At 37.7% G+C, this 144,179-nt stretch overlaps 2 protein-coding genes and 1 long non-coding RNA gene across 7 annotated transcripts; 1 reads left to right on the forward strand and 2 right to left on the reverse strand.

The window, feature by feature from the left end:
- Positions 1-394: 394 nt before the first annotated feature.
- Positions 395-85,420, reverse strand: INTS4 (integrator complex subunit 4). Of its 4 annotated transcripts, none has more exons than XM_074216963.1 (23): positions 85,197-85,418; positions 83,047-83,241; positions 80,349-80,466; positions 77,150-77,256; positions 66,931-67,116; positions 64,304-64,354; positions 61,926-62,014; positions 61,407-61,527; positions 52,868-52,939; positions 48,871-49,045; positions 46,618-46,823; positions 42,290-42,432; positions 39,090-39,205; positions 37,795-37,928; positions 36,418-36,575; positions 26,741-26,834; positions 24,375-24,455; positions 22,739-22,869; positions 18,506-18,565; positions 11,623-11,782; positions 10,467-10,610; positions 3,897-4,017; positions 395-1,027 (listed from the first exon to the last, which is right to left on the reverse strand). In XM_074216963.1, the coding sequence occupies exons 1-23, from the start codon at positions 85,248-85,250 to the stop codon at positions 849-851; spliced, it is 2,895 nt and encodes a 964-aa protein (XP_074073064.1). In that variant the 5' UTR covers positions 85,251-85,418; the 3' UTR covers positions 395-848. The 4 variants fall into 4 exon arrangements, with proteins under 4 accessions (XP_074073064.1, XP_074073065.1, XP_074073067.1 ...); XM_074216964.1 differs by lacking the exon at positions 85,197-85,418 and adding an exon at positions 84,423-84,682; XM_074216966.1 differs by lacking the exon at positions 85,197-85,418 and adding an exon at positions 82,193-82,444 and having other exon boundaries at positions 83,047-83,122.
- A 241-nt stretch (positions 85,421-85,661) lies between these two features.
- LOC141508389 (uncharacterized) lies at positions 85,662-102,052 on the forward strand. 2 transcript variants are annotated; one of them, XR_012474397.1, is made up of 4 exons: positions 85,662-85,750; positions 98,838-98,977; positions 100,435-100,540; positions 100,728-102,052. It is a non-coding gene; the product is annotated as an uncharacterized LOC141508389 (long non-coding RNA). The 2 variants fall into 2 exon arrangements; XR_012474396.1 differs by lacking the exon at positions 85,662-85,750 and having other exon boundaries at positions 95,216-98,977.
- A 10,969-nt stretch (positions 102,053-113,021) lies between these two features.
- Positions 113,022-124,876, reverse strand: KCTD14 (potassium channel tetramerization domain containing 14). The gene is made up of 2 exons (XM_074216969.1): positions 124,726-124,876; positions 113,022-118,678 (listed from the first exon to the last, which is right to left on the reverse strand). Exons 1-2 carry the CDS (start codon positions 124,777-124,779, stop codon positions 118,010-118,012), a joined length of 723 nt encoding a protein of 240 aa, XP_074073070.1. The 5' UTR covers positions 124,780-124,876; the 3' UTR covers positions 113,022-118,009.
- Positions 124,877-144,179: the final 19,303 nt, after the last annotated feature.

Raw genomic sequence — 144,179 nt, forward strand, 5'->3', positions numbered from 1 at the left:
TAGACAACCCTATAGCTGCATTGCCTTTGCATTCCCGAGCAGCTATTCAAGGTACTTTAAGGAATGCCTTGATGGTGGTCAATACTGGATGCTTGCTCTAACTGTAGGGAAGGTATTCTGTCTTTAATTGCTCTCTGGTGACATGCAGATACTCGTCCACAAAGCTCTAGGTGGCAAAAATTCAGTTACTGGAAAGTAGTTTGTATTGAACCCAAGGTGAAGAAACTACAACTTGAAGAAACTAATTGGGAGAACCAAGTAATTCTTATTGTTGGGAGAGAAGACTTGAGGGTTAGATTAAAAAAAAATTTCGTGCTGAACTGAGGAAAGCAAACATTTTCTACTATGAACGCAAATTCCTACAAATATAGAATTTTTGTTTTTAAGGCAAAAATAGATTTGAGATTTTTCTCAACGTTTATTGCTAAAAAAATAGACTTGAAATTTTTTGGTTGATTTAATGTAAAATGATTTACCCTGCACTTTGAACTAAGTGAAACAAAAGTCCTAGTGTGCCAGTCCTTGAGCAGAGCTCTGAAAATCCAGACTTACTGGATGGGAACTTCTGGCTGCTGCTAACCCTGTGAGATCCAAGGCAGCCTGTCTGGTTACTCTTGTGGGGTGGTCCCAAAGTCACCCTATCTAAGCATAACACAACAGAAGTGAGAATAAGAGAGGTGTAATAACAGGCTGTTGTTCAGAGGCAGAATGCAGAAAGTCACTGCTCTCCTCCCAGGGGCTCTGAGGTGTGTTCTAGGCCGACAGGTGGAGGATGGGTTTCCAGAGTCAATCCCCAGATAGCCCTGGGATGCCGTTTTCCACCGAAAGACCTTAGAGATGGGTAGATTTCAGCGTCTGGCTGGTTTAGGCATGATATAAACCTTGACAGGTTTGCTAAAAGGGATGGTTCCTTCAATACTGTTTTCTATCAGCGGCAAGGCTTCTGCACTGTCCAAACAAGCAGGTCTGGAGATTCGGGTGGAAGAATCATAGGCCAAGAGCAGCCTCACTTCAATCTGACAAGGTTCTGTAGGGAAGAGAGAGAGAGAGAGAGAGAGAGAAAAAAAAAGACAGATCCTTTGTGAATAGAAGGCCCTTCTTATAGGAAGATACTTAATTGGGAAATTTGAATAAAATACCAAGGCAAATCAATGGTAAAAAATGGACTTTAGAACAAATTTCATTTCTGTATTGCTGTTCAGTTGTGTTTTGATTCTCTGTCATGGCATTTTGTTGTCCAGTCATGTCTGCCTCTTTGTGGAACTATTTGGGATTTTCTTGGCAGAGATACTAGAGGGATTTGCCATTTCCTTCTCCAACTCTAAAATTTTACAGATGAAGAAACTCTACTCATCCTCTCTGTCACCAGCCTACACATTTCAGAGTTAGTCCACAAACATTTATTTAGTGTCTCCTAAAATCCAGGAGCAGGGGTAATCCTCCACTCTTAGAGGAGATAAAAAAGCAAAAAAATTTGGATTAACAAGTACTTTACACCTTTAATACCACTCAAAGAGGAGTGCAGTAGAACTATCAAGATCCCAATTTTATCTGGGAGCTGCAATGACTTAAATTCTTGAACTCCAATTTGGGATTTCAAGCTTGTTCAGGAGACTGGGAAGTACAGGGCTCCTTTCCCTAAGCCAGGTTCCCCCAGAAGCCTGCACCTCCCCCCCACTTTCCTCTCTAAGGGCTGTATGAGAAGCCAAGGGACTCCTTTTCAGAATAATGTTTTCAAATGCATAGAACAAGAATATATAGGATTATAAAAGAAACCAATTATATTGAAATACAGTCATCAAACTATTTTTTTAAAAAGTTAAAGACCCCAAGCTTAAAAGGCTTTAAGGAGAAACCAAGAGGTTTTCTAAGACCTTGGTACAGATCCTGCATCCTCAGGCTTAATAGTATAAATCTAGAGGCTAATCTTGCAAATGGCTGTGCATCCCAACTTAACTTTGGTTTGGCAGATGTCAATCCTCTCAATTTACAGGTTAGGAAATAAGACCTAAGAGAAAGAGTGACTTTATCAAGAATAGTGACAAAGTAGGACTAGAACCTGACTTTAGAGGACATGACATACTGCTCTCTATATATGCTAAATATCTCTTCTGCTAAAAATACCTTCAGCAGGTGGCTTGTGTCAAATATGGCCTCCGAGGTAGAAGGTAACCGCTTCCAAGCCCAGACTGGCTCTTAGAAGAGCTTCTGCCTCCATAGGCCTGAGCTGCAGCTGGCTGCATTTCAACCAGGCTTCCAACACCTCCAGGAGGCTTTGAGAAAAGGCCAGAGACTCAATCTGGGTCTGAAGAGCAGGCATCCTCAGCAGCCTCAGCATCCTCCACATCCCGAGGACCGGAGGCTCAGCAGGTTCATCAATCACCCCCTGGGCCTCACAAAGCCCAGGAGGGCAATACCTCTCAGGGTCTCTGGAGCTCTGACCCATTCACAGGGCCCTGCCAAATACAGCAGCTGAGTTATCAACTCTGGGCAGAGGAAGGGAGAGAATGGGCTCTGTTCCTTGTGAAGATTACAGCAACCACTGACTGCCCTCCCCAGGGAGCCTGGCTATCCCTGCCCACCGTGGCTCAGTGCCCAGCCTGAAGGAGACCCTCACTAGGAAGACAGGGGCAGGCTGCCTGCCTGGGATCCTCACTGTTGTCCCAGCTTGTCTTGTCACCATATGGGGGCAGATCATCCCCAAAGGCAAAGGGCACAGGGGGCAAAAGGGGCCTCTCAGGGAGGTACAGACAAGCAGAAGAGGACAAAGAGGGTCAACCTTTTACTCAATGCTGAGTCTCAATATTTTATTTAAGGTTCAAATGAGAAAATGAAGAACAAAAAGTACTTTGGGTTAGCAGTGCAGTGCTCCTGGACCTATGATTGCAAGAGTACAGAGAACTCCCAAGTGAATCAATCCCCTCATGTCACGCAGGAATATTCTTCTCTATGCCTAATAGTCTAAGAAATGACTAGCTCAGGGTCATAGAGCTAGGAGGTCCAAAAAGGCAGCAGGAACCCAGGTGTTTCTAGTTCAAATGCCAGCTTTCTAACCCACTATGCTATATAACATTACTATTTACTATTGTTATTTCCATTATCCAAGACCCTTTCTAAAGTCATACTTTCCTTCTATTTTTATTAAAAAAAAAAAACAAACCATCTCTTGCATAAGAGAACAGTACAAATACCTACTAGCTATTTTGGGAACATGAAGTTCAGTCTCTAGAAGAGAATGCTAAGAAAAAGGCAAGAAACACATTTAATCTCTTTATAACAGATGGTTCTGAGGAGGAGGTCTCACAGAAGAAGATCAGGACAATTGGGAATAGGGCAAGAGGCTCACCTGCATAGCTGGAGGTGGGGTGGGGGGTTTGTATTTGTGAGACCCACATAGGAGTTTGTACTCCATCATTTACTCAGTATTACTCAGGCAAAGCTCTTCTTTTTTCTAGTTCTCAGTTGAAGGACTGTACTTTATCTTTATCTCAAGCCCATTCTACCTCTAAATCCTATGATCCTATGATTTTCACTTCAGAGAAGGAAGGACTTTGAAATAATCAGAAACGGAATGAGTAACCTTGGGAACTAGAGAGTTCCCTTCCATTAGTATTCAAGCATTGTCTGGATTGCCTACCATTTGTCAGGAATAGGGTAGAAGGCAGTCCTATTGGGGGGAGGTTGGACTCTGAGGGGGGAACTCTGCTGTCATTTCCAGTTCTGGGAGATTCAACCTATTAACTCTTCTATTGTGCATAAAGATAAATCCCTGGGAGAGTTAGGAAAGAGGACAAATTAGCTTATTATGGGAGCATGTTTCCTCTTACATTTATCCCCTCACTGGAGAGGTGAGAGACCTACAAGTGTCTGGGAAGCCAAGACTCAGTGCTCCTTACCTGTCCAGGCACCATGGGAAAGGTAAACTTGAGTTATCAGCCTGTGTCTTCCAGGCCCAGGATTTCGGAAATCTGAAGGTTTGGGATGGATTATCTGGGCCTGACCATCAGGATATAATACCTAGGAAGAGAAACAAATCAGTAATATAAAGAAGTAAACACCACTTCTGGCATAAAATGTACTTGTCAGGACAATTTAATTTTCTTCAAAGATTGACTGATACCATCCATATAAATATCTTAGGAGAAAGTGTCATAAATTATAGTGATCAAAAAAATTTGCTCTCTTGGTATCCAAACCTTTGGTAATGGGATTTCCATTTTTCACTAGATTGATCCCCAAGATGATGGACATACACAATCATGACTAGATCTTTACTCAAATTGTTCCAGTTTGGTAAAAAGAGTCAAGACTGTGCTCCACTGAGATGGCCTTTGAGAAGCCAAGGCCACTTCTATGCCATGAGAAGACACTGAAAAAGAACCTGTGGGGAAGACCCTATAAGACAATTAGTTTCATCCATCTGATAGTAACATTTAAACAAAACAGAGAAAAGATACAGATTCTGAATCAAATAAACTGCCTGTATCTCTGTTAATTTTATCCACAAAGCTCCCTTTGCATCTGTCACTCTGCAGTATCCAGAAAGAACCAGACAAATAGAACTTATCTTTTGATTCATTAGAGGAAATGATGTTGGGACTAAACAAGTGAAATGAGAGGGAGAAGAAACTAGATGTGGACTCAAGACACCTTTTCTAGCTTTGTAACTAATTCTCTGTATGACTTTGGGCAAACCACCTAACTCCTCTCCACATCCTTCATTTGTCTTTTGTAAAATAGGCAAAATATTCTTTTACTAAACTTCTTACATAAGGGGCAGCTAGATGGCTCAATGGATAGAACACTAAACCTGGAATCAGGAGGACTTGAGTTCAAATGCAGCCTCAGACATTTAATAATTACCTGGTTGTGAGACCTTGGGCAGGACACAACCCCATTGCCTTGCAAAAAACAAAAACAAAAATAAAAACTAAACTTCTTAGATTGTGTTATTTTGAGGAAGGCTCTCTGTCAACCTTATAAGAAATATGAAATGTTATTATTGTCTATGACCAGAAAGGACAATGATCAATGTTGGAAGGATGTGGGAAATCTGGGACACTACTACATTGTTGGTGGAGCTGTGAACTCATCCAACCTTTCTGGAGAGCAATTTGGAATTATGCCCAAAGGGCAACAAAAATGTGCATATCCTTTGATCCAACAATACCACTACTAGGTCTATACCTGAAGAGTTTATGAAAAAAGGTAAAAACATCACTTGTACAAAAATATTCATAGCAGCTCTGTTTGTGGTGGCAAAGAATTGGAAATTGAGTGAATGTCCATCAATTGGGGAATGGCTTAATAAAATGTAGTATATGTATGTCATGGAACACTACTGTTCTATTAGAAACCAGGAATTCAGGGAAGCCTGGAAGGATCTGCATGAATTGATGCTGAGCAAAATGAACAGAACCAGAAGAACATTGTAGACCCTAACAGCAACATGGGAGTGATGATCAACCTTAATGGACTTGCTCATTCCACCACTGCAACCATCAGCCACCTAACTCTAACCTGAGGCTTGCTCCAAAAAGCTGTAGCATGCACAGTGGCCAGTAAACTGTTTCAGCAGGAGAGCGAAACAAGGTTGAGGGTAATCGAGGGCATCTCAGACTCATGGGTGAGTTGAGGGGGTTGTCTATCCCAAGCATGTGAAGGTTTACACTGGTGGAATGGGAGAACAATTCATTCCAAGGTGGCTAAAGCAGGTGCTTAGAGCTTGGTTAGACAAAGACATCCAGATCATTCACTGCATCTAGAGTCATCACCAGTTGTCCTGACTCTGTCTTGCCATGCTGGATCAATGACTTTGAGCAGCTCTACCTCACTTAAATCCAATTTATCCATGATTCAAAAGACATCACTCATAACCATTCCTCAAAGAAGATTCCACTCACCATGGGAACAGCTCTTGTTATGAGAGAACTCAGCAGGTATGGTATCCAAATAGCAGTTCTGAGTGAAATAAAGCTGGCAAATGACAGCCAGCTTACTGAAGTCAGAGATGGAATTACATTTTTCTGGTGTGGTCTCAGTGAAAGGGAACACCATGAAACTGGGGTAGGTTTTGCAATCAAAACTAATCTAGTCAACAAGTTTGAAAGCCTACCAAAAGAAGTGAATGACAGGGTCATGACAGTGAGATTACCACTTCCAGGAAAACACTATACCACCAACATCACTGCTTATGCTCCCATAAAAGAAAACTTTTATGAAGACCTAGAGACCCTTATCATCAAGGTATCAAAAGATATAATTCTTTCTACTGAAGACTTGTGTATCTCATGACCTTCTCATCACAAACACTATCTTTCCTTTACTTAAACGCAATAAAACTTCCTGGATGCAAGCCTGTAGCAAACACTGACATCTAATAGACTATGTGATTATAAGGAAGAGACAGACAGGATGTGAGAGTGACAAAGGCAATGTGTGGTTCAGAGGGCTGGACTGATCACAGATTCATCCTCTCCAAGCTAAATATTCATATTCAACAAGAGTGGAAGCCCCAAGGCAAAAAGAATACTAGAAGAATTAATGTCAAGAGAATAGTGTCTGAGTGGGAACAGTTTGTTGCTAACATGGAGGGAAAATTGAGCCAACACACAGAGGGCAACAGTGGAGCAGTAAAGGAATGGACAGCTTTCAGGGCTCTGGTGTACATCACTGAATTTATTCATCTAGGCCAGAACACTCACAAACACCAAGACTGGCTTGAAGAAAAAGAAGTTGCTAAACAAAAAACAAGAACTATTGGGTTTACAAGCAGGATAGTACATACAATTCTAAGAAGGCAGCATTTAATTCCATCAAAAGTAAAGTACAAGCTAAGCTTAGAGAGAGGCAGGACTCTTGGCTCAGTAAAAAGGCAGATGAAATGTTTTATGCAGACAGTAACAAACCAAAATACTTTTATGATGCCCTGAAGGCTGTTTATGGGCCAAAGACATGTTGCATCTCAACTACTCAGTGTTGATGGATTCACATTAACGATAGACACAAGATCCTAGAGTGATGAGTTGAACACTTCCATAGTGTTCTTTTTAATTTTTTAATTTTTAGGATTTTGCAAGGCAAATGTAGTTAAGTGGCTTGCCCAAGGCCACACAGCTAGGTAATTATTAAGTGTCTAAGGCCGGATTTTAACTCGGGTACTCCTGACTCCAAGGCCGATGCTCTATCCACTACGCCACCAAGCCGTCCCCCTTCCATAGTGTTCTTAACAGACCATCATCAATCAATGCAGAAACCATTGACTGTTCAACTCAAGTTGAAGTCAATCAGTCCCTGGCTGAATTTCCAATAGAAGAAGAGGTTTTGATGCCATCAGGCTCCTTTCAAGTGGCAAAGCATCTGGTGCTGATGCTATTCCAGCTGAAATCTACAAGGTAGGGTGGTTCATTGCTTCCAAAAACAGACTGAAATTTTCCAGGTTATGTGGAATGAAGAGGTTATCCCCCAAGAATCCAAAGATGCATTCACTGTCCATCTCTATAAAGGTAAAGAGAATGGATCATCCTGTGATAATCACAGGAGTATTTCTTTTTTAGTCATTGCTGGTAAGATTATTGTCAGAGTCGTCCTCAATAGGCTGATCCTTCACCTGGAAGATGGTCACCTACCTGAAAGCCAGTGTGACTTCAGAAAGGATAGAGAACAGTTGATAAGGTGTTTGCTGTCTGACAACTTCAGGAAAAATTCCATGAACAGAACAGAGGTCTGTATACAATATTTGTAGATCTGACCAAGGCCTTTGATACTGTTGGTCATGAGGTTTATGGAAAATTGTCAAAATTTGGTAGTGTGGAGAAATTTGTCAGATAGTACATTACTTTCATGACAGAGTGCTTGCCTGGTTTCTGGATAGTGGTCAAAGCTCTTGAGATTTCCTAGTCACCAATGGAGCGAAACAAGGATATGTCCTTGCTCCCATGCTTTTTAGCATGATATTTTCAACCACGTTATAAAACACATTCACTGAAGTTGAACATGACCTCAAGGTCAGCTACCACACTGATGGCAAATTCTTCAATTTGAAAAGGCTACAAGTCAAGACCAAAGTGGAAGGAGTGTTGGTGCATGATCTTCCGTTTATAGATGAATGTGCACTCAATGCAGACTCTGAAGTTGAGATGCAACAAAGTATGGATCAATTCTTTGCTGCTTGTGTTCATTTTAGTCTAACAATTAACATGAAAACCCAGATGCTCCATCAGCCAGCACCATATCATTCATATGTGGAACAACTGATTACAGTAAATGGAGAAGTTCTGAATACCGGGGCCAAGTTCATTTATCTCCGCAGTGTACTTTCCATGGAGATACACATTCTTTTTTAGAAAGCAATGGGATTAAGTGACTTGCCCAAGATCACACAGGTAGGTAATTAACTGTCTGATTGAATTTGAACTCCGGTCCTCCTGACACCAGGGCCAGTGCTCTATCCACTGCGCCACCTAGCTGCCCTTGAAATACACATTGCTAATGAGTTGATACATGCATTGCTTAGTATTAGGAGGCTTGAAATAAAGTGTGGGAGAGAGAGGTATTAGACGGATTACCAAACTGAAGGTCTAAAGAGCTGTTGTGACTTCATTGCTATTTGCCTGCAAAACTTGGACAATTTACCAGCACCATGTCAGGAATCTGAATGGCTTCCATTTAAATTGTCTTAGGAAGATGCGGAAGATCACCTGGCAGGAGAAGATACCAGACACTGAGGTCCCTTCTCCAGCTACACTGCCTAAGCATTCTAACATTACTGCAGAGAGTGCAACTATGATGGACTGGACACGTTGTTAGGATGCCAGATGTACGCTTGCCAAGAAAACTATTTTGTGGAGAACTCACACAGGGCAAGTGCTCACAAGGGGCTCAGAAGAAGTGATATGAAGACACCCTAAAATTCTCATTGAAGATCTTTAAAATTCTACAGTATGGGAGACTCTGGCACAGGACCACCCAGCATAGTGTGTCCTCATCAGAGAGGGTGCTGTGATCTATGAACAAGGGAGAATGGAAGCAGCACAAAAGAAAAGTGACACCTGTAAGTTTAGAGTTCCCACCCCAGTGTTTACATGAACTATCTGTGCCCAACCTGCGGTAGAGCATTTTGAGTTCATATTGGTCTTTTCAGCAACAGTCAGATATACTATAATTTGTCTAAAATATGGTGATGTCATTTTGGTTTTCTTTGATAGCAAAAGACAAGAACCAACAAACCATGATTGTGATGGAATACTACTATATTTTAAGAAATGAAGAGAAGGATGCTCTCAGAAAACCCTGGGAAGACTTATATGAATTGATGCAAAGTCAAGTGAGCAGAACCTAAGAACACTGTATAGAGTAACAGCCTAATTAACAATGATCAACTGTGAATGCTTTAACTATTCTCAGCAATATGGCACAGGCAATTTCAAATGAGTCATGAGAAAAAATGAGAAAAAGGATTGAGAGGTTGAATGGAGAGCAAATTTTATTTTTTTTGTGCGTGTTCTCTTTAGCAAGATGGCTAATATGGAAATATGTTTTACGTGACTGCACATATAGAATCTATATCAAAGTGCTTGCCTTCTCAAGAAGGGTGGAGAGAAGGGAATGGAGAATTTACAACTCAAAAATGATTTTAAAAAAGTTAAAAATTGTTTTTACATATAAATGAGAAAAAATTCTTAAAAAGAAAAGTGGCTAATATATCTTTCTCTATGACAAAAGTGGTTTTTTTTGTCCTGCAGAGGAATAAATAATTTTAAACTTAAGTGATCTGTAAGCATAGTAGAACAGTGAATTTTTTTTCCTTGACATGACTATTTCTGAATTTCCAGAGGGCTCTAAAACAGTGCTCTTTGACCTCTTCACATTCACTCTTCTGTACTCATGACTTTCTTAGATCTTATCAATCCTCCAATGTCAGGAGACACTTCAAATAGCAAATATAAAAACTGTGCTACAAAGGTTTTTACCCCACCTCAGAAAGCCTACTGGTCACCCTCACGCTTTAAAGTTTATTTGCGACCTCATAGATGTGTTTTCTAACATCTTTCCTATGTAAACAATCACTTAGAATTATCTCCAAAAATTCTGTATGAAAATAAACCAAGGCAGGGCCTGTATCCATCTGCCCACTTAACTCTTCCCACATGTCCCTCATGGCACAGTTTAGACCCAAAAGAATTCATGTGTAGTTACTTGGTATACTCATGAAGAGGAAATTTTATGTGACTGTTAGAAAGCTTGAAATAACTGCATATAGACACTGTACTTTTTTGTATGTACTTCTCTCTGTGCATATTATTTCCCTTTGTTAGATGTACTTTTTTCAAGAAACAAATTCCATTTAAATGACTGAATCATATGATGCTCAAGTAGTACTCTGACTAATTCTGAGTCACCATAAACCCACCTAAATCATTACTGGACCTGTTAATCAATCTTGTAAAGACTTCTCTTGGACAGACCTGCACTTTGACGATCGTCTGAGGGTCCTGCACGTGCTCGAGAGTTGCGTCAACGTCCAATGCCACCACCAGCCCAGAGGTAAATCTCAGAGGGTTGTCTGACTCGCCAGCTGGCTCGATAATTGTGGCTGATGCTCTGTGGATCTGAGGGATAGAGAAGCACATGGTGATGGAGGGGACAGACTGACCTTAGGAAGTAAAGGTGGCACAGGAGATATAAGCACAAACAAGGAAAATATCCACAATGAACTTCTATCCAAGGGCCTGTATGCCTTGCTTAATGAAATACTCCATTCCAACTAGTCCAGGTGTTCATAGGCCAAGTCCAACTCAATAATAACTCTCCATGATTTTAAAGAGCTTTAAAGTCTTAACAAGTTCTGGGAGCCAGGTAGTTTATGAGTTAGATTTTCTTCTCCTTTCACAAATAAGGGAATGATTTGCATAAAGTCAAAGCTTGGATTTGAACCGAGTTCTTTTGACTTTTAAGTCTAGTACTTTTCCTACTCTTCCCAACTGTTGAAGTCATGGGTCCATGAGGGTATCACTGACATGTCTGGATTTCTCTGGCTTACTTCTTCCTATTACTACTAAATCTTTTATATGTGTACATTTTCCAGTTTCTTCCCTCCAAATCTGCCACTTGCATTACTGGATCGAGACAATTTCCAGGCCCGCTCTGGTCACATAGCTCTAAATATTTTGTGCCTCCCTATGACCTCTAGGACCCAACACAAAATTGTGAGCTGAGGGACTTAGCAGCAGCCTGACATACCTCCTCCTACACTGCACCATGTCCACCACGTTCTGGGTAGACATCTCCATTGAGATCCGTGTGCTCACTCTTTCTCCCTCCTCCTGTCCCCTCCACCACTCCCCACTCAGCCAGTTTGTACTTATCATTCAAGATCAGATCCAATGCCATCCTCATTAAAACCTTTCCTAATTCCTAGCTCACAGTGAACTGTCATCCCCAAAATCCCGTAGCTTTTTGTATGTCTTTCATTCACGTCAAGGTCTTCTTCTTCCTGTGAAGGCTGAGAGCTCCTCGAGGGCAGGGGCTATGCCCGGCTGTCTTTCTGTCTTCTTTTCCCTGAGCACAAGCCTTACACATAACACTCAGTAAAGAGCCACTGAACTGCACATAGAAACTGACCTGTTCTGGTAGAGGAAGGTGAAGAAAAGTACTCTGTCGAAGAGTCGCCTGCAAAATTTTTACTACTTCTGAAGGTTTAGAAGTCATCAGTCGAGGCATGAGGTCTAGAAGTTTGTCCACAAAGCTGTCCTGCAAGTGAGGCAACTCAGTGATGAAACATCTGATTGGAAAGATAAACATGGAAATGACTGACTATGCAGCTTCTGTACACAATATTCAAAGACTCACCCAGGTCTTTTTAACACTTAGGATAATAACTACTTCTATCTATTTAACAGAGTCCCTGACAATCTTATTTGACCCTTACTGTAACCATGCTTCAAAAAGGTAACTAATGTGATTAGCTGGGGAAAAGTCACATGCCATTTAATTAATTCTCTGTGCTTTTCCTACCATATCATACTACTTCATGTTTCAGATGGCCTAAACCCAGTGTTTACTCTGGGAATCACTCCAAAATGTACTTAAATTTGTCATAAAAATAAAGAATTTCCAACTCACAGTTTTCTACATACAAAAGCAAGTATTAATTCCTTAACTGATCCAAATCAATAAACTGAAGGAATTTTTCAACTGAAATACATATGTCTGATAGTATGGCATAGCTTTATTAGAAGGAACAAACATTCAGCAAAATAGGGAAGAACTAGTTCTGGGAACTGTGTCAGACAGGAAGAGATTAGCTATGGTACAGTATAAAGGGCCATCAAATGTGGAATAAAAAGATTAGGTTTTGAATCTTGGCTCTGCCACTAACCATCTTGCCCAAAGTTACTTGGATATATCAAAATTTCTTGGAAGTTCAGTTGTTACATCCGTAAGATGGAAGATCAGCTCTAGCCTTGGAGAAGTGATGCTCCCAAGATAATTCAACCAACAGGACTAGAGGTGGGACTTGAATTCAGGTCTCCACAATCCCAAGTAGCTCTTAAAGTGCTACTTCAATGATGCCATTCCAAAGATGTAAGAAATGTAAGCTATTACTAGGCTTAGGATAGCATTAAGAATCAAGGGAAGGAATAGAAACTTAGAGGAGTAGGTGATGTACTGCCCAGGCAGGCCATGGCACAGAGCCTTGAGAAAGCAGGTCCTTAAGCAGGAAACCCTTCCCTTGGGCCTCCCTCAGAGACTGCATGTGCCTCATTTCTATTCCACAGGTGGTCTTACTTTTTGATAGATCTGTCCTCCTTGTCCTAATGGCAGATCCTAACCTTCCTATACCCACCTGCCCATCCTAGCCAGTTCTTCCTGTAAACCCTCAATAAAAGAAGCTTGCACAACATACTGGAGGCTGCCTCCAGGTTTCTGAGCATCTCCAGGCTACCAATGAAGGGGTCAGCTGTGGCCAGTCACTGTCCTCCTGTCTTATCACCTCACCAGCTTTTCCTAGTCAGATATATCCTTGCTGATGGTTCAAGGCACTAATAGGCATTTAATTGTTGATTTGTAATATATATGGCAACCTTACATCCATCATGTGCTTTACACAACTCTTGGAGCAAACAGTAATTTTGATTTAAAATTTAAGATATCATGAAGGGGGTGGCTAGGTGGCGCAGTGGATAAAGCACCGGCCCTGGAGTCGGGAGTACCTGGGTTCAAATCCGGTCTCAGACACTTAATAATTACCTAGCTGTGTGGCCTTGGGTAAGCCACTTAACCCCATTTGCCTTGCAAAAAAAAAAAAAAGATTAAAGGAAAAAAAAGAAATTGAATAGTGCTTTCAGTGGTACCAAACTGCTCGTTTCTCCCAGTCTCTAACGGTATTGTCCTCTTTTGATGTTATAGGCCTGCAAATCAAAAAACATCATGATGTCTTTTTTTTCTTTAAGGTTTTTTCAAGGCAATGGGGTTAAGTGGCTTACCCAAGGCCACACAGCTAGGTAATTATTAAGTGTCTGAGACCGGATTTGAACCCAGGTACTCCCGACTCCAGGGCCGGTGCTTTATCCACTGCGCCACCTAGCCACCCCCTATTCAATTTCTCAAATAAAATCCATCCTGCTTTTTTTTCCCCAATTCAATTTTAGGTCCACCTTACTGTGCACCTACAAATCTATGCTACTTATGCAAAAAGGATTTATTTTTCTCTCTTCCACCTATCTGCTCAAGTACTGCACTGATGTTCACAAAAATTAGAAGATCCACCAATCTAGCTATGCATCCTGTCCAGGCAATATGTATTTTTCATCCACTTGGTTCTTCCAATGTGTTTAGATCCTTATTTGCAGTAGATTTCCCTGAGGATATCTGTAATATTGAATATAATTAGCAGAATTTTATTTGTGGGTGGGGCATTTAGAGAAATTTGGTTTCAATAAGGAAATCTTTTTGTTTGGATGCTGCACAGTATATAGGATCATAATCTCAGGACTTCAGATATCACCCAAGGTCCCTCATTTAGAGATCAAGGAAATATGACCCCAGGAAATAAGATAAAACACAGGGAGTGAGGGTACTGGTGAATGCTTGGGTCACACCAGAATTGTGGGTAAGTCTCAACACAGAGCACCTAGTCCTGTCTCTAGTCACTATCTCAGAGGCTTGACTACTGTTAGCATGTTTGGCAGATTTCTCAAGAACAAATGATAAAGACTGTTGGATAGTCAAAGACAAGCGAGGCTGACACTGTCTGTAAATTATCAGTTTGTGTGACTTTAGAGATGTGCTCTGCTGCAACAAATCACCAACAAAAGCCTAGCTATTTCCTTCCAAGCTCTTCATCAAAGATGCAAGATCATTCTCAAGAATTTTATATAAATGAGAGATCAAGTAGGACTCAGAAGTTAATGCTGGTCTTCCTCTCATAGTAGCCCCCCGCCCTGCGATTTCTGTCCCATGTGAATTCCCCAGAGTCTTTGAGCTATGCCGACACCATTTAAGTGCTGCTTTAAACTTGGATTTTCTTTTGGGTCCTTCTAGTCAGGGTCAGCTGCTCTTCCTTAATCTTTAAGGGTCATCTTCCTCACACAATACACTGGATACCTTAGGGATAGGATCCAAATGTGGAGGAGGTCTTAGCATACCTAATAAAAATAGGTCAAGGATAATGACCTGGGAAGATCTGACCCAATTACCCTGTTAGTAGGCTTAGTTGGATCTCACACTATTTCTCTTCCAGTGAGCCTGTGCTGTTTTGGGACAATACTCCTATTTTTTTTCACAATCCTTCTCTGTGATCATCTGCAGATGAACCTGTGTCTTACATTCAGAGGTGCCTTGGGGTAGAGACTGTGTAGGAAGAGATAGGAGAACCCCAGGTTGGGATGTGGGCTTCTCAGGAGTGAATTCTCTTCTGGCTGGGGAAGAAGATCTATGTCTTCTCCTTTGCTTCCTGGAGAATGTATAGTACCTGCTTTCTATTACACACATGGTAGAACGACCTACTGACATAGCAGGTAATAACTTAGACAAAATAGTAAGAGCAATACTAGTATTCTAGGTGAAAGAATTACAGGATTCAATTGGACCCTGACTAGACTAACATGCAGCACCAGTGGAAACAAGGAAATGCCCCACCCCAGCATTTTATTTTTTCCAATTACATATAAAGACAGTTTTCAGCATTCATTTTTGTAAGATTTTGAGTTCTCCTCTTCCCTTTCCTGCCCCTGTCCCAAAACAGCAAGCAATCTGATTTAGGTTATATATGTGCACTCATGCTAGTTTTTCCTCATTAGTCATGTTTTGAAAGAAGAATCACAAAAGGAAAAGCCACAAGAAAGAAAAAAAATTGAAAATAGTATGCTTCCATTTGCATTCAGACTACATAGTTCTTTTTCTGGATGGCATTTTCCAAGTCTTTTAGAACTGTTTTTATCACTGTAATTATGAGAAGAACTAATTCTATCCAAGCTGATCATCACACAATGTTGCTTTTACTATGTACAATGTTCTCCTGGTTCTGCACATCATCATTTATAGCATCAGTTCATGTAAGTCTTTTCAAGTTTTCCCTAAAATCCTCCAGCTCATCATTTCATATAGCACAATAGTATTCCATTATATTCATATACCACAACTTGTTCAGCTATTCCCCAGTTGATGGGCATCCCCTCAATTTCCAATTCTTTGTCACCACAAAAAGAGCTGCTATAAATACTTTTGTACATGTGGGGCATTTCCCCTTTTTTATGATCTCTTTGGCATGCAGATGTAATAATGGTATTGTTGGATCAAAGGAAATGCAATCTGATTGCTTTTTGAGCATAATTCTAAATTTCTCTCCAGAATAGCTGGATCAGCTCACAACTTCAACAATGCAAGAGGAAAATGTATTGAGCAGTGTCATGCCCATTATGCTACAACTTGCCAGAGGAGTCATCAATCATCTAGCGAGTTAGCTGGCACAGTGGATAGAGCACTGGGCCTCCAAGTCGGAAGATTTGAAGTTGAAACTTGCCTCAGACATTTACTAGCTGCTGGACAAGTCACTTAACCTATATCTACTGGGTCTATAAAATAGAAAGAATAATAGTACTGACCTCGCAGAGTTATTGTGAAAATTAAATGAGATAATTTTTACATATGTAAATAATTTTTTTTGCAAATCTTAAAGCATTATATACATATTATCTATCATTATTACTTTTTTTTTTGGGGGGGGGGTAAAAGTCATGGTATGAACTGTGGTCATGAGCCATTATACATTGCCTGAATCCTAATGAATGATCTTGGTCAGGGAACTCATGTACTTGGTTGTACCTAAGTCATTACTGATGGCATTGTTTTATGATTTACTCCTATCCTGAATACAGGTGCATCAGCAAAAGGGGCAGAGCAGAGCAGATGATACATTTAACTTCATTCTATGGGTCAACCCTAGTCTTCTCCTATATGAGAAAGATTCAGCTGCAATATTTCACTACTTAAAACTGCTAAAAGCATGCATCTGGAAGGTAGTAATGTCTCTTACACTGACCACTAACTTTCTATCCCTAGCCTTGAAATTGCCCCTGAACTTGCCATGGTTAGAATTATATTGGAACAAACAGACCATGCAGTCAAGGTCAATGAAGGATTTATTGATGGCCATGACCTCCATTCTGCCTGAAGCGAGTATAACTCTGCTCACCAGGTACCAATAAAGTCAAATCCATTGATTCAAACTTTCATTATCTCAGTTAAGGGATGCAATTGCAACAATGGACAGCTTGGGAGAAAAGAAGAGCCTAAGTTATTCTTTAAAGCCAGAAGGATGTATATTATTGGAAAGGTTTAGAAGAAGTAGTCATGTTGCAAGCACAGGACTAAATTAGACATCTTAGTCCTCATAGATTTTAGTCAGTGAACCAAAGTTAGGTAGACTCTTAGCTTAAAAGAATCTCAAAATCATGAACAAGTTGTCTTCCAGATTCCACCTGAATACTTCCAGTGATGGAAGTCTCACTACTTCAAGAGCCTATCTATTTCATTATTGGACAGCTCTGACTACTAAAATATTCTTACATATATTCAACCAAAATCAGATTTCCTAAACTTTTACCCATTATTTCCACTTCTGTTTTTCTGAGCTCAATGAAATTTAACTCAATTCTACAAACATAACCTCCAACATTCTTGATGATTATAATAAATTAAATTTATATGGAAATGTTAAATTGTGAATCCCTTTTCCCATCTAATACTTAAAATATTGAGGTCAGTAGTGTAAAAATATTTATATCTTCAATTTACAGATAATAAAATTGAGGATTAGGCTCAATTAAGTTAAATAATTTGATCAAGGTCATAATACAGTGATAAAGACCATAACTGAGATATGAATTCTGGTCCTGAGAGAAGTAAGAGCTCTCAGATCATTAAAATCATATATAAAATTAACAGCAAATAAGCATTAAGTGAGAATCTTAAAAATTTTTAAAAATCACAGAATATAAATATATATGAATACATGAGTAGGATTAGCCTGAACAGACTGAGAAATAATGTGGAGATGAAACAGAATTGGAATTGAGGTGAAGAGAATACTACATACAAATCCCAGCTTTGAAAAATAACTTAGTTATGTGGTCCTGGGGCAAATGATTTGACCTTTCTAAGCAACAGTTTCCTCATCAGTAAAATGGGGATTAGCCACAGGGATATTCTAAGGTAAGAACTCTGTAAATCTTAAAGTGACAAAGAAATGTGAGTTGTCATCATTAGACTACAGAAAAGACTTATGGGAGACAAGATTGCTGTTTTTTGAATATATTACAGCTACTATGTATAGAGGCAACATTGAGTACTGGATAGAGATCCAGATATAAAGTCAGGAAGACCTGGATTAAAATCCTGCTTCAGTTACTTCATCTATGTCTTCCTTCACCAATATGTTTTCTAATCATGTGAAATAAAGGCCTATAAGGTCCCTTCTAGTTCTCAATAATTTTATGATTCTATGTGACAGAGGGAACAGAATGCTTGACCTTAGAATGCAGGACTAGAACCAAGGATCTAAAATTACAGTCGGAAAATTTTAGCTCAACATAGAGGAAAATCTAATAATCTGAGAATAATATTAATTAATAATTTCTGAGATTAATTTTAAAATCTAATATTTAATGGAATATTTTATTTCTTGAGATAGTGAGTGCTCTTTCAATGGAGGTCTTCAAGTATAATAGGTGAGAAAATCATAGTTAGGGATACTGTAAAGGGAATTTCTACTTAGTTACAGCTTGCACCTTAGGTGTCCTCTGAGGTATCTTCAAGCTCTGAGATTTTGTCTCTTTAATTTTGGCTATGCATAGAATTAGATTTAGTGATCAACTAACTTTAATTAAGTCTCCTCTCCCTTTCAAACTATGACTTGGAGCAAGTCACTTCAAACAATTTTAGTTTACCATCTATAAAATAAGAGGTGACTACAAGTATAGACTTAGTAAACTAAAATACTTACCTCTGAAATAAGTCCACTTCTTGTAAAAATTTTTCACACATTCCAAAAAGAGGCTCCATTCTATGAGGGAGAAAAACAAGATGATGACACAAATGAATTAAGAACACATTTATTTACAACCATTATGTGCAATGTTCTGTGCTCAGTAATCAAAGGGGTTTTATGCTCACACGTGGAAGGTTTCAGTGCAAAGTCAGATGAAAAGGTCTGATGACCCTTTGGGTCCCATGACAAAACAGATGACAATGAGTCTTTGTTAATATCATTTCCACATACAAAATGATAGCAATTTCTAATGTTGAAACATCTGGGGGGAGTGGCTAGGTGGCACAATGGATACAACACCGGCCCGGGGGGTCAGGAGGGAGTCAGGAGTACCTGAGTTCAAATCCGGCCTCAGACACTTAATAATTACCTAGCTGTGTGGCCTTGGGGCAAGCCACCTAATCCCACTGCCTTGTAAAAACCTTAAAAAAACCATCTGACAGTGTCACAGACTTCGATGGTAAGAATTTGTTTTTAAATTAAAAAAAAAAAAGCAGAGCCTGTCTTCTATGTATAAAACCTGCAAAATGAGAGGGTTCAAGGTCCAAATTATACAGCAACATTCATATTTACACTATAAAAATAATCTCTAATAAAGAGATAACACTCAAGAGACTCAGGAGAATCCCTGAATAAAGACAGACCAAACAGCACATATCTGAGTTTCTCTGTTTAATTACAGATAAAATACATGCTTAACCAGTCAGTTACCAATTAAAAACTATGTTTTCATTCTGATTTATTCCATTTTATTTTTTAAACAATTATTAAAAACTTAACAGTGATCAGCAATAAGTACGAGTTAAAAACTACTTCTAATTAAATTAGGTTTAATGTATAAAGTATTAACAGTACCATTTCAGTTAATACCTTTTAAGTTTTCATCAGAATTTGTTGTACATTCATTCTCATTTACTTTACCTCATATGATGACAGGATGTGTATACACAGTTTTTTAATTCTGCTGCGTTTGGATTATATGCCCCTATACATTATTTTTTAAGTCTTTCCAGATATCTACTTCCTTACCTCTACTGGCTACTGTTTCTTATATGAAAAATTTTAATTAATAGCCCTTTCCCATCCACCCTAAATCTATCTTTTATCCTATGGGACACGTGTAAATCTTGTCAGTCAAGAAGATATATTAGAAAGACTAGGGGGGTGGCTAGGTGGCGCAGTGGATAGAGCACGGGCCCTGGAGTCAGGAGTACCTGGGTTCAAATCCGGTCTCAGACACTTAATAATTACCTAGCTGTGTGGCCTTGGGCAAGCCACTTAACCGCATTACCTTGCAAAAAACCCCCAAAAAACAAAAAACCTTAATAATAAAAAAAAATAAAGTAGAAACTCTGGATGGGCTATGGCATTCCTGGGATTTTTCCTTTTAGAGTTTCTCTCAGGAGCTAAGTAGCAGATTTTTTTCTGTCTTCTTTTTGTGGTCGGGTCCTAACAAATCTGGGCAACTTTCACTTGTGACTTTTGAAATATAATGTACAGACTTTTATTTTTTCTTATAGTTTTTAGAGAATCCTGTGATTCTTAAATCTCTCTTGACCTATTTTTAAAAGATTTTTTTTATTTTTTATTTTTATTTAAGGCAATGGGGTTAGCTGACTTGCCTAAGGTCACGTAGCTAAGCAATTATTAAGTGTCTGAACTCAGAAACTCCTTACTCCAGAGCCAGGGCTCTATACACTGCACCACCTAATTGCCCCCTCCCTGACCCATCTTTGATGTCAGCTGTTTTTTATGCCAGACATTTTAATTTTCTTCTACTTTTTCAATCTTTTGATTTTGTTCTTTAATATGATGGAGCCAATTTATTATTTTTTAGTCTAGTCTACTTTCAGGGAGGCCCTTTCATGGGTAAGCTTTACTATTTTTTCTTCTAAGTTACTTTTCCAATTGTTTCCTCTAAAGGAGTATTTGATTTTAAATTTTTCTTCATTTCTTCTAGGTATTCATATAAGTCTTGTGAAAAACTCTTTTTTTTTCCCCTTTGAGTTTCTTGCTTGCAATCAATTCATATTTACTTGCTTCTTTTGTTGCATCTACAATAATTTTCATTAACATTTTCCTTAATTTATCCTTAGTTACTGAAACAGAGTTTTATACCAGGCAAATTTCCCTCACTACTGTACTTCTGCATGGGACAGCTGGTCCTACTTGGCCTCTCCTTGGGTCCCCTTGGTTCCTGAGCTGATATTCCCCCCTTCCAAGATTAGGTCCTCCTAGATTTTTGATGTTCAGGCAAGATATTCTATGGGGATCTCAGGACAAAGTTTTATGGAATTTCCAGGCATTTGAGTCTGGGCTATCCTGGTTTGAATTCTCTTAGTCAGCTTTGATCATTGCCCCTTTCTGGGGCTAGGCTCCCTAACCTAGAAAACTAACTATCTTGGGATTTTGCTAGGGTGGTTGAGGTGGTGGTGGGGGGTGTATTTTACTTCTAATGCCTCTAGAGACAAAGTGTATCTTTGGCCTGTTTCTGGTGACAATGGAAGGTCATTAGCTTGTATTTCTGTGTTAGCTTTACTGATGGTTCCATTTTCTATGATGTGGACTTCTGGATGATATTTTGTATAATTCTGAGGAAAAAAGAATTTTGAATATAATTTCTCTTTGGAGTTTCTTCCAGTTTCCCAAATCTAGCTTTAATTTTAATCTGTAAGTTTATTTTTTCAATTTTTATTTAACTAGGGCAGCAAGGTGGTACAACAGACAGAACACCAGCCCTAGAGTCAGGAGGACCTGAGTTCAAATTCAGTCTCAGACACTGAATAACCACCTAGCTGTGTGACCTTGGGCAAGTCACTTAACCCCATTGCCTTGCAAAAACCAAAAAAAAATTTTTTTTATTTAACTTTATTCCAAATACACATAAGATAGTTTTCAACAATCATTTTGTAAAATTTTCTCTTTCATTCTTCCCTCTTCCTCCCTAAGATTTCAAGTAATATATAGATTACACATATAACAATCATATTATACATATTTCTATATTTATACATATTAGTCACCTCATTTGATTTCTTAATCATCATTCAATCTGGGGAAAATTGCATGTTTTTGCTGAAATATGTGAGAGCAAGTTAATCTATTTCTATTCAGATTTGATTATTTTTAAGCTCTTGCTTGCATAAATTTTATAGATATAAAATGTTAGAATCAGAAGAACACTGTACACCCTAACAGCAACATGGGTGATGATCAACCTTAACGGACTTGCTCATTCCATCACTGCAACAATCAGCCACCTAATCCCATCACTGCAAGAATCCTGGATAACTGGGGTGGCTAGGTGGCACAGTGGATAAAGCACAAGCCCTGGAGTCAGGAGTACCTGGGTTCAAATCCAGTCTCAAACACTTAATTACTTAGCTCTGTGGCCTTGGGCAAGCCACTTAACCCCATTTGCCTTGCAAAAACCTAAAAAAAAAAAAAAAGAATCACGGACAATTTTGGAGTATTTGTGATGGAGAATACCATCTGTATCCAGAGAAAGAACTGTGGAGCTTGAACAAAAACCAAAGACTATTCAAAGACCTTCAATTTAGAAAAAAAAACCCATTATCTTATTATGTAATTTTGCTGTGTCTTATACTTCATTCTTCTTAAGGATATGATATCTCTCTCATCACATTCAACTTAGATCAATGTATACTATGGAAACAATATAAAGACTAACAGATTGCTTTCTATGGGGGGTGGGGTAGGTGAGGGAAGCAAGATTAGGGGGAAAATCATAAAACTCAAAATAAATAAAATCTTTCTAAAAAAGAAAAAAGACCCACTTCAAACTTCACCTTGGGCAAATCACTTAACTTCTTTGGGTCTCAGTTTCTTCATAATGCAAATGAGGAGTTTGGACTTGATGACCTCCATGGTGTCTTCTACCTCTAAATCTAGAATTCTTTGATCCAATGGACTCCTCTCTAATCCAGTCTTCTCATTTCACAGTGGGCATATTGGGAAATTGGAGCCCAGAGAGGGAAAAATGATTTGCTGAAGATGAAGTCACAGATTGGTAGCAGTCAAATTAAGAACCAAGGTTTCCTGATTTCGACTCTAGGGAATTCATAAGATTACACTTAAAGAGAGCTTCATTTGAAGGAGTCTCTTCTCCTTATCGATCACTTATTAATGCAAAAAATTAATTTTTCCTATGTGCAAGGAATCACTCACCCTCTAGTAGTCCGTGCTGTTACTATAAGCTGCAATGCCTTGGCCTGCAGCCTCATGTGATGGATAATCACCACTTGTCTGCTTTCCACTCCACTATACATGAATTCCATCTTGTAAGTTTCTTCCATGATCTAGAAACAAAATGGCATTGTCTGTTAATGACTATAATGATCCCATACTCAATTAAGACATTTAATATTCTTAGTGTAGTTTAAATTTTTTTTTATTTATTTAAGGCAATGGGTTTAAATGACTTGCCCAAGGCCACACAGCTAGGTAATTAATAAGTATCTGAGGCTGGCTTTGAACTCAGATTCTCCTGACTCCAGGGCCGGTATTCCATCCATTACGCCACCTAGCTGCCCTGACATTTAATATTCTTTAGTAGGGGTGCTTTAGAGCAACAGGTCATGGTACAATGGAGATAGAGTTTTATAAATATTAAAATGTTCTTTAACATTATCATTGCTGTTTAAAATTTAAAAAAATTGCTTCCAAGCATATTATAAAATATCAAGGTGATGCCCAAATATTCTTACCTTTAACTGATTCTGAGAAATAGTGAAGAAACAATCACAGTCAACTGAATAACATCTGTTCACATCTGCCTGACTTTTTATGACCCTACAGATCATAGCATGCAACCTGCTAGGCCTTTCTATGCTACACTATCTTTAAAGTCTGTCCAAGATATTTTTGCTCCACTCATGAAACCATCTATCCATCTCATCCTCTGTCTTCAGTTTCTCCTTTTGCTTTCAATCTTTCCCAAAAAGAGGGTCTTTTCCAATGAGTCTCATCTTCTCATTATGTGGTCAAAGTATTGTAGCTTCAGTTTCAATATTTCATCTTCCAATGAATAGTCTGAATTAAATTTTTCCAAGTATTTTTCATCTCCATGATGTCCAAGGGACTTTTAAGTCTTCTCTAACATCAAATTCAAGTCTCAATTTTGTGGTATTCAGTTTATAGCTTTTGACATGTGTCTATAAATACATACAGACACCCCAACTCCCCCCATGGATATGATACGGAGTTGAGAGACATGCATACACAAGTTCAAATTTGGACTCAGGCATTCATTGATGTGAAAGTTGGTCAAGTAACTTTACAGTTATACCCTGATTTCCTTAACTGTAAAGTGGGGATAATAGAATCTAATTCTCCAGGCTGTTGTGAGGATCAAAGAGATATAACTTGTAAAACATTAAGAACAGTTCCTGGTACATAGTAAATGCTATCTAAATCCTAGCTAATAAAAACACATATTATATATTGTTAATATTTTAAATGTATAGCTATAGAGATCTTCAAGGTCTACAAAGTTAATTAAACTTCAACCAATCCCGTGATGAAAGTATTATTATCTTCATTTTACAGATGTGGAAACTGTTAGAGGTTAAGTGACTTGCTCAGGAGTTAGAGTTAATGAGTGTGAGGCAGGATTTAAACTCAGGTCTTTCTAATAATTCCAAGTCTCACATTCTATTCCATTTATTACCTCACTATCGAAAAGGCTGTGGATCAGGAATCACAGTGTAAAAAAAACTTGACATAGATTACTATACGCTTGGTCCTGAGGTCTGCCCTTGGTTCTCACCAGGCTGTGACCAAAGGGCTATCAGGCCAAACTCACCTGTTTAGCGGCAGCCGATGCCATGTCACTCTGCTTTAGGTAGAGAGGAGCAGCCATGTGCCACAGCTTTTCTTGCAAGGCCTGCCAAGAAAGTAACCCTGATGCAGCAGACCATCAATGGAATAACATCTACAAAGACTTCATGGTGCTCAGCACAGCACTGGAACAAACTCAGTGCTTGATAAATGTTTACTGATTAATAGTGCAGTTTTACAAGGTTTAGAAATACTGAAAAGCGCCAATTTGGAGCAGGGAGTATATCTTGTTATTTGACTAATGGCAAGTCCCCGGGGGATGAGGCAGCAGAGACTAGTAGACAATGGGGATGAATACTCTTCAAATTAATAAATCATAACACTTCTTAATTAAACCATATTATGCTGTCAAAGACAGAAGGATCTGTATACATACAAATTAGAATGTAAGTGTATTAAAAAATACAATGCTCTAAGAGGTCAGGTGAAGGAAAGGCCTTATTTATAGGAGAGACAATGCCTGAAGTAGGCCTTGAAGGATGAGCCAGGAGGCAGAGGCCAGGGAATGATGCAGAAGATACCTGTGTGTGATGGCAAAGGCCTTAGACCAGAATCCTAACTCCAAAACCTTCCACCTGACTTCCTGCAAATTCATCACTTCCTTAACTTAAAATATGACAATTGGATTAGTTGATCTTAAAATTCTTTCTTGCTCTGAATTTTATGATCTACTTTGATCTTCAGTTTAAAAATTAAAAAAAAATCTTTCATGTTCAGGTCCAATTCAATCAAATTTATTATGAAGGCCAGTATTAAACACAGAAAACTGCACAGTAAGGTACTTAAAATAATGTTTGTTGCCTATTGTGGGGAAGGGAGGCAAAACAGGCTGACTTTCACTAGGAGACATGTAGAAGATATGGATAAGTATCTGGCACTTGTTTTCTCATTGTCATTTGAATTTGATTCACAAAATTTCAGAGCTAAGGAGAAGGCTAGAGTTGGAAGGATCCTGAGGATACAGGTTAACAGTGGTAGAAATGCCTTTTGAATATAGAACATCAGAACATATGATAGAAAATATTAAAGTATCAAATGATAGAGCTCATATAGTCCAACTACTTTCTTTTCTACAGAAATGGAAATAAGTTCAGACAAAGAAATGAAATCTCCAGGGACAAACAGTGAATCAGTAGGAGAAATACTAGTTCAAAGACTCCTGACTTTCATGCTAGTATTATTGACACCATGCTTTATAACCAGGAAGAACTATGTAAATAGAGCCTACTGTCAATGTTAGCCTTGGCAAGGCATTATTATCAGTTTACAAATAATGAAATGGAGGCTAAGAGAAAATAAGAAAATGAATGGAATTGGCACTCAAACCTAGTATTCTTTTATAACATACCAAATGCTAATGGAGAAAATAGCCTCTGACAACTATCTTGGTCTTTCTTGCCCACTCTCATTTATTCTGATCTTAGTCAAAATATGATTAATCACTCAAGATACTAAAAAGATTGAAGCTAAAAGTAGACTATGATCACTGCAGACTTATCAACTGGAAATTGTCTCTTATGGTGTCCCCTAAACCTATGTACTGGTTTATTGTTCAGATAATTACTAACTGGTCTAACTCTGTTGACCTAAAATAGCTTCTTGGACCACAATCCTGTAAAAGATTTATTGGTTAGCAAAGATGAAATGTTAGTAAGGGTTTGCTTTTGAAGAGCAAAGAAAATTAGGCTATTTTGCTAAAAACTTTAATAACTCATGCCTCCATAAAGAATACAAGAAAATTTAAAGTCCTTTGTCATTCAAATTTTACATTTCCATCAAAAGAATGATTTACTCAGGATCTTGATATAAACAAATTCCTTGGCAAGACATCTTAAACACATGAACACATTTCTCTGGCTGCTTGGTGTGCTGATGTCCCATATTCACAAAACTTTAAAGCTTTACCAACTATCCCAAAGGATCAGAAAAATAATCTGTTTCCTGGAAGAGCTATTATTTTTTAATTAAAAGGCAAATTTAATTATACTTGTAAATATGTGGTTTCTGAAAGAGGACAAATTTCTTTCTGTAAACACTAACAACAAACAACTGCTACTTCTCACTCTTATATGGGGCTTCAAGTCTCACAAAGGTTTTTCCTTGAAACTCCATGAGACAGGTTAAGGATGGACATTATTGATCTTCATTTTACAAATTAAAATACTGAAGTTCAGAGGAATTCAGTATGTGTCCTTAACCACAAAACTAGTCAGGGTGTCATAACTGGTTTCCAACCAAGGCCAGCACTGTTCATTGAGATCTCTAAGACTTGCCCTAGGGTTTAAAAAAATCATTACATCATAACTACCACAACCACAGGCAGGGCCAAACCTTGATGAGAAGCAGCTGACACTGAAGATAAGTGGCGGAAAAGTCTGCTACTCCTGCTAGGTCAGACTGAAGTTCTCCAAGTCTCTGCAGGTCACTGCAAGATAGAAAACCCAGAACAAATGGAGATGGGGAATACAAGAAATAACAATCATCTCATGAGACCAAAAACTTTAAAATACAGGGACCCCAACAGTCTTAGACACAGAATGTTAAAGATGAAAAGGAGCCTTAGAAATCATTACTATGATACCCTTCTTTTACAGAGAGAAATTGCGGCTCAGAGAAGGTGACCTATGAATTTCATACCCAAGGCCATAAAGTGGCAGGTCTATAATTCATAGACTAGACTCATAGATCATAGAATTTGGAGCTGTAAGAAATCTCATAGGAATATAGTTCAATTCACTCATTTTTACAGAGGAGAAAACTGAAGTCCTGAGAGGTGAAAGGATCTATGCTAAAGTCAGACTAGGTGAATACCAGACAACAGCTGCTGTTCAGTTGTATCTTGTGACTTTTGACGCAATTTGGCATTTTCTTGGCAAAAGATACTGGAATGGTTCACCATTTTTTTTCTCCAGTTCATCTTACAGATGAAGAAATTGAGGCAAACAGGATTAAATGACTTGCCCAAATTCTCATAGCTAGTAAATCAGATTTGATGAATCTTTCTTACTCCAGGCCTGGCACTCTAACCATTATGTTACCTAACTGCTCAAAATACTGCTTCTGCAAAAGCTAGACATTAGTGTAAGCCCTCTTGGAAGAAAGGATCCTTTAACAACATTCCCTACAAGTGGTCATCTAGATTTTACCCTAAAGACCTTGCTGGGGAGCCTCTGCTCTTTATGTGTGTTTCCTTGACCTACCTCTCCTTTGCTCTCCAGATAGATTTTTCACCATGTGAGAGATGCCCAGCTAGCTGTGCAGCTGTCTAGAATTGGGCATCTGCCAAATTCATCCTACTCTTTTTTTGGCTGGCTGGCACACCAGGCCCCGCAGTCATTCATTCATTATGCTACAGGACTCTAAAGACTGCGGGTACCTTTCATTTGGACAGAATAACAAGCAACACATTTTCCTTCAACTAAGGGAAAAATTAACTAGCAGCATTCACAAAAATAGGAAGCCTTGGTGAGGAATATAAAAGTTTCTCAGAGAAAAGCAATATGACCCAGAGAAAAGAACCCTGGACTTGGGAGGCAGGGTAGCTGGGTTCAGGACCTGGTTTGACTACATTCTCTAATGGTCCAATGTAGACTAAACCCTGAAATAAGAGCTCTGTGAAAGCAAATACACGGAGGCATGTGCACACACAGGCACATGCATGTACACAGAACCCAACAAGAGGAGGTAGATCAATGCAATACTCCCTAGTGACTTCCAGAAGAAAATATCTGCACTACTGACTTCACAAAACTCTTGGGAGGATTAAATTGGGACCATAACAATAGCTACTACTCACTGATAGCACTTTAAGATTATTTTTATTCTTTCTTTTTAAAAAATATTTTATTCATTTGTTTTTCCAATTACTTGTAATGGCAAGGTTTTTGACTTTTACATTTCTCTCTCTCTCTCCCCCTCTGATATAGGCTCTATATTTATAACCAGAGCACTTTAAGATTTACCAAGACCTTTTCTTACAGAAATCTTGAAAAGTAGGCAGAGGAAGCAGTTTTCTCCCAGAGAGTGAGGTAAGGAGGCCTAGGCTCAAAAAGGCCAGGTGACTTGCATCTGTTCACAAGGCTGCTTGCCTAGGACCCAGAATTTTAAACAGAGGTTTTCCTACCTCCAAGGCCAGAGTCTTTTTTTGATTATTATCTCTCAATTAGAATGTCAATGAAGCAGTAGGAGGAGAGCTGACCTGGCATCCAAGAAGCCAAGTCTGATCTAAATCACACAGCCTGGCTATGTGAGCCTCAGGGTTCCAAGCAGCTTTAAGAACCTAAGTTGCAGGGAGATTGTCAATTTGCATTGGCTAAGGAGATACCTCACTTTGGAGATTTGTGTATCAGTGAGTTACTGAAGAAAGTGCTCATTCCTACTAAGCAGTTTACAAGTATAATATTAATATTGAAATGTTATAATCATATATTATGTTTATAATTATATAACAGATACAAAACCTAGTATTTTAAAAAACACTTGAAAACAAAATAAATGGAGTTTAATATAATATATAATAAAATATAAACAATAACATAATAAATATTTTCTATACAAAGCCAAGAACCAGCATTATATGTAATGGATCACTTACTACTAAGCAGTCTATAAGTATATTATTATTATTGTTATAATGTCACATAGTATAACCATATATTATATTCACATGCAACAATTATATCTTATAATCAAAGATATAAAACCTACTGTTTTTATAAAGCATTTGAAAACAAGAATGGAAGCGTAATGTAATAAAAATAATATAATAAGTATTATCTATAACCAAGAGTCAGCATAATATGTAATGGAAATAAATTAGAGGTCTTTCCAATAATATCAGGATAAAGCAAGGATGTTCATTCTCATAACTACTATTTCAAGCAGTCCTAGACATGCCAGTTATGGCAACAAGAAAAGAAATGGAGAGAACAAGCATAGAAGAAACAAAATTATCACTTTTTGCAAAGGATACAATTGTTTAGAGAACACTAGAGTCAACTAAAAATAAATGGAACAATTTATAACTTCAACAAAATTATAGGATTTATATTATCCCCCACTTATATTATCAGTATTTCTGTTACCAATAAGACCCAATAAGAGGAAAACTAGAAAAGAGAAAAATCCATTTAAAATAATTACAGAATGTATAAAACACTTGAGAATCTACCTGCCATGGCACAGAGAACTATATAACTATAAATACAAAAGACTGTAATAAAGATAGATCCAAAATTAAAAAAGGGAGGAAACTGTTAATGAATAGGCCGTGTCAACATAAAATAACTTAGAAAAATTAAGTTACTCAGTGCATGCCAGTGAAACCATCAAAGAATTATTTAGTTTAGAGAGCTTATTAGAGATCAAGGAAAAATAACAAAATTGATCTGAAGGAACAGGAGGTCAAAAATATCCAGGGGAAGTAGTGAAAACATGGAGAGGAGGTCTGGCAATACTGAGTGTCAAACTTTTCAACAAAGTAATATTCATCAAAACAATTAGGTACTGATTCGAAATAGAAAAGTTGATAAATAGAAAAGATTAAACAAAATATAGAAGCGAACAAAAAAAGTAGCCTGATATTTGAATATCTCAAAGACCCGAGCTCCTAAGGCAAGAATTCCTTCTTCAACAAAAATTGCTGGATATCCTGGAAAGAAGTCTGACAGAAACAGTTACAGATTAAGACCTATCACATAGCTAAATTCTTTATAACCTAGACATAAAAGGTGAAGCTATAAACAAAATTAGAGGGGCAAGGAAAAACTTACCTTTTATATCTATGGGTGGAGAAGACTTCATGATCAAACAAGAAATAGTATAGATCACAGCAGAAGAAAAAGTGAACAGTTTTAGCATGCTCACATGAAACATTTTTTTTGGAATATATGCATATTTATTGCAAAGATTAAGTTTTGCTTCTCCCCTTACCCAGTTTTGGGGGCTGAGAAGCTGAGCATATGTTTTTGTTAATTAAAAAATAAATTAAACAGACTAAATGAAGGCAAATATTAAACCAATTCTTAAAGAACTCAGAACACGATGTTCTACAATTTAACTGGTATTTTGTCAATCAATCAGGACACAATGAATGTTTGCTCCTTTACTGATTAAGTGGTTATGAGAACAAGAGTCAAAGTGAAAAAAATAATATTGATTTCAAAACAGACAAGAAACCACTAGAAAATATAGTGAAATCTGGTAAAGAAAAATAGTCCTTCTCATTCCCATCTCTACTCTAAATAGGAGGCACTTAAGCAGAACTGAGTCCATATGAAGGTGTAAATATTTTTGAAACATTTTGAGCACAGTTGCTTTGCTTGATGAGTTGCACAAACAATGTAACAGATTAAATATATTATTTTTTAAAATCCTTGTTTCTGTTAAAATTCATGGATAAAACCAGTCACAAAATTAAATGCTGATTAAATTCTTAAACCAAATGTTATTTATGGCAAATATTTCTCTTTCTGTCCCTGAGAATCTCCAAACTCTGAATTTACTAATAATTCTACTGAGAGATTTACATAGTAACAAGGTATGTTAGAAAGATCAAAATAAGAACAGTTTTGGTGATTTTTCAAAAGCTATTTTCAACTCTGCTCCCAGATGATTACAGATTATAAACATTTCCTTTCCACCTCACTATTTTCTGAAAAACTTCCCAGATTAGAAAATGTGCACAGTTCCAGTGAGACTTCCAAAGCTGGGTGGCAGACATATTGTTTCAAAGAACACAACCACACCATAGACAGAAGCCAATATATAAAACATTCCTAAGAGAAAACACAAGATGCACTTTATATAAATTACTATCACTTCTAAGCAAACTAAGCATACCATCTGTTTCACAATCCGCCCCAGAAAAAACACACATGTCCTGAAACTCCATTCATAAAATCCCAGAAAGGGAAGGAGCCAGAGACACTGAAGACATCATCTGACAGCTCTCTAGGATCTGGTTCAGGTCGTCATCTCTTTTGATCCAGACTCCTCTGTCTTTTACAATGGTCCTTCCTGTCTGCAGTCTAATGTATTCCTTCAGAACACTGGTCAAGGAGCTTTCTTAATGGATTGATCATATCACTCCTGTGTAATAATAACTATCATTATAGAATGCTTGCAAAGTCCCTTACAAATACTACCTCATTTGATTCTCAAACCCCTCAGGAGGCTGTTGCTTTTACTATCCCCATTTTACAACCTTGACTCTGAAGAAATGGAAGCACAGTGACTTGCTCAGGGTCACATAACTAATATATATATACATACATGAGGCCACATTTGAACTTGGATTTTACTGTCACCAGGATCAAAGCTCTATCCACAATGCCAACTAGCTGCTTCTTTATTCAAAGATCTTCAGTATTCTTCCTATTGAGACCTTCTGGCTGTGACATTCAAGTGGCTCCACAACCTGGCTCCCATATACCTTTGCAGTCTTACGTCATAAGATTTTCCTTCACATACTCTGTATTTAATTCTACCCTGGGTTCCCTAGTTTCATCCTGCCTCTCCTGCCTTTGTTCATCCAGTTTCTGTGTGGAATGGTATATGTGGCTTTGGACCCCTTTCCCTTGGAGGCTAATCTTGAGTACCACCTTCAGGTACAAGTGATCTCTTCCTCCTCAAACATATCAGAGCACTTTGATTGGATCTCCCCTTTGCTCACCCATCTAGTAAAAAGAAATTTTGTTGAATGATTTTTTTGACTTTTATAATTCATTAATTTATTAGTTAGCTGCATATGTATAGTTGTATATATTTTACTACGATTATTTTTTTGCTACTGTGAAAAGATATGGTCACTGTCTGCCCTCTGGTCCCCTCTGAACTGGTGCATACATGCTGTGTCCATCCTTCCAACATCTCCAGCCCCTCCTCCTTCACCATGCCCTTTAGAATTACTGGTCTATTAGAAACAAACCTGCCTCCCTCGCAGACCCACAAGGCCTCTCCTTGCTTCCAATAGAAGATAAACTCCCTGAGGCAGGGGCACTTCTATCCTGTCTTTGTGTCCCTGACAAGCAGTCAAGGCCTGGAACACAGAGGGTGCTAAAATGCACCAGCTCTAATCAGGAGGAGGTGAGTTCAAATCCAGCCTCAGACACTTCCTAGCTGTGTGTGAGCTCCCTGGCAGAGTCTAAATCCACGGAAGCAGGGCCATCTATTACCTAAACATGGACATCTCAATTTGGGATGAAAGAGAAATTTCCAGTGCTAGATAGTTCCTATAAACACGAAGGTTCTTTCTGATGTTAAGCCAAAACCCACTCTCCCAGAGCTTTCGCCCCCAGAACTAAGTTCTGATTTCTGAAGAATCACAAAATACGTCTGTGCAGACAGCTTGATACCCTTCCATCTCTTCTCCTTCAGGGCTCCAGGGGTGAGGTGGTTTCTTAGCTGATCCTCTAGCATGCTCCCACACTTGCCACCCCCTGACCATCTTTGAGGCATGCTGCCTTCAGGCGGGCCTCCTCCAGCTCCAGGGCCCAGGTTCTGAATGCCCAGCAGCCACCGTCTCGCTCTTAGTCATGTTCAGGTTGGGCTGCTGCTGCACACTTTCTACTAAACCCTCCCTGCTAACTCTGTTCCATAACTCTTCCTCACCTTTATTTGCTGCCTTCCCCTTTGGGCAGGGAGGGGGACTGTCTTGTTGACTTTTTTAATTCTCTGTAGCACTTAGCACCTGGTAATAGTCATTGCTTAATAAATGTCTTTCCCATTATTAATGCTTTGCCTGCAGCTGAACATAAAACTGCAGACATCATCTGACCAAGGAGCCAGACAGGGGGCTCTGGCATTTAATGACAGGGAGTCTGGCAGAAACATCCACCCGCTTGGATGGAGCTTCAGCTTCTGCTGCTGCTGCTGCTGAATGGTGATAATCTGCCTGCTCACCGCCCTCAAGAGGAGTGGAGAAGTAGGGGCTCTGTAAATCTTAAAATAATACAGAAATGCAAGCCAATTCATCTTGTGATCTCCGCATAAGTCAGTCTAAAAAGCTCATTAGAATGGTTTTTTTTTTAAAGCACCCAACACCTATAGTTTACCTGACCCTCCACAGGAGATCTCAGAGAGCCAGTTATCTATCAGAGGTGAGGCTTGAACCCAGGTTTTCCTGATTCAGGCCTGGTCTCTATCCACCCACAATGTCATGATGCTTCTCACTCAGAGGATGAACAGAATCAACATCTTTATTCCAGTGGGGCTAAGAAAATAGACACTGAGACGGATTGTTTTCTTGAAATGAATTTTCACTAAGCCTAAAGAAGCTCATCTTTCCTCCAGAATTCCTAAAATTTTCTTGTAATCAGTACCCATTTTCTCCTTCCTTTCTCTTGGGGTCCCTCTCCTGCATCTGGTACCGAAGAGAGCAAAAGGGTTTAAATACCCCTTTTACTAAGACTGTATTCCAATGCCTTCAGGTAGCAGCATTTTTTCAAGGCAGTTTTAGAAGTAGTTCAGAGAACAAAAATAAATGAAAGTCATAAGAAACTTAAAAGTCGGTAAGGAGGTTCCCTGTGCTAACAGCAGGTCCCTGCAGAGTTTCAAAACTTCTTACATTTCTCTTGCCCCAAGGGCCTAGCTGGGTCCCCTATCAATCTCTTTCAGGGCAATGCTAACTCCAGTGACCCCAGGTCTCCACCAAAGTTTCCTAAATCACCACCTTCCGGGTTGGTTTGTGGCAGTCAGGGAAGTTTTTTTTTTTCACATTTCTCTGGTTCTTGGTATATACTACCTTCTACAGTAGGGAAAAGTTATTTACACTTCCTGAAAGCATTTGCTCCCGCTCTGCCTCAAATATTCTTCAGTCTTCTCAGTTTACTGAATTCATCCCCCTCACTCAAAAGTACCTACTTTAGGAAGTCTCTTTTGACTCTCCTCCCAGGCAAGGGACCCTGTCTGCACCTGTTTTAAGTGGCTTGGCAATATCCATAGATGTCATATTCTCCAACTGGACTATAAACTGTCAAGAGCAGTGAATTTTACCTAATCTTTGTATCCCCCCCAAAGTCCTCTATATAGGCACTGAATAATATCTGTTGAATTGCTGCTTAAGTGGAAGAAGACATGGAATAATGGAGAGATTTTTAGAGTTATTAGTTCACTAAAATGTTTTTACTGAAAATAAGTTTTTAACATGTTTATGTTTTCTAAGTTTTATTTATAATAAAAAGCATGAAAAAGAAAGATAATTTTGAGGATCAGATTAGAGATCTAATTGCTAATATGGTCTGACCATGTTCTTTATGTTTTTATTATTTCTATATTTTTCTAGGGTCTATTATATACTATCTGGCACATAGTATTTAACAACTGTTGTGTGAATGAATTTCTAAGGCCCTTCTACTCTCCCCAGTTTTTAATTCTGTAATTCTTCATATAAGCAATCCATTCAATATCATACTCCCCAGGCTTCTGAAGGTTAAGAATTGAACTGTATACTTCTTTAGATCCCATCACACAAGGCCTTGGACATAACAAGCACAGCAAAAATATCTGATTAACTACAGAGCAAGATTTTTAAAAAAAGGAACAAATTTTAAATCCCATTTCGTTAACAAAATAATAACTGGCACTAGGAATACTTGAGGGCAAGAGAAGAAGTGCTCCCTCTAAACCAGAGATGAAAGATGGCAGATATGGCTCATTAAAAGTAAAATTTGACATCAACTACAAAATTTTGATAACCAGACTTGGCTTTTGAATGTCATTTTTTTAGAAATTTCTATTCCTTTCATTTTCATTTAAATTCTTTTGTCAAGGAGTCTAAAACTGCAAAGAGCTTCTTTCTAATGGATTTTATGTCTTCACTAATCATCAATCAGACCTAGATCTGATAAGGAGGGGAAAAGGCAAGGAATTTTAAAAAATATACTCATAAAGAAGATCAAAATACCTAGCTCAAGAAATTCATTCCCTCAAAAAAATTTTTTATTAAGTGTCAACTACAAGTATGATATGGTCTTTTTTTTTAAACCATATCTGTGATTTTATAGGTTTTTTTGTACTCTAATAGCTTTTAATCTAGTAGGGAAAGTAAGACAGGAGAGAGACTAAGGAGGAAAAAGGGGGTAACAAGTCTTCTCAACCCTTATTTGTACTACTTCTTAAAATTGTTGAAACAAAAATACTTTGTAAACTATAAGTAACATCGTGATTATCAATATTATTTTTTTCTATTTTTGTTTGGCAATGGGGTTAAGTTGTCCAAGGTCACACAGCTAAGTAATTTTTAAGTGCCTGAGGCTGGATTTGAACTCAGGTCGTCCTGACTCCAGGGTCTGTGCTCTATCTACTGCACCACCTAGCTGCCCCTCATTATCAATATTATTAAGAATAAGCTATATTATTTTGCTTAAATTATAAACAACTCTAAAACCGAAATCTTTCATCTGAAAAAAATTTACTAAACAAATAAACATCCCTAAACTAAAACATCTGATTTACACTGCACGAAAAGATACCCAAGTGTGGCTGTGTTTACTTTAAGTAAAAAGGATACAGGAGGGAGTAGGTAAAGAAAGGGCAAATATTGGGGAAGAGAGGGGGAAAGTGGGGGGGGGTGAAAGAGAGGAGAGGAAAAAGGAACAGAGAGAGAAGGGTTAGAGACAGAGAGTAATATATAATGAATGGAATGGAATGAGTACCAATGAGAGCCACATGAGATGCTTTGACAGTTCAGGGAAGCAAAAGCTCACTTGGTTTGGGGAAATCAGAGAATCAAAGTGGACATGCCATTTGAAACTTAGTAGAATTTAAACAAAAATTTCTAGAAATGAGGTGGGAAAGGAAGGAACGTTTTTAAAGTACAGTTAACAGTGAGAATGAAAGCACAGATTAATAAAGTACTATACAGGGTAGGCAAAAATGATGACTAGTCGACTTTGGCTGGATTGCACAGTAAATAAAAAAATCAGATACTGTAACAGTCCATTAGGAAGTTCATCTGTACTCTTCAGTTAAAGGAACGAGGTCACAAATTTCTAAGAAAATCACCTTACCGGATTGTAAACTGAAGCAGCTCCTGAGAGCTTTGAGGATCAAGGTGCTGAAGATTATACACCCTTTCTAAGCTTTGCTGTAGGAACTGCTGGGAAGGGTCTTCATGTGATGTGATGTTTGGGGAGACAGGTGATGACAGTAGCTTTCTTCCTGGTAACTAAGCAAACACACAATGTAGTAATGCCACTATCCGGAAGATGATAGATGAAGCTAGAAAGACCTGGGAATACAAATTTCTCACTTTACAGGTAACACACTGGCTCAGAGAGATGAATTAACCAACCAGAAATTAAAAGGGAGCAAACTGCAGAGCTGAACTCCCAGAGTAACCAAGTCAAAATATTCTATTGCTTCCATGTAATTCTGGGAACCATTCTTTTACACTCACCAAAGTAGGGGAAAGGCTAAGTAAAAAGGTCAGAATCTTGTCAGCCTTTTAAAGAAATGCCCTGAAAATTATGATTACTTTTCCTCCACAGTAACTGACTTATACTTTAAAAAAGAACCAAATACAGGAATGGATTACAAGCTTGGCATCATAGCAATATCCCTTCCATGTTTCAGGAGATAGTTTAATGAGTTGCTGCCTTAAAAAAACAGCACCTAGTAATGATCAGGCTTCTCTAAATTTAGCTCATTTGGTCTTTAGATGACACACAGTCCATCTCTAGTCTCAGCTTCAAGCTTTTCCAGCTTGGTAAAACCAGCAAGAGTTTGGAGTTTTAGGAAGACTCTCATTTAATATTACTATTATATTTATGAAAAATAACATGTTTTGTTAGTTACAAGGCAGCCAGATGTGGTGGAGAGTTGGCCCTAAAGTCCAGAAAGACCTGGGTCCACACCCTGCCTCAGACAGGATGCAGGATCCAGGGCCAGAGATTCACTTCACCTTCCAGCTCCAGACAGTTCTCTAAGACTAACAATTGCAGAACAGCTGCCTACCTGGGTAAAAGAGGTCTGAATCCTTGAAGCTTCCTACAATGAAATCAACTTCATGTGGATAAAAAGATATTACTAATTGTCATCACATTTTTGGAGGGCCATTCATCCTCCCTGATTTTTCACTTTTTCTGAGTGATTTATTACTAAGTTTGTGTCTGATACAAGATATGAAGAATAGTGTCAGATGAGGACAATAAAAAGTATTTGCTGTAATAAGCCATGATGTAATTCAGAGCCTAAAGTATCATCAATACATACAGACCTCCTCTCTCACCATTCATAGGTATTAAAAAAAAAAAGGTAATGAAAAGAAAATATTTTTCTTTAAAAATAATCTGGCTTTCACCTCAGACTATGACTTTATTTTTTCCTATTTACTTATAAAGGCAAACGAAGAATCTAAAATTGGCCCAAGAAGATTTTAAGCATACTCTCAAAGCAGGAACAAGGTGAGAAAGACTGTCCCGGAGGTAAGCATAGTGTCTGAAGGTATGATCTGAGAACAGAGCAGGCATGGTGGGGCAGGTTTCAGCAGCATTGAAGATAAGAACCAACACAGCAATATCTGATAAAATCAGGTTGTCAAGTAAAAATCCTTTAACCTCTTAGAGGAAAAGTGAAGACAAGCTTGGCAGGCACTCTATACAAAAGGGCACAGCAAAAATCCAACGTAGTTTACATAATCATTGAAAGAAACACTCCCCAATAATCATCCAATGAGTACAAAAGCCCACTTAGTCCTTCTGTATCACACTACTGTATCACACAAAGCAAATTATTCTCAAAGTAATATCATTCACAGTAACAAGGACCATTAGATCTCAGATATATATCTGTCCACACCAAATTATATAGCTCTCTCATTTGTAGGTTAAGGAAATCAAAGATTACTCCAATCCTGCTTGAAGGCGTTCAAAGGATTTTTTTCTTCAAAACAATCTCCCAAGAGAGGTAGTGCAAGTAGTTCTGTCCTCTCTAGAAGGTGAAGACAAGATCTGAAGATGCTAGACAGCTTGCCAAAAATGACATAGTTGATTAAGTGGAAGAACCAATTAAGCATGGTTAAGAGATCTCATCTCTTGTCACATCATGTTGCATATCCCCAAGCACTGTTACAAAAACACTCTGGTTAGCATTACAGAAGACAAAGGTTGATGAGGACTTTAGAAGTCAACTGGTTCATGCCCTGGATATAAATACATCCTTGTAGCCATAAGGGAGACCAAGTCAAATACTATGGATACATCAAGGCAAGCCTATTTTCACTGATCTACAAATAGCATATTATCACCACAGTTCTTGTTTAACATGAGTGGATACCTGACTTTACCCTACTACTACCTTAATGAAGAAAACAGGTGGAAAAACACTAAAATTGCATCAAGAGATCCAAGTTCAAATTTCTATTCTAACACTTTTCTAGGTATATGATCATGGGAAAACCTAAATATTTTTTTATTCTGAAGTTTCCTCATCTGTTAAAAGGTCTAATATTTGCACTGCTTCACAGAATTATAAATAAATGATAAAGCACTAGGGATGTTTTCATTATTATTAAATTATTAAGAATAATTTTTTTTTTGTTAAACTACAAAACACCTAGGAATGAAGATGAAAGATGTCTTTTCATCTGAGAAAATAAAAAATAAAAAACAAAAGACCAACTATCTGATTTACACAGCATGCAGATATATCCCAGAATCCCTGCCCTAATCACAAAGGATACAGGCAGGGTCATCCATATCAGGTTCAGCAGTATCAAAGAATGGATGTGTGCTCAGGAGGTCTGGAACGAGGGGAAGCACCAGTGTCGGATGTCTACCTCCCAGAAATTTTAAACATCTGAAAAATACAATCAATACACATTCAGTAGGAACCTACTAGTAGTATTAAAAATTGTCCTAGCAATAATGGAGGCTACAAAGGATCAAATACTGTCTGTCTGTAAGAAGTTTAGCATGTAGTTGAGGAAACCCAGCAGCAGGTTTGCCAGTTTTGAGATTGGAAGGTACCTCAGGGATCCTTTAGTCTAATATCTTCATTCTACAAATGAACACACTGTTAATTGACTTGCCCAGGGTCACATATGCAGTAAAAGAATCAGCATCTGAAACCAGGTATTATGACTACAAATTTAATAATCTTTGTTCCAAGTATGGGCTATATTCCATTCCATCCTACCCAACCTCTAATTCTGGTTTGTTATAAATCTGACTGTGGCCTATAACGAAAGATAACAATAACAAAGCATTAAGTGCCCAATGAATAGTACAGGATAGATTTTATAGTATTCAGAGAAGGGAGAGATATTATTTTAGGCTGAACTAGTCATGGGACTTGCGCTATCTGAAGTATAAGAAAGAACCAAAAAGGACAGAGAATGGCATAGTCTAAAGTTTGGAGTGAGACAACTGAAGTCTGTTCAATTTAGATGCAAAAACAAAACAAAATCTCACATCTGGTCCTTTCAAACTGTGGCATTCTATTTTTAATGAATCTGAAATCATTATCATTAGGAGAAGCTCTTTTACCCAATCTAGGTTATTAAAAGTTCCATAAGTCATTTAACTTAATCCTCACCTAAATCCTTCCTATAGGAGTATGTCAAGTGGTCATTCTACACTTGCTAATATGGTGTACCCACTATATTTTCTTTGAAGTAGCTCATTTCTCTACTAGATTACTCCATAAGGAAGTTCTTCATTATAATAAGACAAAAACCACCTTCTAACTTGTACTCACTTAATTCTTCTAAAGTACAAAAATAATAAGCATAGTCCTCGTCCTGCCAAAAGACAACCCTTTTAAATATTATTGATCACGATTATGTCCCATCTTGGGAGTTCCTTCAACAATCGCCAAATATCTTTATTTCAACATTCTTTCCCAATTCTAATTGCCTTCTAACCTGTCAACGTTTCTTATAATTATGAAACTTAGAACTGTCTTATTCTAAATGTAGTTTATTACATTCTTTTATTTTATAAAATATACTTTTATTCATAAAAAAGATGAAAAATAACAAGCGTTATCAAAGTTATTCTTTGGTGGAAATCTGCTTAAGAAATTTCAGTTTTTAATATAAAAATGTGCTAAACATGTTTGTACACATATAACCTCTTTCAATTACTTGCTATTGTGGGGAAGGTTAGAAAAATGTTGAACTCAAAACCTTAAAAAAAATGAATGCTGATTCAATTTTGATCAATGTATAGCATAGAAATGATGTAAAGACTATCAGATTATCTTCTGTGGGTGGGGGAAGGGAAGTGAGATTGGGGGAAAAGTTGTAAAATTCAAAAAACAATAAAAATTTTTTTAAAAATTAATGTTGAAAACTATCTTTGCACATAATTGGAAAAATAAAACAAAGAAACATCTTGTCTTAAAAAAAGAAAGAAGGGGTAGCTAGGTGGCACAGTGGATAGAGCACCGGCCCTAGTGTCAGGAGTACCTGAGTTCAAATCTGGCCTCTCTGGAGGAGAGGTCTGGAGGAGAATAATAGCCTCTTCACTGATCTCTGGGCCTCTAGTCTCTCTCTAATTTGTCATTCATTCATCTGACAAAACACTACCTAATGACCAGGGAACTAACCACGTCATTTCTCTACTTACAAAGCTTCACTCTACAAAATATAAACTCCATTGCTGAACATGTTTAAGTCACAATATGGGCTACAATCTGATTGCAATTACTCCCCTTAACAACTTTTTATTCCAGACAAAAGAATCTGCCCTGACCCAACTCCTATCCTGTGTGGAAATTTTGGGAATAGAGTGACCCCCCACAGATTCTATCTTATGACTCAATTCTGAATAGATGAGTTTAGTCCAATTTCTGTCTTGTGAGAAAACTTTATTCAACCGTGAAAGTGAGAAAATTCTATTGGATGGGAAACTGGATCACCTCTATCCTTAAGACCATAGTTATACTGACTAGAAACCCAGTCAGATCCAAAGATTGATGCAAGGAATTTTTTCCCAATTATGCATCTCAAGCAATCTCTATGTGTTACTGAAAATTGGCCCCATACTGGATAATCAGTTATTTATTTTCCTGTTCCTTTGACTGAATACAGAGCCTTGGGGGAGTAACACTTCCGATTTCAGGGAAGTGCATTTATCTACTTTCCCAATTCCGATTTGGAAAGTCCCTAATCTTTCCTCCAATTATAAATCAATCAGATTATCTAATCTTGTATACTGGCTTAATATCCTACTAATTATATTCAGTGCCAAACTGGAGGTCTGGTCTCTATTTGTTATGCAATTGGCATGTATTGCTTACTTAATCAATATGCTCAGAAGCTCGAACTTTTTTCCCTCAATAATATCAATCAATCTTCATGTCACCTCTATTACTTTTTGAAATGAATTCCATTGAGAACTGTTTAAATCATTTCCTTTCTTCAAGGACTAATTCAGATTATAGTTCTTCCTTGATGCCTTCTTTAATTCTCCCTTAGTAAAGTGACCTCTCGTCTTGAATTTTTCATAACAAATTGTATAGACAGCTCTTCTGTACCTAATTCATATAATAAATATGTGTACATTATCATCTTCTTCCTCCTGAACTGTGAGCTTTTTAAGGGCTGAGAGGGTGTTTAATTTACAGTTGTATAATTGCTATGTTACCTAGAACTAATTTTAGTATATATCATTTTTGTCATCTATAAAATGACATATTTGCAAATCAGGTCAAAAGGGTGTTGTGGAAAAAATACTTTGTAAACCTTAAAAAGTCATAGAAATATATTATTTGAAAGGAAAAATGGGGAAATACTGAAATAAAATACCCATGATAGATTATATTCAGATTTTACATAAATAAGATTTGGTGAGAAAAATCAATTCTCTAGTTGGACTAATATGGTAAAATAGAAATTATTTTATCTTAAAAGAACAAATTAAAAAAAAATGGACTTACTTCCATATAGATTCTCTATCCGTTGGGTACTTAGCTAAATTCTTCAGAAGCTCAACCAGGGCAAGATGGATTCCTTCTTTTGTTGACACGTTTGTATAACATAGCAGTTCATGAAGAGCCTCTCGAATATCTCGTGAGGAATCCTTTTTAAAAGATGAATGTAAATTTTAAAAATATTCTTGTTATGAACATGTCCACACAGCATTTATAGGATCATAGATTTAGTGCTGAAAGTGACATTTTTAATGGTCTCTAATAAATCTCATTTTACAGATGAAGAGATTAAGTCCAAAGTCACAAAGGAGTAAGTAACAATGATAGAATTGGAACTCAGATCCTCTTGACTCCAAATCCAGTATTCTTCCAACTATATCAAGCTCCATTCATGTCTATTTCTAGGCCAGCAGACTAAGAGAATATCCAATGGATGAGGCAAGTACCTTTCAGCTCTAATTCTATGTCACTGAGAAGGGACCTCAGAAGTTATCTGATCTAGCTCCTAACTAGAAGAATGAAAGGTTCACAATTACAAAGTTCCCAAGCTGGAGGGGGGCCTCAAAACCCAGAAGACACAGAAACAGAACAGATTGTCTAAAATGATTAAACTCTGAAGGCCCAAATGCAAAGGGATAGTCTTGTTTTTATGATGTTATGAGGATCTTAAGACAAAGATGGGACTTTAAATAAGAGAGTAGGCCAGCCATGGTGGCCCAACCCCATTAAGCCCTACTGCCGGTCGAGGCTGGCTCCAGCTGGTGAGTTCTCAGCTACTGGAGACTTATGATGAATGGGGATCTTTCTGCACTAAATGTGGCATGAGAGTGGTAAACCCCCTGGGAGCAGGGGGCGGTCAACCAGGTTGCCTAAGTAGGGTCAAGAAACCCAGGTTAGAAATGGAGCAGTTTAAAAAAAAAACAAAACAAAACAAAGTAGGGCCAAATCTCATTATATGGAAGACAAAACAGGTTCAGTTGAGGGGAAATGATTTTCCCAAAAATTACATAGTAAAAGATATAGTAGTCAGCAGGGATTAGAATTTGGGTAACCAGATTTTTTTTTAAGTCAGGGTTCCTTTCACCCACTCCCAAAAATTCCTCCACGAAGTTTTTGAATGATTATAACTGTAAATAATAAAATGAATCAATTAGAAACTAAAGCTCTTCTGACTCAAAAGGTCAAATGTAAATCAATTCAACCCAACAAATTTACTACCTACTACATTCAAAAATACTATTTATAAAAACACAAATGAATAAGATATAGGGAATGACAGTACACAGGTAAATAAAGACACAAAAAGTACAATCCTGTAACTTTCCATTCACAGAACTCTTGGCTTTCATTCCATACAAGTTTCTTGATGTATAGCCTATTTTTCCTGTTTTTTTTAAGGGGATCAAAATATTTCACTCAATATAAATGCTACTTCTCTAATTTTTAAAATTATGAACTTGTGAATCATCAGCAACAAATATTTCAAGATACCAACAAAAGAACTGAACTTTTGTTATCTAAGTTTTTAAAAGCATACATTAAATTTAACTAGATACTAACAAAATTGTTGTCCTTTATTTTTGCTTTTTTCTGTCTTTTTTTTAAAATGTCACTTTCTACTTTCATATGCTTCTAGTTCATAAAAGCTGGAGGAAAAGTTGATCAACAGTCTTCTGAAGTCATGATATTATTACTACACAGATTAGAGGCTAAAGTGTAATCTTAAAACCCTGAAGTCTTTCAAAGTTATTTTTCTTCATGTAATTATGTTCATCATTTAAAATGTTCTTCTAGTTTTGTTTATTAGACTCTATTAGTTTGCAATGAATCTGCCCAAGTTCTCTGAGTTTTTCATATTTACCATTTCACTTACCACAATAATATTTCACATGAATTTTTTGGTTATTCTCCAATGGACTGATATCTTCCCTTTCTTTTCAGTTCTTCAGAACAACAAAAAATGCTCCTATAAATATTCTGGACATGCAGATCCTTTCCCTCTTGTTTCTGCTATTAGTGGAATAAAATATCTTTGCTATATGCCAAGCAAAAGTACTGGTAAAACCTTCTTTTATTACTTTAGAAGCCAAGCTTCAAAGTCTTGACTAACAAATATAGTGTACTTTTTTTTTTTTTTAGGTTTTTGCTAGGAAATGGGGTTAAGTGGCTTGCCTAAGGCCACACAGCTACGTAATTATTAAGTGTCTGAGACTGGATTTGAATCCAGGTACTTCTGACTCCAGGGCTGGTGCTTTATCCACTGTGCCACCTAGCCACTGCACAAATATAATATTTTACAAAAGCAGCACTGTGTAGTAGAAAAGAATATCATCCTGGGCTCAAATGCCTACTAGCTCTGTGATCATGATCAAATTATTTAATACCTCCCCACCCCAATTTCCTCATCTGTAATATAGGAATCTTAAAACTGATAATACAGCAATACTTCCAATGCTTACTTCAGACAACTGCTATGAGAAAAATATTTTTTATGACTTCAGAGTGCTATAAAAATGGGAGTTATTATCCTACAATGACTAAATGAAACTTAATCTCAAAGGAGTAATGTTGAAACATTCTACCTACCCACCTCCTGACAGAGAGGAGCTAGACTACACTCAGGACAATGAATGAGACATATTTGTTTTCTTGGTCAATGAGGGAATTTCTTTTGCTTGAGAATACCTATTTGTTACAAAGACTTTGTTCTTTTCCAAGTAGAAAACAAGGAGATGCAGGAGATTGATTAATTGGGGTGGGGGGGAGTACTATAAAGAGAAAAAGAAATAGCAGAACAAAATAAAAACTGATACAAGGCATCACTGAGGACTTTTCCATCCACAATTGAAATAAATTTTCTCAAGGACAAAAATAAGTAAATAAAGAAGCTTAAAAAACCCAACCAAACAGAAAAGAACTCTCCTCAAATCTCATTCTGCATTCTGGTATCTCCATTATGAATGCTATTCTCATTTCTCAAATATAGAGAACTGAGTTAAATTTGTAAAAGAATCATTCCTCAATTGATAAATGATCAAAAGATATGAACAATTTTCAGATAAAATAATCAAAGCTATCCATAGCCATATGAAAAATTCTTTAATGCATTATTGTTTAGAGAAATGCAAATTAAAATATGTGCTACCAGCTCATATCTATTAAGATTTGCTAACTGAATTGAAAAGGAAAGTGACAAATATTGGAAAAATGAGACATTAATGCATGGTTGATGGAGTTGTGAACTGATTCAAACATTCTGTAATTTGGAATTATTCCCCAATTATGCATGACCTTTGGCCTAACAAAACCATTATTAGGTCTGTGCTAAAAAACAAAAAAGGAAAAGAACCTATATGTAATAAATAATGTAAAGAACTGGAAGTTGAGGGAGGTGTCCATCAATTGAGGAATGGCTGAACAAATTGTGTTATGTGATTACTGTCTGTAAGGAGCTGGACCAGAAAGCCTCTGAGGTCTAATTCTAAGAGTCTGAGATATCAATAGAGTATGTATACTTCCAGAGCTGCAAACCACAGCTCCTCCCCAACTCAAGAGCCAGTTTCATGGTTCTTATGGTCAGAGAACAGTTGTTAACCTCTTCTACACCCAATGCTGGAGACCTTTGCAGCTTGGCAAAGGCCTTGGTACAGAGCCATCCTAGAACAGAGAGCTGTTCCCCTCTTCTGGATATGAGCATCCTCAGACAATAGATTGGGAAAACCTAGGGACCTCTTCTTAGAATCATTTTTTAAAAAGCATAAAATAAAATCTTTAGGGTTACAAAATAAACAAATTATTGTAAAACAAAGATGTGATAATTTTTCCCCCATCCAAATTCATAGCCCTCTTGAAGGAAAATTTATGGACTTTAGGTGAAGAACCTTGCACTAAAGGAAGATTTTAGTGGAGACAAATGTTTTGTCAAAAATAAACTAAGTATAATTTCTGGTTTAAGTCATTTTTTTATTGTACAAAGTTGTGGAAACAATTTAGTCTATAAATTAATAAAATAAGGAAAGAGTTTGTTTATATCTCTCTTACTGCAATTCTATTTACCTTGAAATAAAGCTGTTTATAAACATGCTTTCTCTCTCCTACTAAAGTAAAATTCCCTGGAGAGCAAGGATGGTATCTTCTTTATCTCTGTCTCTCTTAAATGCTTAACATAAGACTTTGCAGTCATAGTTTCATAAGATTTACAGTTTGTTGGGTTAATTAAGTAACAACTGCAAAATTCAAAGCTCCTACTTTGGCCCAATGCAAACACAATTGCAGCTAGTTTAAGTCCAATCCTGAAGAGATGATATAAGCTGTGGAGAGAGTACCATACTTACCTCTAAGACAGCCAGCACTGTATCAAGCTGATCCTCTCGGAGGGTAATGTTATTAGATATCTTTCTCATGGTGTGTATTGACTGGAGGCGCACCTCTTCAATTTCATCATTGAACATATCTACTAAAAAATCAAGGCACTTCTCTGCAAAAGATGGCGAAGACTGAGCTAGCATGCAGAGAGCCTCTACTGCAGCAATTCGGACCTCTGTGGAGAGACAACAGTATCCTGAGTGACTCTGTGGGTAAGTCTCTCCAAGGTTTCCTCACCAATGTTCTGACAAATAAACAGAGGCCATGGCTGCGTGGAAAGAGCCCAGGATATGTACAAACACACCTGAACTTCAGTCATGACTGCACCTCAAAGCTTAGGAGCAACTTTGAGCAAGTTACCTGTCCTCTCTTTGCCAGTTTGCTTTCCTGGAAAACACTTGCACTATTCATCTTATAGACCTGTTATAAGGAAAGTGCTCTGTAAGCAGGAAGGTCTTTAAGAAATGTGGCAAGTGTATCAATACCATCTGTCCAATGTCTTAAGAGGAAGATGGACAATAAATCTCTATAAACCCAAAATTTGAATCTGATAAGCAAAACACTCAAATAATTAAAAAGCATTTTACAAATTAAGACATATTTAATAATTTTTTTATCTAAATGATGCCAGTCCTGAGGTGATGAGGTAAGGGATTCAGAATTAAAAAACCCTATCAGGCCAAGTTCTTAAAAAAAAGCCAGAGGCAGCAGAACTTTAGATGGATTTGAAAAGGGATACAAAATAAACCTCTTTTTTGATAATGTTTCATTTTAAAGTTTTTTATGCAAAATTTTATTCCTTATTTTTTATGCTTTTAATTAGATATCTGTTGATAGTTATCAGTTTTAAGAACTTAGCCAAAAGTAAGTAGTTAATAAATGTTGGGTGGAATCAAAGAAGGTTGACTTGAACTATATGGTCTGAGTACATAAAACAATAGGTCTGAGCCTAGAGAAAGGGACCTTTTCCACATTTTAGATTAAAGAAGGTTGGCCATAACAAATTTTTGAATTGGAAGTCAGGCCTAGTCACTGGGAGCAGACCACTCATTCCACCTAACTACCAGCTATTTCTCTGATAATAGGTGAGTCAAGGGATGGTGAAGAGATGCAAACAAGAACGTATCTCTTCTTTATGACAAGGGAGAGGTCAAAGAATTGGAGAGGAGGATCTTCCTTGGACTTAATACATATACTACTAGAATCGTCTTCTACATGCATATGTTCCACCTCCCATACTAACTCTTAAGACTCAGGGGAAAAAGAGTCTTACATGATGCATGAGTAATAGGAAGTAATAACACTGATTTGTTTGATTCTCTTATAAGTAGGGTTCTAGAGAAGACTCCTGGTTTATGAACCTTAATTCCAGTCATTATAGAAATTAGATGACTTAATATTAACTTACATTTAAATGGTACTTTTAGACTGTATCTCAAGTATTATTAATTCCATGTAACAGATAAGAAAACTGGGGCTCAGGAAAGTTAAGTGATTTACCAATGGTTATAAGACCAAGCATCAGAGCTGGTATTCTAATCTAAGTCTGCAGATGTAAAAATTTGTTCTATTATAACACAATTTTTTTTATTAATTCTCAGCGTCTAAAAGATAAAGCATTTTCTTGAATTTTGAGGAAATGGAATTGAACACAAGATAACATTAATGATGACAAAACAAAGGAGAGAAATTCATGGATGGAACTGGGCCCTAAACATGCAAGCAATTGGCTAATCATTCCACCAATTTTGATTAATGCAGAGTTAAGTGACTTGCCCAAAATCACACAACTGGGTAATTATTAATTGTCTGAGGTTGGATTCGAACTCAGGTCCTCATGACTGCAGAGCAGCTGCTCTATCCACTGCACCATTTAGCTGCCTCCTTATTCCAACTATTTTAAGCCGCAATGTCTTTCTGTGAGTCCTGAAAATGTCAATAATTTGACAACTCCCCTACCCCTTTGATCCCAACTAAAGGAATTATCAATTGGATAGCAGAAGAAGGAAAGAAATTAGGAAATTACATTCTCTGTCTAATGCATATAATGTATTAGAATAGAATTTTCTGATCATGGTTTAGCTTAACAGGATGGCATTTTGGAATTCTTAAAAAACCCCTATGTTAGTTTTTATCATTAATCTAGTTGAGGCATTGCTATTACGAGTTGTTTCTAGCTTCTTCTGCTTTCCTGTCTAAGAAAGCTCTGGGATAGTACTTACCGTACATTTCATCTTCCAACCCATGGACAAAGGCTCCACAAGCTCCAGATTCAATCAAGTTCACAGCACCTGTGTCTATTTCCTCTTTGGGAGCATCATCACCCCATTTTCTGCCACTAGAAAACTCCCCTGAGCTGTATAGTTCTTTGGCACGCTCATGTGCTGTGCGCTTCCGCTGCAAAGACCAACACTGAAATTAATATGCATAGAAAATACTCACAAGAGACTATTTACAATAAAATTTAAAATTTTTTCCCCTAGCACCCAAAGTAACTGGAGATAAGAGAATTTTCTATTTATAGTTTAATCCTATGATAAAAGAATTTTGTGAAGACTTTTAAAGAATGTGGAGCTTACATTGCTACCAAGTAGGAATTGCTGCTGAAAATGGCCTGCAAGATATTATATAGAACAGTAAGTCAAAAATCAGAACAAAATCATTCTGCCTCAATCAAATCAAAGTTGGTAAAGTAAGAAGAAATTCCAAGTTAAATCTTTCTCTTTTAAAATGAATCTCGGGTGGAGCCAAGATAGCAACAAGAGAAGAGCCTCTCTTTAATATTTCAAAACTCATAAAATAATGACTCTAACTAAATTTTCGAGAGACAGAACCCACAGAAAGATCCAGTGAGGCAATTCTCCAGCCCAAGGTAACCTGGAAAATAGTGGGAAGCCTCCTCTCCACAGAGTTAGAGGGGCAGCCCGCCAGAGTGAAGGAACTTCAGCCTCCCGGAGGCAGCCCCAGGGTGCCTGAGAGCCATGGCTCACGGCAGCAAGGGCAGTTTCCTGACCTACACCCTGGGGAGCACCGGGCACAACTTGGAAGATCATCAGGGGGGACCTCTGGCAGAGTGAGCAGTGAAGCCCAGTCCTCAGGACACTCAGCTAGCAGAGTGGCAACAGCCCAGATCCAGGAAACAGAAGCAGGCGGAGCCAGTAAGCAGGAGCCCCCAGGCAACTGAGCCTTGAGTGCTCAGTCTACCAAGACTGGAGAGAAACTTCTGAGGTCTGTCCTCTGTACCTGGAGAAGGACTCTGGGGCTCTGACCACATTCAGATCCCAATCACAGTCTAGGCCCCCATAGAACAGCAGGGTCCCCCCCACCTCAGCCCTGTGGCAGAGGGGTGCAATTGTAGTCACTCACAGACCAGGAGGGAAAACAGAGCTTCACACACTCAGATCCTGGGGGGGGTGTCCCAACAATACTCAAAAGCTCAGAAAGCACCCCAAGACGAGGCACAGGATGGGGAAATGAGTAAACAGAGAAAAAAGAACACCACTAAGAAATACATTGTCTATGATCCCAAGAAGGATCAAAATATTCAATCTGAAAATGAGGAAGTACAAGCTCCTGCATCTAAAGACTGAAAGAAAAACGGAAATTGGGCTCAGGCTATGAGAGAGCTCAAAAAAAAATTGAAAATAGAGTAAGGGGATGGAGCAGCTAGGTGGCACAGTGGATAGAACACCAGCATTGGAGTCCAAAGTACCTGAGTTCAAATCTGGCCTCAGACATGTAATAATTACCTAGCTGTGTGGCCTTGAGCAAGCCACTTAACCCCATTGCCTTGCAAAAAAAAAATAAAGGAAGATAGAAGAAAATTTGGGAAAAGAAATGAGAGAGATGCAGGAAAAACATGAAAAAGAAGTCAGCAGCTTAGTCAAGGAGACCCCAAAAAAATACTGAAGAAAAAAAATGTTAAAAACCAGCATAGGTCAAATGGATAAAACAGGTCAAAAAGTTACTGAGAAAAATGCTTTAAAAAGCAGAATTGGCCATATGGAAAAGGAGATAAGAAAACTCTCTGAGGAAAACAAATCCTTCAGATCTAGAATGGAGCTAAAGGAAGCTAACGACTTTATAAGAAAATCAAGACAATATTTTAAAACCAAAAGAATGAAAAATTAGAAGAAAATGTGAACCATCATTGAAAAAAACAACTGAGGGGTAGCTAGGTGGATAGAGCACTGGCCCTGGAGTCAGGAGTACCTGAGTTCAAATATGGCCTTAGACACTTAATAATTACCTAGCTGTGTGGCCTTGGGCAAGGCACTTAACCCCATTTGCCTTGCAAAAGTCCAACTGATCTGGAAAACAGATTCAGGAAAAGATAATTTAAAAATTATTGGGATACCTGAAAGTCATGATCACAAAAAGAGTCTTGACATCATTTTTAAAGAATTCCTACAGGAAAATTGCCCAAATATCTTAGAAGCAGAGGGCAAAACAGAAATTGAGAGACTCCACCAATAACCCCCCCCCCCAGGAATATTATAGCCAAGTTCCAGAACTCCCAAGTCAAAGAGAAAATATTACAAGCAGCCAGAAGGACACAATTCAAATATCGTGGAGCTGCAGTCAGGATCACACAGGACTTAGCAGCAACTACATTAAGGGCTTGTAGGGCTTGGAATATAATATTCTGGAAGGCAAAAGAGCTCAGAATGTAACCAAGAATCAACTACCCAACTACTACAATGCCCTCTTCCAGGGGAAAAAAGATGGACTTTCGATGAACCAGGGGAATTTCAAATGTTCCTGTTGGAATGGCCAGAGCTGAATAGAAAGTTTGATCTTCAATTACAGGACTTAGGTGAAGCATAGAGAGCAGAGAAGGGTAAAATATGAGGGACTTAATGATGATGAACTGCATGTATTCCTGCATAGAAAAATGATACTGATAATACTCATGAACCTTCTCATTTAACAGAGCAGGTAGAAGGAGCTTTTATAGATGAAGCACAGGAGAGCTGAATTTGAAGATATAATAATTGCAAAAATGGAGTCAATGGCTAAAAGGGAAATGTAATGGGAGTAAGAGAAAGGAAAAGTGGAATAGGCTAAGATATTTCATATAATAAGATTTTTTTTATTACAATGAGCTATTGCAAATATATGGAAGGGGGAAGGCGACGCGGAATGAGGGAAACTTCGCTCTCATCAGAGGTGGCTAGGAGAAAAACAGCATATATACTCAATGAGGTAAAGACATCTAGAGTAAGAAGGAGAGAAGGGGGACAGGGGAAGGCGGGTGATGTGAGTGATGGAGTAGAGGATGGACCATGGGGGGAGAGTGGTCAGATAACACATTTTCTTTATTCCTTTTTGCAAGGGGCTGGAATTGGATGGCCTGCACAGGACTACAGGGCCAGGTGGTTGCTGGGCCTTGGGGTGGTATGTAGGCTCGGGGCCTCTTGGCCCCAGGACAGGTGATCAGTCTGCTGCAACACTCAGCTACCCTACAGTAGAGACAGAGTGAAAGAAGAGAGAAAATATAGTGTATGGTAGTGGGGAAGTACAAATGGAGGGAGTTGCAATCAGCAATGGCAACAGTGGAAAAATATGGAAGTAGCTTTTGCAATGGACTTATCCTAAAGAATGTGATCCACCCATGACAGAGCTGGTGGTGTTGGAACACATACTGAAGCACATTTATTATTATTATTATTATTATTGGGTTTTGCAAGGCAATAGGGTTGGGGTGACTTCCCCAGGGTCACACAGCTGTGTGATTGTTGGGTGTCTGGGGCTGGATTTGGACTTGGGTGCTCCAGATTCCACAGCTGGTGCTCTGTCCACTGCACCACCTAGCTGCCCCTATTACTATTTTTTTAATTTTAATTTTTTTCTCTTTCCTTTATTGCTCATGAGGGTCTATATTTTTTGGGGGGAGGGGGTATTACGTTTACTTTTAAACAAGAATATTTTAGTAATATATTAAAAAACCATTTGTACAAAAATAAAAATAAATATAATTAAAAAAAAGAGTGAATCTCATTATCCACACTGATTTTTCAACACTCCTCCACCTATATACTGAACACTAATGAAGAAAACTGTTTAGTTTTTCAGTTTCAAAGTGTTAAGCAGTTAACCACCCACTGGATGAATCAAGAGAAGGATAAACCTCAAAAATGTAATAGATTGACTCAGTATATACTTCACCAAGAACATTAGTTACAAAGGTCTCGATTATGTGAAGAAATATCAATTTACCCTGAGATCCGACATGAGTTTCTTATCAAGTGTCTGCTCCAAGAAATGGGAACTGACTTGCCCCATGGAACCCTGTAAAATAACAATTCAATTAAATACATAAAATAACTTGTCTGCTTTGAATACTGTATTGCAGCAATTCACATATTGCAGTCTATCAATAAATACTATAGCAGCTATGGTTCTTTCTAATGTCCATGGTTCTTTATAATTTAAAAAAGTGTTTTGATCACAAGAATCCTATGAAAGAAAACGGAGAATACTATTAAAACGTAAGAGTTGGACTAACTTCCAACCTTTCAGAGTTTATCTAAAAAATGTACAAATAGGAAATCTCTTCAAAATTTCTGACAAGTTACAGGTGATCCAGCCTGTTAGAAAATTTCTAGTGCTAGGAAACTTGCTCTCTCCTGACCAGTCCATCCTACAATGGAACTAATGTAATTTTAAGTTAAGTTTTTCCTTACATAGAAGCCAAATGTATTCTTTTGCCATTTTTACTCACTACTGATCATTCTGCCCTCTGGGGCTAAGAGAAGAAAAAAAAGACTGTCCTCCAAATAATGGACCACTATCATGTCCATCCATCACCTAAGTCTTCTCTAAACTCCCCAGTTTCTTCAATCAATCTTTCTTATTGCATAATCTTGAGTCCATTTTCTATCCTGGTCATCATACTCTAAACATGTTTCAATTTATTCATATCCATTCTGAAATGTGATAAGTAGAAATAGACATAAAACTCCAGATGTGTTCTCACAGGGCAGATCACTACATGACTATATCTCAAATATTGTACTGGATGGAGTCTATCCTTATTTTACAGATAAAACTGAGATTCAAACTGAGGTTTGAGATTCTAGAGATTCTGATATTAAATCTTGTGTGCTCTTCCCATTACATCACAAAAAGTAACAACTACTTTATGTAAGTAAAACTTCTAAAAATAACAGAAACACACACACACACCCTCTCATTCACCTACCCCTCTCCAAAATAAACAAAAACAAAAAAACACCCAGCTGAATTCTCATCCATTTTAACAGGAACAAATGCTTATAAAATAGGTTTTCCCTCAAACTGCAGTATCATCATTATTTACTACATTTTAGAAGGAGTCTAAATTTACCAGCACTAAAAAAAAAAAGCACTGAGCAGTAGGGTCCACATATAGACATACATCTTTGTAATCCTGAAAAGTCCTTATGTCAATCTTATGTCAGAATGAAGAATGTGTTTGTCATTCTCCCTGTCTCTGAAGAGGTCTGGTCCTTAATGTCCAGATCATTCTCTCTCCCCCTTCACCTGCTGAATTCCTTTTAATCCATTAAAGACCAATTTAAATACAACTACTTTTATGGAAGCTTTCCCTACCCCTTTCCTGACAGGATAATGATTTCCTCCCCTCTGACCTTATATATTCCTTTGTTTTGTATTTGTATAAAGGACTAATCATATAGTTGATTAAAGTTAGCAAAAATAAATGTATTAGTTTGTGCAAAAATTCAGGTCCAACTATGTGTAAAAATGTGATTTGTTTCTCAAAGCAACATGACAAAAATGACACCTGTCCACAGGAAATTTATAGCCAACTTAGTGGATGGATCAATACAATTTGCCTAGATAAGGTTAGAACAAGATAGGGAACGAGGGATCTTATAGAGAAGCATTATGAAGTTATTGCAAAGTAACTAGTAACCTCTTAATTGCCAAATCTAATGGCCTTTTTCAGCCCTCACTGTACTTGACCTCTCTGTAGCCTTTGATACTGTCAATCATGTCTTTTCCTTCATACTCTCTTTTCTAAGTTTTTCTGACTGCTCTCTCTGGCTTCTCTTTTTTACTTGCTCGACCACTTCTGCTTTGTCTAATTTGCTGGATTTTTATCTGTTAACCGTCAGAGTCTTCCCAAGGCTCTCCCCGGATCTTCTTCTCTTTCCTTTCTATACTATTTCTCTTGATGAACTCTGCCTAGCCAGCTCTAACATCTCACTCAACCTCCAGTCTCTTAGCATCAACAGCCTAATGGTCATCTCAAACTGAATTCCCACTGACATCTTAAACTCAACATGTCAAAATTGAACTCATTATGTTTTCCCTGGACCCTCCCCTCTTCCTCTTATTGATGGGGTACCAACCTTCTCCCAGTCACCCAGGTTCACAACCCAAGTGCCATAAGAGACTCTCCCCCTTCAGATCCAATCAGTTGTCTGGTTTCTCTACCTTCATAACATCACACATACATGCCTCCTCTCCTGGGACACTGCAATTACTCTCATGCACATCTTCATCCTCTCAAGTTCAGGCTATGGTCAAGTCTGCTGGCTCTTCTCCCTGCCTTGTTCTCACAATTCCAATTCACACTCAGTTCAAGAATTTCCAGAGGTTCCTTTTTACCTCCAGGATCTCATATAACATCTTCTCTTTGGCTTGTAAAGCCCTTCATCATCTGGCCCACGCCTGCCTCTCCAGCTATCTTATATGTCCCTCCCCTCCATGGACTTAGTGATCCAGAATCCCAGAAACCTGGCTGTTCCTCAAACAGTAAATTCTCCCTGGCTTCCCCCAGTCTCAGAACAGGAGCTCTCCTCATCTCTGCCTCCTATTTGTCTTGGCCTCCTTTAAATATCAGCTAAAGTTCTTCCTTTATCTCAGTGCCCACTTCTCCCTGAGATGAACCCCAATTATCCTACAGAGATCTTGTCTCTTGATAGACTGGGAACTCCTTGGAGCAGGGGTTGTTTTCAGCCTTTCTAGCTCCAGTGCTTAGCACAGAGCCTGGTTCTTGAGTGTTTAAAAAATGATAGTTGCCTGAAAGATATGTGTTCTATAAAATCAACTGAAAAACTCACCACATCACCCTAAATATTGAATGGAAAGCCCATTTTAAAAAATCTATAATTACACATCTTTAGTGCTGGAGAATAGCAAACAAAAATTTGCCTCCAGGGAAACTGACCCCTGGGAGAGAGGGGGAGAGAAGCCCCTCCTGATATACAGCAAGGTTCTGTGCCCTTCTTGATCTTCACATGATTTTTTTTCTCAATGAACACAAGCTTCTCAAGGGATTTCACTTTTGCCTTTCTGGTTCAACAGCAGACACTCAACAAATGTGTGCTACTGACTGACAACTTCCACAGAATTAAAGGTCAGAGCTGGCAGATCACCTAGTCTGAGTCCTTACACCCCCCCCCCCGCAGCCTGACTCCTCACCTGTCAAAAAGGATCACTTTAAGAGAGATAGGAGAAACTAATGCTCAGTCTATCTGCCTCCTAATGGCCTATGAAAATGGTAAAGCACTATAGAAATGGGAATTCTGACCATTAAGAACAATGAAGAAACAGAGGCCTTAACCAACATCACTGAGACAGAGAGTACTTGAGCCAGGGCTATAACTGAGGTCACCTGAGTCCTAGGAGAATGCTTTTTTCTAACATTCAGGCAGTAACATTCTCATTTTTAAATCTTAGGAAATTTACAAACATACTTTAGAGTCCTTCAACAGAAAAGTAATAGAACTCAAAAAAGTAAATGAAAGTAAAAGGACATTAAAATGTTCAATTAGTAAATACAGCAATGTTCTGTTTCAGTTACAGAGAGAAAAGTTAAGGAAGATCACATTAAATGTTAATGTGTAACTTGATTCTCTGGCTGTGTTAAGGGAGGTTGGCAAGAGGAAAAAAAGAAAAAGAAGAGCAAGATCAATCTATCATAAGACATTTAGTAGGTGCCCACTATGTGACAGTCATTGTATTAAGCATTGGGAGGATACAAAGAAGAGGCAAAAGACAGTCTCTGCCCTCAAGGAGCTCAAGTCTAATGGGAGAAGGATGACAGGTGGTTGGCTGTTTTCATCACAGGGTGATGTCTTGACTCGTGATTTAAGGGATTTAAATGAGGCATCAGTTGCACAAAGTCACTGGCCTCACTTTCTCTTCCAAGGTCACTGAAGTACAGTGGCAAGACAAAAGCCCAGACACTTGGAGACGGTCCAGGATGCAGTAGATGATCCTGGCATCTTTGGTTAAGTAATAATAGTGGTGGAGCCAAGATGGCGGCATGAGGGTAGGAGTTTCTAGAAACTTGTCCCCCCCAAAAACTCCAAAAGCTATCAAATTATGATTCTACAAAGGATATGCAGAGGCAATTTACAGATGAGGAAATCAAAGTTATCCACAGTCATACGAAAAATTGCTCTAAATCATTAACTGATTAGAGAAATGCAAATTAAAGCATCTTTGAGGTACTACCTCACACCTCTCAGACTGGCCAATATGAACAGGAAGGACAATGATCAATGTTCGAAGAGATGTGGGGAAATCTGGAATACTACTACATTGTTGGTGGAGCTGTGAACTCATCCAATCTTTCTGGAGAGAAATTTGGAATGATGCCCAAAAGGCAATAAAAATGTGCATACCCTTTGATCCAGCAATACCACGACTGGGTCTATACCCTGAAGGGATGATGAAAAAGGGTAAAAACATCACTTGTACAAAAATGTTCATAGCAGCCCTGTTTGTGGTGGCAAAGAATTGGAAAATGAGTCAATGTCCTTCAATTGGGGAATGACTTAATAAACTGTGGTATGTGTATGTGATGGAACACATGAGGCATATTCAAAACTAGGAAGGATGGGAATTCAGAGAAGCCTGGAGGGATCTGCATTAACTGATGCTGAGCGAGATGAGAAACAGAAGAACATTGTACAACCTAACAGCAACATGGGGGTGATGGATGATCATGGACTTGCTCATTTCATCAGTGCAACAATCAGGCACAATTTGAGGGTATCTGTGATGGAGAATACATCTGTATCCAGAGGAAAACTATTACCTTTAATTTAAAAAAAAAAAACCATTATCTTATTATGTAATTTTGCTATCTCATACTTTATCTTTCTTCCTTAAGGTTATGATTTCTCTGTCATCACATTCAACTGAGACCAATGTATAACATGAAAACAATGTAAAGACTAACAGATTATGTTCTGTGGGGAGTGGGGGGGGGGAGCGACATAGGGGGATTGTAAAATTCAAAAAAACAAAAGAAGAAAAAGAAATTATGAACTCTAGCCAAAATTTAGAGGGGCAGAGACCACAAAAAAGATTGAGTGATATAGTTTCCCAGTCCAAGATAACTTAGAAGATCTGCAGCACAGCTGGGCCAGAGCAAACCAGTTCTAGCCTTTCAGGAACAGCCTGCGGGGCACCTGGGTCCCTGGGCATGCCTGTGTCTGTGACAACAGGGGTGGTGAAAGACCTGTGCATCAGAGTAAGCGCAGAGCCCTGGCCAGCACTAGCCTCAGAGCAGCCTTGTGGCGGAAGCCTAAAGAGCCACCCAGCACTTCCAGAGCATGCAGTCCACAGATAGTAAGGGGGTCCGGGAAGACTGCAGAGGTCTCTCTGCTCTCCCTGGGGCAGGACTCTGCTGTTTGCCCACACTCAGATCTAGGTTGCAGTTTGGGTCCCCATACTGCCATAGTCCAGTAGGATCCCTCTTCACAGTCCAGGGCAGAGGGAAGGGCCTGTGGTCATCCCCATACCAGAGTATAGGCAAGAGGGCAGTCAGAGTCTCTCATAAGACCTTGGAGGAATTAAGGTCTCTGTGGAATGTCTCTAAAATCCCCCAAAGCCTGGGAAGTGAAGTAAATCAGGCTGAGGAAATGAGCAAACAACAGAAAACAAAGAATCTGACCATAGAAAATTACTTTGGTCCCATGGAGGATCAAAATACACATTCAAGATGACAAAGTCAAAGCTTCTGTATCCAAAACCTCCAAGAAGAAAAGGAAATGGGCTCAAGCTAATATTAGGACAAGCTCAGAAAAGACTATGAAAATCAAGTTAACGGTGGTAGAGGAAAAAAAATCAAGAAAACCAAGTCAGCAGCTTGGTGAAGGAAATACCAAAAAAAATTTGAAGAAAACATGTTAAAAACCAGTTTAGGCCAAATGGAAAAAACAGCCCAAAAGTTCCAAAGAAGAATGCCTTACAAAGCAGAATTGGCCAAATGAAAAAGGAGAAAAAAAAAAATCTCTCTGAAGAAAATAATTCCTTCAAATATAGAATGGAACTAAAGGAAGTGATGACTTTGTGAGACATCAGGAAACAATAAAACTATACCAAAAGAATGCAAAATTAGAAGCAAATGTGCAATATCTCACTGGAAAAACAACTGACCAAGAAAACAGATCCAAGAGAGATAATTTAAAAATTACTAGACTACCTGAAAGTCATGACCAGGAAAAAAGCCTTGACTTCATTTTTTCAAGAATTAATACAGCAAAGCTGCACTGAGATCCTAGAAGCAGAAGGTAAAATAGAAATTGAAGGAATCCATTGATCATCTCCTGAAAGAGATCCCCCAAAATAACCCTCAGGAATATTATAACCAAATTCCAAAACTCCCAAGTCAAAGAGAAAATACTAAAAGCTGTCAGAAACAAACAATTCAACTACCATGGCTCTATAATCAGGATTACATAGGATCTGGTAGCATCTACATCAAGGGCTTGTAGGGTTTGGAAGATGATATTCCAGAAGGCAAAAGATCTTGGCTTACAACCAAGAATCAACTACCCAATAAAACTGAACATCCTCTCTCAGGGTCAAAAGATAGACTTTCAATGAAACAGGGGACTTTCAAACTTTCCTGTTGAAACAACCAGAGCTGAACAGAAAGTTTGATCTCCAAGTACAGGTCTCAGGAGAACCATACATAGAGGTGGTGGACAAGAAGGACTAACTATGAGGAACTTAATGATGCTGAACTGTTTGTATTCCTGTATGAGAAGATACTGATAACTTAAAAGAACCTTCTCATTTATAAGAGCAATTAGAAGGAATGTATATAGACAAGGCATAGGAGGGAACTGAATATAACAGTATAATATAGTATAAATATGGAATCAATGAGTGATCAAGCAAAATACTGGGAGGAAGGGAAAAGAGAGGAAGGATGGGCTAAGATAGTTCACATAAAAGAGACAAGAAAAAGCTTTTGCAACAGAGTGGAAAGGAGGGAAGGTGAGGAGGAATGAGAGAGCCTTCATTCTCATCAGACATGGCTCAGAGAAAAAATAACATACATAATTAATAGGGTATAGAAATCTATCTTACCCTACAGAAAAAGGAAAGGGATAGAATAAGGGGGAAGGAAGGGGGGAAGAAGGTGATAGAAGACAGGGAAGGTCATGTGAGAGAGTATTCAGATACAACATACTTCTGAGCAGGGACAGGATGAAAGGAGAAAGAGAATAGATTAAATGAGATTTGAAAGGATTAGAATGGAGGGAAATAAAGCTAGTAATAATAACAACATGGCACCTTCACATCCTTCATCATGTGAACCTTGTACATTCCCAATGAGTTTTACAGATTTTCAACATAATTTCCAACATTTTAAGAAGGGTCTAATCCCTACTTAACCAGAGTCAAAGGAGTTTCTGCTACTAAATTTCAGGACCTGATGGTTTCAAAGGGCACCTTTTTTAAAAGTATCCTGCTCAAGTGAAGCAAGGATAAATGGTGCGTGTGATTTTCTAGACCAATATGTAAATTACCATGATTTTCCTACTATATTTGCTATGATATAATAAAATACAAATCACTTTTCAAAATTTCAAATCTTAGTTTCATCAGTTTTGTTAATGGGACTAACTTACTACCTACACAGTGAACAAACTGAAAAATATTTTTATAAATGTACTGTCTGTCTTTGTCACTATCATCATCACATACAATAATAATGATAATGATGCCTCTACGGAAGACCTCATAGACACTTGTTCTATAACTAGAACTGTTTTTACATTTGAAACAATTACAATCTTTTAGTCTCAAAAGAAATTGTAAGAAAAGATTTGTTTCATAAATTTACCATGGTTTGGTAGAACAGCTGTATCAAGACTGCTGTGTCCTCACTAAGGGAGGATCAAATATGGCAATTATTTTGAGTTTTCGAATGTAGCTAGGAGGCAATATAGTACCCTAAGACAAAGGACTAACTATCAAGATAAAATCCTACTTCTGAAACATATTGGCTATCATTAGTTGCTAACCAGTGGCTAACCTGCAGAAAAGTAATTGAACTTAAAAGAAAATATGTCTTCACAGCTTGATTCAAAGTTCAAATCACAGGCCAGGAATCCCAATAAATGAATCATGTTGCTATGTATCTCTAACTATAGGTTTATATCATTACCTTATACTACGTAGGGTACCCCTACAAGAAGATGGGTTAGGTGATTTTTTTTCCAAGGTCACATCAATGGTTATTGAGAGAACGAGGTCCAGAAAGCTTTCTTTAAATGCCTTATTTAACAGGAATTAGGTAATCCTGAAAAGTTGTATACAAATTAAATAATATTGAAATAAACCAGGCAAAGTTTACTATTTAAAAAGGTAAATTCTAACTTTACCATTAATTTACCCCTTAAAAACTTATGTTCAAAGTTTTTGATAAATAAAACTTTTTTTCCCCAAATCAAACCCTGTATCTAATATTGGCAGGGAGAAAAAAGAAAATATAACTTACCAAAAGCTTTGCTGCTTGGACTCGAACCACCCAAGAACCATCACTGACCATGTGACAAATTTTTCCAAAAGCATCATCAACTAAGCGAATTTCCTCATTAGAAGAAGGAATGGGGACAATGCTAAATTAAGAAGGAAAAAAAGGCATGTTCCAAAGCATGAGTTTTTAGGTTCGGGATCAAGAGAATAAAAACAAATATAATAAAGAAGAAAACATTAAAAATACAACAATTAATAATCTTAGTCCTATAGCAAATTGATCAGAGTAAATACTTTGATTTTGGAATATGAAACATCATAGAATCAATCCAGTTATATCACTGGAAAACATGATTACTTAGTGTCCTGAAACAGGAAGTCATTTAGAATTATTTAGTTAAGTAATTATAATATAACACTTTCACATCCTTCTATTATGTGAACTTTGTATATTCCAGTGAGTTCTGTTGGGATTTTATGAGTGGGAAGGGAAAAAACTGCTTGATGATGATCAGAAGTTTCTTTTTACTCTTATACTGACCTTTCAGGATAGAGCTGACTAAGAACCCAAATTAACTGAACAGCAGCACTGCGTACTTGTTCATAATCATCAGAGAGCAGTTTACAGGCCTGCAATGAAAATTTCCAATAATATTTTGATTATATATATTCTTATTTCACTCCCTAAAGTAATTTTCAAACTTTCTGAAAGAAAAATAAGACAGCTAGATTAGGGCAATTAAAATATACCCCAGCCATTAGAATATTTATATTGTAATATTATTATTATCTTAACCTCTAACATAATTTATAAATTTCATTTCTGATCTTAAAAACCTTCATTTCTCTCAAAGATGCATAGTGCCTGATTAATAAACATTTATTATTGTGTAGGGGTGGCTAGGTGGTGCAGTAGATAGAACATGGGCCCTGGAGTCAGGAGGACCTGAGTTCAAATTCGACCTCAGATACTTAATAATTACCTAGCTATGTGACCTTGGGCAAGTCACTTAACCCCATTCCCTTGCCAAAAAAATCAAAACAAAACAAAAAAAGAACTAGAAAGTAAATTCCCAAAATTCAATACAATTCAATTATTAATGAACATTTGTAGTTATAGATTTTGGGTATGGAACTTTTGACTCTAAGGGCAGCCTTCTTGCATACTCTTATGAACATAAATAAGTGGTTTTAGAATGCTACTAACAATGAGTTGTGATAGAAGAGCAGCAAAAATGACATACAATGAATTAAGTGTGTAATTAAATGGACAAAAAAACAAATTAGCAACTCTAAGAAGTATTAAAAGGAGAAATCTTGACCTTTTGAGGAGAAATAAATTCAAAAGCAAAAAAATCTCACTGAAGACACAAAGAATTAAGACTAACAAAATCAACAAAACATAAGTCACCTTAATCAAGAAAAAGAAAATGAACAAGGTAAATTCTTAACATAAAGGAAAAAAATCATCAAAAATTATAATACATAGTTATATGCTAAACAAAACCTGACAATTCAAAGTTAATTTATCTAGAAAAATATAAAATATTCCAACTAAAAGAACTAAGAAATAAAGATACTAACTCACTCCTAACAAAAGAAATAAAGAATGCTACAAATGAGTAGCCAAAGAAAAGGAACAAGATTCAAACAGATTTATGAATGAATTCTATCAAGCAGCTAAAGAGTAAATGCTATGCTAAAATTTATTCTTAAATATAGAAATGGAAAGTATCCTATGAAGTTCATTTTATGAAAAAAAAAAACATACGTCCTGATAGTCAAATCAGGGAAAGTCAAGGTAAAGAAAGAAATCCAGACCATTCTCACTAACATATATTGATGCAAAAATTTTTAATAAAATCCTCACAAGGATATTTTCTATGTTTTTGTGCATATGCATGTAACTTGAAAATAATTTACTATAACCCAGTTGGATGCTTACCAGGGATGCAAAGATAGTCCAAAATTAGAAAAAAAAAATCAGTATGGTTAACTATATATACAAAATAATAATGAAAAATATTTTTTAAAAATGCGCTTGACTAGAAAAGGAATGGACCAGTTATGAGAATGAGTATCAACCGATGGACCAATAATCCTAAAACGAGGTCTCCCAAGGGCACTGAGTAGATGTCCTCTGAATTTATTAGAAAATATGGACAAAAAATTTCATAAATAAGGAATATGGACAGATTCAATTTGCATCAGTGGAGAGAGGAACTCAAAATGAAGATTACAAACCCATCAATGCACATGCAATATACTTTGTTAGGCACTGAGCAAGATAACAATTAAATAAACCATGTCACTAACTTTGAGGAGTTTCAAATACAATAGGAGAGAAGACACACATACAATTAAATTAGATCATGATCAGTGCACAGGGAAATATAAGATGCTGAGATCAGACACCTCTGTGTGATAAGATCAAAAAGGGCTTTTTCTAGGAAGTGGCATTTCTAATAGGTAAAAGGAGGCCAGTGGGCAGAGGTGGGAAATCAGAGAAGGAGCATTCCAATACTAGGAAAATTATAAGAAATGGTGAGAAGCCAGCAGAGCACAGGGCATTCTTGAGAACTGAAAGTAATGCAGTGAGGTTAAAACAGTGAGCATGAGGTGAGGGGCTGCAGACAGTGGGCCAGATAGCATACAAACATTAACAAGGGGCTGGCTGGACTGGGGATGCTGCCCTCATGATAAAATGGAAAAATTCTAGAACTCTAAGCAAGAGGATTAACTTTCATGCTTACAACCATAAAGAATTGGAATGACTGGTTGGTTTTTCTCCTAAAACCCACCTGGCTTTGTGGAACACTAATAAAACTTCCCATCACCCAAAGTCAACAATTTTCATTTATTTGACCTCCAAAATAAAAATCCCCCCCCCCATTCACAAGACAAAAGTCATTAAGTTACCTGATTATAAATTGTTTGATGTAATTTCAGTCCTCTTTCATGGAGCTGCAACTAGAGAAGAAATAGTAACTTCAACATTTGGACATGTTAATTGAATATTAATATTAACTTAATACTATTAACATTTCCAAGGGCACACAACTTGCATAGTGCTTTCCTCCCAACAACTCTGGGGAATAGGAAATAAAAATATCATTTCCATTGAACAGATAAGGAAAATAAAGCTAAGACCTTTGATCAGAGGCAAAGAGATGGTGACAAGACAAATCTAGGAACTCTTTCCCCTCAATATCAGAGATAAACAACTAAAGAATCTGGCCAATATTTCACAAGAAACTTTTGTTGAAGATGTCAAACAAATAAGGTAAACTCAGGGAAATGCCACAGACATCAACCTCTCACTGCTCTGATAAGGCTCGTAAGAAAAATTTGGTAATATTAAGCAGTCTGAGGGGAAATGTGGTCAGACTTACATTAATTGATGCAGAGTGAAAATCTATATGAGCACAACAACAAAATTGGAAGGAAAAACTGAACATTGTACAATTATAAAAACAGGGCTTGGCCCTAGAGGAGAAATAAAAATTGTATCTCTATACTTTCTTTGAAGAAGGGAGGGACTATTCAACTGAGATCAATGTATAAGAAAGAAACAATGTAAAGACTAATAGAATGCCTTCTGTGGGGGGTGGAGGGAGGGAAGCAAGAATGGGGGGAAAATTATAAAACTCAAAATAAATAAAATCTTTCTAAAAAAAAGAAGGGAGGGACTACAGGTGGGGAAGGGTACATATACTGTTAGAAAGTGGTATTGTGCTGGCTGATCTTACTGAACTCCTTTTCCTTTTTTATTCTTTGTTAAAAAGGAAGGAGAAAGGGGCAGCTAGGTGGCACAGTGGATAAAGCACCGGCCTTGGAGGCAGGAGGACCTGAGTTCAAATCCAGCTTCAGACACTCAATAATTACCTAGCTGTGTGACCTTGGGCAAGTCACTTAACCCCACTGCTGTGCAAAAGCCAAAAAAAAAAAGAGAAAGAAATTAAAAGGTATATTCAGAAATGAATATGATGCAAGTGCAAAAGGAAGCAATAAAATCAATAAAAAGGCTGTCTGAGGAGGGAAAAGCTAAGGAAAAAATTTTAGTTCATCTACATTTTAAAAACAGAGGGGAATAAAAAATCCAAGACCTATAAAATGTTAAGCCTTCAAGCCTCTAAAGCATTAAAAATTAGCTGATACTTGAATCAGTCCTAGATGCTACGTACAAACACAAGGGAACTGTCATCAAGGCATTACAAAACACAAATAGACACTCCATCATAGACACTCAATCACATGTTCATAAACAGATACATGTGAAATCTGAAAGAATGAATTAAGCACAGCAGCATCAGTTCAAACTATAATGAATAAAAATTCTTTCCCCAAAAAGTAGGGGTCCAGCTTCTTCTCAGAAACTTTTTATAAAGGAAACTCTGGCTTCTGAGGATGCCCTTAGGGCTAACTCCGGTGTTTAGGAAGGTTTTCCTTATATTAATCTTCAATATATCTTGGTACAACTTGGTACAACTTCTACCTTCTGCAGCCAAGCAGAGCAAGTCTAATCTTCTTTCCAAATGACAGCCCTTCTATACTCTATCACAGGATTACAAAGCTAGAGGCCATCAACTCCAAACCTCTTCATTTACAGAGGAGACAATAAAAGCACCAGTGAAGTTAAGTGATCTATCTGCCTAAAGTCACCCAGTGGTGCGCATCAGAGGCAGTTGAACCCTGGCCTCGGAAGTATGTAAGAATTCTGAAATCACCTTCTCCAACCAATAACTTGTTGGCTTTCCATCTCCCTGTTTCCCCTTTCCAAATTGTGACCTACAATCAATCCTCTCCCAGGCCGTCTGGCCTGTACTTGTCCCTTTCTACTCCTTTTCCCAGTGTTCCCATAGTGAACCAGTTCAGCTCTACACCAGTCTCTACACAAGTTCCTCTTTCCTTTAAGATTTTAAGCCTGAATCTTCTGTCTCCTTCTCATTCACAAGAAGAACAAGAGTGAATCTGTCCCATGATCTATTGAAACCTAAATTTATAATCTTCATCATCAGCCAGTCTGCTTATCCTGTTAAAAAGGGATATAAGGTTAACCTACTCTATCCTGGTCTGTAAGAAAATGTGTTAACCTTGATGATGACACTCAGAAGGACACATACACAGAGACCCTTACGGAAGTATGTACACAAGACACTCATCAGACTGTACATTCTCCTACTCAGAGGTGTATTTACAATCACACACACACAAAGATGCATATTCACAGACATACTTAACATATGCAAGTGAAGACAAGCAAATATGATAGACACAAAATCATTGGAATACATACATACACAAACACACACATACAATTTACCATAAGACACCAAGCAGTCAGGAAATGTTTGCCAAATACTCATCATATGGGCATTATAGGGGCATAAAGATAAAATCTTAAATTCTGAAACTCAATCTTAATTAAGGCCCTGCTAAGAAAATGATATACATACACAAGGACAAGGGCACATGATACATTAACAGCAGTGTGTCCCAGATTTAAAACAAAACTATTCTTAATTCATTTTGACAAGTTTATTTACCATTGCTTTTATAGCTGCTGTCCGAACTCTAGGGTCCTGATCCACAAAATAATCCCCTATAATCTTTTGGACATCTTTGGTGGCCAGGCCTTCAGCATCCTTGGCAACATTTTTCTCCAAAGAGCCCAGATTGCCAAGTAACTGCAGACATTTGTTCCTTACACCATGGGAGGTGTCAGTGAGATGCTACAATAAAAAGTCAAAAGAAGGTATTGAGGTCAATTAATTTTAAAAAATGTTTTAATGCAAGCTTATTTTATTTTCAGATCAGTACTGTTTCCTTCACCACCTCCTTCCACCCCCACCCAACCCAATGAGAAAGTAAGAAAAACTTTCATTACAAAAGTAAAGCTGAGCAAAACCAATCCTCATATTGCCCATGTCCAAAAAAAATTATTCCAATCAGTATTCTGAGTTCATCACCTCTCAGTGGGGGTGAGAGAGGGATATTTCATTGCAAATTTTCTAAACCATGGTTGTTCATTGTATTGACCTGAGCTTTTAAATCTTTCAAAGTTGTCTTTATAAACTGTTATTATTGAATAAACTACTCATCCATTCTCCAATTTACAATCATTCTCTTAAGAGTTTCCAATTCTTTGCCACCACAAAAAGAACTTCCAGAAATGTTTAATGTATAAGGGTTCTTTTCCTCTTTTAAAAATCTTTTTGGAGTTTAGATCTAGTTAGTAGTATCACTGGGTCAAGGCATATGGGCAGTTTAGTAAATTTTTAAACATTTTTTCCATTTTGCTCTCCAAAATGGTTGGACCAGCATCCACCAGCAGTATATTAATATATCCATTTTCCCCACAGCTGATAAGTATGCAGTGGTATCTCAAGAGTTGTTTTAATTTGTATTTCTCCAATTAATAGTGATTCAGAGCATTTTCTTTCATAAGGTTATGGATAGTTTGGATTTCTTTCTCTGTAAATCATTTACTCATAAATTTTAACCAAATGGCCAAAGGGCCATTCAGTTCTTCATTCAAAAAGTATTTATTTTTAAAATTTTTTTATTTAACTCATCCCATTACCATGTAAAAACCATTTTTTTTAATTTAAAACTTTGAGTTACAAATTTTTCTCTTCTTCCCTCCTCACAAACCCCTTCATTATTAAAACAAGCAATTTGAATACATTATAAATGTGTAGCCATGCAAAATATTTCCATAATAATCATGTTGTGAAAGAAAATATAACAGTATCCACCTAAAAAAAGGAATCTCAAGAAAAACAAAGTTAAAAAAAATATGCTTCAATCTGTATTCTGAAAACTATCAGATCTTCGTCTGGGCATGGACAGCATGCTTCATCATATGTCCTTCAGAGTTGTCTTGGGTCACTGTACTGCTGAGAAAAGCCAAGTCTAACCAATTGCTAATTAGGAACCAGCTTTTGTTCCTATAAATCTGAGTCAGTTCCCTCTATATTTTAGAAATTAGACCTTTATCAAAGGAAACTGCTTGCAAATATTTTTTTCATTTATCTGTTTCCCTTCTTTTTTTTAGTCAATTTGTTTTCTTTGTGCAAAAACTTTTCAGTTTTACAGCATCAAAATGGTTCATTTAACTTCTGAAATTCATGTTATCACTCATTTGGTCATAAAATCTTCCCTTCTCCATAGATCTCAGAGATGGTTTCTTTCTCACTCCACCAATGTTTATTAGTTTGAGTTTTTTGTTTTGTTTTGTTTTTAGGTTTTTGCAAGGCAATGGGCTTAAGTGACTTACCCAAAGTTACACAGCTAGGTAATTATCAAGTGTCTGAGACTAGCTGCCCTACATCAATCTATTTTTGATATCATTTTTTATATCTATGTTATTTACCCATTTGGAGTTTATTTTTTATTGTGATATAAGATACTAGTCTATCTCCAATTTCTGCCAGGCTGCTTCCCAGTTTTCCCAAAAGTTTTTGTCAAAGAAAGACTTCTTGGGGGCCACTAGGTGGAACAGTGGATAGAGTGCGGACCTGAATTCAAATCCTGTCTCAGACACATAACAATTACCTAGCTGTATGACCTTGGGCAAGTCACTTAACCTTACTCCCTTGAAAAAATAAATAATAAAAGAATGAGTTCTTACTCTAGTAGTTTTGAAAAACTTTTGAGTTAATCACACATTATTATTAACAGATTCCTGCTGTGCTCATTTCCTTCCATATACTGTATACCTAATATGTTCCACTGATCAATCTCTTTCTTAACCTATCAAATTGTTTTGACAATGCAATAATGAACAATGAAAACCATGAAATCAAACTAAGATGAATTTCAAAGGCCAGAAGTTCATTTCATCTGAATTTATATTCAAGACCATAGAAGAAATTCTTTATTGTTATTAAACAAACCACCTGCCATCTTTCCCTTAAATACCTTGTCCAGCTCTAAAGAAATCAAGGTAGAAAAATTCTAAAAACTCTAAAAATTCATGTTTTAAATTTAATATGGAAGTAATAAGAGCAGCTTAGATTCCTAGAAAGCTTAATGACTAACGAAGTCCCAATAAGGTCTACGGTACAAACATTATCATCCTTTTTGACAATGAATCTCTAATGGTTGAAGTAAAATCATGCCTGTGTGTACTGAATTATTAAACAATAAGTCTGAGACTAGAATTCAGGTCTTTGAACTTCTAAGTCATGTTACATTCTCTACACCTCAATATGGCATGGGTAAATTTCAATTAAAATTACCTAGATTTCACAACCAACGGAAGAGACAGCATGGCTTCATTGAAAACATATAATGGCCCAGTTCAAAAGTGATCTAATCACTTAATAAGAAGGGGACAGATTCAAGGTATAGAAGAAGAAATAGATTTTGGACATAACTATGTCTGGAATGGCTTTGTGACCATACTTTTTTGCTACAAAATTTTTGTTTCTCTTTTACCAATGTGGGCAACACCAGAAGAATGAGATACCAGTAAAAATGCTGACCCCCCCCCCATAAGAATCACTGAAGCATTTAAAAGAAATTTAGAAGCAAAAACAGACAAGCAGGATAACTTTGAAAGTAACAAATTTATTATATACTTAAAAAGAGCAAATTATATATATAAAACAGAAATTTGTAAACTCATGTGGATCACTTTTTTTCCCTGATGGATATGAAAATGTTAATTTTTTTGATGTTTGTTAGGTGGAGAATAAAATAAAATTTTTAAAAATGAATTAAAGAACAGACTGTCAGTCTGTTAGTCTGCTGGGCTGATCTCATTTTCTTTTCTAATAATGTCTAACTACACTAGATCAGAAGCCTGTTCTAGACCTGAAATTCAGCAAAGTATTCAAAAAAATCTCTCATGATACTCATGTACACAACATGAAGAAATAGAAGAGTATTCCATTAGGTAATTTGGTGACAGGATGAATGATCAAATCCAAAGTATAAGGAAAGTAAAATAAACATAGCATATAAGTGCCATAGATTTTGTGAGAATATGTTTCAAAGAGATTAGGATCCCAGTTTTCCCACATTCCCTCCAACATATTTATCCTTTCCTTTTCTGTCATATTAGCCAATCTGATATGTGTGAGGTGTTTTAATTTGCATTTTTCTAGTCAATAGTGATTTAGAGTATTTTTTCATATGACTATAGATAGCTTAAATTTCTTCATCTGAAAAACTGCTTGTTCTTCTTTGACCATTTACCAATTGGGTAATGATATGTATTCTTTTGATTCAGTTCTCTCTATATATTTTAGAAATGAGGCCTTTATCCGAATCACTAGCTTTCTGCTTTCCTTCTAATTTTGGTTGCATTGGTTATTTGTGCAGTCTTTAATTTAATCAGAATTATCTATTTTGCATTTTAATGTTCTCAATCTCTCATTTGGTCATAAATTCTTCCCCTCTCCATAGATAAACTATTTTTTCTTCTCCTACTTAGCTTATGAAATCATCATTTATGTCTAAATCTTGTACCCATTTTGATTTTACCTTGGTATAGGCTGTGAGATCTTGGTCTATGCCTAGTTTCTGCCATACAATTTTCCAGTTTTCCCAGCAAATTTATCAAATTGCTTACCCAATTCTTATTCCAGAAGCTGGAGCCTTTGGGTTTATCAAATAGCATATTACTATGGTCATTTATTACTGTTTCTTCTGTACCTAATTCCACTGATCCAGCACTCTTTCTTAGCCAGTAGCAAAAACTTCTGGATGACTGACACTTTATAATATAGTTTCAGATCTGAAAAGCTAGGCCACCTTCCTTTGAATTACTTTCATGAATTCCCTTGATGAATAATCTTGACTGTACTTTCTTTGTTTCTTTTTTTTTTTTGGATGGTTTTTACAAGGTAATGGGGGTTAAGTAGCTTGCCCAAGGTCTCACAGCTAGGTAATTGTTAAGGCCTGAGGCCACATTTGAACTCAGGTCCTCCTGACTCCAGGACTAGTGCTCTATCCACTGCCCCACCTACCTGCCCCCAACATTAGTTTCTAGAAGAAAAGATCATGATATAACCAAAGAAGAGTTAGAAAGCATTATAGAGGGTGACTAGGTCGCGCAGTGGATAAAGCACCAGCCCTGGAGTCAGGAGGACCTGGGTTCAAATCTGGTCTCAGACACTTAATTACCTAGCTGTGTGGCCTTGGGCAAGCCACTTAACCCCATTTCCCTTGCAAAAACCAAAAAAAAAAGAAAAAAGAAAAAAAGAAAGCATTATAGGAGGCAAAATGGATAATTTTGATAAAATCAAATTTAAAAGTTTTATACAAATGAGACTGATGCAATCAAATTTAGAAGAAAAGCAAGAAACTGGCAAAAAATTTCTTTTGATATAGGTCTCATTTCATATATATACATATAACTACAAACACACACACACACACACACACACACACACACACACAAATACATATATATGGAACTGAGCCAAATTATAAAAGAGCCACTTCCCAATTGATAATCAAATGATATGAACATGAAGTTTTCAGAAAAGTCAAATTTATCAATAATTATATGAAAAATTCCAAATCACTAATAATTAGAGAAATGCACATAAAAACAATTCAGTGTTATTACACCATATCCATCAGATTAGTTAATATGATGGAAAAGGAAAATGACAAAAGCTAGAGGGGAATGTGGGAAAAAATAGGAACAACTAAACTATCATTCAGGAAAATAATTTGGAACTATACTCAGAGGGCTATAAAACTGTGTATACCTTTTGATACTAATACAAGTCTGTATCCCAAAGACATCAAAGAAAAAGGAAAAGGACCCATATATACAAAAATATTTACAGCATCTCTTTTGGTGGTGGCAAAGAACTGGAACCTGAGGGAACGTCCATCAATTAAAAGAATGGCTGACCAAGTTATGATATATGAAAATGAATGGAATAATATTGTATTTTTTTTTTGCAAGGAAATGGGGTTAAGTGATTTGCCCATGGTCACCAGCTAGGTAATTAAGTGACTTAGATTAGATTTGAACTCAGGTCCTCCTGACTTCAGGGCTAGTGCTCCAATACTATTGAATCCTAAGAAATGATAAAGTAAGGGGCGGCTAGGTGGCATAGTAGATAAAGCACCGGCCTTGGTGTCAGGAGTACCTGGGTTCAAATCTGGACTCAAACAGTTAATAATGACCTAGCTGTGTGGCCTTGGGCAAGCCACTTAACCCCATCTGCCTTGCAAAAACCTAAAAAAAAAAAAAAATGATAAAGCAGAGGTTTCAGAAATACTTGGGAACACTTCTATGAACTGAAGCAAAGTGGAGTGAGCAGAACAAGGAGCGCTGTATATAGTAACATTAATATAAGAACAATCAACTGTGACGGATAGTGTCCTCAATACAATGTTCATTGACAATTCCAAAAAACTAATGATCAAAAAAATGCAATCCACACCTTCTGCGGGGGTCCAGCCTCCGCGGGGTCCTTGGAACCTGACAGGAGGGATAGAGTCGGTGAAATGAGTTGAGTCAACACAGGGGTAAAGGCAAGAGCAGGTTGACTGACTTTTTATAGTCTCAGAATCATGTATGTATAAAGCAAGCAAGCTAAGATCATTTCCTTGGTTACAAAAATGTACAATTTTCAATCATATAATTCATGTGGTTACAAGTTTTAATCATGTGATTACAAGTGTAATTAATAATCATGTTATCATATAGTTCATTGATTTCTCATGCCAACTCAGCCCATGATGACCTCAACCTGTCTGTTACCTTGTTTATTACTGCGTCATATAATTGTTAAGTCATTGAAAATTATTACGTAATTCTTTTAATAGAAAGTTTTTTATATTTTCTGTGTAAGTAACGTTTTTCCATACACTTCCTTAACAGTCTGTAATGAGGGTCTTTATGCTTGTCCACCCATCCGTTAACTCTGACAATAACCAATTTTTCTTTCAGGCCTTGTTGGTAGAAACCACGGTTTCTGTGACTTTTTTATTTTTTCCTGTGAAACTTAGGCTGCTGGGGTTCACATATCAGTCACCTATACTATTTTCTCACCATCTTTTTCATATATTTCTGTGTATGGTAAGGGGGGCAAAACTGTTAATTTCCTTGGAATTCTATCTGACCCATCTTGTATCTGTTTTCCCTGTATATATTCTGACATCTTGTTGGAATTCCCAGTGTTGGGTTTTCCAGAGATTTTATAATGTTGAAGCCTTTTGTATGCCTCAGGGAGAAGCAGTCCTGTTAAATTTGGACAGTTTACAATCTGTTTTATTCAAGGAATTTTTCTTAAATCCTTCCTTTACAGTCATTCCACTATTAGGGTTAAGTTTTGCAAACAATAATAGACCTATTGGTATGCATGGAATCCCTATATATATTGAAGAAGGAAATGTTGTTCCATCAGATGGTGTGACCATCTTAGTCTTCTTGCTGCGACTGTGTCAAACAGCTTAGAAACCCTGGCTCCCAACAACCTTCAGAAAGTGAAATGATAAACTCAGAATGCAGACTGAAACAGTTTTCTTAGGTTTTTTTTTTCCAGAACATGGCTGATGTGGAAACACATTTTGTGCATATGTATATTAGGTATCATATTTCTTGCCTTCTCAATAAGTGGGAAAGGAGGTAGAAGAAAATTTGGAACTGAAAATAAAATTTATCAAAATGAATAAAAAAAGAAAAAGAAAAAATAGGTCATGACAAACTAATTTAATATCCTTAACTAACATGGTTGGTAGACAAGTAGATGAAAGGCAGCAGCACTGTAAAAGGGAGAATGCAGATTTTGGAAGCCAGCAAGATCTGGCTTCTAATCCCACCTTTGACAATTTAAATGACTTATTTATGTAACTACAAAGTAGAGTATACAAGAAACTCAACTGCTGGGAATAAAGAAATTATTAGACTGAATAGCATGCTTACAGTCAACACTTCCCTCTGCTGCCCTTTCCTTCCACAAGTGTTTCTCCTCAGGGAAACCTGGCCCCTGGCCCTAGTATACCTTCCTCTGCTCTTACTGCAGAAGCTTATTTCATTGTCATTTTTTTCTAATTTCCATCTATTTTGTGAATGTTTTATAATGTACAATTTTAAGTTATTATAAATACACATTATTGGGATACATGCTCAAATATTTTTTTACTTTTTGGGTGTGTGCTCAAAAAAGTTTAGAAATTACCAGGCTCAACAGGACAGTTAAGTTGCATATGGGAACACTCAAATGTTCAAAGTCAGAAAGTAGCCATTCCTGATTTGATGTCAAATCAGAAAGAGGTTCCTAGTGGAATACTCCAAGGATCTGTCCTTAGTCTGTGATAATGAAAAAAATTCTAACAAAAGTCACCCAGAAAAGTGGGTCTTGCCTCTGGATATAGTGGGTTTCCTTTACCAGAGGTTTTGAGCAAAAGCCCAAGGTGCATTGAACTTGTGGCCCACATGCAACCCTCAAGGTCTCTTCATGAGACTTGAGTCACATAACTGGATAATGAAAGAAGGGTGAACATATGAGCCAATTCTACATCACCTATCAGGTTAACATTTAACTAACATGGCATGACTTTTTCACATTGTGAAGTTTCAGACTGGCTTGAGTTTTTTATTTTTTAACAAAAAGATGTATGTAGAGAAATTAGGGTCTTTAGTTTAAAGTGTTCCATGATTCAGCATAATTGCACTTTATGGTATGTAGTATTAATTGGTTATTTTGTTCCAGACCTCTGAGAATAGATTTCAAGATTTTAGAAAAACCAACTGCATTTCAGTATATTTGCTACTCTATTCTCAGTTGACATCAACACATTGCTTGCAAACTTGCAAATAGAACATATAGAGTTCTCATCAGATATGCAACTTTTATTCAAGTATCTTTATTGGATTTTTATAAGTTATAGCTGTCAAAAGAAAATATTTGGCATTTCATGAACATGCCCTATTCATGACAGCTCTTTTGGGAAGTAGGTATATTTGTGAATGACATTTTTTGTCCTCAGGACAGAAGACATGTCAGCAATACTACATGAGTTCCCACCACTACTGACCAGCACCAATTAAATGCACACATGCTACCTACAGAACTCAAACTGAAATGAAATCATGGCTGAAAGGACCAAATCTCTAGCTTTAAAATAATTTTTTTTTAGAATGAAGGCACTTTATAACTGTGCCTATCCTCAAAAACATTTAAAAAGGAATGAATCAATCAAGTCCTAGAAATCAAAAATAGTTATCTAATTTCCCAACTAGTTTGATTCTTTTTCTTCTCAGAAACTCAAAACAATCTTTTGAAAAGATATTTATGAAGCATTCAATTCATGAAGTTATATAAATGCTATGTATTAACAGAACAGTGATCAGAAGAACAAGAGTTCCTATTAATAAAACATCTTAGCATTTCCATAGTAGTCTCTTTCCACTAGCCCTGCAGATCAGGGTCACACATGTTATACCCCTCTTTGAGAGGAGGAAGTTGAGTTCAGATGAAATCCCAAGATCCAGGGTCAAATCTAGCTTTCTTCCCAAGTGGCTCAAGGTGATACTCAATACTACAAATTTCACAGGTATAGTGTGAGAAAACTAAAGGTTACAACACAGATGGGAACTCAAATCTCCCGATTCTTTGACTCATCTTATGGTAAGTCCAAGAATGGTTTTCCTTTCAAAGTTAGTTTACTTATTTCATTATTGACACAACTATCAAGCATAAACTATGTTATGAAAGTCATTAATGAAAACATTTGAAAAAAATCCAAGAATTCTTACTCTGATGCATACTAATTATGTGATAGCAGGTATCTCTCTGAGCCTCAGTTTCCTCATATTTAAAACGGGTATAACACAAACACTAATCTACTTTATAAGGTTGTTGTTTTGGAAAGTAAACTTTAAAACACTTTATAAATGTGAATTGACTAAAAAATGATCCAGAGACCCATGATTTTCCAAAGGAAGGTTTTTCTAAACACCTTTGTTTTTTGTTTTTCTTGGAAAGTTTTGGCTATTTCCCTATGTAAAAAGTTAGTTAGCACTGTCCTCACAAAGTAAACACAAAATAAAAATGAAGTACTCTCTTAAAGAGTATTTAAAAAATGAATTTGGTAACTTCATGAATGAAAATATAAGACACACAGACCAACTTAATTTGAATCAGAGTTATGGAATACAGCAGTGGTAGGATTCAAACAAATTAACAACTGATTTGCAGAACTCAACATAAAATTAGGAAATCATTCTGCCAAACCAGTACAATCTGGCTAAATCTCGCCACTGTGAGAACCTTGATTACAAATGCCATTTTATTTTTTTATTTTTTTAAATTTTTTACAAGGCAATGAAGTTAAGGGATTTGCCTAAAGTCAAACAGCTGGGTGGCAGAGTGGACAGAGCACCAGCCCTGGAGTCAGGAGCACCAGAGCTCAAATCCGACCTCAGACACTTAATAATTACCTAGCTGTGTGGCCTTGGGCAAGCCACTTAACCCCATTTGCCTTGCAAAAACCTAAAAAAACCCCAAACAAATAAAGTCAAACAGCTAAGAAAGTATTAATTGCCCGAGGCTGGATTTGTGCTCAAGTCCTCCTGACTGCAGAGCTGATGATCTATCCACTGTATCACTTAGCTGCCCCTACAAGTGCCATTTTAAGAACTGGTTTAGCAAACTCAACATAAAATTAGGTATTAGTTCTGCCAAATTGGTACAAACCATCTGAATCACACCACTGGAATACATCAATATAAGATAATACAAAATAATATATTAAAAGACCATTTTTTAAAAACTCATACTCTCTTACCTTGCAGGCAACATCAATCAATCGAGCTTGAACAGCTAGATTCTCTGGAAGTTTTGTACCAATTGCCAATAGTGTGTCCAGAAGTTGAGCAAGAACTTGATGAGATTCTAGAAGCAAAGTGGAATTACAGAATACAAAATTGAGACAACAGTATATATCTACTTGGTCATGAAGTTTGGAAATTTAAGTTTTGTCTCTCCAAATAAAACATATCATGTAGGTAGAGACCATGTCAAATTATCCTATTATCTTCTTTACATCCATCATTATGCTAGAGACAGTAGAAACTCCAAAAATACTTCTAAACTGATTTGTTTTAACCTATTGAAGTCTACCAGGAGAGAGGCAACATGTTTAATGTACAGAACTTAGCCTCAAACCCAGGAAGATTGGGGGCTTAAGCCTTCTCTCTGAAGTATGCTGGCTCTGAAACTGTGAACAAGTCAACCTCTCCTCTCAGTTTTCTGGGCTACTCTCTAAGAACCTAAACTGCAAAGAACAGGATGGTTTGAATTAGTAAATGGAGTTTCCTCTCCTCAAAGTTTCCTAAGCCAACAAAACCATAGGCTTAATTCTTATACAACAACTAAGAATGTATCTATTAAGTCAGATTCTCTGGGCACCAAAATCACATCTTAGTAGGATGTTACACACTTTCAGTGGATTTAGAGTCAGAAGATTTTGGCTGCCATCTTAGCTTCATCAGAAACTTAGTAGGGTCAACTATACATGGATCCCTCATTCTATATATGAGAAAACCTTCCCAGACTAGTTTTCTTCCAGATTCATGAGCTCATTGTTGACTTTTCTTCCCACTCAAATTCTATCACTCTTATGAATCCAGTGCAGGGACAATATTAGCAAGAAAGAAATTAAATGGAGCACTAAAATGGAAAATACTGAATAATTTAAGAAAAGTCAACTTTTCTGCTACAAAGAACATAAAATTCTTGTCCTCTTTAAGAGAAAGGATGAGGCCTGGATCACATTAATTTTCCCCCCCTTTGAATATATTTTCTAGGGAAAAAAATTCATTAGAAACACAGTAAGTAGAAAGAGTTCCTTGACTGGGTTCTAGTCTCAGTGCAGCTATTACATCTTTCAAACCCCAATGTCCTCATCTGAAAAGGTTAGAATGGATTAGCTGAGATTGTTTCCTTTTTTATAAAAGATTTTGAGTTTTACAATTTTCCCCCTAATCTAGTTTCTCTCCCCCCACCCCCCACAGAAGGCAGTCTGTTAGTCTTTACATTGTTTCCATGGTATACATTCATCTAAGTGGAATGTGATGAGAGAGAAATAATATCCTGAAGAAAAATAAAGTATAAGAGATAACAAAATTACATAATATGATAAGTTTTTTTTTAATTAAAGGTAATAGTCTTTGGTCTTTGTTCAAACTCCACAATTCTTTCTCTGAATACAGATGGTATTCTCCATTGCAAATACCCCAAAATTGTGCCTGATTGTTTGCAAAGAGCAAGTCCATTAAAGTTGATCATCACCCCCATGTTGCTATTAGGGTGCACAATGTTCTTCTGGTTCTGCTCATGAGATTGTTTCCTTTAACTGTAAGAACCTTATAATCATGTTCTTTTCTGTAAGAACCTTATAATCATGTTCTTTTCAATCTGCATATGTGAAATCCACTCAACCTCAACCATTACATTATTCTAAAGGAAAAAGACATTTTCCGTCTAGGCACTGAAATAACTTTCATTATTAAAAAAAATTTCCTCAGTCTTAATAGTTCCACAGAAGCTATAGATCACATCTGTGTACAAGTGTTATTCCAGTGTAACTTTAGTATAAGAAAAAAATTCCAATAAACAATAAATACTTGTGGATAGGTTGTTTTCTCTTACTATTGAAGATACCATGATCCTCTCACTGAACTAGATCCTTATATAAAATCACCTTCACTCCCCTCACCCCACTTAGCCAATCAACTAGATTTCACTTCTCTCCACTGTTTCCATCTCCCCAATTACACAATCACCCCTAGTTCAGGCTCTTACTACCTTTTGCTTAGATTACTGAAATAGTCTTCTAATTGATCCCCTATGCCAGTCTAGCCTCTACAGAGCTACCAAAGTGATTTTCCTAAGCAGAGGTCTGACCATGTCACCTCCCTCCCATACAACTCACCCTAAATGAATTCCAGTAGGGCTAAACATAAAGTCTGTTGCATCTTAACCACTGGATCCCTTTCTATTTATTCAGTCTTCTTAGACTTACATCCTTCTTCAGCCAACAATCTGGCTACAGTGGCTTCCCAGAAAATTTTCAGACTTAACAGTTCATCTGTTACTATCTTTCATGCCTGAGATACTTTCTCTCCTCACACTTCTGTTTCCCTGGTTTCAAATTCCATCCTCTAAAGGAGCCTTTTCCCTAGTCCCTGAAACAGCTGAATCCTTCCCCTCTAAAACTATTTTTACAACAATTATGAATACATCCTCTGTGTACCTAGCTATTGACTTGTTGTCTTCTCCCCCTTTAGAATGTGAGAACCTTGAGAATAGAGACTACTTTTTCATTTTTGAATCCCCAGGTTTATCACAGTGTCTGGCAAATAGAAAGAGCATATTAAATGCTTGTTTACTGACAGAAATGGCTCACTTTTCCAGATAACACTTTATACATCAAGTCATTATAATGGATAAATTTGCATATTCCATGAATTTGACAGTCCTTTCATTCTTATTCTTTAATTACTAGAAATAGGGCTACTGTATTTAACTGCAATAGCCCATAAGTATAATAAATAAAAGTTCATACTTATAAAAAAAATCATTAGAACAAATACCTGTTTTTAAAATCTAAAAGAATATTAAGGTACTCATTTCATTAATAGATTATATCTAAAATTTGGTTTAGAACTAACCTATATAATGACAGATGAGCAACCAGCATGTCCAATTGTTTCCTACTCTCTTCCAGAACCGAGAATTTTTAGCAGGCAGAAGTAAAATGAATGAGAAGGAAATAAATCCTACAGGAGGGTAGATACCATTAAATGGAACCAAAATTAAAATCAATACTTATTACTATGGCAATTCCTGGCTGCCATGTCAAATTTCAACTAAGGAAAATGCATTCCTCTTATCAATAGTTTCTCCTGGCATTGTCACTAAAAAATTTTGCAGAAAAAGAATCAAAGGTCTCTGTACAGATTTAATTTAAAACTACAACTTACTTTCATTCTGAAGGGTGTTAATGGCATCATCCATGATACAGTCTGGTGAAAATCCTGCTGTCTTTGATAATAAACCCAACAATGAAGCTATTTTCAGCCTTACAGATGCATCGTTTTCCTAGAACAAAAGAAAAGATTGCTATATTTCAACTAATAGACTAAAGTAGACTAAAGGAAGCAAAAGATTAGAAGAGATTCAGTGGACTACCTAGTCCAGGGCTTCAATTCAGAACCACTTAATAGTCTTTGCTATTCTAGGAGAAAAGACACCTGGGGCTTTCCTCCCACTCCACCACCTGGCTGCCCAATGAGATAGTATACAGCCAGAAAGAGAAGGTCAAAACCTTGCATTACATAATGCTGTAACTAATTTGTCTGTACCTAAGGATCTGGAATTTTGTTAACAGAGTTACTCCTTTTGAAAATCAGTCCTCAAAGTTGGTATCTCATTTTCAAGAGCTGCTGTGGATGAAATATGCATTGTCTCACAGGCAATAATGAGGAAGTCTCTCCAATTCTCAGTCCTCTTTATATTAATAAAATATGAGCTTGTTGTGGGCAAAGACTAGCTCTATTGTGCCTAATCATGCCTGATACATAGAAAGCATTTCATAAACATTATTAAAATAAAGTTGATAAGTACTAGATTTAAAGTCAGAAAGACAAATTCAAATCCTGCATCATTTACTAAGTAGGTCTGTGACCTTGGAGAACGTCATTAAACCACAGTGACTAGAATATAGTAGGCATTTAATAAATTCTTGTGGACCGATTTCTCAGTTTTTCTCATCTGTACAATGGGTAGTATTTTTGCCAAGAAAAGTCCAAATAGGGCGGCTAGGTTGCGCAGTGGATAAAGCACTGGCCCTGGAGTCAGGAGTACCTGGGTTCAAATCCAGCCTCACACTTAATAATTACCTAGCTGTGTGGCCTTGGGCAAGCCACTTAACCCCATTGCCTAGCAAAAACCTTAAAAAAAAAAAGTCCGAACAGATCATGAAGAGTCAGACATGACTGAAAACACCTGAGCAACAACAATAATCACTCTGTGCCACAGATTTCATTTGATTCTTACAACCAGCTTGGGGAGGTAGGTGCTACTCTCATTCCCATTTTACAATTGAGGAAACTGAGGAGGACAATTAGGGTGACTTGCATACTATCATACAACTACGAGGTAGGATTTGGACTCAGGTATTCCTAACTCTGGCCTCAGTGCTCTAACCTACTGCCCTCCAGCTGTGAGAGGCAGAAGTCTGCACAGGTCTTCAGCAGGAAGGACAAAAGAAACCATTTTACACAGCATAAATTTTCTCCTATCTTCTGGTACTTCACAGATAACTGTATTTCATTTCTCACATGGATTACAATCTCCCCAAGGGGTACCTGGAATAGAGCAATGAATACAGTAGCCCTCAATGAATACTCATAGAATGACCAAGTAAACTTCACAAGTGATCCCATCTCTGTCAATTTAATTAGCTATTTTAATTTATTTTGTAGAGTTGTTGTTTCTTACACATGCAACCAGCCAAGGGCAATCTCTTTCTCATCTGAACTCCCACACCACAACTATGAGGAGCCTGAATGGTACTTGCAGTCCACCTTGTATGCTGGACACTGAAATGTCTTGTCTTCCCTACTACAAGGATATCTCAAAGATAGTCAGGCTTTAGTTTCAGACCTCTGCAATAAGGCCAATATGGCAATGAAGCAAGTCACATGAATACTACACTGTAGTCTATTAAGGGTGCAACAGTATTATATCTCAAAAAACATTGTATATACCTTAATTTAAAAAATACTTTATTGCTAAAAAATGCAAACATAACCAAAGTCTTCACCTGAGTCATAATCTTTTTGCTGGTGTATAGAATTGCCTGGATGTTGATGGCTGCTGATCAGAGGGGTATTTGTTGAAGGTTGAAGTGGTTGTGGCAATTTCTTAAAATAAGACAACAATGAAGTTTGCCACACTGACTCTTCCTTTCACTTGAATCCTTAGAAGTCATTACAAGGTCATAACTGGCCTAATCTCAATACTGTTTTAACTCCAGGAATAGGAAAGCCCAAAGAGGAGGAGAGACTGCTGCTGGCTAATAGAGGAGTTAGAACATATACAACATTCATTAAGTTCACTGTTTTTTATAGGCACCTCCCCACCCACAACAATTATAATAGTAACATCAAAGATCACTAATCACAGATCACCAAAACAGACATGATAATAATGAAAAAATTGAAATACTGTGAGAATGAACAAAAAGTGACAGTCATGAGATGAGTACATGCTTTTGGAAAAATGACACCGACCTGCCACAAACTTTCAATTTTTAAAAAACCACAATATCGATGGAGCACAATAAAGTGAAGTACAATAAAATGAGGTATATCTGAGGTCTATAAACTCCTTCATGAGGGATGGTGTTCTCTTCATCTCCCTAGCACTTGGTCAAGCAGCCTTGTAGCCAGTATGGGCATTCAGGAAGATTCTGTTAAGACCTTTCTTTTATACCACCATCTTCTCTAATTCTATCCTATATCCAATCTACAAGTAAGTCAAATGTTTTAAGCGAGTCTAGATTGGCAGGCTCTTCCAGAGGCTTGCCACTCTTCTGACCCAGACTCTGAGACCCCAGAATCCCCTTGCACTCCACAAGAAAGCATCACAAGAGAGCTTCAGTGGTAGTCTCCTCACCTTGTAATAATGTTCCAAGAGAATTCTGACAACTCCCTCCACACTCTCGGCCTCCACTGGTTTCCGAGCAAACTGAAGGAGATACTGCAAGGCATCTGCTGGTGAAGTAGCTTTACAGAGATCTATGTGAAGTGCTGCAGATTTACTTGGTTTTGTCAGGCGCAGCTTCTTGGTTGCAATCTCTTCATGCTGTTGCTGCAATGGATTAAAGTAGATTATCTTTCCAGGCAATTCTCTAATGACTAAATAAATTACAGATGAGCTGCCAAATTCTACAGATTCTTTGCATCTCTGGTGATTAGCAGAGCTTCACTCTTGGGACTGACCTATACCTCCAACCACACATATATATGGAGCAACAAGGTGATGCAGTAGATAAGAGTAACAGGTGTGGAGTCAGCTCAAACCTGGCCTCAGGTACTTACTAGTGTGACCCTGGGCAGGTCATTTAACCTCACTTTTCTCACCTGTAAAAATGAACTGGAGAAGGAAATGTCAAACCATTCCAGTATTTTTGCCATTTTAAACCCCAAATGGGGTTAAGAAGAGTCAGACATGACTAAAAAAAATACACGTATTCACTGTTTAAACTTAGAACACAAGTATGTATAATTATTAAGTACTACTCATTCTGAACTCCTCCCTTTCTTTTACTCTGACCTTATCCAATCAGCTGACAAATCCTGCTGATTCTACTTCCATATCTCCACCATTTGTGGCCTCTCCACTCACACTAGTTCAGACCCTCATATCCTATTGCCTTATTATTGTTATTGTTCCTACATTCAGACTCTATTTTCTTAATTCATCTTCCAAACAAATGCCAACCTGATATTCCTAAAGCAGTCTTTGGTTTATCTTGATGTTCCAGAATTGTTTGAATGTCACCTCCCCCCATGAGACTGTGAACTCTATTTTTTTTTTTAGGTTTTTGTAAGGCAAATGGGGTTAAGTGGCTTGCCCAAGGCCACACAAGCTAGGTCATTATTAAGTGTCTGAGGCTGGATTTGAACTCAGGTACTCCTGACTCCAGGGCAGGTGCTCCATCCACTACACCACCTAGCTGCCCCAAGACTGTGGACTCTTAAGGGGATGGACAAAATGAGTCTTCCTTGCATTCTCACAATGTACTAATGCCAGTCTCCTTAATCATTTTTAACCTAGGGAGCACCTGGATAGAGCGCCCCCCCTGGAGTCTTCCAGCCTCAGATATTTGACACTAGCAGTGTGGCTTTGGCCAAGTCACACCTAGGGCCATCTCCGTGTATCCTAAGCCAGATCTGGCCACTGGATCCTGATGGCTCTGGTGACTTAGCATGGCAGCCCTCATCCAAATCCAATTCACTTGTCATGGCATCCCTCCGGCGGCTTCTTACTACTTCTGCAGGGCTCCTTAGCATTGGACGGCGCCCTCTCCGTTCTCATGCCCCCTCCAGATACTGCCCAGTCCGACTGCTGCTCTCCATGCGGCATCTTCCACTTACAGTCTCCGTATCTTTTTGAGGTTTTAACATTTTTGTTAGGTTTTTTTTTTCGCAAGGCAAATGGGGTTAAGTAGCTTGCCCAAGGCCACACGGCTAGGTCATTATGAAGTGTCTGAGACCGATTTGAACCCAGGTCCTCCGGACTCCAGGGCCAGTGCTCTGTGCCACCTAGCCGCCCCTCTTTCTGAGGCTCTGCAAGGCAGTGGGCGTGCCCAAGGCCACGCGGCTGGGTGGAGGCCGGACCGTGCCAGCGCGGTCAGCCTGTGCCCGGGCCCGCTCTGTGCCCTGCCTGCCCCGAAGCACCAGGCCGCCGACAGACTCTGCATCCGGCGCTCCCGAGCGGGTACAAGCAGGCTGGAACTGTCCTGCCGGGGCTCCGCGCACGGCCTAAGTGTCCGGAGCTGGGCCCTTCCGGGAGGAGGCTCGGGTGGGCTGCCTCCGGGGCGGGCCGGGCTCCCCGGGCCCCACCGTTGCCCGGAGGCCGGGGCGGCTGCGCCCGTTTCACAGAGGAGGACGCTGAGGTCCGGCCCGAGCCGGACGTGGAGCCAAGACCCGGATGTGCTGGCTCCCCCGGGAGGCTGCGCCTGGGGACCCCCGCCCTGGACCCGATCCCGATCCCGCTGCCCGGCCGCGGTGGCGCGATCCCCCGGGCCGAGGGTCGTTTACCTGCACGACCTTGGTAAACTCTTCATACACCCGCTTCTTCAGATGCGCCGCCATGGCGGCAGCGGGCGCAAGCGCTTCCGGGCCGGCCCTTCCCGGCCTCCGTAGCTCCGACCCAGCGCCCCCGCCCCTTCAGCCGCGAAAAGTCCCGCCGAGCGCGGGCGGGGGCGGGGAGCCGAGGCCGGAGCCGGAACGGGTCCACGCCGGTATCCCACAATCCAGCGCGGGAGGGGGCGTGGCGCGGGCCACGTGCTCGCCTCCCGCGGCCGCCCGACTCCCCCCGCGACCCGAGAGCCTCGTGCGACTGCGGGAAGGAAAACAAGAGAAGGGAAGGGACGGGGGAGGGGGAGGGGGCGGAGCTCGGGCGTCGGCTAGCCAATGAGAGAGGGCCGACGGCCGCGGCGGGTGCCAATTGGGCGAGAGCTCGTGGGGGCGGAGAGACGGGACTGAACGTGGGGCGAGCGAAAACGCGGAGCTGGATCGCGTCCCGGAGCCGGCGGGAGTGTGAGGCTCGGGGTGGGGGCTGGGCCCGGGCTAGCCGGCGGGCACCTGGCCAGGTGGGACGGAAGAGGTGGTGCCAGCTAACTGGGGCAGAGATTCTGTGGGGCGGAAGGGGGGGTTGGGGAGGAGAAACGTATGGAAAGGGAAAATGTCTGACGGAGTGGGATGCCAGAAAGTGGGGGGCTGCGAAGACGTGGGGGGGAGAAAGGGAAGGAAGGAGGGGGTTGAGGTGGGGGATGGGATGGGAAGGAGTGCAGGGGAGGAGAAAGGAAAGAGTTTGGGGGGATGTGAGTGGGGAAGGGGCAGAGGAAAGAAGGGATGTGCAGGGCAGATGGAGGAGGGGAGGTAAGGAGAAAGGAAGAAATTGTAAGGGAGAGGAGGAGAGTAGGTAGTGGGGGACGGGGGAGGATGGAGGATGGAATCTGATGAGAACTTGGGGGGCGAGAGGGAAAGGGTGGGGAGGAAGTGAGGGGATGGGAATTTGGGGGTTTTTTGAATTATAAAGATTTTATTTATTTTGAGTTTTACAATTTTTCCCCTCTTCTTACCTCCCTCCCCCCACCCCCCACAGAAGGCCATTTGCCAGTCTTTACATTGTTTCCCTGGTATACATTGATCCAAATTGAGTGTGATGAGAAAGAAGTCTTATCCTTAAAGAAGAAACACAGGGGCGGCTAGGTGGTGCAGTGGATAGAGCACGGGCCCTGGAGTCAGGAGGACCTGGGTTCAAATCCGGCCTCAGACACTTAATAATTACCTAGCTGTGTGGCCTTGGGCAAGCCACTTAACCCCGTTGCCTTGCAAAAACCTTAAAAAAAGAGAGAGAAACAAAGTATAAGAGATAGCAAGATAAGACAATAAGATATCATTTTTTTCCCAAATTAAAGGTAATGGTCCCCAGTCTTTGTACAAACTCCACAATTCTTTCTCTGGATACAGATGGTATTCTCCATCACAGATACCCCAAAGTTGTCCCTGATTCTTGCAGTGATGGAATGAGCAAGTCCATTAAGGTTGATCATCACCCCCATGTTACTGTTAGGGTGTACAATCTTTTTCTGGTTCTGCTCATCTCATTCGACATCAGTTCATGCAAATCCCTCCAGGCTTCCCTGAATTCCCAGGATGGGAATTAGAAAGTGGGGACCAAGACATGGAGAAAAAAGGAATGAATATGGAGTTATGATAATAGAGTGTAGATGTGTATGTGAAGGAAATATGGACTAGAGTCTGTGAGGTTAAAGGGGATTTGGAGAGGATCTATGTGAGGGGGACAGCAGATATCCTTAATAGAGTATCAATATCCTCATAATTTATCACATGTTCTTGAAGACTTTGCCAGCAGGACACTACTGTAGCTAGCCCCTACCTAGCTGCAGAAGTTTCTAGGGAAACTAGAAACTTAATGGAAACTAGAAACTAGTTTCTATCAATGAATATTAAAATTTGAGAAACCAGGGTCAGCTAGGTGGCACAGTGAATAGAGCACTGGCCCTGGAGTCAGGAGTACCTGAGTTCAAATCCGGCCTCAAACACTTAATAATTACCTAGCTGTGTGGCCTTGGGCAAGCCACTTAACCCCACTGCCTTGCAAAAAGAGCCCCTAAAAACCAAAAAATTTGGGAAACCAAATTGGCCTGAATGCTGGCAAAGGTGCCAACACATTGAGATGAGTCTTGGAATATTTCTGGGAATCTGCAGAATAGATTGGCCAGAGGAAAGACAAGAAAAAAGGAATCTAGTTACAGGCTATGTATGACATTAGTCAATGACAGAAGGGAGAAGACACCAACCTGGGGAGGTAGCAAGAGACAGCAGTGCAGCTTGGCATGACATTAAAAACAGTAGCCCAGGGTTCAAATCACACCACTGATGCTTATTACTAGTATAACCTTAGTCAAGTCTCTTAACTTCCATAACTTTGATTTCTTCATTTGTAAAATGAAGGAATTGTATTTTGTGGCTCTTGAAGTCTCTGCTCTAAATTTGTCAATTCTCTAGCATTTAAAAGTAGTGGTGGGCAGCTAGATGACACAGTGGATAAAGCACCAGCCTTGAAATCGAGACAACTTGAGTTCAAATCAAGCTTGGACACCTAATACCTAACTCTGTGACCTTGGGCAAGTCACTAAACCCAATTGCCTTGCCAAAAAAAAAAAGTAATGGGACTTCTGTGTTGTAGGAATTTAAAAAAGAGGGAGATCAGCAAAGCTTAAAAGATCATAAATGTAAAGCTGGAAGATACATCAGAGAACATCTAGTTCAACTGCCTTAATTTGTAGATGAGGAAGCAATGTTGTGGTTAAATGACTTGACTGAGATCAAAAAGGTGTTAATCTAAGATTTGAACTCAGACTGGACAGTTTTGAGTTGCTGTGAGTGAGAGATAAGTCAGGAAGAAGCAATAAGTTTAGGATACTTGTGAAGGATGATGTGTTAAATTGAAAAGGGATTTGAAGCTTGCAGCAGAGGGATGAGAAAGTTTGGGGAGTCATTTACATAACAGCAATTGTTGACGCTGTGAGACTTCTGAAGGAAATAGACTTGAGAGAGGAGTAGGGGTGTAATGATTGAATCTTAGTGATGCAATTAGGGAGCAAGAGAAAATGCCAGAGAAAGATGAGGTATATGGATGGTCAAAGAAGCCAAGAATTTCAGGGAGGAGAATCTTTGCCATCCTTACACCCATAAGATATCTGGAAAAGCAGTTAGCCTCTAGCCTTGAGAATGTTGTGGGAAAGTAAGGTGCCTGATTATCTCTTAATTCATATGGGGCCCCATCAGCTTTACTAATTCTCCTAAGCTTCTCACACTTTGTGATCAGTACTTTAGCAGATAATTGTGTAAAATCAATGAAATTTTCATTTTAACTGTTAGCAACCTGCTTTAATTCATAAAATTCTGTATAAACTACATTCATATAGATGATTTGGAAAAGTGTTTGGAGTTAGAAACTTAGTTCAATCAGTTATTAAAATTTTTAAATATATTTAAAGGAAAACTGTTGGTCTGGGTTCACAAGAATTAGGGTCTTCATGATCCTCTTTTTTAGGATACCAAAAAACAAAAATTCAATAAGAAATTTAGAACCAGCCAAAAAAAGCAAAAAATTGAAGAAAATAACATAATTTTAAAAATATTATTGAAAGAACGGGCAGCTAGGTGGTGCAGTGGATAGAGCACTGGCCCTGAAGTCAGAAGTACCTGAGTTCAAATCTGGCCTCGGACACTTAATAATTACCTAGCTGTGTGGCCTTGGGCAAACCACTTAACCCCATTGCCTTGAAAAATCTAAAAGAAAAAAACAAAAAAAACCAAACAAACATAAAAGATTGCAAGAGGAAATGAACTGAGTGGAGCTAAGAAATCTCAGGACAACAACAACAAAAAAAGATATAACTTCCAAGCTTAGAAATACCTTAGATTGACTAAAAAAAATTGACCAAAAGCAGAATTAATGCAGTAGAGCAAAGATCAACAGAGAAATGCAAGTTCAAAAAACTAAATCTTGTAAAGTGATCCAACCATTCTTGAGAGTAATTTAAAACTGCCCAAAAGGCCACCAAACTCTGAATACCCTTTGATCCATTCATATTACTGCTATACTTTATCCTCAAAACATAAAAAAATTATGGGGGGGAAATGACCTATTTGTACAAAAATTTAGCGTTGGAAATCAAAGCCCATCAATTGGGGAATGTCTGAGCTCCCTTAAGTGATTTTAATTGTGCTATAAGAAATTACAAGCATGATGATTTCAGGAAAAACCTGGAATAACTTAACATGAACTGATGCATAATGTAGTGAACAGAATCAGAACATTGTACACAGTATCATTCGATGAACTATGAATGACTTGGCTTTCTGAGCAATACATGCTATCCCCCTCCAGAAAAAGAACTGATACTGACCAAATTCATAATGAAGCATACTATTTTTCACTTAATTTTTTTATCAGAGTTCTGTTCAAAATGACTAATATGGAAATGTTTTACATAATTGTACATGAAGAACCTATACCTGGTTTCTTCCTGTTTAGGGGAGGGAGGGATAGAATTTGAAAGTCAAAATGAAAGTGTCAAAAAATCTTTAAAACTTGTCTTTAGATGAGTCATGTAAATATAACATATGGTATATGAGCCTTGCCACAATAAGGTTATAGATTGTGAGAACTGATGAAGGAAAGGGAACCTCAGAATTATTAGCATCCCAGAACATATCAAAAAGTAAAATAATTGGGTTATTCTATTTTAGAAAATATTAGATCTATCCCCAGAACTATAATTGTATCATTAAAATGGAAACTATGAGGATATTCAAAAATAAAGCAATATAAATAATTTAGAACGCATATTTTGAATACTTCAGGGACCCAAGATTTCATTGATATAAATGTACTTTTCATTGACATCAGTCATCACAATCTCCTCCTTGCCTTAATAGGAAGTTTTATGATTAGCTATGACCAAAAATAATTCATTAACTCATGACCAACCTAATTGATGAGCCTTTTTGAACTTAGGCTGTTTCTTAAATAATAAACATAAACCCATCTAAAAGTTTTTCCAGAATTTGAATTTCCTAGCATAGTCCTCAACAATTCAGGGTGACCATACCATGAGATGAAAACCACTATAAACTTCAGAGATAGAAAAGGACGCAGAGTTACTGTTCTTATTTAAGTTCTTTTAAAGATGTAAATCTGATTACAAGGCTTTGTTTTAAATCATTTTTTTTGTTTATATTTGCTGAGATTGAATTTATAATTTTAGAAGAAAATCTATAATGATGATTTTTAAACAGGCAAAATGATTAATCTTCTAAGGTCTTGTGCTTTGAAATGAGGCTTATGAATTGGGTGTCAAAAACAACTCATTTCTCTTGTCCTTGATCCCTGTCAATTTTTCTCAATAATTTGATCAGTAGGATGTAGGTGAATTCTCCACCCTACAAATGTCCCTATTTGTCATTTGAATACATGTTTGTTGAATAAATGTTTTCTTTTTTCTTTGGAGAAAAACTTGGTGTCATCAAGAACCATTTTAAGTTGTGTGATGTAATAATCATTACTGAGTTAGGCCCCCAAATACCACTTCCCAAGAACCTTGCCACAATGTGGCACATCCTTTTTTTCTGACTAGTTTCATCTATTACAGAGAGGCATGTTGAATTTTGTATGTCTAGGGTTGACATGCAGTGGTAATAATGGTTGACATTTCTTTAGCACATTTACGGTTTTCAAAGTGAAAACTTTCCTTATAAGGCTGAGAATAGTGTTATCCCCATTTTCCTAATTAGGAAAACAGTCTCCAGAGTCATATCTAATTTTATCAAGAGTACAGAGTGGAACCCAAGTCCAGTACTTTTTCAATTTCTACTCTTTTTAAAAATCACATTTGAGTTAACCAGTGAACAACAAATTGGCCTGCATTCAAGTTTTTCAGTACAAGCAAAAAACTGACTCCTGGATGTGAACATGGTTACTAGGACACCCTATTTTCTACACTCTTTACAAGACTAATTAGAGCTACATGACTAATTCCTAGAAAACTGAGAATTTTATGGATATTGGATGCTTCTCAAGGACAGTGTCAGTGTTTGGGAGAACCATCACTGTTCATGTGCTGAACCATCTGATTCAATTGTGAGCTCTTTGAGAAGATCTACCTTGATTTTCTATTTCTATCTTCAGCTCTTAATTCAGTGCTCAACACATAGGAAGCATTTAATAAATTTTTCTATTCACTTAGTGTCCAAAATGGGATCTTGGTTAAAGCTGCAAAGCAATGTAATCAAAGGATGTTGGTGTTGAACAAGATTTTAGAAAAAATATTGTTCAATCCTCTCAGTTTAGAAGTAATAGACTTGTAACCCTTTGTGAGACTTATCCTGACTTTTTCTAGTAAGCCAAGTTGGGTATGACCATGTTAAGGCAAAAGTAGTATTTTCAAGTAACTTAGGTTAAACTTTCTATTCTGGATATCCTGAAAGTTGGTTTTTCCTGATCTTAAATTTTTTATTTATTTAAGGCAATGGGGTTAAGAGTGACTCCCCAAGGCAGCTAGGTGGCACAATGGATAGAGCACCAGCCTTGGAATCAGGACCTGAGTTCAAATTCAAGTTCAAATTCAGCTTCAGACACTTAATAATTGCCTAATTGTGTGACCTTGGACAAGTCACTTAACCCCATTGCCGTGCCTTGACTTTCCCAAGGTCACACAGCTAAGCAATTGAGTGTCTAAGGTCAAATTTGAACTTGGGTCCTCCTGACTCCAGGGCCAGTATTCTATCCACTACACTACCTCGCTGCCCCTGCTTTATTATTCTTGATATAGATTTCTGACAGTTAAGATGATGAGAAAAAGAAATGGGGGGGCGGCTAGGTGGCGCAGTGGATAAAGCACCAGCCCTGGAGTTGGGAGTACTTGGGTTCAAATCACGTGTCAGACACTTAGTGATTACCTAGCTGTGTGGCCTTGGGCAAGCCACTTAACCCCATTTGCCTTGCCAAAACAACAACAACAACAACAACAAAAAGAAATAAAGGAATTATAATATCTGAAAGGCATTTTGTATACATTATTCAATAAGTATTTGTTATTAAGCACTTAAAGTGTGTCAGGCAGTCTATCAGACACTGTGGATACAATACAAAAATTAATGACCTTTAGTTTAAAGGAACTTACAGTCTATTTAAGGAAACAACATATATATACATATATATGTAAGTAAATATATATATGTGTATACATTATATATATATATATATATATATATATATATTTACAATGTAATTTCCACAATAGAGGGCACTGGCAATTTAATTTAGAATATCAATATAGGCCTCCATAGGAGGTGGTATTTGAGATGAACCTGGAATAAAGATAGGGATTTTTAGCAGCAGAAGTGAAGAAATACTTTCCAGGCATGGGTGTATGTGTGTGTGTGTGTGTGTGTGTGTGTGTGTGTGTGTGTGTGTGTGTGTATATATATATATATATACACACACATATATATATATATATATAAACCTCCAACTTCAGTAGTAAGTAATACACATTTTTCTGAAAAGATTGCAGTGAAAGAGAATGCTGTGAAGCTGGGATAGGTTTTGCAATCAAAACTAATCTAGTCAACATTCTTGAATGCCTACCAAAAGGAATGAATGACAGGCTTATACAATGAGATTGCCACTTCCAGAAAAAAGCCATGCCACTATCATCAATGCGCATGCTCCTTCCATGACAAACACTGATGAAGTTAAAGTAAAATTTTATGGGAGGGGTGGCTAGGTGGCACAGTGGATAGAGCACCAGCTCTGGAGTCAAGAGTACCTAAGTTCAAATCCAGCCTCAGACACTTAATAATAACCTAGCTGTGTGGCCTTGGGCAAGACACTTAACCCCATTTGCCTTGCAAAAACCTAAAAAAAATTTTATGGGAGACTTTAAGGGTGGAGCCAAGATGGCAGCATGAAGCTAACCTGCTCCCAGAGCCTTTTCTCTCACTACAGAACCCACTAAGAAAAAGAAGATTCAAAGAAGTTTTTAATTGTAGACATCATGGAGGATCTTCTGTGAAGGTCTGTCTCTTTGGGGGGAAAGGAGAAGTAAAGTTCTGGAGAGGGAAGAGCAGGGAAAGCTAGCAGGAGCCTTTTAGCCACAGTGCATTCAGGTCCCAACAGTTTAATTAGATAGACAGCAAGCCAGCAGAGAGGATCCCAACTCGAAACAAAGTCTGAACCCTAAGAGCACCAGGGTAAAAGAGAGGTCTAGGTTGGGAACAATCCTCTATTAAATCAGAACTTGGACATAAAGGAGGAAACAAACCTTTTTAAAGGCAAGGTCTCTACTGTGTAGGCAACATCTTGGCCAACAGTGAGCCAGGGATCAGATTCCAGGCCCAGCAAAATAAAAACTTGGATCTATACTCCATATACCCCAGGAACAGAACTGCAACAACAAAAATGAACAAAACTAAAAGAACGCTCACTATAGAAAAATATTTCACAGATAAAGATGACAGAAATGCCATGTCAGAAGAAGAAAGCAGTGGAAAATTAAAGGAGAAATATCAAAACAGTCTATAAATTGGACTCAAATTCAAAAGCTCATTGAAGAGCTTAAAAAAGAATTTAAAAACCAAAGAAGAAAGGAAAAAGAAAAATGGAAAAAAATTAAAGTCATGCAGGAAAATTGTGACATGTTGACCAAAGAAATCAACTCCATTAAAAGTAAAAATAACTAGCAGGGAAAGAAACATAGAAGATAATTGAAAATAAAATCCTAAAAAATTATAATTGAAGTTAGAAACTAATGAAACTACAAAACTACTTTTTTTTAATCAAACAAAATAAAAAGGCTGAAAAAGCTGAAGAAAATGTACCGTCTAGGGAAAAGAAATCCAGGAGAGACAATCTATGAATCACTGGACTACTAGAAAGCCTGGACCAATGGAAGAACCTGGAAAACATCATGTAGGAAATTATAAGGGGGAAAACTGCCCCACCCTATTAGAACAAGAGAACAATATAACATGAAAGAATCCACAGAACCCCTCCAGAAAAGAGACCCCTGGATAAAGCTCCAAAGGCTGTTAATAGCCAAATTCCAGAACCCTCAAATAAGAGAGAATATTGCAAACAGCAAAAAGAAAGCAATTGAAGTACAAAGGGAACAAAATCAGACTAACACAGGACCTATCAGCCTCAATGTTGAAGGATCAGAAGAATTGGAATAACATATTTTGGAGAGCTAAGGACCTGGGATTAAAACTCAGAATGTACTACCCAGTAAAAAAAGGGGGGGGGGGGGGGGGGGGGGGGAGATGGATGTTCAGTGAAATACAGTACTTCCAGAACTTCCTGACACAAAGACCAGAACTGATCAGAGAATTCAATCACTAAATACACAACTGAAAAGTTACATAAGGGGGAAAAAAAGGCAAATGGAAAAAAGGTTTGAAAAAACAATTGTTTTAAACAAATGTTGTCCCCTAAAAGGGAAGATATCAAAATTCTAATTCTTTAGAACTTTACTTCTCTAAGGAAAATTAGAGGGTAGAATAATTGAAGAGAATGAACCTTAAGTATAGGGGTATAATTGGGCCTTGTCTCTCAATTGAAGAGGTCCAAGCTCATATCACTATGTTTGAGACAAAAAGCAAGAGTGTTAACTTCAACTTAAGTATCTCATTCCACTCAAGTGGCTTTAATCAGGAACTGCTAAGCATCTCTGTCTAATGAGGGCTTCATAAACTGGGAGGATCTGAGACAGATCTGAGACAATGTCTCTTACTGATGATCATTTGTAAAGTTCTTAGTGAGACCTCCAGAGCCTCTGGTACTTCAAGATTCTTTCAGTTAATTAGATCAGCCCGGTGCTTCATTTAACCAGGGGGTTGAGTACCCTGGGTGGGGGGGGGTGGGGGGGACAGAGAGAGAGACAATTGGCCTTGGTTCACTTAACAAAGTGTTAAGTGTGTGGCAGTAAAGTGTGAAAGAAAATAGGCTTGGGGGGAGGGGCACAAATAGTTCAAGAAATTGTATGGCTCTGGAGGATACTTTGCCTCATGAAGAGGATTGTGTGTACTTGAAAGATATAAGCAATCAAGTAAATAATCTGTGATCATATCTTGATAACTATAGGATCTTATCAAGCAATCAAATAATCTAATTGATGATACCTGATTAATAATATTAGAGCACCAAGGGAAGAGGCACTAAGATTTATAATTTTAGAGGGAAAGAAGGAAGAATGTGAATGCTGAGTAAATTCTATTCAATAGATTTAGCCTAGTGAGGAAATAAAGATACGTTCCCACTTGGGTTTAAAAAATCTAACAATCTACAGGGAAGGGGGGGACAGGGAAAGAAAAAGGAAGAAGGGACTGATAAAAGGGAAGGGAAGCAGAGAGATACACACAAGGTAAAGGTAAAAGGTTAGAGCAAAATATATGCCTCAGGAAAAGTAAAAAAATCTGGGATAGTGATCCTAATCTCAGAAAAGTAAAAGGAAAAAATAAATCTCATTACAAGAGATAAGGAAGGAAACTACATGTTCTTATAAGGCATCAATCATAATGAAGCTATATAATGCACCTAGTGGTATATCATCCAGATTCCTATAAGAAAAGATGAGTGAATTACAAGGAGAAATAGAGAGCAAAACTCTAATAATGTGAGACCTCAATATCCCTCTTTCAGAACTAGATAAATCTAACAGCAAAATAAACAAGAAGGAAGTTAAGAAAGTGAATGAAATCTTAGAAAACTTAGATATGATAGAAATCTGGAGAAAACTTAATGGGGATAGAAAAGACTATAACATTTTCTTAGCTGTACACTGCATCTATCCAAAATATAGTGATTTTGATAGGTGATGAGGCAATAAGAGCTAGGTGAATCTAGATTCAAAATTCAATGGAAAGATATGCTGGGTATAAATTCTCTAGTATGTTACCAAGAATGCCTTGTATACAAAAAAGTATATAAAAGATATCACTAAGAGATATATGATCAGAAAAAGGCTGGTTTAGTAAGAATACATGTCAAAAGATAGCCAGAATGTCACTTCTCTCCACAGAATGTTAAAAGACTTAGGAGGTCTCCTACATTTTGAATGGGTCTCTGAATAATCCATGTGAGCTGCATTGTTAGAGGATAATCCTAGTAAAGATGATAGGAGAAACTGGTTAGAATTTGGCCAATGGTTAAGCTTTTATTGAGGTTTTTGTTTTTTTTGTTGGGGTTTTTTGTTTGGTTCTTTTATTTCCAAAGTTTTGCCCTCCCTTCCTCCTTCCTTGCCTATTACAGTAAGTAATCTAATAGAATGATGTTTCTCCTCCATTCTCGAAGAAGGTCATGACATCAGGTAGGTAATGCCATGACATGCACATGTATTGGATTTAGGGTGGGGAGAAGAGGTGCTATGCTGTCAACAACTTCATTTTCTCCTCCAGAGGAACTGGTCCTCTATCTGGGTCCAGTGGCCAGATATTAATCAGAATGATTGGATTTGGCCCTGGATGCCAGGCAATCAAGGCAAAGTTACTTGCCCAAGGTCACACAGCTGAGAAGTGTCAAGTGCCTGAGGCTAGATTCAAACTCCCCCCCCACTCCAAAGCCAGTGTTCTATCCACTGTGCCACATAGCTGCTGCCATCTGATATAAGTAATCTGATATAGGTTATATTTATAAATATGTAAAAAACATTTCTATATTAGTCACTTTGTTAAGCATATCTTTAACTGATACAATAAAATACTGTTTGGTGTGAATGAGGGAGATTAGCAGGATGGTAGAGGAGAAAAAGCATGAGATTTAAAATCAGGATCTCAGTTCAAATCCCAGTTCTGCCATTTACTATCCTCGGGCAAATCATTTTACTTTTATTTTCGGTTTCTCTGTAAAATGAAGATGATTCTCATCTATTGCACTCGTGGATGAAAGCAAGCTTTCTGTAAAACGTAAAGGACTAGCCAAATGCATTCTTTTTAATATTTAACAAAGATGAAAGAAGAAAGTTTGTGATATTCATGTATTTGTTTACACTAAGTACCTCAAAATTTTTACATTGCCTTGTGCTGGGTGATGGGAAAGGCAGAGAGAGGCAAATAAAATACCTCTCCAACTCACTTAAGCTTAAGCTTAAAATTTAATAGAAAGAATATGAAACATATATAGATAATTAGAATATATTAAATACTTAAAAGGATTACAAAAGTGCTAAAGAACAAACAAGGGAGAAGGTACTTTAGTCATAGTGACCTGAAGATAATTCTCTTCTAGCCCACAAAGCTAGAAACTGAATTATATAGAATCAAAGTGTTTTAGGGAGGAAGCAGTGAATGAAACATTAGATCCATGTTCAAGTCCAGCCTCAGACACTTACTAGCCATGTGACCCTGGGCAAGTTACTTAACTTACCTGTTTGCCTCAGTTTCTTCATTTGTAAAATGAGGTGGAGAAAGAAATGGTGGTCATAAAGTTTCAGACACAACTAAAAAATAAAAAGTATTTTAAAGCCAGTAAAGTCCTGAGGTGATCTAATCCAACTTCCCAATTTTTCAGATGAAGATATTTAGACCCAGAGGTTGTGACTTGCCCAACATCACATGAGGTTTGGAATTTGAATTTAGGGTTACAGACTCCAAATCTGGTATTCTTATGTCACAGGTTCTCAGTAATTCTTGTCCAACTAATCTATAAATTTCTAGTTTCTTTCCTGCCTCCATCACTTTTCTGAACCTCAGTTCCTTCATTTAGAAAATGGAGGATCATAGTATTTTTGTGAGGAAAGTGCTCTGAAAACCTTAATACACAATTGAGTTTTTTTTTCAAGGCAGTGGGGTTAAGTGGCTTGCCCAAGTTCACACAGCTGGGTAATTAAGTGTCTGAGGTCAGATTTGAACTCAGTCACTCCTGACTCCAGGGGTGGTGCTCTAACCACTGAGCTGCCCCCCTTAATACACAATTGAAATGAGTTGTTTTAACTTTTAATTCCTATATTATTTTTCCTTTAGACTATCCAGGAAGCTTTGGGATTAGCAGAGATTTAATAAATTACAGTTGGAGATGTGGCAAAGACTAATACTAGACTTCTCAAACATTAATGATGGTGGATTATAATTGACTTTTTTTTTTACAATTGACTTTTATCAAATAGAATTGGTTTATAGAATAAAACATTTTTCCCTTGCATGGTGGTTCTTCTGATAACAATTGTTTAAACTGATCAATTTTCCTGGAAAATGATGATTGTTTTTTTATTTTATTTTACTTTATTTTATTTTGATTGTCCCTTAATTATACAGTATTGCATTGATTATGCAAATATAACTAGCCTTAAAAATATCTCTTAAGGGGCAGCTTATTTAGAACCAGCCAAAAAGCAAAAAATTGAAGAAAATAACAATTTAAAAAATATTATTGAAAGAAGGGGCAACTAGGTGGTGCAGTGGATAGAGCACCGGCCCTGAAGTCAGGAGTACCTGAGTTCAAATCCTCAGACACTTAATAATTACCTAGCTGTGTGGCCTTGGGCAAGCCACTTAACCCCATTGCCTTGCAAAAACCTAAAACAAAATATCTTAAAGGTTTATTAAAAATGATACTGAAGTTTCATTTTTGCCTATTGTTTCTAGCCCTCTATTTTCTGTCTTTGGTTTAAACCCCAAGGGCCCAGAGGCTTTCTTCGGTGTCTAATTGTTTGTACACTGAGTTCCTTCATGTTTGGTTGGCATGTTCATGAAAAAGCAATACTCCTAGTAATTCTCCCAATGAGGTAAGTAAACTTCACATCTGTACCTTCCCCACCCCTTTATTCATATTGTTGCTGCCACAATTCATAATGAAACCTATGCATGGTTTGGTTTGCCTGTTCCAAATATTATCTTAGAACATACAAAGTCAGACTTCTCCCAATAGTTAATTCATAATTCTTTAGTAATTCATTCAGCATATATTTATTGAATCTTTACCAACAGCCTATTACAGTGAATTAGATAAGAATAGATTGATGGGACAGCTCAGTGGCTCAGTGAATAGAGCATTGGCCCTGAATCCAGCTTCAGTCACTTAATACTTACTTAGCTGTGTGACCTTGGACAAGTCACTTAATCCCATTGCCTTGCAAAAGAAAAAAAAGAACAGACTTACAAATCATAAGAGAAGTTCATATAGTGCTGTGAATATTCAAAAGGCATTTAGTTTGATACCTTCCTAAACAATTCCTCAAGAGCATTTCTACCAATTAGGCAGTCACTAGTTTGAAGACCTTCAGAGACAAATCTTCCCACTACTTCCTGGGAACAACTCATACTTTTTCACAACACTTATTGCTTCTTTAAGCAAAATATTTCTAGTTTCATTAGACATCACTTCGATGAAATGATTTCCTGGCCTTCCACCACCCAAGTTACCTTCCTTTAAACAGATTCCAGTTTTTCCATCATTCTTAAAATCTGATCATCAGAACTAAAAACAATGTTCTAGGGCAGTGAAATCATGATGTTTTTTCCTGCAAGGTCCCACTGTCGATCCATATGAAACTTACAGTCCGGAAGGCAAAACTACCAGATCTTTTTCATATGAGTTATTTTTTTTTAGTATTTTATTTTTCCCTAATTATACATAAAAACAATTTTAATATTAATTTTTAACACTTTGAATTCCAAATATCTCCCTTCCTATCCCCTCAGATCCCACTGAGAAGGCAAGCAGTTCTACATAGGCTATACATGTGTAGTCAGGAAAAACATTTCCATAATAGTCAAATTGAGAAAGAAAATATAGACCAAAAAACTCTCAAGAAAAATTAAAAAAAAGTTTTAAAAAAGTATACTTCAGTCTATATTGAGATACCCTCAACTTTTTGTTGGAGATAGATAGCATTCTTTATCATAAGTCCTTCAGAGTTGTCTTGGGTCACTGTTTTGCTGAGAAAAGCTTAAATCATCATTCACTGCTGATTATTCTACAATATTGCTATTACTTTGTACACAATACATTTCACTTTGCAGCAGCTCATTTCACATGAATTCTTGTCTAGCTAAATTAACACCTGTTAATTTTTTTTTATTTTGGGGAGGGGGAGGGGAAAGGGAGAGGAACCAAGTTATAGACTGTTCTACCAGAAAAGGAACTCTGACAAAAATGGAAATTCAGTTAGTCTGGTATCAGTGTTCTTGAATGTGTGCTAATTTGTCATCTTTTTCCCATTCCATTACTAATATGCTTTAGAATTCTGTTAGAAATCAAGCTTGAAGATTTTATCTTCTTCCAAACTTTTTGGAAAATCAAGATATTTCCTTTTTACCTCTTTCTGATTCTCCATGATTTGTCATAGGTAAGTCACTGATAAAAGCCCAAGAATCATGTCTATCAGTTTTTTCAGTACCTTAAAGTGTATTTCACTCACTTCTGGTGACTTGAGTTCTTTGAGAGAAGCTTTTCTTAGTTTTCTGTTAATTATTAGACCAAAATTAGCACAAGCAGCAGAGAATCAATCTATGCTTTTTTGCATCTCCCTTTAGAGGCTGCATCGAGGGCACAATCATCTACAAACAGAAGATCATGCAGCAACACTTCTTCCACTTTACTTTTGACTTGTAGCCTTTTCAAGTTAAAGAATATGCCATCAGTGCAATAGCTGACCTTGAGGCCATGTTCATCCTCAGTCAAGGAGTTTGATAACAGGACTGAAAACATCAACCTAAAAAGTATGGGAGCAAGGGCACGTCCTTGTTTCATTCCATTGGTGATCAGGAAATCTCGATAGCGTCATCCACTATCCAGAACCCAGGCAAGCACTCTGTCAGGAAACTGATGGACAGTACTGATGAACTTCTCTGGGTAATCGAATTTTGATGTAATTTTCCATAAATCCTCACTAATGATGGTATCAAAAGCCTTGGTCGGCTCTACAAATGTTGTACACAGACCTCCATTCTGTTTCTTGCATTTTTCCTGGAGTTGCCAGACAGCAGACATCATATCCACTGTTCCTCTACCCTTTCTGAAGCCACACTAGCTTTCAGGGAAATGACTATCTTCCACATGAAGGATCAGTCTATTGAGAAGGATTCTGACAAGAATCTTACCAGTTACCCTGAAGAGATTATGAAAAAGAGTAAAAACATAACTTTTTTTAAATAATTAGGCTCACTTTATTTTATTTTTTAATTTTTCAAAATTTTATTTGAGTTTCACAACTTCTCTCCTAATATTCCTTCCTCTCCACCCCCAACCCAGAAGGCAGTTTGTTAGTCTTCTCAATGTTTCCATGGTATACATTGATCTAAGTTGAATGTGAAGAGAGAGAAATCATATCCTTAAGGAAGAAAAATAAAGTATAAGAGATAGCAGAATTACTTTGTAAGATAATGGGTTTTTCCTCCTAAATTAAAGGTAATTTGGTCTTTTTTCAAACTCCATGATTCTTTCTCTGGATACAGATAGTATTCTCCATCAAGGTTGATCATCACCACAGAATCAGAAAAACATTGCATACCATAACAGCAACAGAAAAACATTGTATACCATAACAGCAACTGGGGACGATGATCAACCTTGATGGACTCGTTCATTCCATCAGTACAACAATCAGGGACAATTTGGGGATGTCTGTGATAGAGAATACCATCTGTATCCAGAGAAAGAACTGTGGAGTTTAAACAAAGACCAAGGACTATTACCTTTAGTTTAGGAAAAAAAAACTGATATCTCATTGTCTGATCTTGCTATCAATTATACTTTATGTTTCTTCCTTAAGGATATGATTTCTCTCTCATCGCATTCAATTTGTATCAATGTATACTATGGAAACAATGTAAAGACTGGCAAATTGCCTTCTGTAGGGGTGGGGGAGGGAAGTTTGATTAGGGGAAAAATTGTAAAACTCAAAATAAATAAAATCTTTATAATTCAAAAAAAAAGGTGTTAGGGTGCATAATGTTTTTCTGGTTTTGCTCATCTCGCTCAATGTAAGTTCATGCAAATCCTTCCAGGCTTTCCTGAATTCCCATCCCTCTTGGTTTTTAATAGAATAATAATGTTCCATGACATACATATACCATAGTTTGTTAAGCCATTCCCTAATTGAAGGATATTTACTTAATTTCCAATTCTTAACCACCACAAACAGGGCTGCTATGAATATTTTTGTAAAATTGATGTTTTTACCCTTTTTCTTTTTTTATTCATTAAAGATTTTATTTATTTTGAGTTTTACAATTTTTCCCCTAATCTTATTTCCCTCCCTCCACCCCCCCATAGAAGGCAATTTGTCAGTCTTTTACATTGTTTCCATGTTATACATTGATCCAAATTGAGTGTGTTGAGAGAGAAATCATATCCTTAAGGAAGAAACATAAAGTATAAGAGATAGCAAGATCAGACAATAAGATATCAGGGTTTTTTTTCTATACTCTTTTTTTTATAACCTCTTCAGGGTATAAACCTAGTAGTAGTATTGCTGGATCAAAGGGTATGCACATTTTTGTTGCCCTTTGGGTGTAATTCCAAATTGCTCTACAGAAAGGTTGGATGAGTTCACAGCTCCACCAACAATGTATTAGTGTCCAAGATTTCCCACATTCCTTCCAATACTGATCATTGTCCTTTCTGGTCATACTGGCCAGTTTGAGAGGTGTGAGGTGGTATCTCAGAGATGCTTTGATTTGCATTTCTCTAATAACTAATGATTTAGAGCAATTTTTCATATGACTATGGGTCACTTTAATTTCCTCATCTGTAAATTGCCTTTGCATATCCTTTGACCATTTGTCAATTGGGGAATGGCTTTTTTTTTTGAAAATTTGACTCAGTTCTCTGCATATTTTGGAAATGAGTCCTTTGTCAGAAATATTAGTTGCAAAAATTGTTTCCCAATTTACTATATTTCTTTTAATCTTGGTTACAGTGGTTTTATCTGTGCAAAAGCCTTTTAATTTAATGGAATCAAAATTATCTAGTTTGTTTTTAATGATGTTCTTCATTTCTTCCTTGGTCATAAACTGCTTCCCTTTCCCTAGATCTGACAGGTAAACTACTCCTTGATGTAATTTACTTGGAATAATGTTTTTTATGTCTAAATCCTGTATCCATTTTGATCTTATCTTGGTATAGGGTATGAAGTGTTGGTCTAATCTAAGTTTCTTCCATACTAACTTCCAATTTTACCAAAATTTTTATTGAAGAGAGAGTTTTTATCCCAATAGCTGGACTCTTTGGGTTTATGAAACAGCAAGTTACTATAATCATTTCCTGCTATTGCAGGAAATCTATTCCACTGATCTATCACTTTATTTCTTAGCCAACACCAGACATTTTGATGACTGATGCTTTATAATGTAATTTTAGATCTGGTAAGGCTAAGCCACCTTCTTTTGCACTCTTTTTTCCCCATTAAATCCCTGGAAATTCTTGACTTTTTATTTCTCCATATGAATTTACTTACAATTTTTTCTAACTCATTAAAGTAATTTTTTGGAATTTTGATTGGTAAGGCACTAAACAGGTTATTTAGTTTTGGTAGAATTGTCATTTTTTTTTTTTTAGGTTTTTGCAAGGCATTGGGGTTAAGTGGCTTGCCCAGGGCCACACAGCTAGATAATTATTAAGTTTCTGAGGCCTGATTTGAACTCAGGTACTCCTGATTCCAGGCCCAGTGCTCTATCCACTGCACCACCTAGCTACCCTTGAATTGTCATTTTTATTACTTTAGCTTGGCCTATCCATTAGCAGTTGATGTTTCGCCAGTTATTTAAATCTGATTTTGTTTGGGTAAGAAGTGTTTTATAATTGTTTTCAAAACGTTTTTGAGTCTGCCTTGACAGGTAGACTCCCAGGTATTTTATATTGTCTGAAATTACTTTGAATGGGATTTCTCTTTCTAGCTCTTTCTGCTGTATCTTGCTAGTCATATATAGAAATGTCACTGATTTATGAGGGTTTATTTTATATCCTGCAATTTTGCTAAAGTTACTAATTCTTTTTAGTAGTTTTTTAGATGATTTTTTGGGATTTTCTAGGCATACCATCATGTCATCTGCAAAGAGTGAAAGTTTTGTCTCTCCCTTCTCAATTCTAATTCCTTCAATTTCTTTTTCTTCCCCTATTACTGAAGCTAACATTTCTAATACAATGTTGAATAGTAGTGGTGATAATGGGCATACTTGTTTCACCCCTGATCTTATTGGGAATGCTCTAGCCTATCCCTGTTGCATATAATGCTTGTTGATGGTTTCAGATAGATACTGCTTATTATTCTAAGGAACACACCATTTATTCCTATACTCTCTAGTGTTTTTAGTAGGAATGGGTACTATATTTTGTCAAAAGCTTAAAAACATCACTTGTACCAAAACATTCTTAGCAGCACTGTTTGTGGTGACAAAGAACTGGAAATTGAGTGCATGTCCATCAGTTGCGGAATGACAATAAAATGTGGTATATGTATGTGATGGAAAACTATTATTCTAATAGAAACTAGGAGGGACAGGAATTCAGGGAAGCCTGGAGGGATTTTCATGAACTGATGCTTTACGAGATGAGCAGAACCAGAAGAACATTGTACATCCTAACAGTGACATGGGGTTGATGATCAAACTTAATGGTCTTGCTCATTCCGTTAGTGTAACAATCAGGCACAATTTTGGTGTATCTGTGATGGAGAATACCATCTGTATCCAGAGAAAGAATTGTGGAGTTTGAACAAAGATCAAAGACTATTACTTTTAATTTTTAAAAAGCTGTTATCTTCTAATGTAAGAATCTGTGGGGGGTGAGAGGAAGGAAGTGAGATGGGGGGGATTTAAAATTCAAAATAAATAAATTTTTAAAAACTTAATGGGGGGGCAGCTAGGTGGTACAGTGGATCAGAGCACTGTCCTTGGAGTCAAGAGTACCTGAGTTCAAATATGACCTCAGACAATTATTACCTAGCTGTGTGGCCTTGGGCAAGCCATTTAACCCCATTGCCTTGAAAATAAATAAGTAAATAAATAAAATAAAAACTCTATTAAAAAATTAATGGGAATAGAAAAGAATTTTTCTCAGCAGTGCATGGCACCTTTACCAAAATTGATGACATACTAGGGTACAAAAATTTTAAAATCAAATGCAGAAAGGCAGAAATAATAAATACACACTTCTCAGACCATGATGCAATAAAAATTACATGTAATAAAGGGTCAAGGGAAGATAAACCAAGAACTAATTGGAAATTAAATAACTTTATCTTAAATAATAGGTAGATCAAACAACAAATAATAGAAATAATAATTATATTCAAGAAAATAATAATAATGATACATCATACCAAAATTTATGGGATGCAGTAAAGGCAGTTTTGAGGGGAAACTATATCTTTAAATGCCTATATGAATAAAATAGAGAAAGAGGGGATCAGTGAATTGGGTATGTAACTAAAAAAACTAGAAAAAGAACAAATTAAACAACCCCAATTAAATACCAAATTAGAAATTCTGAAAATCAAGGAAGAGATTAATAAAATAGAAAGCAAGAAAACCATTGTTCTCATAAATAAAACTAAGAGTTGGTTTTGTGAAAAAGCCAATAAAATAGACAAACCTCTGGTTAATCTAATAAAAAAAAAGAAAAGAAGATATCCAAATTACCAGTATCAAAAATGAAAAGCATAGACTAACCACCAATTAGGAGGAAATTAAAGAGATAATTCAGAGCTACTTTGCCGAACTATAACTTGAGTGAAATGGATATTCACAAAAATACAAACTTCCCAGATTAACAGAAGAGGAAATAAATTACTTAAATATCCCCATTTCTGAAAAAGAAATTGAAGAAACCATCAATAAATTTCCTAAGAAAAATCTCCAGGTCCAGATGATTTACAAGTGAATTCTACCAAACATTTAAGGAACAATAAAAATAGAAGAGGAAGTAGTTCTGCCAAACTCCTTTTATGATACCAACATGGTGCTGATATTTAAACCAGGAAGAACTGAAATAGACAAAATTATAGACCAATCTCCTAATGAATATTTTTTTTCTCATTTTGTACAAATTTTTTTTACATTAATAAAATATTCTTAAGTGTAAACAAAACACCCCCTCCCCCCCATAAATAGACTTGCTTGAGCGATAAAGTAAAGGGGAGAGAAAAGGAATAAAATTTAAAAAAATAATAGTAATAATTGTAGGTATGGCCAGGTGGTGCAATGGATGAAGCACCAGCCCTGGAGCCACGAGCACCCAAGCCCACATCCAGCCCCGTAGACCCAACAATCACCCAGTCGTGTGACATGCAAGCCACCTGAACCCCACTGCCCTGCAAAGAAAAAAAAGACCCAAAATAAAATAAAATAGTAATAATAGTAGGGGTGGCTGGGTGGCAGACAGAGCATTGGCCCTTGAGCCAGGAGCACCTGGGTCTAAATCCAGCTTCAGACACCCAATGATCACCCTGCTATGCACCTCCAGGCAGAACACCCAGCCCCATTTGCCCTGCACCCTCCCCCAAGTAATAATAATAAAAAATGTGCTTCAGTCTTTGTTCCAACACCAACAACTCTGTCGTGGATGGATCACATTCTTTATGGTAAGTCCATCACAAAAGTTACTTCCATATTTTTCCAATGTTGCCACTGCTGATCGCAACTCCCTCCTTTCATATTTCTCCACTACCATGTACTATATTTTCTCTCTCCTTTCACTCTGATTCTGCTGTAGGGTAGCTGAGTGGTGCAGCAGACAGATCCCTGGTCCTGGGGCCAAGAGGCCCTGAGCCCCCATACCACCCCTTTAGGCCCAGCATCCACCTGGCCCTATGGTCCTGGACAGGCCTTCCAATCCCAGCCCCTTGCGAGAAGTAAAAAAGAAAATGTGTTATATCTGACTCCTAATGAATATTGATGCAAAAATCTTGAATAAAATTTTAGCAATGAGACTATAGCAAGTTATTACCAGCATAAAACACCATGATCTGTTTGAATTTGTATCAGGCAGGCAGGGATGGTTCAACATTAGGAAAACACTCAACATAATTAAACATATCAATAGTAAAATCAACAGAAACCATATTATTATCTCAATAGATGCTGAAAATGCCTTTGATAAAATACAACATCCATTCCTATTAAAAACACTAGAAAGTTTAAGGATAAATGGAGTTTTCCTTGAAATGATAAATAGTATCTATCTAAAACCATTAACAAATATTATATTTAAAGGGAACAGACTCAGAACATTTCCAGTAAATATGGGATGAAACAAGGATGCCCATTATCACCATTACTATTCAATATAGTATTGGAAATGCTAGCAGTAGCAATAAGGGAAGAAAAAGAAATTGAAGGAAACAGAATTGGCAATGAGAAAGCAAAACTTTCACTCTTTGCAGATACTATGATGGTATACGTAGAGAACCTGAGAAAATCATCTAAAAAATTCCTTGAAACAATTAACAAATTCAGCAAAGTAGCAGGATATATAATAAACCCACATAAATCATCAGCATTGCTATATATATGAACAACAAAGTCCAAGAACAAGATATAGAAAGAGAAATTTCATTTAAAATAACTGCAGACAACAAATACTTGGGTATCTACCTCCCAAGACAAACCCACTGAGCAAATTCAATGCTTTACACGAGATCTCTGATCTCTGAAAGCTGCCCACTCCTTTTCTGCTCCACTGTGGCCATCTGTGTGTTGGCTCATTTTTCCCTCCAAGTTAGCAACAAACTATTCCTGCTCAGAGAAAGACACTCTAATCTCCTGATATTCTTCTAGTGTTCTTTAACAGACTCATCATCAATCAATGTAGAATCCATTGACCCCTTACCTCAAGTTGAACCCTACCTGATGTTCCAACAGAAGAAGTTGTTTTGAATGCCATTAGTTTCTTTCAAGTGGCAAAGCATCTAATGTTTATTCTATTCCAGCTGAGATCTACAATGTCGGGGGTAGGGGGTTCATTGCTCATCCAAAACTGACTGAAATTTTCCAGGTTATATAGGATGACTCCATTGTCATTCTCTATAAAGGTAAAGGAAATGACAGGTAAAGGTGTGACAATCACAAGGTATTTCTCTTTTAGTCTTTGCTAGTAATATTCTTGCCAGAGTCCTTCTCAAAAGGCTGATCCTTCACCTAGAAGTTTGTCACCTTCCTCAGAGCCAGCGTGGCTTCAGAAAGTGTAGTCAATTTAGTGTTTACTGCCCAACAACTCCAGGAAAAATGCCAGGAACAGAACAGAGGTCTGTATACAACATTTGTAGATCTGACCATGACTTTTGAAACCAGCAGTTGCAAGGGTTTATGGAAAATTATGTCAAAATCTGGTTGCCCAAAGTTCATCAGTATTGTACATCAATTTCATAATGGCATGCATAGCTGAGTTCTGGATAGTGGATGAGGCTCTTGAGATTTCTCAGTCACCAATGGAGTAAAACCAGGATGTGTTCTTGTTCCTATACTTTTTAGCATGATATTTTTGGCCATGTTATCAAATGCCTTCAATGAGGATGAATGTGGCTTCAAAGTCAACTACCGCACTAATGGCAAATTCTTTAACTTGAAAAGGCCTAAAGTGGAGGGAGTGCTGGTGCATGATTTTCTGTTTGCAGATCATTGTATCCTTAACGCAGCCCCTGAAGCAGAGATGTAATAAAGTATGGATCGATTCTCTGCTGCTTGTGCTCATTTTGGTCTAACAATTAACACCAAGAAAACACAGGTGCTCCATCAGCCAGCACCTCACCATCCACATGTGGAACCAGAACTTTGAGTACTGTGGACAAGTTCACTAACCTTGGCAGTGTCCTTTGAAGTACACATTGACAAGGAGGTTGACACTCAGATTGCCAGAGCTAGCCCAGTATTTGCAAGGCTCCAAAACAAAGTATGGGAGAGAAGAGGTATTAGACATTACCAAACTGGAGGTCTACAAAATCATTGTATTGACCTCAATGATATATGTCTGTGAAACCTGGATAATCTACCAGCGCCATTTCAGGAAACTGAATTGCTTCCATTTAAATTGTCTTAGGAAAATTTTGAAGATCACCTGGCAAGAGAAGATACCAGACACTGAGGTCCTTTCTAGATCTAAACTAGCCTAGCATTCCAACATCAGTACAGAGAGTGGAGTGCAATGACGATGGGCTGGACACATTATTAGAATGCCAGATGTACGCTTGCCAAGGAAACTATTTTATGGAAAACTTACACTTTATGGAGACCAAGTACTCACAAGGGGGTCAGAAGAAATGATACCAAGACCCTCTGAAGGTCTCATTGATGAACTTTAGAAATGATTGTACAGCATGGAAGACACTGGCACAGGACTGCCCCACATGGCATGCCCTCATCAGTGAGGGTGCTGCACTCTATGAGGAAGACAGAATTAAAGCAGTACAAAGTAAACATGATATTCTGCAGTTTAGAGTACCCACCCCAGGTGTTCACATGGATTGTTTATGCCCAATCTGTAATAGAATGAACTTGTATTGGTCTGATCAGCTATAGTCGGACACACTGTAATTTGTCGCAAACTTAGTGTTGTCATTTTAGTCTTCTTCCATAATGAAGGACAAGAACTATATACAAACTTATAAACATATATATATATATATATATATATATATATATATATATATATATATATATATATATGTTGTTCTCTTGCTATCCGTATCATAGCTTCTCAATGTTTGCTACTTTTTAGCCAGTTATTTCTCCTAACTATATTGCAAACCAAGACTCTGTCCTGGGTTCTATATATGTTCCATTTACTATCTCACTTGATGATCTCTTCAGCTTCTGGATTCAACTATTTATGCAGATGATTACAAGATTTAAATGCCCAGTTCCAATTCCTATTCTGAACTCCAGGCTCAATTGCTAACCAGCCACTGAACATTTCAAACTTTTTAAATATACTATAACTCTCTTTAACTTAACATGCCCCACACATCGTTATCTTTCCCATCTCAACTTTTCTATTGCTATTGAGAATACCACTATCCCAGTTACCTATACCCACAACTCATTCTCACTCCACATATTCAGTTACTTGTCACATTGTCACCTTTACCTGCACAGCCTCATCACTTACACAGCTACCATCCTAGTTCAGGCAATTACTTCTCATCTAAACTATTGCTATAGTCATTTAATTGGTTTCCCTACTCCAATCCAGCCTCTACAGAGCTACCAAAGGGATTTTTCTAAAGCATAGATCTCAACTGTCACTCCATTCAAATTCTAGTGGCTCTTTATTACCTACAAGTGCAAATGTGAAATCCTTTGTTTAAAGCTCTCCACACCTTTCTACCTTTCTCCACTCCTTTCTACCTTTCCAATGTTCTTAAGATTTCACTCCCCTCCATTTACTCTATAACACACAAGACAAATACTGTACTCTTATCTCCTGCATTTTCATTGTCTATGCAAATCCCTCCTTTCCTTTAAAGTCTAATTCAAAATTCAAAAGTCAAAAGCCACTTTCTGGTGGGGGCCTTGACTTGTCTCCCTAGCTACTAGAATCTTTCCCTTTTTAGTTTCCTTCCATCTACCTTTTATGTATCTTGTATACATCTATTTATTGCATATTATCTTCCTTAGAATGTCAGTTTCTTGAAGACAGAAGATGTTTTTGCCTTTCTTTTTATTACCAACATTTAGCAAAGTGCAAAATGGAATGTTTGATAGGAAAGTGAATGGATGAAAAGACACTATGTTCTTATTTTGTGCAAAGCACTGTGTGAAAAAAGAGCACATGGGTCAATTTGTCTAAGAAGTAGGGTGTATGAAGGATAACGTGTAAAAATATTTGAAAGATAGGTTGTAACCAGATTCATATAAGACCTTAAATACAAATAAGGAAGTTTGCATTTTGTCCTAGAAGCAAGCAATAGGGAACCATCAAAACTCAGCAGGAGAGTGACATGGTTATGCTTTGGGAATATCAATTTAACAGCTATGTGGAGGATGGGTTGAAGAGAGGAGAAATAAGGCAAAAAAACAATTGCAATGCTGTTGAAGTAGTAGTTCAGGTATAGGAAGGGACCTGAACTAGGCAATGTGAATGGACAGGTTGTGTAAAAGACTTGGCAATTCATTGGATATTGAGAGTAAGAGAAAAAAATCAGGTTCAGCATTAAGATTCAGAATGTGAGTGGACTATAAGAATGATAGTACCCTCAACAGAAAGGAGAGTTAAGAAGGTTCTGGATGTGAAGCAGGAAAGTAAGGTGAGTTCTGTTTTGGACATGATGAATCTGAGATGTCCAGGTGGCATTCACTTGGAAATATCCAGTAGGCGGTTGATGATGATACTTGACAAATCTAGAATATCAAATATGTAGATTTCAGAGTCATCTGTATAGAAATGACAGATGAATCCATGGAAGCTAGAGATATAATTGAGAGAAAGGGTCCAGTATAGAGCTTTGATTATTATCTATTTTTAGAGAGTGAGACAGGGATGATGACAAAGCAAAGGAGACTGGAGAGGTAGGAGAAAATCAGAGTAGAATTGAAAACCAAAAAAGCCATGGATTTTTCAAATAAGAGATCAGTCATAACTTGAAAAGAACTTTTTAGTTGAATGATGATAAGGACAGAACTTAACTTGCAAAGAGTAGAGAATTGATGGAAAGTGAAAGACGAGGCAGCTAGGTGGTGCAGTGGATAGAGCACCAGCCCTCAGGGAGACATGAATTAAAATCCAGCCTCATACACTTAATAATTACCTAGCTGTGTGTACAACCTTGGACAAGTCACTCAACCTGCCTTGCAAAAAAACCCAAAAAAACAAAACAACAACAACAACAAAATAAAAATAAAAGTACAAGACTTTTATGGAGTGGGATTTTCTTTAAGTTTGACTAAGAAAAATGAGGATGTAAGTTTGAAAGAATGAAACCTCATAATAAATCTTTTAGGTGCTACAGGTATCATCATTTTAAGGAAGATACTATGACTTAAAAATGTTAGGTGACTTACTCATGTATATACATCTGGTTAGGGATGGAGGGAAATTTTGGTCAATAAGTAAATACTCATTTTTTGCAGAGGATGCAAAGAAAAGCAAAAAAAGACTGCTTTCAAGGATTTCACATTCTAATGGAGAAGATAACTTGTAAATATGTACATAATACAGTTAAGAACTAGCATTTATATTGTACTTTAAGGTTTGCAAAGCATATGCTATTTCATTTGACCCTCCAGACACCTTTGCTCTTAAGAGGTTAAATGTTTGTCTAGGGCCACAAAGATAAGTGTCTTGGGCTTTCCTGTCACCAAGCCTAATATACCACACCACCTAGCTTCTCAGTGAGGTAGTATAGAACAAAAAGAGAAAGAGCCTTCAGATTTACAGAAGTTAATGAATACATCATGCTTGAAGAACCCTCAAAAGACAAATATTAAGAAGGGAATCCAAATTGATCTTTTGACCTCACATCTTCCCAGTTCTGGACCAGTACTTTATTGACTACACCAAGCTGATTTTCTCCTGTACTGGGAGAATGCTTTTTAACCTTTAAAGATCAATGAGCTAAAACCTATGGGATTCATTCAAAGCAACTCACAGGGGATATATTATAGCTCAAAATGCTTACAAGAATAAATTTGAGAAAGAGGAAATCAATGAACTAAACATGCAACTAAAAAAATTAGAGAAAGAACAAATCAAAAATCCCCAATTAAATACAAAATTAGAAATTCTAAAAATTAAAGGAGAAATTAATAAAAGCAAAAGCAAAAAAACTATTGAATTAATAAATAAAACCAAAAGTTGGTATTATGAAAAAACCAATAAAATTAATAAACCTCTGGTCAATTTGATTAAAAAAAAGAAGAAAACCAAATTGCTAGTATTATAAATGAAAAAGGTGAACTCACCACCAATGAGGAGGAAATTAAAGTAATAATTTGAAATTATTCTGCCCAACTCTTTGCCAATAAATTTCATAATCTAAGGTGAAATGGATGAATATTTACAAAAATATAAGTTGCCCAGGTTAAATGAAGAAGAGATTAAATACCTAAACAACCCTATCTCAGAAAAAGAAATTCAACAAGCCATCACTGAACTCCCTAAAAAAAATCTCCAGGGCCTGATGGATTCACAAGTGAATTCTACCAAACATTTAAGGAACAATTGGTTCCAATTCTATATAAACTCTTTGGAAAAATAGGGAAGATGGAACCCTGCCTAACTCTTTCTATGAAACCAATCTAGTGCTGTTACCTAAACCAGGAAGAGTTAAAACAGAGAAAGAAAATTATAGACCTATTTCCCTGATGAATATAGATGCAAAAATCTTAAATAAAATCTTAGCAAAACGATTACAAGTTATCACCAGGATAATACATTATGATCAAGTAGGATTTATTCTAGGAATGCAGGTTTGGTTCAATATTAGGAAAACTGTTAGTATACTCAATTATATCAACAAATCTATCAGAAATCATATGATCATATCAATAGATGCTGAAAAAGCTTTTGACAAAAATACAGCATCCATTCCTATTAAAAACACTAGAGAGTTGGGCGGCTAGGTGGTGTAGTGGATAAAGCACCGGCCCTGGAGTAAGGAGTACCTGGGTTCAAATCCGGTCTCAGACACTTAATAATTACCTAGCTGTGTGGCCTTGGGCAAGCCACTTAACCCTGTTTGCCTTGCAAAAACCTAAAAAAAACAAACACTAGAGAGTTTAGGAATAAATGGACTGTTCCTTAAAATAATTAGCAGTATCTATCTGAAACCATCAACAAGCATTATAGTCAATTGGGGAGAGGCTAGAGGCATTCCCAATAAGATCAGGGGTGAAACAAGGGTGCCCATTATCACCACTACTATTCAATAATGTATTAGAAATGTTAGCCTCAGCAAAAAGAGAAGAAAAAGAAATTGAAGGAATCAGAATTGGGAAGGAAGAGACAAAACTCTCACTCTTTGCAGATGACATGATGGTCTACCTAGAGAATCCCAAGAAATCATCCAAAAAACTACTGGAAACAATTAGCAATTTTAGCAAAGTTGCAGGTTATAAAATAAACCCTCATAAATCCTTAACTTTTCTATATATGTCTAGCAAGATACAGCAGGAAGAGCTAGAAAGAGAAATCCCATTCAAAGTAACCTCAGACAATATAAAATACTTGGGAGTCTATTTGCCAAGACAGACTCAGAATCTTTTTGAAAACAATTATAAAACACTTTTCATACAAATTAAATCAGATTTAAATAACTGGGCAAATATCAACTGCTCATGGATAGGTAGAGCTAATATAATAAAAATGACAATGCTACCAAAACTAAACTATCTGTTTAGTGCCCTACCAATCAAAATTCCAAAAAGTTACTTTAATGAGTTAGAAAAAATTGTAAGTAAATTCATATGGAGAAATAAAAAGTCAAGAATTGCCAGGAGCTTAATGGAAAAAAAAAGTGCAAAAGAAGGTGGCTTAGCCCCTGATCTAAAATTATATTATAAAGCATCAGTCATCAAAACTGTTTGGTATTGGCTAAGAAAGAGTGGTGGACCAGTGGAATAGACTAGGTATAAAAGCAGGAGATGATTGTAGTAATCTGCTGTTCGATAAACCCAAAGAGTCCAGCCATTGGGATAAAAACTCCCTCTTTGATAAAAACTGCTGGGATAATTGGAAGTTAGTATGGAAGAAACTTAGATTAGACCAACACCTAACACCCTTTACCAAGATAAGATCCAAATGGTTACAGACATAAAAAAACAATACTAGTGGCAGCTAGGTGGTGTAGTGGATAAAGCACCCTAGAGTCAGGAGTACCTGGGTTCAAATCCGGTCTCAGACACTTAATAATTACCTAGCTGTGTGGCCTTGGGCAAGCCACTTAACCCCATTTGCCTTGCAAAAACCTAAAAAAAATACTATAAACAAATTAGAAGATTAAGGACTAGTTTACCTGTCAGATCTATGGAAAGGGGAGTAGTTTATGACTAAGGAAGAGTTGGAAAACATCACCAAAAACCAATTAGATGATTTCAATTACATTAAATTAAAAAAAAGCTTTTGCATGGATAAAACCACTGTAACCAAGATCAAAAGAAATGTAGTAAATTGGTAAACAATCTTTAAGATAATTATTAAGTGTCTGAGATCGGATTTGAACCCAGATACTCCTAACTCCAGGGCTGGTGCTTTATCCACTACGCCACCTAGCGGCCCCTTGAGTCATATTTTTAAAACAAAAAGCCATTCCCCAATTGACAAATGGTCAAAGGATATGCAAAGGCAATTTACAGATGAGGAGATCAAAGCAATTCATAGCCATACGAAAAAATGCTCTAAATCATTAATTATTAGAGAAATGCAAATTAAAGCTTCTCTGAGGTACCACTTCACACCTCTCAAACTGGCCAACATGACCAGAAAGGATAATGATCATTGTTGGAAGGGTTGTGTGAAATCTGGGACACTATTACACTGTTGGTGGAGCTGTGAACTCATCCAACCCTTCTGGAGAGCTATTTGGAACTACGCTCAAAGGGCAACAAAAATGTGCATACCCTTTGACCCAGCAATACCACTACTGGGTCTATATCTTGAAGAGATGAAGAAAAAGGGTAAAAACATTACTTGTACAAAAATATTTATAGCAGCCCTGTTTGTGGTGGCAAAGAATTGGAAATCCAGTAAATGTCCTTCAATTGGGGAATGGCTTAGCAAACTGTGCTATATGTATGTCATGCAATACTATTGCTCTATTAGAAACCAGGAAGGATGGGATTTCAGGGAAGCCTGGAGGGATTTGCGTGAATTGATGCTGAGTGAGATGAGCAGAACCAGAAAAACACTGTATACCCTAACAGCAACATGGGAGTGATGATCAACCTTGAAGGACTTACTCATTCCATCAGTGCAACAATCGGGAGCAATTTTGGGCTGTCTGCAAAGGAGAGTGCCATCTGTATCCAGTTAAGGAGCTGTGGAGTTTGAACAAAGTTCAAGGACTATTCCCTTTAATTTATAAAAAAACAGATATCTTATTGTTGATCTTGTTACCTCTTAGAATCCTTGTCTCTTCTCTAAGGATATGATTTCTCTCTCATACCCAATTTGGATCAAGGTACAACATGGAAACAAAGTAAAGACTGACAGATTGCTTTCCGTGGGGGGGGGGGGGGAGTAAGATTGGGATGAAAATTGTAAAACTCAAATAATATCTTTAATAAAAATTAATAAAAAAGATAAACGAACTATTATTATTAAGGGAGCAAGTATATGATTCTTATTTTATAGATGAAGAAATATATTTAGACAGCTTAAGTGACTTGTTCCAGGTGATACATTGTACTTAGTCTCTAAGAGCCTAGTTCTCCCAAGTCCACCAACTTGTACTTATCTCTTATGGTTTTGAGGAAAGAACATTATAAACCTTAAATTATATGAATGTAAGCAAATTTTGAGAAAAACTCTAAAAACAGCCATAATTTCTAAATAGTAATATGCTATAAACAACCCTATTACAAAATCATTGTGAACACAGATTTTAATTTGAAAAATCACCATCCTTAATAAGTCTTTGTTCTTTAAAAATCTACAGTTAATAGTACCATAAATGTAAGTAATCAGTTATCTTGAACTGGAATTATTTACTATTCAGGGTTCAGCAATTTTTAAAACAAATTTGTAGGGGGAGGGAAGCAAGAATGGGGGGAAATTGTAAAACTCAAAATAAATAAAATCTTTCTTTAAAAAAAATTGTAGACTCATAACTGCCAAAACTAACACATCATGATGCTGTGGTTAAAAACAGAATCTTAGAAATGTCATTGTTTTGTGTGCCCACGATAAGATCAAATATTGTTCTGCTTTTGGACTTTGCTTCACAGTGAAGTCTATAGTCAGAAATTAATCTTCCAAAGAATCCTTTTGTGATATGACTCCTACATCAAACAAATAGTTTGGGAAATGAGTCACACTCTCATTATCTGTTGTTCTAAAGTATTTGCAGCCTTTCTATTTCTTAGATCAAGGTCAAAGAATATTTCTGAACTAGAACCTGCCTGGCCAGTCTTAGAGGTAGTATTGATTCCATATTACTGGCAAAGTAAGACATGTTTTGTTCCAGAGAAAAGAGGGAGACAATTAACAAGCTTTCAGCAGTCATTTCATAGAGAACAAAATAAAATAAAGCTAAACAAGAAGAGAAATTCTGTCCATCTTTTTTACTGTCTATTTCAAAAAGATTAGCATTCTAAGGAGGAGTTTAGTGTTTTATATTTATCACTGATATAGGACTTTTCTCTTGTGAACTACAAGTATTTAAAAATACTAGAATCATAGTATGTCAGAGACACAGGAGACCTTAAATTACATAATCTTAAAAATCAGAACAGAGATCATCACAATTGGAAAAGATCTTAGGAGCAATATGATGAGGACAAATTCTTTCTTATTTGTCCTCATCATATTGGGTGTATATATACATACACAATTGAATTGTATGTATATATTTATGTATTTTTATAAATGCATATATACACATATACATACTTGAGTATTTATAGAGAAAAGGTAAGTAGAGAATTGAAGAAATGTGCTTATTGTTACAGATAAAATCAGAAATAGGGCCCGGACCTCCTCATCTACTTTTCCTATTTGTCTATTGCTGATTACCAATCATAGTAACTCCCCTTTATCATAAACACATTCAGAATCTTTATATTATAGTTTTTACTTTCTTAATTTAGTTCATTTAAATGATTTAACAATTTCTTTTTCTATAAGTATTTATCCCTAGCCAAAAGTTTCAATCCTTAGACCAAGAGAGTTACCACCAGGTGAAAGTGAATTTATAAAAGTAATCAGAAGATTTGATTCGGAATCCCTTCTCAGCTGGATAAGGCTGGTAAGAAATACAGTATCCCTGAGCCTCAATGTCCATTTTGACACAATCCAACAGATCGATGATGGCTGGTGATGCCTTCCAGGGTCCAAACTTCACCACTGATCTCTTGTCTGTTTCCAGAGTTTGTAAAGCATCAAGGCAGCGAGTGGCATCCTCCTCAGTCCTCACTGCACACACCAGTACACTAGAACATCGTGCTGCCACTGCCTCTGCTCTGGCAATCCGGATCATGAGCTCAAGATTCTCATTGTATCCTGGTACACGTAGCAAGAATTGTTTCCGGGCTACCTGTTCACCAAAGATCTGGGGTGTATCCTCTAGGAGCTTGATCAGAGGTTGGATCTCATAGAACTGGGCTTCTCTATATACCTCTGGGATGCTCTGTGTGGGCAGCTGTCCGCTGCGGAGATATTCTAGGATGGGTCGAAAATGGATACCTGGTCGGTCAATGAAGATTCTGCCTTGGGAATCAGGCCGGGGAAGCTTGGCTGCATTGAACATTTCTGCCAGCTTGGAGCCTGGGAATTTTTTCAGGGTGCCCACAGTGGTGGTGTACAGTTCACCCCCCACATTCAGTTCAACAAGTGACATCTGCAGATAATCAGAGAGGATTATTAGCACTTTGATTTCACCCAACAATTTCACAACACTCTTTTTTTTATTTGCAAAATGTAATCTATAGAGTTGCAGAAGGAGCACTAATCTTTAAGCCCAAATATAAAAATTCTTGCTGGTAATACATAAATTAAAGAGATACTGGGAAAAATCTTCCCGGGGAAATCTCTCTGATTCTTTGTTTCATAATCTGTTTGAGTTTTTAGAAAGGAGCTAGGAGGGATAACTAAATGAAATTTAATAGGGATTGATATAAAGTCTTACACTTTAATTACCAAAAAATCAAATTTACTAGTGTAAAGATGAGGGAAGTATAACTAGCTAGATAATAGACTGAAAAAGAACTAAGGGTTTTAGTTGACTGGAAGCTCAATAAGTGTCAATAGTGAAATATGACAGCAAGGAAATTAATGCAATCTGAGGCGCTAGTAAGTGAGGTATAGTGTCCAAAACTAGGTAGTTATGTAGTCCTGCTTTATACAATCTTCCCTGGTGGTATTGTGTTCAGTTCTGGGTGTCACATTTTAAAGAATACATCAATAAGCTGAGGTGTGAATAGAGGAGGGTAATCAGGATGTTTACAATATCTTACAAGGATTAAAATTAAAGGAATTAGGGATATTTAACTTGAAAAAGACAAGACCCAAGGGGAAACTCATAGCTAACTTCAAGTATTTCAGAACTATTATATGAAAGAGAGTATAGAGTTTTTCTGCTTGACCCTAGAAAGCAGAAGTATGAGTAATGGACAGAAGTAGCAATTAAGTCTATCAAAGAACTGGACTGATTGTTCTGGGAAGTCATAAGATCATAGATCTAGAACTAAAAATTACCTCAGAGACCATCTAGTATAACCTGGTTGTACAATGAGGAAAATGAGGCCCAGGGAGTTTAAATAACTTGTTTAAGGTCACACAGGTAGTTTCAAAAATATGATTTCTAGGCCTCTGACTCCAGACCTTCTTTCTCCTACTCCATAATTCATGGCTTCCTTCTTACTGGAAGTCTAAAATCAAAGACTAGAAGAGATATGTGTGGTATATAGCAAGTATATGGAAAGTATATATAGAGAGTATATGTTATATGGATTGTATTGGAAAACTCAGTGATCCTTTCCCATTTTTAACTTCTGTGATCCTGAGATAATTATACCAATGACTTCATAGGGATGTGATAAGGAAAGGACCTTTACCTTTCAAGGTCTATAAATACAGGCCATATAAACTATAAACCAAGGTATTGGTTAAGAAGGAACAGGTACCATGCTCATTAGAATGGGGAAAAGATACCCAGAGGCAAAATGAGTCATTTAAGCTCCCAATGCAAGACAGCTGTGAAACCAGGACCCAAATATAATTCACCAGCTTCTAATCTGAGGTTTCCTCTGTTTACATTCCTAAACAAAAATAGAATACCTGAGTCACTTAGAATCATTATCTAGTGAAAAGAGCTTTATAAAAATGGTAAATTGAAATTCAGAATTAATATTAACTTGAAAATGCAAGCATCCAACATTTAGGAAAGGAATCAAACAAGGAATCATTTGTACAGCATGGACCAAGGGGAAGGAAGTGGAAGAAGGTGCCTGAGTGATAGATGAATTAGAAGGGAAAAGGGGGATTCATAGTAAATGGTCTCAATTTTTTCATGAAAATATGAGGCAAAGTTCTCACCTGGGAGGAAAGTGGGAAGGAGAATCATGGGAAGTTTGAAAAGAAATGATAAAGTTTAGAAAAGCTACTATGGAGAGTGGGATAGTGAGTTAAGGCAGGTTTAGAAGGTCTGCCTAGCTCCAGTGAAGACCCAGTTGAGGTGGTTTAATATTTATTAATAATGGTACTGGTCAGAACAGCTGTGTGATTTTTCTCCACTTTTGTTCAGCAGAACTTTGTGTGTGATTGAGGTAGGGTGGAGGAAAATCAATATATTTGAAATCTCCTAGTATGAAGGCAGGAGTTGGGGATGAGTGAAAAATTACAAACCAGGTATCAAATTCATTGAAGGAGGGAAGAGGAATGAATTGGTCCTGGACTGGGGTGGTGGTAGGGGAAAAGAGGAGGGTCTACAGACAGGTAGACCTCAAAGGAAGAGAGGTTGCTAATTGATCTGGGAAGGAGGGGAACCTGGAAGTAACAATAAAGCACAGAGTATTCCAATTCCCCTGCCTAGAGCAGTGAACCAAAGGACAATGAGTGAAGATGTAGGTAATACTGAAAAGAGTGACTTGGGAAGCCATATAATCATGGGGCAGCTAGTATAGAGTGAGAGAGGAATAGATTTAAGATGAAAGGAAGTTTGCTGCCTATGGAACAGGCACTCCAGGAGGCACACATTTATCTCCATTTTTATAAGAGATAACCAGTCTCAGAAAATTTAAATTATCTAGCTAAATGCATAGAGGCTTATTATCAGAAATTTCATTTCAGGATTAATTTTGGTCATAGATCTTCATGTTTTTTACTAAGATTTGGAAGATTTGAGATCTGTATCAAAAAAGTAGGAGGACTTACCTCAATGAAATTATAGAAACTTGAAATATATATTAAATTACAGTCTGCCCACTCTCTGAGGACCATATGGCTAGTACAGAGTTATTTTAATCTAAAAGAACAAGAGTTGATCCACTTAATTGTATATATGGCTAACAAAGTAGTTCACCATCACAAAAAAAATCACCATGCTGTACTTAATGCAGCAGTAATCAATTTTGTAAACTTTATGAGGAATTCTTGTAGTTTAAAAATGTATCTTCCTTCTTGGGCTAAGTAGTAGGGAAAGGAGCCAGAGGCATACATTTTGGTATAGTCTCAGACAACAGCCTTGTTTTCACATTTTGCTATAGTCGCAGACATAGCCTTGTTTTCACATCCTATTTTCTTGCTCTGTGGTTTCTACCTCCAAAATTATGATATTTTACTTAGATGATCTCAAGGTGTGTGTGTGTGTTGTGTGTGTATATTTCCTTGAAGCACTGTGTAAATCAGTTATTATTATCTCTGTAACAATTGATATTCTTCATCATCCTAAAAGATTCAAAATAGCAGGTAACCAACCACAGTGTAACAGGATAGATAGAAGGTGTGCAAAAAAACTGCAGCATGCAGCTGCCAAAAATGTTTCAAACCATTTAGGATTTAAAAAAAAAAAACATTAGATGCAGCCCAACTGCACAGGAGAACTGTGTTGCCATGGGCAACACTAACTAGCACAGGACCTAGGGAAGGAAAAAGGAGGTAAGCTGCCTATGAGTGGCCACTCATATGACCAGGCAATATGGCTCCCAATTCACATACTTGAAAAAAATGCAACAATAAGAAATAGAATCACAGAGCTACTTACACCCCTAGAGAAGCAGAATAGCATAGTCAATAGAGTCTGACTTTGGAGCCAGCTGGGTCTGGATTTAAATCTTGCCTCAGACACATACTTGATGTATGACCCTAGGCAAATCTCTTAACCTCTTGGAGCTTCCCGGCAACTTTGTATGACTATAAATTTTAGAAGAACGAACACCAGAAAGTTCCCCACACTTATACAATCTTAGAGGCATTATGGGAACAGTGCTTTGTAAGCATCATAGTACAGTAGAACATTAAATTTCAAGTCTGAAGATGAGTTCAAATTTTAATTCATTTTTTAAAGATGTTAAGTGCTCTGAATCCAATTATTTTATAGCCAGAAGGAACTATAAATGTGAACGGTTATCATCATTATCATTGAAAAGCCCTATCCTTGGTACTGTGAGGGGAAAGGGAATAAGAGAGATCTGTGGACTATTTTCAGATAAGAGATGAGAGGATCCACCATAGAAAATTTGATAACAATGCACCAAGGTTTGGAGCGGCTAGAAGGTGCAGTGGATAGAGCCCCGACCCTGGAGTCAGGAGGTCCCGAGTTCAAATGTGGCCTCAGACACTTAATAATTACCTAGCTGTGTGATCTTGGGCAAGTCACTTAACCCCATTGCCCAGCAACCCCCCCAAAAAACCCCAATTCACCAAGGTTCCAATCTTCTTTTTATGTCCCTCAAATGAAGGAGGTTCCCCTCACTTCTCTAACTCAAGGCACACATCCTTGGTTCAGAATCATAGAATTTCAGTATTAGAAGAGACTTAAGAAGTCTTGTTCAATAAATACTGAAAAAGGATTCTCCTTATCAAGGGATTATCTTATACCAGGATACCTAAAAATAAGGGGGCACTCAATCTTCCTAAGACAGTATAGCTCTATTTTTTAAGTTTTTTCCTAACATCAAGCCTAAATTTGCCCTTCCTTAACTTTCACCCACAACTCATAGTCTTCTCTCTAGTCAATCAGAAAAAGTCTAATTCCTCTTCCTTATGAAGTATTGAGGTAGTATAGTGCTTAAAGCAGTAGGTTGGGAGACAGGGAGTCAAGTAGGACCTCAGACACTTACCAGTCAAATGACCTTGGGCAAGTCACTTAGCCTCTTCTTGCCTCAGTTTCCTCAACAATAAAATGGAACTAACAACACCTATCTCTCTGGGTTATAAAATTGGGACCAATTGTAAAGCAATTGGCATACTGTCTGGGCAATTTAAAGATGCTAGCTAATATTATTATTAGCTACTATCTTCCACATGATAGCCCTTCAAGTATCTAGATATAATCATCAGTCACATTTCCCTGGGTCTTCTCTCCTCTATGACAAACATTCCTATTTCCTTTAATCAGTCCTTCATTTTCATGATTGCTCACCCCTGGTATTCTCCAGCTTATCAACAGCCTCCCTAAAATGGTGTGCCTAGAATTAAAATGAAATACTCTATATGTGGCCTGATCAGCAAACTACATTTTTATCAGACCACACTGTTGACTCACATTGAGCTTTCACAATAAGTCTTAGTGCTTTTCAGATATTCTTTTGTCAACCATGCCTCCCCTGTCTTGTGGATCATTTGAACTCACCTGCAAGACTTTATGGTTATCCCTACTGAGTTTCATTTTGTTGGATGTGGCCCAATGTTCTAGCCTATTGAGATCTTTTTGAACCTTTGTCGTTCAGTGTGTTGGTCATCCTATCTAGCTTTTGGGTCACTGGTGAATTTGATGGTGATGTTATCTATGCCTTTATCCAAAGGATAATCATTTGAAAGCATAAGACTAAGCACAGATTCCTGGAACACTCCACTGGAAACCTTCCAAGTTAGCAATAAACCTCTAATGACTTTTCTTTGAGTTCTACCATTAAACCACTGCCAAATAGACCTAACCATCCTATGATTTTAGTCCATTCTCTTCCACTGGATTAGCAAGAGAAATTTTATCAAGAGCGTTAAAAACCTCCCATAGCCCAAAGTAGGAGAACCACTGCTCAGTACTGACTAGAGCCTGTTATCCTCATAAAATTCAGACTACAAAATCAAAGAAACATTGTGGCAGAACACCAAGTGCAGTTTGAGTCTCATGCCATAATTTCCCCTTTTCAAAAGGATGAAAATTTGTTCTATTACTAGGAAACTCTTGGCATTCCACTGAGGCACTCCCTACTGTATTTAGCTTTAAACAATTACCAAAGTGCATTTAGCCACTTCCTTGCTCTCTCTGGTGAATCCCTAGCCAGAAAGCCTGGGGAACTCTGGAGGGCCGTGGCCCTAGAGTCTGGGCTGACTGGGCCGGCCGGAGGGGGATGGGGAGGCCGGATCTGCTTTTTTCCGGAGAGGGCAGCAGCCTTAGGTAGTCGTCTCTCCTCCTACCTGGCTGGTAAGAAAAGATTTCAGGAGCGAGAGGAAAGCGCGGAGGGCCCATGCGAGTTTAAGTGTGCTCAACTGCTTAGCTGCGGGTGTGTGCGGGGGAGGCGTGTGGGAATAAGTGGTGCAGGTGCGGGAGGGGGGTGCAGGTGCGGGGGGTGCAGGTGCGGGGGGTGCAGGTGCGGGAGGGGGGTGCAGGAGCGAATGCAAGCCAAGGTGTCAGTGAACATCCCGCAGCCCGGGCCAGAGAAGGCCCCAGGCTGGAGTGAGAAGGGAGGAGGCCCGCAGGCCCCCTCTGCCAGCTGAGCTCACCGTCTGCAGCGCCGCAGGCTTCCCCGGGGCTCGTGGCTCGGCTACGAGGCTCATCCTCCTTCCCTGGATGGACCGCGGGCTGGACCGAACTGGCTGGCAGCTGTCCTGAGCGACCGAACTCCAGCAGCTGCTGCCGGTGAAACCGCGGCTGCCCAGCCCAGCCGGGCCAGGTGAAGGCGGGCCCAGCCCAGCCCAGGCGGGCCCAGGCCAGCCCAGCCCGGTCAGGTGAAGGCGGACCCAGCCCAGCCCAGCCCGGCCAGGTGAAGGCGGGGTGCAAACAACCCAGGGGAGGAGGCTGAAGGCAGAAACAGTTCTACCCGCCCTCCTCCGAGCCAGGAGCTAATGGGAGTAAGAGCAGCCGAGGCAAGGGGTGTCGGGGTCGCCCCCGGGCCCAGCACTGCGGAAGCAGGAGGGGCCCAGTGGAAGGCTTGGTTCGGTGAACTTGAGCGTCTGTCCTGCTCATTTGAATGTTGATGCTGTAACTACGGGCACCGCAGTACCCTCCTGCTCTTGCAAGTTTATTACCGCTCAAATATGTTTTACAGATTAAATCTTTTTAAGTTAGCCATGGCCCCAAAGGTGTATCAGCATCGGAATTCCAGCTCAAGCACCCCAGGCACAGGCCTAGTGCTCTTTCAGTACCTCATTGCCTCCCAAAAGTAGAGCGCACAGGCCTTTGCCTAAATGCTACCTACCTCACAGCCACCCGGTAAAGGGTGGAGGTGAAGTGTCTTTGATCTATCCCCATTTTACAGAGGAGGAATAAACTAATGACACTAAGATGAGGAGTGACTTGTCCAGGGTCACACATTAAGTAGTTCCTTGCACTATGCCTAAAGGGCAGTAAAACTGTGAATACTCTGATCCTATCCCAAAGAGATCATAGAAAACATCAAAAGTCTTCCATGATCAAAAATATTCAAGGAAGCTCTTTTTCTAGTGGTAAAAAAATAGAAAATTTTGAGGGGATGCCCATCAGTTGGGGAAATAGCTGAACAAATTGTGGTATATGAATGTGATGGGGTACTACTGTTCTGTAAGAAATCATGAGCAGTGGAACTTTAAGAGAAGTTTGGAAGGACTTGTATGAATGGATGCCAAGTGAAGTGAGACAAACCAAGAAAACATTGTACACATTAGCAGCAACATTGTAAGATGATTAGCTATGATGGATGCAGCTCCTCTCAGCAGTTCAGAGATCAAGGATAATTCTTTTTTTTTTTAGATTTTTTTTTTTTTGCAAGGCAAATGGGGTTAAGTGGCTTGCCCAGGGCCACACAGCTAGGTAATTATTAAGTGTCTGAGGTCGGATTTGAAGTCAGGTACTCCTGACTCCAGGGCGGGTGCTCTATCCACTGTGCCAACTAGCCGCCCCGAATCAAGGACAATTCTGAGAGACTTGTTATGGACAATCCATCTAACTCCAAAGGAAAAAACTATGGAGTCTGAATACAGAATAAAGCATGCTATATTCACTTTTTAAAAACTTATTTTATATCCTGTCTCAGACACTTAATAATTACCTAGCTGTGTGGCCCTGGGCAAGCCACTTAACCCCATTTGCCTTGCAAAAAAAAAAAAGGCAAAAAAAACCCCAACAAACTTATTTTATATCTCTCTTTTCCTTCACATTTTTCTTTCCCCTTAGTTCTAATTCCTCTTTCACCATATGACTAATATGGAAATATGTAAAACATGATTGTACATGTAAAACTTTTACCAGATTGTTCACTGCCATGAGGAGGGGGGAGGGAAGGGAGGGTAGTAGAAAAATGTGGAACTCATAAATTTGCAAATGGATAAATGTTGAAAACTACCTTTGCATCTTATTGGAAAAAATAAAATTTCAATTAAAAAAAAGTCGTTTCTTGCCCTGGAAAATTGGGTTGGATTTGAAGGCAGAGGCCCTAGGTTCCAATTTGAGATTGGTCATTTACTTCCTGTATGATCTAGAGGCAAATCTCTTATTTTCTCTGAACTGCACTGATTTAAATCTGACTCCCAGCTCGAAATCTATAATCTTTTGATAGGTAATGGGACACAGATTTGTATTTCTGTAATAAGTCTGTTGTCAACCAGTCAATTTACATTTATTAGACATCTACCACATGCCAAGCGATCTGCAAAGCACTGGGGGGTAAGGAAGAAAGACAAAAGATAGTCGTCCCTGCCTTCAAGGAACTCACACTTTAATGGGAAGAGAGAACATGCTAGCAACTATTTACAATCAAACAATATACAGGAAAAAAAAAAGAAAATAGTTAAAGGAGGGAAGGCATTAGAAGTAAGGGAGATAAAGATAGGTTTCCTGGGACTTTATCTAGGGCTTCAGGGAAGTCAGGAAGTGGAGATGTGGATGTGATGAGGAGGGAGAGCATCCCAAGCCTGGGACAACCAGAGACAATGCTGAAAGTTGTGAGTGTCCTATTCTTAAAACTGGAAGCTAGTGTCACTTGTTGGAAGAGTGTGGGGATGTGATGGGGAGGGGGCAAGCAGACTCTAAAGGTAGAGGGAACTAGGTTATGAAGGGCTTTCCTCTGCCAAACAGAGGATTTTGTTTTTAATCCCAGAGATGATAGGGAGTCACTGATATTTTTGAGGTGGGGGAGGGGTTGATGGTGGTGATTCTGATTTTCCAAATGTAGAAACCAAGCTTCTGAATTTACTGAGGTTAAGTGACTTTGCTCTAGGTCGTACAGTTTCATTTATCAGAGTTGAGATTTGAATACAGGCTAGCATTTTTCCACCATATATTAAACATTTAAAATCAAAGTATATGAATGAATTCACTTTCTTCACAACAACTCTTTGAAAGGCAATATTTCCTCAGCTCCATCTCTTCCTTTAATACTTCCTTTAGTACTTCTTTCTCCAAGTAGTTGTTCATGGTGTCCTGAATGGAAAGTGATCTTTCTTCCTCAAATTTTCTTATAGCAATTTTATCTGAACCTCTCCTTAGCACCTATTACTTTCTACCTTCTTATTAAAAGGATGCAATGCATCAATTAAATCCCCAGTCAGATGCTGCTGTTACCATAAAACTTTCCCTGAGTCAGTAATAACCCCTCCCCTTACACCTAATATATAATATTGTACATAATTGATATTGTGATAATTGATGATAATTGTATCTTATTCCCTAATCAGACTGTGAATTCCAAGAGGGAATGAAACATCTTATTTCAAAACATAGAACAGTGCTTTGAACACGGTATTTAATAAACATTTGAATTGAATTTGTGTACATGTTGGAATTCCCATCCAATTGTAAATTTAAATTAGAATCATAGAATCTCAGATCTAGAAGGACTTTTAGAGTCTATCCTAAATCTAAAAAGGAATTTCTTTTCAAAGTTCCTCTATAATTAGATATGGAGCTTCCAATGAAATAGATTTTCAATAGAACCCATTTAATTTGTGAACAGATCAGTTAGAGACTGCCTTAGACCAAGCTGAAATTATCTTTCTGAAACTCCCATCCTTAGATCTCAATTCTGCCACCCAGAGCCAAATGGAGCAATTCATATTCTTCCATATGACAGACCTTTAAAAGTGCCTTTGGGTTATAGAGATTGTAATGCTTTAAGCCTGTGAACACTTGAAAACATAGGTACTCCTGACTCCAGGGCCAGTGCTCTATCCGGCGCCACCTAGCCGCCCCTTCCCCGGGTCTTTTAAACAAACTTGTAAGCCATGGTTGATAGTCCTGTCACCATCCTGATCCTATTTTGGCTTATCAAGATCCTTCCTAAAATATGGTAGCCAGAACTGAACACAGTATTGTGCATGTGACCTGAACCCAGCAGAGGTCTATGGAGATTTCAATTCCCTCCTTTTGAATAAGTGACCTTTCTTCATATGAGCCAAGTAGTGTCACTTTTCACCTTGATATCTGCAACACTGAGAATCAGGCTGAAGAAGCATTTGTGGAATGTAATATAATTTTACATATGGATAAAATAGGACTTCATAAAAGTTAAAGAGCTTGCTCAAGGTCACACAGCTAGTTAGCACGGGAACTAGGTGTCAACTCTTAAGTTGAAAGCATTTTCCATTGCAGTATGTCTGCTTGCCCTGTCTTGGATTTCAAAGAACAGGGGCAGAGCTTCACATGAAGTTATGGATGGTATTCTCTCTGGTGTCTGGTAACAGCAAAACCTGAAGAGACTCATGTATCTACATTGCCTTACCATCTACAACCCCACCCTGATTTTCAGCCTTTGTTCTTGTTTCAAGAGATGAAGTAGCCCTGCCCAGAATGGAAAGTCTGATCCTGAGAGACCCTCAGTGGTTAGGGTACATAGTGGTTTTATTCTCTGGAGAACAAAAGGATTTGGAATCCAACCTAGAATAAGCAGAAACTAGTACCACTGAAAATACCTACTATGTGTAGAATACGTGAGACTAAGTCTAGGGGTTGTTAGAACTCTTTGGTGTTAGGAACTCTAGTTGAACATTCATCAGTCATTTTAGCAATTTAGTGTCCCTTCTCTCTTTGGGGAGAGATTGCCTTAACAATCCCATGAGACAATGGACACGGTCACACTTTGTAAACAGTAACACTTAATAGTCATCAGGGTTTATTGTATTTCAGCCAAGTTTGTTAAATATCAGTGAAACAACTCTAATGCTGAATCACCGATGAGAAGCCACACTATTTCCTCTTCAAGTTTTCTATGATGTTGAGTCTTGGGTGGCTCCACTTATATGGGAGGTACCATTAACAGACTTTTTAAATCAGACTCTTTCCTAGGGAAAGAGAGGACTAAATGATAAAGTTGGAGTCTGAGCCTCAGTTTTCTCACCTTTTAAATGAAGGGCTTAGATTAGATGGCCTCTAAAGCAGAGTCCAGTGAGTGAGCACTGGCTCTGGGGATGGAATTGCTGAGTTCAAATTGAACTTACCTCGGTACACTTAGGCAAGCTGCTTGAACTTCTTTGGTGTTGTTTCCTCATCGGCAAAATGAGAGGACTTGACTAATAGCCTCCAAGGCCCCTTCTACCTCTGGTCTGACATTGTGATCTACATTCAAATCCTGGCTCTATTACTTGCTATCTCAGTTTCCTCATCTATAAAATGAGGAGGTTTGACTAAGTGACCACTAAGGTCCTTTCTACCCCTGAGTCCCATGGCCATGAAAATACTCATACATGTATGAGATGGAAAAATGGGAGAACTGTGTAAGTTTTCTTGCTAAATTCATTTTTTATTTTGGCTCTCTAACCAGTAAATAAAATGAATTGCTAATTATGATATAAAAGATTTATTATTCTATCCTCTATGCCACTTAGCTGCCCTAGTGAAATCAAAGATGCCAAGATCATCCACTGCATCCCAGGCCAATACCAGTCATCTTGACTTTTTGTCCTGTCACTGGACTGAAATGACTCTGGAAGAAAGAATGAGGCTGAAAACTTTGTACGATTCTGTTTCACTTAAATCTAATTCACCTGCAAGTCAAGATATCATCCCATTATGTCACTGGTCCCCTTCAAGAACAAAAGATCAACAAATAACATGAATAACATAAACATTCCCAAATTGTCTTATATTTACTTGTTTGTTTAAATGTTGTATTCTTGAATAAAGTATAAGCTTCCTGAAACAAGTAATTGTTTTCTTTTTTTGTCTCTGTATCCTTATCCAGCACCTAGTTTTTTAATAATAATAATAATAATAATAATAATAGCATTTGTATAATGTTTTAAGTTTTCCAAAGCACTTTACAAATAAGATCTCAGTTTAGACTCAAAAATATTCTATGAAGTAGGTTGCTTGTTCTCATTTTGCATATAAGGACATAAGGCAGAGGGAAGTGACTTGTCCTGGGACACACAGCTAAGTAAATATTGAAGGTAGGATTTCAACTCAATTATTCCCTATTGGAACTCTAACACTAACTTGTCCATTGCACCACCTAGCTGCCTAATAAATACTTCCTGAATTGATTTGAATTGTAGGGACTGTGAGCTGACTTGACAGAGGGAAGGCCCACTAATAAAATCATGGCTTCTTGAAGGACTGCAGTTTGGTGTTCTTATAAATATAAAAATCATTAATCTTCTCTTAGCCACTCCTCATGTAATAAAACAAAGATAATAACTATTGCATTATTTACCCTAAAGGGCCATTAAAAGAAAAATATTTTTGTAAACCTTAAAATATGCTAGATATAGGATCTATATTATTCCCATAGGGAAGTCACTCACCCTTCTTGTTACCAGGGTGATGGGCCACTGCCAAGAGACAGTATCTTGGGGTCCATAAAGAAAGACTCTTTTGTTGAGGCTGCCTTTCTGTTCACAGGTTGCCTGTGGCAACCTTTCCCCACAGTCCAGACAATGCAAACCCAGCACTCCAGCATCCTATCAACTAGCTAATCTTGCTGACTGGTCTGGCCAGCTCAGACACAAGAAATCTTTGTGATCCTGGGCATCAGTTATTCCCACAACAATCAACAAAGCTCCCCTTTCTTCAACTCTGTCTCAAACCCTAGGTAAAAGCAGGAAAGGAAGAAACACAGAATATCACAGTTGGAAGACATTTTCAGAGATCATATAATTCAATTCATAGTTCAGCAAGGAGCTCCTCTACTCTATACCAGTGGTCATTCAGTCTCTGCTCGCAGACTTCTAGTATGGGGGAATCCCATATCTCCAGAGCCAGCCCATTCCACTTTTGGAATCACTCATTAAAAAGTTTTGTTGTTTTTTGGTTTCTTTTGTTTTTTTTTAATAAAAGCTTTCTAAAACTCTTTCTGTAAAATGTTCACCTGCTGCTATTAATTCCGTCCTCTTAGTCCAAGCAGAACAAAGTTATTTCTCTCCACATATAGTAGCCTTTTAGATATTAAAAAGATCTTTGTGTGTCCCATTTCACTTGATTTTCTGGATGCAAGTCTCTTCTCTATCCAAGATAACTTTGATGCAGGTCAGCACTTCTGGGAGCCTTCCTCATCCTTGTCCTTCAATTGTTTAAATCCATAAGGACTAGTCTAATTCATTAGACCTCTACTCATTAAGGAATAATGGGGTCTGGCTGGATCACCGACAAAGACAGACTTCAAAAACAATGACAAATATTCCTTCAGCAAAACAGAAGTTATAACATTGAGAATGAAGAATGCTGAGCTCATCTAGGAGTTGTCATAACAAATTTATTTTTTTCTGTAGAAATTATAGAAACTTAATTCCATCTTCTCTTGTTTGTATTACTTCATTTGAGGCATTTCTTTCTTTTTTGATGTGGTAAGAGGGAGCAAGCTGTAGACACAATCTCTTAACTATACCATCTTGCTGAATGCTTTCATGTTTCTATACTTTTGTAAGCTCTTAATGGAAGAAACACTATTCAAGTTTTAACATAGAGAGCTCCATTCTTCCCATGTACCTAATGGTTAGGGTAGCATATTTGGAGCTAAATGTTCTATTATATTCACATATAACTTTTTCAATTATGCTGAAATTTGGATCTAACATCTTGTAACTGGTGTAATTTGGAATGTGGTTTGTGAAGAGAAAGCAATGTTAGGGTCCACCTTTCATGCCAAAAATATGTTGTCTTCTTCAATGTAAGTCCCTTGGGAGACATATTTACTTATTTCAATGAGACTAAGGTTGCACGAAGTATTTTGGTAGCTTCTCTTTGAGTATAGTCACCTCATAATCCACATAGAACCACCATATTCATTCTCTTTGTGGTCAATTCCTTTAAAAAAAATCTCAAACATGCCACCATCTTGACCATAGTCATTAACTGGATGTGGCTACAGATTACTTTGGAATATTAGAAAAAATCAAATCCATCCTCAAAAAGGAGAAAGGGCATTCAAAAGAATGAGCTACAGAATCTAAAATCATTCAACAAATATTGAGCACTTGCTAAATATGTGGACTATGCTAGGAAATTTGTAGGATGCTAATTTGACTAAAAAGAGGATAGAATATAAAAAACAAGCTTGGTCCCAAAGAAGAAATATGAGAAAACCTCTACCCCACTCCTTTGCAGAAGTCAGGGTTCATCAGTGTGGAACTTTGCATATAACATTATACTGTTGATGTTGATGTTGTTGTTGTTGACGACATTGATCAGATTTAATGATTTTTTTCCCCTCTTCTTTCTCTTTCTTTTTTTTTTTTTAGATTTTTTTTCAAGGAAATGGGGTTAAGTGGCTTGTCCAAGGCCACATAGCTAGGTAATTATTAAGTGTCTGAGGTTGGATTTGAACCCAGGTACTTCTGACTCCAAGACCAGTGCTCTATTCACTGCACCACCTAGCTGCCCCTCTCTTTCTTTTTTTTTAAAATTACTTTTCATAAGCAATGGTTCTCTGGAAAACAGCAGAAGAAAGGGTAAATGGGAAATCTAGGCCACATAAAAATATCTTATGGAATGATATCAATCTTTTTTTAAGACAATGTGAAAAAAAATTAAGAGGGCAGGGAGAGAAAGCCAGAAATGTAATATGGCATCCTGTTCTGGACCCTTGAATCTGAGTTTAGGGGCTTGAATTTCATTTGGCTAGACTTCATAGATTGCCATTTAAGGTCTGTTTTTAAGTGGAGAAACATTTACTCACATTTACATAGCACTTTAAGACATTTTAAGGGAAAAGGACCTACATGTACAAAAATAACAGCTCTTTTTATGGTGGTAAAAAATTGGAAAGTGAGGGGATGTCCATCAATTAGGTAATGACTGAAAAAGTTGTATATGAATATAAGAGAATACTATTGAACAATAAAAAATGATGAGCAGATGAATTTCAGAAAAGCCTGGAAAGACTTACATAACTAATGCTGAGTGAAATGAACTGAACCAGGAGAACACAGTAATAGCAACATTGTGTGATTAATTGTGACTGACTGGGCTCTTCTCAGCAATACAACAATCCAAGGCAATTACAAAGAATTCATGATGGAGAATGCTATACACATCCAGAGGAAAAAACTGATGGAATCTGAATGCAGATACTATTTTCACTTTATTTCTTTTGTGTTTTTTTCTTTTGATTTGTTTTCTCTTTCACAGCTATGACTAATGTAGAAATATGTTTTACATGATTGTACATATAGAAGCTATATCAAATTAACATCTTAGGAAGGGGTGGAGAGGGTGGAAAAACATTTTGAACTCAAAAATTTTATAAAAATGAATGCTAAATAGCTCTATTTGTGTTAGAGAAGAATTGGAATTTGAGTGAATGTCCATCAGATGGGGAATAGGTGAACAAATTGTGGTATATGTATGTTATGGAACACTATTATTCTATTAGAAACTAGGAGGGATGGGAATTCAGAGAAGCCTGGAGAGATTTGAATGAACTGATGCTGAGTGAGATGAGCAAAACCAGAACATTGTACACCATAACAGCAACATAGGGGTGATGATCAACCTTAATGGACTTGCTCATTTCATAAGTGCAATAGTCAGGGACAATTTTGGGGGCATCTGTGATGGAGAATACCATCTGTATCCAGAGAAAGAATTGTGGAGTTTGAACAAAGACTAAAGACTATTGCCTTTAATTTTAAAAAAAGTTATCTTATTATATAATCTTGCTATCTTTTATATTTTTATATTTTATATTTTCTTAAGAATATGATTTCTCTCTCAACACATTCAATTTAGATCAATGTATAGCATGGAAACAATGTAAAGACTATCATTGCCTTCTGTGGGGAGTGGGGGAAGGGAAGCTAGATTTTGGGGGAAATTGAAAAATTGAAAAATAAATAAATAAATTCATTTTAAAAAATGAATGCTAAAAATTGCCTTTATACATAATTGGGAAAAATACTATTAAAAAAAGTCAACTGGAAGCAGCTAGGTGGTGCAGTGGATAGCGCATCAGCCCTGGAGTCAGGAGTACCTGAGTTTAAATCCAGCCTCAGACACTTATTAATTACCGGGCCTTGGGCAAGCCACTTTAACCCCCTAGCAATACCCGCCCCCCCAAAAAAAACCCCAGTCAACCAAGAAGCACTTAACTGGAACAAGAGCAGAAAAATTTTGTTCTAGGTTTGGAATTTTTGGACAAAAAAAATCTTCTTATGACACAATCCAAATTTTAAAAAAAATAATTTTTAAAGATAACTCAATTAATACAAAGTAATAAAGTTTTATTATCTTATTTGAACCTCAGAACAAAACTCTGACATAGTTATTATAGTATTAACCTCATACTAGACTTACCTAAGATAGTATAACTAGTAAATGTCAGAAGTGGAATTCAAACTCATTTCTTCTGACTCCAAGTCCAATGTTCTATCCAGTAAATCACCCTTCCTCATTTGCTATTTAACAACCTTGGGAAATAGATAGTAAAAGTACTATTATTCCTCTATTGCAGCCAGGCTCTTTGGGGCTAAGAGAAGTTCAAAATTCCATAGATGACAAATTTTAGAGATAGGCTTTGAACCTAATTCTCCTATATCTAAAGTTGGGTACTCCTCCTACTTGGAGTTGTGCAACTGGAAAATGGCCAGGTATGTGGAGAATGGATTAGAGAGAAGAGAGATTTGAGGCAGGGAGATTAGTGAGAAGGCTGATGCAGTAGCCCAGGCAAGAAGGAAGGTTAACTTAATCCAGGTTGGTGGCTGGATAGTGGAAAATTCAGACACAAGAGAGGGACATTTTGGAAATAGTAAATCCCATAAAATGACTTGATCAGTAGCAACATCAGGGAAATCAGTGTACTGCCTCCCAAAGGAAATAGTTTGAAAGGGAAAACATTCATCTGTAAGGCAACATGATGTAGAGGAAAGATCATTTACCTTTCACTCAGAAGGCCCAGGAGCTAGTCTTAGTACTATGTGACCTCAGGAAGGCCATCAATCTTCTTTGGGCCTCCATGTCTTCCTCTGCCAAGTGAAATTACTGGATTAGGCCCACCCTATTTCCTGTGTCATGGACTTCCAGAATATTGTTTTTATTTTTTTCTGCAGGTAAATTTTTTTCATTTTATTTTTTCCAATTACATACAAAGATAATTTTTAACATTCATTCCTTTTCAAGTTTTTGTATTCCACATTTTTCTACTACCTCTTTGATCCCTCCTCCCCATGGCAGTGAACAATCCAGCATATGTTATACATAGATAAACATCATACTTAACATATTTCTATATTATTCATGTTGTGAAAGAGGAATTAGAATTAAGGGGGGGAAACATGAGAAAGAAAGAAAAAAACATGAAAGAAGTTGTTTTTTTTTTAGGTTTTTGCAAGGCAAATGGGGTTAAGTGGCTTGCCCAAGGCCACACAGCTAGGTAATTATTAAGTGTCTGAGACTGGATTTGAACCCAGGTACTTCTGACTCCAGGGCCAGTGCTTTATCCACTACACCACCTAGCCACCCCACAAAAGAAGTTTCAAAACCGTGAACACAGTTTTCTTTGTTCTGCTTTTAGACTCCATAGATTTTTCTCTGGATGTGGATGTCATTTTCTAAAACTTGTCCCTCAGAATTGTCCTTGATCACTGAATTGCTGAGAGGAGCTATATCCATCATTGTTGATCAACCCACAATGTTGCTATTCTTCTTGTTCTGCTCATTTCACTCAGCATCAGTTCATGCAAGTCTTTCCAGGCTTTCCTAAAGTTCCACGGCTCATGATTTCTTTTTTGTTTTTTTTTAAATTTTATTTATTTAAAGCAAGGGGGTTAAGTGACTTGCCTAAGGTCCCACAACTAAGTAATTATTAAGTGTCAGAGGCCAGATATGAATTCAGGTCCTCCTGACTCCAGGATTGGTGTTCTATCCACAGAGCAACCTAGTTGTCTCCCTACTCATGACTTCTTACAGAACAACAGTACTCCACAACAGTCATATACCCTAACTTGTTCAGCCATTCACCAATTGATGGGCACCCTCTCAACTTCCAGGAATATTGTTTTTATTTTTTTTAATTTTAGAAAGGTTTTATTTATTTTGAGTTTTACAATTTTTCCCCCAATCTTGCTTCCCTCCTCCCAACAACTACCAAAGGTAGTTTGTTAGTCTTTACATCAGGAATATTGTTTTTAAATGCATAAAGTAAAATACATAGGATTTCAAAGGAAACCAAGGTTAGTGATGATAAACTAGTATGATTTTTTTCTCAGTCAAATTCAAGAATCCCCTGAAATCTATCCCTGAAACCCAAATTAAGAACATCTAGAGTAGATGACCTCTAAACTCTTCTCCAGACATACCTCTTTGAATGTTAGTTTTGATCTGTTAAAAAACCAGTTGTGTGACTTTCTAGTTCCATCTCCTCTTTGTCTTGCCAAACCTGAGATAGAAGGACTTCCTCCAAACAAAGCTTTTCTCATGGTACCTCCTGGAGTAGGAATCCAAGTTTCCTTCTCCTTTCATGCAGAAGGAAGTTCCCCTTAAGGTTGTGATATCAGACTTTTGTCAAAAGATGGACATGCCCTTCTCAATTCTTCCCCTTTCAGTCACTGGAGCTCATGTCAGTCAACTGAGATATCAGTAAAAGCACTTAGAAAAATAGTAAGAGGGGAGGTAGCAGGGGATAGTAAACTGGATTCTGAATCAGCCTCGAAGTTGCTTTTAAAACACACCTCCTGTGTTTCCAGGGGAAGTTATTTAATCTCTCAGGGCCCCAGGCAATGCCATAAATTGTAGAAGAATCATCTGTATCTATTGGTGGAGGGAATGTCACTCATGGGAAAATTCTCTCTACCAATGAATTCACAAGTCTGGTCTCTCAGGAAAAATAAAGAAAGAGAAAGAAACAAACAAAGAAATAGAAACAGAAACAAAGAGAGAAAAGAAAGAAAGAGAAGGCAAAAAGAAGAGAGAATTCTAGGAATGGAGAGAAAGGAAAAGAGAGAGGGAGAGAAAGAGAGAAAAAGAGAGAGAGAGCAAGGAGAGTGTAAGACCAATAAAAAAAAAACACCCTTCTTTCTTTCAAATGTCTAAGTCCTGATGATCCTTTAAAGATCATCTCAAATCTCACTTTCTCCATGGAGGTCTCCCTTACTACTTAGTGATCTTACTTTTCTCTGAACTTTTACAACTTAAATTTTGTACCAAATAAATTAGCCCTTAGCCACATACTGTTCCATATCCAGAAGCTCTTTAATTACTTCACTTGTGTTAGCTATTTCTCCTCAGATCATAGGACCATAGATTTATATCTCAGGGATCATGTAGGTCTCACCTTTTGGTTTCAGAGAGGAAGAAACTAAGGTCTAGGAAGGTTAAATAATTTGCCCAAAGCATACAAGAGAATGTTGATTGGAGAGGAAAACTACAGAAATGGTGAAAGATCTTAAGATTGTGTCATATGAGGATCAATTGAAAGAATGAGGGATTTCCAGTGGTCTGTGTGTGAACATGCATTAGGGTGTGCATGTGTGCATGGCTGTGTCTAGAATTTGGAACTGAAAATAAAATTGAATTTACAAAAAGAAAAGAAAAAAAGTAAAGATAAAAAAGAGAGAGCTAGGGATATTGAGCTTATAGAAGATAAGACAAGTGGGGAACAGGGTAGCTATCTTCAAGTCTTTGAAGGACTATCTTTCTCCTCAGCTGTTATAGGCAGAACTAAGCAAAGAGTGGGAAATTTCAGAGGGGAAGATTTAGACTTGATATTAGGAAATAAATTTTCAATCATTTCAAAAGTATCCAAAAATAAATTGGGCCATATCAGGATATAGTTAGTGGGTTTTGTCTTACTAGACAGCCCAGAATGATGGCGATGATGATATTGTCCTTCATTTTCCAAGAAGACCATGACAAAAGGGAGATGAAGCCATGACAGGCAAGTTAATTGGATTTGAGTGAGGGAAGCTGTGCTAAGTCACTAGCTTCACTTTCTCCTACAGAGCCACTTGGATCAGGACAACTGGAGATATCCCTGGATATTAAGCAATCAGGATTAAATAAGTTGCTCAAAGTCATACAGTTTATAAGAGTCTGAGACTGAATTTGAACTCAGAGTCTCATGACTTCAAGGCTGGTGTTCTACCTACTGTGCCATCTAGCCGTCCCCACACTACCTTTTTAAAATTTAAATAATATTTTATTCCCCCCCCCATTACAGGTAATGACAAATTTTAGCATTCATTTAAAAATTTTTGAGTTCCAAATTTTCTCTCTCCTTACCTCACCATCCCTCTCCCTGAGACGGTAAACAGTTTATTTAGGTTATACATATTCAATCATGCAAAACCATATAATAGAAAACCTTTAAGGAGAGACACGAGGAAAGGGTTAGACTTGTTTTGCATGGCCCAAGAGGAAATAATTATGTTGAATTTTCAACAAGACAAATTTAAGCTTGGTGTCAGGAAAAACTTCTTAATTGATTAGTGAACAAACAATTATTAAGTATCTACTATGTATCTGGTATTGGGGATAAAAATACAAAAGTGGCCCAATTTCTATCTTCAAGGATTTAAATTTTAATAAGGAGATAGAAGGCTGGGGCCAAGAAAAGGCATTTTTATATGAGCAGTAATAGAAGTTATGAGTAGAACCATAGGGCAAGAAGTCATCACACTCTTTCTAGTAGCCATAGTATCATTGATTTGCTTACCATTAGCAGAATAAGAAAAAGAGGTAGGGGAGAGGTAGTCTGCCAATGAGAACTATAAAAAAAAAATAGAATGGGTTCCCCTTGGGAGATAGTGAGTTTCCTATGCCTGGAGAACTTTTGGATCCATCTCATCTTTGCCACTTACTACCTGTATGATTGATTAAATCATTTGACCTCACTGGATCTTGGTTTCCTCACCTTGAAAATAAAGGGGTTAGACTGTATAAAAGGAATAATCCGGGAGGGTTTCCCTATCAGTTCTTCTTGTGATGCTTAGCTCCTGGAAGTGATTATCTCCATCAAGTTATTGCAAAGATTGCCTCCTAATGACGGTGACCTGAACATCAAAAAGTTACCACTAAAGGAAATTCAGAAAAAAATGTGCAGCAAGTTTTTCTAAGGTTTCATTTCTAAAATATATATATAGGGAACTGAGTCAAATTTTTAAGAATTGAAGGCATTTCCCAATTAATGAATGGTCAAAGGATATGAAGAGGCAGTTTTTCAGAGGAAGATATCAAAGCTATGAATAGCCAAATTTTAAAAATGCTCTAAATAACTAATAATTAGAGAAATGCAAGTTGAAACATTCTGAAATACCACTTTACATCTATCAAATTGGCTCTCCTGACAAAAATAAAAGAAAATAATAATTGTTGAAGAGGCTGTGGGAGAACACGTACACTAATGCACTATTGGTGGAACTGTGAACTAGTCCAACCATTCCAGAATGCAATTTGGAAGTATGCCCCCAAACTATAAAACTCTGCATACTTTTTGACCCAGTGATACAGTACCTAGAGCTATACCTAAAGAGATCAAAGAAGAAAAGGACCTAGATGTATAAAATATTTATAACAGCTATTCTTCTAGTACTAAAGAATTGGAAACCTAAAGGATTAACTGGGGAATGGCTGATCAATTATGGTATATGAATGTGATGGAATACTATTATTATGTTGTAAGAAAGGTGAAGATAGTTTTTCTATCTTAGAGCTTAGGCAGACATATAAACTGATGCAAAGTGAAGTAAGCAGAGCCCGGAGAAGAGTTTATACAGTATCAGAAATATTGCAAAGATCATCATCTCTGAGATTTAGTAACTCTGATCAACACAAAGACCAACTATGGGTCTCAGAATGATACATGTTATCTATCTCCACATTAAGAGCTGATGGACTCAAAGTTCAGATTTAGAAGATTTTCTTTTCTTTTTTGGGGGGGGACATGATTAATGCAAGAATTTATTTGATGAATATATATATATACATATATATTTAGAATTTTTAAATTTTATTTCTTAATGAATAGGGAAAGGGGAGAAAGAAAGGAGAGAATTCAGAACCGAAGAATTGAGAAAACAAACAAAAGAAAACCTAACAACAAAATTATTTCCAAGGCTAGAAATACCCATTTCAGGATCACTATTCAGTCTCCTGTGTTCAGAGAACAAAAACAAAGCAGAAGAGGCATCTGATGACTCAAGACCAAAATCAAACTTGTCTAGATCAACACAACACAGTTACCATTGTTGCAGGGGAGGGATATGAGACCCCCTTCCCTCCCCTCTCAAATGAGTTTTGGGGAGAACTTAAAGTGCCTTGTCATATCTGACAGAGAACATAATTACAGACATTATCTTTCTTAAAGTCTACTAAATGGTGACCTCTTCCTGTTCAGTAACCTAACATTTTTGGCACAGCATCCCATCACATGAACCAAGGGACCAACCAGGAACCTCTATTCTTACATGCTCTTTAGCAAGAGAACTTGCAAGAGTAGGTACACTAATACACCACTAGATCAACCATTCCAGAAAGCAATTTGGAATTAAGCCCCCAAATTATTAAACTATGCATACTCTTTGACCCAGTTGCAAGAGTAACAGGCCATATGTAACATTCAAAGTAGCCTGATGTTGAGGACCCCAGAAGGAACCAGTATTCATTCCTGGCTCTATGGGAAATGCCCAGTCAGAGTATATCAGTAGTTTCTGCTGATTATCCTCATTACTTACATATTCACCCCCCCCACACACACACAACCTAGATCAGAGTTGAGAACATAGGAGATCAGTAAATGTTTGTTGAATGAGAAAGTGCTGATTGGCATCAGTTACTCAACTAAGGTTTAATGTGAATCATTGAAGACAAACTTAAGAAAACCTTGGTGCCAATATTTCTGACTATCTTGTGACTTTGCAGCAAGTTATCTCTCAGGACCTACACCCATGAAAGTGCAGGTACACATACATTGAAGAAGGTAGCCATCAGTTCTCAAATCTATTTTTTTCTTGTTTGTTTCCCTGAGTTGACCCACCTCTGTGTTCCTATGATGCAGTGCAAACAATTCCTTTTCCTCTTGTTGACAGGTCAGTCAGTGAGTCAAGTCACTGTCAAAGGCTTATGCTGGTTCTAGACAGAGCCTTCTTTAGTGCCCCCCTGGTATTGCTTAAATGTGAGAGCCAGAGACAGCCAAGCCAAAGCTGACCCCAAGAGCCCTCCATGGAGCAAGCATGATCTGGGTCAGGGCCAAGCAAGTGGAGGGTGAAATATCAGCAGGCACTGAGCAGGGCTGGGGGGAGGGGGGAGTGAGGTGAATTAGAATGCCTTTGTAACATGGCAAGAAAATAAGGTTCTAAAGAACAAAAGAGGCAAGTATGGGCTAAGGTCAAGCAGGGATCCAAAGACTTGTGTGTACAAAGAGAGCTGAGCTTATACAAATCTGCATCCTGGTTTGACTCACTCTTTTACCTTACATATACAGTCCTTTTAGATGTCCCAGTATCAGGCCACTTTTAGTGTGGCCTCTTGCAGAAGAGCACAGAAGAAGTGAGATTTCTGGTTGGTCACTTGGACCCTAGGAAGAGAGGCTGGGCCAGAGAGGATTGGAGCAGGAAGAACCCCTCATTTGGTAAACAAAAAGAGATAAGGCCCTTCAGGCTTTCTCAGACTAATTTGAGAGATGGGGGAGAAGGGAAGGGGATCTGCCCCTGCAAGGATAACTACACATACAGATGCTGATCTATACATGCCTGAGAATGACCCTCAAGTTCCTTTCTTTGACACTTTCTGCTTCATGTAAGAATCTTCCATTCAGGAACTTCGTCTACCAATGCAGATTTACTTCCTTGGAACACTGTTAGAGTGGGCCTGGAGCACACAACTAGTATAGTGTTCTTTTTTTTTTTTTTTTTTTTTTTTTAGATTTTGCAAGGCAATGGGGTTAAGTGGCTTGCCCAAGTCCACACAGCTAGGTAATTATTAAGTGTCTGAGACTGGATTTGAACCCAGGTACTCCTGACTCCAAGGCTGGTGCTTTATCCACTATGCCACCTAGCCTCCCCTAGTATAGTGTTCTGAAGCAACACATTGAACCCAAATTTTCTCAACGACTCCCAGTCCCTTTATTTGAAAAAGGAGAAAACCCAAGTCAAGGATAAGTTATTAACAAAGTTGAGATAATAAATTCATTCTGCTGATTCATAGACCAACATTTAAATGTACATTATAGCTGACTTTATAGCCTAGGATTTCTGTATATAGCACAGAGGCTACCCTCAAAAGCTAATTCCCATAATTCCTTTTCATGCTTGTGGTCTTTCATCTGGGGTTCTAAAAGGTCCCCTGACTACTTCTCAGGGTCCTAGGGTTATCCTTGAAGGATTAGGATTTCCAAATTGATGTTCACAAATTCCTATCCAATGTGCTCCCCACTGATAATCAATTAGCTACCCAGAATTAATTAGCTTTTAGAAAGGGATATTTACTAAGATGGCATAATAAAAACAGTTATTATAACACCAATCCCCTCAAGAACTGGCACCTTACCCACAAACCCATTCAGACTCCAAGGAAAAAAGGGTTCAAATTTAGACAGTACAAATGGCAATGGAATAACTTACAACTCTTGCTTACCAGAGTTCTTTCATCTCTTTATGAAGACCTCATGAATTTCTCTCTTCTGGGTCAACAAATCAGTGGGTTTATCTAGCTCTGAAGTGGCCTTTTCTCAGTGTGTCAGTTAGGGGTCTTTAACCTGAGGACTAAGAACTTTTTAAAAAATATGTTTTTTCCTAATTTTTTGTATTGTATATTATGTACTTAAAAATTTTATTCTATGAAAACCAAGGGAGTGTCCATCAATAGAGGAATGGCTAAACAAATTATGGTAAATAAATATAGTGGAGTAGCTTTGTACTTTAAGGTGATGAAGGGGGTTTTCACAGAAAGTTGGGGAAGAAACATGAGCTTATATAGAGGAAAGAGAGCAGAACCAGAACAATCAATACAGTGACAATAGCACCAAGACAAAGTATTTTGAAAGACTCTAATCGGTATAATGACTAACCTTGATTCCATAGGGTTACATATTACCTACCCACTTGCCTGAAAGAGAACTGATTGTCTCAGAGTGAAAAATGAGACATAATTTATTTTTGTCCATGGGCAAATGAGAAATTTTTTTTGCTTGACTACACCTGTTTGTAACAGGGGGTGGAGTGAAGGGGAGAAAGAAAGAAGGTGGATTTTTGCTGATGGAAAAATTAAAATTAAAATTAAAAAAATATTTTATCTAGTTTATGGATCCTTAAGCTGAAGTATGTGAACTTTTAAAATTATGTTGCAAAAACTACATAAACATAATTTTTCTATTACTATATATTATGGTTTATGCACATAAAAACATTATTCTGCAGAAACTGAGGAGGTCCATAAGCTTTAACAGAAAGGACAAGTAGTACATGTGGGAGTGTTCTGGAGCCAGCTCCTGGCACTGATTCAATTTTTCTAGTATATAAGTTAGATATTGACTTGTTTTCTATGATCTTTTTCTGTATAATATAGTTTTCTTTTTATTTTTTGGTTATTTAAATATTTTCCTCATTTTTTCCTCTCCATTAAT

This window comes from Macrotis lagotis, chromosome 1, assembly GCF_037893015.1.
Source record: "Macrotis lagotis isolate mMagLag1 chromosome 1, bilby.v1.9.chrom.fasta, whole genome shotgun sequence".
Lineage (NCBI taxonomy): Eukaryota > Metazoa > Chordata > Mammalia > Peramelemorphia > Peramelidae > Macrotis > Macrotis lagotis.

Bases quoted from the DNA above. Each gene is read 5' to 3' on its own strand.
- INTS4 (XM_074216963.1), bottom strand. From the start codon at position 85,250: ATGGCGGCGCATCTGAAGAAGCGGGTGTATGAAGAGTTTACCAAGGTC. The intron at 67,117-77,149 runs GTAAGAGAGTAT...TTTTTATTGTAG, and splicing joins TGATTGATGTTGCCTGCAAG to CATCTCACTGACACCTCCCA. The intron at 11,783-18,505 runs GTAAGTATTTTA...CTTTCCAATCAG, and splicing joins GAAGTGGACTTATTTCAGAG to ATGTTTCATCACTGAGTTGC.
- KCTD14 (XM_074216969.1), bottom strand. From the start codon at position 124,779: ATGAGCCTCGTAGCCGAGCCACGAGCCCCGGGGAAGCCTGCGGCGCTG. The intron at 118,679-124,725 runs GTGAGCTCAGCT...GATTATCTGCAG, and splicing joins AGCCTGCGGCGCTGCAGACG to ATGTCACTTGTTGAACTGAA.